This window comes from Nyctereutes procyonoides, unplaced genomic scaffold, assembly GCF_905146905.1.
Source record: "Nyctereutes procyonoides isolate TBG_1078 unplaced genomic scaffold, NYPRO_anot_genome, whole genome shotgun sequence".
NCBI classification, from domain to species: Eukaryota; Metazoa; Chordata; class Mammalia; order Carnivora; family Canidae; genus Nyctereutes; species Nyctereutes procyonoides.
This window is the reverse complement of record NW_026575036.1, coordinates 13,457,708-13,581,607: the sequence shown is the minus strand read 5'-3', so window position 1 is coordinate 13,581,607 and position 123,900 is coordinate 13,457,708. Positions and strand designations below refer to the sequence as shown.

Genomic DNA, 123,900 nt, shown 5'->3' with positions numbered 1-123,900 from the left:
AATTCCTCAAATAGTCAAAGACAGGTTTTTGGCCATCAAAGTAGTAAGATTCTGACCAGCCTTTTGGATGGTGAATGATGAAGTATGCCTGCATATTAGGATCAGTTAGGAGTTTCTGATCTTGCCAAGTGTTTCTTTTCCATTGCAGGGAACAGTGTACTGACATACCTATTATGGAGCTTTGGCTTGTGCCTCGGGGAGGCTACCCAACTTTATTACTCAGTCCTTTTTCATTTTATTAGGGTATTCATAATATTTATATATTCCAGCCTAAATATTTTAAAAGTTGAAACTTCAACTTACATGAAAGTTTTTTTTTTTTTAAACTGTGTTTTGTATACTTTGGCCTATAAGAAGAGATAAAATATTTAGGTGAATAATTCTCTGCTGCAGTATTTGTACAATACAGACTACCTCTTGGGAAAAGATTAACCCAGTATTATAATTACAAAATTACTTCTAATTCTCAATTTAGACCATTAGTATCACATTTTTCTCAGATACATTTTATGATAGAGAACACTGAATTTTCATAGTAAAATTACTAATGCAAGTAAAGTTCACAATCTTTAATGCAAACTTAACTTTGGAATTCATAAAGGAATGACTAAGGTCTAATTTTTTAATGGTATCAGTAGGGATATTTTATGCAACCTGTCTTTTTTATGTTGTGGGTTACTGATTTGGGTACCAGAAAGTAAAATTTATATGGAACTTGTCTGCTTCAGAATTTAAAACTTTGAATCTTGAGCTCAAGATGGATAATTTTGATTGTTTAAAAGTTATCTAAACCTGAGCCAGAGGATCTTTAAAATTTCATCATGCCCTTGAACCGAGTACTTAAGTCCTTCCTCCCCTTCTGCTTGGAGCTCTGTTGCAAACCTTCTGCAAGCCAAAGTGAGTCCACCCTTTGTCAGCACTATCCAAACTAGATCACCATATGTTCATACATTATGGTATAATGCCTGTATAGATATTCAAGTATTTCCTATTGTAGTTTTCCCCCACTCTTGAAATATTTTTTATTGATAAAATCACCTTGCATTATCTTAGGAGTAGGAAACAAACTGCCTTGGATTTTTTGGTTTTCTTGTGGTTTTTTTTTTGTTTTATTTTTAGAGAAAAGAGAATACAAAAGACTCATTTAGTGTCTCAATCCCGAACATTTGGACTCTAAGTAAAATGACAAATAGAAGTTTCTTTGTCCTTTTATGATCATGTATCCCCAAATAAGCCCCACTTCCTCATATTTAAGCTGCTTTTTTCCTTATAGGAAAACTGGCAATCTTTAAATATCACTGTTACATTTGCTTTTGCTCCAAATGGAGTTAAATTACTGTATAAGAGTGGATTTCTTTTGTATTTTCATATTAAAAAGTGAATGAGTGATGCAAATTGAATAGTTGATTCAAGTCTATAAAACTGTCAATGGAGTTGAATATAAGATTATAGTCAGTGAAACATTTAAATAGCTTTGTCTTAGCAACTCCTAATTGTATTGGATGTTAATCAAAAGGAATTAGATTGACAACTTCCAAATATAATCCATTTTATGCTATTTTGTGTAATAACTTTAAGACAGTAGATGTGGGGGGATACACTGATGAAAGCTACATACTAAAGCTGATATAAAATACTTCAGAATCTTTTTTGTATCAAGCAGTTCTGCAAATGAACTTGGTGAATTCTTGTAGTACAAGATTTATTTCTTTAAAGTAGAATTGATACAAGTTGTCCAACCTCACATCTCCCCACCTATTTATAGCTCCAAGTTGGAATCAGTATTTCAATTCACACCTGAATTTTTTGTGTACCAGAATAGGGGTTTCTAGCTGTTAAAACTCTAGTGTCCTTTGCCATAACTATTTCTACTATAAGTCACCACTGTCTCTCAAGCCAGTTACATCATAAAACCAGCTAATTTTATTTCATTAAATAAAAAAAACGTATATTTTTACAAAGTAATCTAAGCAGTGAACATTTTCCCATACCTCTATGTGGGCATATGGGACAACCATCACTTTTAACTACAGACAGTTGTTCATGTTTCCAGAATATAATTAATGGATTTGCAGTTCTAGAAAAATAACCATGTGGAAATTCACATGGGATTCCTGTGAACTTTGAAAAATACTGATGTTTTTGGAAACTATTATGTCCACTGTAAGATAACACACTATTTGGGTCTCTTCTCAGATCAGTCTATTTACCCTGAGATTCTAAATCAGCTGTTTGAGCTGTTAACTGGAGGTGATGGTATTGGGTTAGTATAAAATTAGTAAGTTATGTAAGAAATGTTTTTTTTTTTTTTTAGTTGTATGCCCACCTGCTTCAATTTTTTCTAATTGCTTAGGTGGTGACTGTCTTAAACTCTGAAATATTTACTGTATCAGGTATGTTGTGGGCAAAAAACATAGGAATGAACAAAACTTTTTAAACATAGAAATCTTTTTGTACTTACCGTCAGTCCCTTTCTCACTAGTAGAAGATTCTCACTGCATTGTAATTGTATGTGTTAGGCATTCAAATAATTGTTAATTGTTCTTGATATAAAATAATTAGGGATTTTCTTTCATAAGATACCTATTTTTACCACATAATCATCACAGAACTTTGTGTCATTAATGCCATAGATAAAACAAGCTTCAGCTTGTAAATGTAACTCTTAACGGTGTCAGAACATAGTTAAATATTATGTATGGATGTGTGTTAATTTATATTCATTTGGTAGTTTCTTTGGAAGATTCTTTTTTTTCTCAGGGGAGGGAGATTTACCATAATAGTCTGCAGTTAAAGATACAACACTAGAAGAGGAAAACATTTTTTTAATTCAAACTTTCATTTAATCAAAAATTAAAATGAATACTTAATCAGTAGAATTTATGGAATTGGTGAAACAATCAAAAGATAGTAAATTCTTAGAATAATTGTTTTATCCAATCTCAATGAGTTATATCTTGATTTCATTTTTATCCTATCTGCAGTTTGTATCTTAATGTAACTCAGAAGTATCATATAGACATCTCAAACTAAAGATCACCAAGTGCTTTGTTTCAGAGCTGGTTTGTCTGCCCTGGAAAGAAGTTCCCAGACCTTAAATGAGATTGGAAAAGACATTGCCCAGAAGTGTTCCCCTAAATGCCCTTTATAGTGTTCAAAAAATCTCTAGTAATACTGGACTAGAAGCTGCCCTCAAGCCTTGTGCACTGCAACCATGTGCGCTTTCTTGAGTATTACTAATTATTCTGGAAAGTGAGCATAAGCATAACTGCCTTACCATTTTATGCTTTTGTAGTTTTCTAGTAGTTGTGATTATTTTTAGTTGCTTAGGCCCCAAATACCGTATTTGAATAATATTCCATGTTTTTAACATGAAATGCTCCAATCCAACATACACAGATCTCTCAAATATGAGGAAAGTTGGGATAACAGTTATATTATTAATATAGGAATTTGAGAATAAATATAGTTTTTACTAATTCATTGATATTATACATAAAATATTTTTAAACAAAACAATACCCAGTCTCTAAGTTGACAGTCACTTAGTGAAGTCTATCCTCTTCTGCTGTACATTGTACAGTTAACATTGTGCAATTGGAATGATCAAGATACTACAAAGTCCTGATGATCAGAGAAGGGTAATCTTCCCTACTTTGCAGAAAAAGACTAAAACTAGCATTTACATTTATGTTTGAAATTTTGCTTTCCTCCCAGGCAGAGATCAGGGGACTGTTGTTTTTTGTTTTTGTTTTTAATGATTCTAGCCTAGTTCCTTTCTCCCATCAGTCACTCTGAGGCCTGAGCAAAATAAGCTTAAATATAAGGGGTTTAGTGACTTCAGTGAACAAGAAGGAAACTCTTGAGGTGTTATCAGGAAAATGGATGATTCAAAAGATTTAGAAATAATAGTTGTCAGATTCAAATTACGACAACTAATTTTACTTGAAAGAATAATAAGCAGTCCCGATGCAAATATGCTTGGTGTATAGTCTACATCAAATATGTATATTCTACACATAATTATTTAGACCTTGTGCTTTGGGTTTTGTTTTTTTGTTTTTTGTTTTTTGTTTTTTTTTTTTTTTTTTAGATTTCAGAAGTGGGTGTAGTTGATGGAGGTGCTAAATGTGAACTTACTTTTCCAATTTCCCCCAGCCTTCAATCAGCTCTCCATGGTATAACACAGGAAGCTGAGATTTCAGTGGAGAATGATTTCTTTTACAGTATTTCTGAGGATGCGAAGATCATTCCTCCTCAACTTAATCTTAGAACCCCAGAATGGTTCCAAGGTTAGAACTGCCTTTCTTTAGCATATTTTAGCTTCTACCATGTGTTCTTCCATGTTCATGGAGTCAAAATTAGTCCTCTCGAGAAAAAACCTAAATATGGACAGATAAGTGTATTTTGGTGTTTTATATTCAAGGGCACAGTATAGAATGTTAGGAAGCAATCTGGAAATAATTTTTCCTAAGATAGATATGATTATAGGCTAGGATATGACTTTCCTTCTTTCACTGAAATAAAAACAATATATAGGTAAGAAACAGGGATGAATACATGACAACACATTGGACAGGTAATGAGCTTGGGGCATATTCTTTGTTACTTCTTAATCTTGAGAACCACAGTTTGCTGTTTTAGAGGTATCCAAGAGGTTCCAGGTGAAAGGAGCTTGTCAAATGTTCTTAGACCTTAAGCGTGCTGGATGCCCTAAAGTAGGAGAGGAATTTATAACAGAAGCTCACAATGAAGAACCAGACATTCCGAGCCATCTGAGATCTTGCAATGAGAAGGCGCCAGGCGATGAGAAAGAGGGCAGTATTAAAGAGGTAGTGTATATTTCGGAGCCTGGGGAACAGACATATATAACCAAAGTTAAAACAGCACCAAATACCCAACTGTGTTATCTGAAATCTAAATGTGTTGTTTCCTGGTTGTGACCAGAAGATTGTAAGGTGTTCACAGGTATGTGGCATGACCTTACGACCTCTTGATTTTTATAGCTTTTATTTCTACACCATGCCTCCGGAATAATCAAATTTCCATAGTATTAGTTTCTCTTTCCCATACCTTTCTCTTCTTTAACCAATCTTACAAACATTACTAACAATCTTTCTTAAATATACTTAGATCATATTGCCTTGTCAGAAATCTTCACTGTTTGTTCAGTAGAAGGTAAGTTCTAAGCTCTTAGCCTGCTATTCAAGGTTCCTCTCTTTTCAATTTACTTTTCCATGCTGATAATCTCTGCATTAAAAACCCTTTGCTCGGGATCCCTGGGTGGCGCAGCGGTTTGGTGCCTGCCTTTGGCCCAGGGCGCGATCCTGGAGACCCGGGATTGAATCCCACGTCGGGCTTCCGGTGCATGGAGCCTGCTTCTCCCTCTGCCTGTGTCTCTGCCTCTCTCTGTGTGACTATCATAACTAAATAAAAAAAAAAAATTAAAAACTCTTTGCTCCTACCAGAATTGTATCAGGTTGTTACAGTTCTCTGTCCCTTATGGAATAATGACTGAAAGAAATTTAAGGCAATTTAAGGACTTAAAAAATAGTGACTGATTTGCCCACGTTAAAGAGTACAGTCAGGTTTCCTGTTGTTGGGTATTCTTTATATCACATTGGGACAGGATATGAAGAAACAGAAACTTAGGTTCAAATCCGGCTCTTTACCATGTCTTACCATGTACAAATTACTTTCTTTGAGCCTAAATAGCTCTTTCATTTAAAAAGAAAAATGGGATAACAAAATGATACTTCCTTCATAGGCATGTGGTGAAATCTAAGTGAAACAGTGTACTGCAAGGGGAGAGTGTACAAGGAAGGACCTGTAATGTAAGTGCTCAAAAAATGTTGATTCTTCCCCTCCCCTGCTCAAATTTCATGTCTAGTATAGAATCAGATATATCTGGTAAGTGCTTAATAAATATTAACTGGTTATGTTTACCTTTTCAAATGTTGTTTTGCTTCTGGGATCCCAGCCATATCCTCTTTCAATAAGTATTTCTTAACTCCTAAAACATAATTTTCAATATATTCCAACCAGTTCAACTGGCGCACATCAAAGTTGAATACCTGAAAGGCAAGAAGAGATTATGGATTGCCAGAATTGTACTGCTGGAGACAATCACATTGTCCTTTTGATGACGTTTCTTTCACATAAGTGAGTGACAGTCTTTCACATAATTGAGTAAATGGTTTGGGAGACTTGGGTTGGACTCCTCCAAAGATTATTTGAACTGTTATTTCAAAGACACTGATAATATGGATTACCATTTACACAGAAATATTTAAACATAGATCAAGGACAAATATTTGACCTTTGGGAAGTCTTGTGAGGGGAAATTTAAAAGAATTGTCATTCTTTTGTCTGGTGAAGGCTAATTTCAAATAAATGAGGACTAGTTATTTTTAAAAGTGATGGGACACCTTTGGTTAGGGACCAGAACAAATTGTGCTTCTTTTCCATTCTTAAATTTTGGTGGTGTTTCCTTGGCCTACCATCCTTTTCTACTTAATAGAGCAGACTAATAAGACTGGATAAGCAAAGCCTTAAGTTATAGTTTAACAAAATTTATATTCTGTATTTGCTTCAGAGATATTATCCATTATGGGTGTTGTCAAATGAAGCCCTTCAAAAACATTTGAATTCAGTGGTAAGTTCAGTGCTTCTCTTGGAACACTGGTGCATTTCCTCCTCTTGGACACGGAATGCCACGGAACTATATTTTCCCTTTCATTTTGCTACCAAAAAGCCCAAAAACAAATTCCTTGCTTAACTGCAGTGACTTAGTAGGATCTTATAGACTACACATGGATGGACATTCTATTTTTCATTCTTTGACTTCATATTTTAATATTTCCCCTAGCTTGATGTTTTCTTTCTCTTTTCTGTTATTATATGTATATTGCAAGTTATCTCAAATTCTTGTGAAATACTGTGGAGAATCAACAAAGAACAGATGAGATTGATGAGTTCCAGAGACCTTCATAGACTTGTCCAACAGCCGAAATCCTTTCCAAAAGTGATTCTGTATTGCTTTGGGTATGTTTCTTTGCTATAGAATCACTAAATATTACTATATAAACAGAGGCTTTTATTTTTATACTATTTCACAGTTCTAAGTTAGATTTCAATGAGGCCCTAGTTTGGAATCCTCATTCCATAGGGCAAATCAAACTCAATTCTAAGCCAGATTTTGGCAATTACATCCAATTATTCAGGACTATTATCTTCACTAAGCTATTTTGAAAGCACGTTACATCCAGAGCAGAGTTGATTCTTTCTTTCCACAAAATTTTCAGTTATACATGTCAAAAAATGAAACACTAACCTTATTACCTTTTGAATTATTTAGATGGATAAATTCCATGAAGAGAATGCAATAAAGATAAGCCCACATAAAATTTGAAGCTAATTTTAAAATAATTTACAATAGCTCGAGGTTTTTTTTAATCTAGTTTCATCATTGTCTATGCATTTCAAACAAGTACTTTAGAATAATTTTGTCTATGAAGGTATGTAGATATTTCTGAATATAGCCCTATTTCATGTCAAGTTTAGAGATGCTCAGCAATTATTTCAGTTAAAATATCCCTTTAAATCTCACCTGATGTATTTAATATAACATTATGGTGTTGGACTTTGTAAGTAACCCTTAGGTTCCATGACCCAAAGTAATTCTAGGGCTTGGATTTGAATCATGGTCTGTGTCGCTGGTTTGTAGAAGGAAATCCGTAGTTGGCAAGTGAGGCTAGCTGTGGCCTTCTAATGTTTCCTCCTCACACATGGTCTCTTCTACATACTGTCAAGTATTAGATAAATCAAGAAATGCTTTACCTTTTAAAAGAATTTTTTTTAATAGATAATGCCAAGCAAGAGAGTGAGAACTTTAAAGTGTAATAGAAAACTAAGGATATGGTCAGGGAACATGTGACTCCCTGAGAAGAAAAACCTAGGAACATGTACAAAGTACAAAAGATTTCTATACTTGTGAATTTCAGAATACACAAAGATTTCAGGACTTAACTATTGTAACTGCCAAGAAGCTAATGTAAAGAAAGAAATGGCACTGGTGCAAAGCATTAAGGTGAAGGCCTGTCTTGAGAAATAAGAAGTCTGATTTGTTGAAGACAGATCATTAGAGGGAGAGGGAGAGGGAGAGGGAGGGAGGTCTAAGTGGGATGCAATGGGAGTAGGGGTTAGCTTTAAAAAAGGAAAGAATTGTAGCTCTGGAGATGGAGAATGATTCTGATTTAATAAGATTAGTGGATGAGTTTATGAGCAGTAAAACTGATTTTTCATTGAAGTCCTATGTTGTGAGGTTAGGGAAAATATAGAGGTACCGAGGGTTTGTTGAAAACAGCCATCAAGGATGAACAGGGATTGAAGCAAATTCAGTACATGAAATGTGACTGCAGGATAGCAGTGAGGATCTAACCAAGGTCAAGAACCCAGGTCTCTTACCTACAATAACTTATGTCCTGCAATTGTGTCAATAGCACTGACTGATTTTCTTAGCATAAAAAAAAAAAAAAAGATTGTGTCTATAACTAAAACTTCCTTTGTTTATCAGCTTTCCAGGTCAAATAATTCTAAATTCCAAATGAGTAAGATTTTCCTGTTGGTTGTCAGCGTTCTACTTACTCTCTGGTCTTCAGGACTCAGCTCAGACATTAGCATTTCCGTATTGTACGTGCTCCATTCCCAACTCCGGTTGACAAAATATTCCAGCATGGAAACTGTTCTTAAAAGCCGATTCATGACCTTTGTCATCCTAAGGTAAAGATCAGATAGGAGCAAATATCAGCACACCACAGATGGCACGGTTACTCTTTAGGACGTATGACAAATTACTTTTGAGAAAAAAAAAATATATATATATAAAAGGAAATATCGAAAATTTCCCTCTTTACCTTCCCCCCCACTTCTTCATTAAAACACGTATTCTTTTTTCTCTTTCCATATTTGTGAACTGTGTTGAATGAAGGAAGCTGATGCATCTCATCTAAAGGAGTTTGTTCTATTAGTCATTTTAATACCACCAAACTCCTCCTCTACTTCTTTACTATCTTCTCTTTCTCAAGAGTAGCAAACATTTTAAAAACCCAGCCAGATATTAGACAATAACTAGGTGATAACCCACTGTCTGGCACAGAGCTGATACCTTAAACAAATATCTTAACTAATCCTCATAGCATCTCTGTTAGGTAGGTACATTTTGTGAATGGACAAAGTGAGCTGGTCCAAGTCCTGACCACAGTACTGGGAGATGCAGGCTATCTAAAGTAATGGGGCACAGAGTGGTGAGATTAGAAAAGCTGAGGCTTTTTCAGGTCAGTCAAAACGGGGTTGGAATTTTGGTTTTGATGCTTATATTATCGTGGCCACTTAATCTATCTTAAGCTCACTTTGCCTAGTTGTGAACTTACAACTTTGCAACCATTTATAGAAAACTTTCTTTTAAAAAATTTTTTTATAGAAAACTTTCATACCTGCTCTTATTTGATCCTCACCGGTGGTAAAGATCTACATTCTTTACATTCATCTTACAAAAGGATTAACGGTTCAAAGTGACACAGCTAATGCATCAACCTAGATCTTCTGGCTACAAATCACTTTAGCCTATAGAACATTTGGCCTCTACAACATTTATCTTGGGCCAGTTTTGGCAGTAGTGACTACCCATTTGACCCAGTAATGACTTATGATGCTATTTTGGGAATTTGGTCTTATTTCTGGTCAAGTCCTAATGCTTATATACCCAATGACTTACTGTACATGGGAAATTCTTAGGCAGAAGGTAGATTCCTTATTCCCTGATACAAGCATCATAATAGGGTTTCATTTGGCTATTATTATCTTACATTTTTGCTATAGACTAAATATTTATATCCCCCTCCTCTCCAAATTCATATACTTAAACCTATTCTCATCAATGTGATAGTATTTAGAGAAGACTTTAGAAGGTGACTAGTGCCCTTTATAAAAGAGAATCCAGAAATCTCTCCTGGCCTTTCCAGCATGGATGGCTGTCTAGGAATCAGGAAGCAGGCGCTTAGCAGATGCTGAATCCACCAGCCCCTGCTCTTAGACTGCCCAGTCTCCACAGCTGTGAGGGAAATTTCTGTTGTTTATAACCCACCCTGTCTATGATACTTCTGTAGCAGCCAAATGGATAATTATCCATCCTACAGCTCTCATGTAATTGATGTGATTTCAATAATTTAATTTTTAAAAATAACCATTGTAGAATGATACCCTATGTACAGGAATATATCAGTATCATAGTTTTTTTTATTTTTTTAGAAAGTACATTTATTACTTTCAGGTACAGAAGGTCTTTTTTTTTTTTTAAATTTTATTTATTCATGAGAGACACACAGAGAGGGAGGCAGAGACACAGGCAGAGGGAGAAGCAGGCTCCATGCAGGGAGCCTGACATGGGACTTGATCCCCGGTCCCCAGGATCACACCCTGGGCTGAAGGTGGCACTAAACCGCTGAGCCACCTGGCCTGGTCTTCTTAACACATAAAATGTAAAACCAATAAAGGAAAAAAGTGATTCATTTAATCACATAAAAATCTAAAACTTCTTTAATAATAACAGTGATTACTATATTCTATGCCCTCTTACATAAAATCTTATAAAATAGGAATGATTACTGTCCCTTTTTACAGATGAGGCAGTAAGGTATTAGAAACAGTAATTTAGAGCTCATATAGTGCTTCACGTGATGAAGCCAGGATTTAAATCTGTAAGTCACAGTCTAAACTCCATGCTTTTAGACCTACATTATAGGTACTCCCCTCGTATTAGATAAAGCTTCATATCAAAGCTATGAGAGAAGAAATTGACTTGGAGAAAATACATTAAATATATATTTATCCACATAAATATGAATTTCTGTAAATTAATAAGGACAATCCAATAGAAAAATAGGTAAGAAGCAGAGGCAGACAACTCCCAGAGGAAAAAATTGTCCAGTGAACAATAAAAGCTCGGCCCCTCCAGCAATCAGGGGAATGCAAATCAAAATAACAGAGATGTCATTCATTGCTATTAGTTTGACAATTCAAAAGATTGATTTTTTGCTAAGTATTGATGAGAGTAATTAAAAACACATTTTTCCCCTCCTGTGCTGATGTGGTAGTACAAATTGGCAGCCTGCCTTTAGGGCAACCTAGCAGTAGTCACAAACTCCAGATAGCCTCCAATCCAGCAGTCACACTCCTCAGCATCCTCCCCAGACCCAGTAGCAAGATCTAAAAAAAATGCACTGATACTCATTACCCCATTGTTTGTGATAGGAAAAAACAGACAACACTAGATAGAATGACTTAGATTTTCAAGGAACATTGGTGAAAAAAGTGGGTAAATATGTAGGCTTGATTTACACACACACCTCAAAGCAACACTATATTTATATATGTCTCTATATGGTTGTAAATGCATGGAAGATTACACGCAAACATCTGGGAAGAAGAAGGGTCTAGAAGGATTCTAGCATTTTCTGCCATAAAGATTATTCCTATCACAAAAGAAACCTACCGGTTTCCCACAAATATTTAATTTCTCACAAACAAAATTCATAAAGATTTTTTATTGGCTCCCTTCCTCCTTTTTTCTACTTATGGACCTCTGCTCTTTATCGAGGTCTTCTTCCAACCCTGATAAATTTTAAAGTCTTCAGCATTTCTGCCTACAATGTTTGGTTTTCCTTCTTTTCCCACCTTTATATAATAAGCCCCCTACAAATATTTTTCCCATAGCCACAGCATCTTCTCTTCACCTTGCTCAAGAAACTGATGATTACTGAGTTTTGAGCTCTAAATAAGGTCTCTGGAAATTCAGATAAATGCAACATTGCCTGTTTTAGCTATTTGCACTGCTAATAAGGACAGAAATTAAACACAGCAATAAAGTCTTCCTCCTATAAAGAGACTAGCACAGAAAGCAATGCTATTCATGCTCCTGTGCTTGCTTGCAGGGATTGCCTTTGGTAATTATAACAATGACTCTTCAGACAACAATATAAAATTCCTCAAGTGGGACAGAAAGAGATGTTTCCTACGTCACACTGCTAGATGGCGACAGAGCTGCCTCAGCAGCAGCACATTTCATTCTACCTTGTTCCCTTTAATTTCTTTACTCACCTCTAGGTGGCAGTAAATCTAGCTCAGGTTTCTGCAGATCTTTGCCACTTCTAAGCTACTTTAGCTTCTATTTCCTATTTGTAAAATTGGTGTATTGATTACATCTTCTCTGGATTGTTGTGAGAATGAAAATGAAATCATCTCACATCATCCTGTGTGCGTGTGTGTGTGTGGCACGGCTGTTACCATTATTGCACAATTTTAAGATTACCTAACAATTTAGAAAACCCCAGACTTAGAGTCTCAGTTGCTTTGCTTTTTGGGTGAATGATTACTTGCTGAATTCACCAAGCAAGCTCCTCAACATTTAACTTCCTGTATTATGATGGAGGATTTTTAAGGTACGGGTCCCTTTGGGGCTTCTCATTACTACTAATTTGGTTGGTCCCAAATTTATATAAGATTCAGTTGTTACCTTTCATCCCCAGATGAAAGGAGGGCTAAGGACTTTGGGGCCCTAATCTTCCATGTATCAACACTCTTAAAGCAACTGACCCAGCTTCTCACCTGGGCTTCCTTCCCGTGAGCCTCAGATAGAAGTCATATATGATGGCAGGAGCCCGGTGGCTGACTGCATTCCAGTACTGGGTTGTGATGGTGTTGGTTGTGAAGTCAGCATATGGCCTCCTAAAAGCTCTCTCAAATGGGATTTTTTCAAAGGTTGCCAAGACTTGGAATCCTGCGGGAAAAAAAAAATAGTATTTTTTTAGGAGTATTAAGTTTATATATAACATATAATATATAAGTTTATATATAATAGTATTAAGTTTAGGAGCATGTAAGCCCACTGTAGTGGAGGGCATTTGCAGTGGGTCAAAATGATAAAGACTAGTGATTTGCTGTGTAGAGTCAAGAATCAATCTGTGAGAACAATACTAAGATATTTGTGCCAGGCAAAAGTTCACCTACAAAATCAAACAATGAGAACGGCTTACACATTGGGTCCTTATCTTGAAGCCTTTATTCTAAAACAACTTCTTGGGGAAGTAGTTTCAATCAATACAGTGAGATATTGATCAGAAAAGCTTAAATCCATTATTCGGTTCCCAGATTATCTAGTCTATTCTGAAAGCCCCAAGACAGAGACTGAGGGCCTTATTTCCTAGGTTGGATTATCACTTGTAGAACCATCAGGGATGTTTCTTCAAATAAATATATATACTATATATATTTTTTTAGTTTCTTCATATTTTACTTAAACCTTTATAAAAGGTTACCTAAAGCTTTCATAGTTGTTTAAGTGAAAAACAATATTGAGGCAGGATTCCCTTGCATTGGCTCCAAAAATACCAGTCTTTTACTTCTTTGGTATTTCTGCTTCTCTGGGAATATACCAGACTCAATTGTCCACTCTTGTCTCCAGATTTGTTTTCACAATAATTTTTTATATTGTTATGTAGATAAAACCTAGTTAAAAACCTTTAATGTACATTTGTAAAATAAAGAATTTTCAAAAAACATTAATTTGAATTTAATGATTTTATCTATGAAAAATTTTCAAAGAATATACCTAAGTTCATTATTCAATTATGATATAGATATCAGTTATTATGGTAATGTGATTATTGGTCCTCCTTAAAATGTATTACTTGGAATATATATAATATATATATTCTTTATACAGAGAAGATTCTCAAGAAATATCTGACCCAGGAATCTGAACTCTTTTCTTCCCATAGGGGTTCATATTCACTTTTAAGAATCACTAGTGGAATTGTTACTGCACATCCAGAAGACACAAGAGACTGTCTTCTGTTTCTATTTTAGGTACCAGCTCTCCATATGAATTTGAATAGATCTTTCACTATCTTGGGGCTTCATATATAAAATAAAGCAAGGATACTAGATTATTTTTAAGATTACCTTCAACTATGACATTGTATAATTTGATAAGACAGATAAGAGATTTCAGCATAGGAGAAGACTAGAATTTCAGAAATGGAATTTACATGTGCACCTTCTTATTTAGGAGCTCAACATATCTTGTTTGCTTCCATTACTACCTCTTTTTATGAGTGATGTCTTAATTCCATTACTGAGGTAGAGGAGATTTATTTTTATTTCCAAATGTCTTCAGAATTATTTAGATATATGATCTAAATAACTGGATATATGATCTAAAGAACCTTGGTGGTAGTAGATAATTTCATTTCATTTTTACTGATGTGACAACTTTACAGAGTAGCATAGCAGAGTGCTCTGAATTGGAAATCAGATTCTAACAAATGACGTACATGTGAGTTTTTTTCTATATCTAGTATCTAAACAGAAGTATTTGTTTTAAAAGTTTCAGATATTTGCTGAAAATCAACTAAATTGACAAAGGAGTGTAAGATTGGTTAGCTAATTTTCTATCACGTGCAGGATTAACTACTTCAACAAGATACTTTTGAGGTCACGGCTCACTGAATACATTGATAAAGAGTATTTCTCAGTAACATAAGGTAGTATTATTGAACTCTTCTAAATCTACTTGGTCACTGATGATTTCAGTCTCAGTGATGTATCCAGGGTACAAGGGACTTGAGCATGGGCGCCACCACCTCAGCAGGAGGGCTATTTCCTCACCGACATTACTTATTAACTGCTGACTTTTACTCAGTTTTATCTATTTTTAAAATGTTTATAGCCAGTGGACCCCTTATTGCTTACAGTCATGTACATATTCCCGCCGATCCTCTTTCTTTGATGGTCCACAGTACATTCTAGTTAACTCTTACACATTTATAATTATTATTTTATCTTATTTATTTTTCATCTTTTTCTCCCATTAGATTCTAAGCTCCCATTTTGTCACATTTTTCCCCCTGTGGTAGATACTAATAGTGTGTGGGCAGACACTAATTGTTAGTAGTCACATTTCTAGAGGCACTTACCCATTTTGCCCCAGTTACAAGGATTGAGGTTACCAGATGTACAGTGGTAGATTAATGTTGACTTAGGCCTGGAAAATGAAATAAAAAATAAGCACAACAAAATGGAGGATGGATAGAAGAAAGATAAGGGAAAATAACATGTAGACAAAGATGTTTCAATAATTCCCATAACTAAGGCAACGCTTCCATCTTTTTGTTCCTTCTTTGGGTAAAAATGCAAAATGGAAGAAGACTAGGAAAGTGTATGTGTTTGTGCGTGTGCATGTGAAAGAGATCTCAATAAGTTGATGTATTTAGGGAGCAAACGGAAGTACCCTGACAATGAGAGAGCAGATCATATTGCTAACCTCTGGATATGCTTATTGGGCAAAATATAGGCTATGTTTTCTTCTAAGTACAGTTAAGCCCTGATGGATTGCAAAACATCTAAATGGCTGACTTTGAATAAGAAAAAATTTAGTTGTTTGCCATTTGCTATGAGTCAAATATACAAACAACTTACTTATTATTATTTTTTTTTGTACTAGGTAATAGCCCCCCCCCCATCTGGTGATCTAAACTTTTGGCATTTATCAGGAAATGAGCAGTTCTATAAATATAAAAGATGACCTTATTTCACCTACTTTTTATTACCTTTGTCTTAAAAAGGGGAGCTATATTTTAGATTACTGAATAGAAAAAGCTTTTTTTTGGTTATCAAGAATTTTATGATTAAATGATTTAAAGAGTTTGTTACTTTATACAAAATACTACGCAGTATCTATAAAACACCTCCATGCATACATAATGGCATGTTAAGAACTATGTAAGATATCGAAACAGATCCTCTCTGACATTTGGGGTTTCTATAATGAAATGCATATATTTTGAAAATAAGCCTAGCATATGCATCCTCCTCCTCATCAAACTGTTGAAAGTCAGCTTCCACATGCACACCTGTGAACTGCTGTGTACCATCCTACAGCCAAGGTGAGATTGACGACTGTATCAACGGGAATTAAATCTGCCACAGCCATCGGAGTAGCTCTTATGGCCCGAAGAAACCCTTTACCAGCCTGCACAGGAAAAAGAACATTAAATACTGAACCAAGTTTTAGGTAACAGCGGGGGCTAGTACTAATGCTGCTAGTAATAATAGTTAACACCGACCGACTCACAGCTCCCTAGGTCATCGCGCTAAGGCTGACTTCTCTCAGCCTAGCCAACCCCCCAGCCAAGTCCAAATGCCAACATTTCCACACAAGTCCTCAGGTTCCTTTAGGGAGTTGAGTTCCTCAAATTTTTGAGAGGTTATTATATTTAATTAACAAACACCAAGAGAAATTTTTCACATTTAAAAATTCATAAGACATTTTAAGAATTAAGGTTTCCCACATTTTCCATTAATATTAGCTTATCGTTTCTTTTATTTATTATTTGAGGGAGTAAGGAGGGGCAGAGGGAGAGGGAGAAGCAGACTCCCCACTGAGCAGGGCTGGATCCCAAGACTTCAGGATCACACCCTGAGCCAAAGGCAGACGCTCAACCACTGAGCCACCCAGGCGTCCTGCACCTTTGCAAATAATATAATAAAACTCACTCTAGGATCATGTTAAAATATTCAGCTTCTAAGTTATCACATGTTCACCCCCAACTCAGCTTAAAGAAGAAAGAGTTGAAGGCAGGTAGAGAACAAAAAGACAGGGGCCGCTACAAAGAAATCAGAAAGAAGTTTGCTGTCACTGTCGTTGACAAGGAGTCACAAATTCACTCTTATATTTGTATGTTAGTTCATGTGGGACCTAATTCTGAGAGGAAGAGAAGCAGTCCGAAGCCTGGCACTTCTAATAAGATTTAAACTCGGACAGAAGTGAATTCCTATTCATTGTCCTAAAGAGTAGAGATGTGCTTCTGGTCTAACAGTGCTTCAGTGTGAACTGTGAACTGGGTCAGGCCTCACGTCAACTAGATCAGCCTTCGCTGCAGGGAGATGCCCCCAGAGGGCTGCTGACCTAGAGGCCCTGCTGATGTTTCTCCTTGTCTGGGAGAAGACTACTGGGGAAAAGTGTTTTCTATATTCATTAATTTTTATATGTGAAAATTTTGCTTCAATTGGTGGCTTTTCTTTCTTGTATCTATTGGGAAATAGTTATTGATGTATTTTTATGTATATACATAACATGTCTACCCACACACATTAACTCTTGAATGTATATTATAATCAAGAATTGAATAATCTTTGAGAATGTGATTTTTATTGCTTCCCCCCTTTTTGCATTTTTTTTTAGACATTAAAAAAATCAAAGAGGTTTGATTAAATTGACGATCATGAAGTTTCAATAGGAATATAAAATGGGGGACAAGTCTGGCTCATTTGCTTTTTGTTAACATCTGAAAAAAAATGTCTAACCAGCATGTCTAGATTACCACGGCTCCTTCAATAGCCTAGAACTTAGTATTAACCTATTTCAAACTCCACTGATTTTTTTAAATATTAATTTTTTTCTCCTTAGGATTTTATTTTTTTAGAGCACTTTTAGGTTCACAGAAAAATTGAGACAAAGTACAGAGACTTCCCATATAACTGCTCCCACAACACACGGTCCCCCTTATTATCAATATCCCTCACCAGAAGGCATATTTCTTAAACTGAAGAGTCTACACTGACACATCATTACTAGAGAAATCCATTATTTACCTTAAGGCTCACCTTTGGTGCTGTACACTATATGGGTTTGGACAATGCATAACGACAGATATGCATTGATATAGTAGCATACAGGGTATTTCATTGTCCTAAACATCCTCTGTGCTCTCTTTATCCTTCCACCCCACCTCTGGCAAACACTGTACTAATTTGAGCTATTGATAAATAGCAAAAAGGAAGAAACACTCCCATCTTGTGGTAATCAAAAGGAAATACAGACATGGTCTTTGATGCTCAGGTTTTGCAAAAATGAAAACTCCTAAATAATAACTGATGATATCACAGAACCTCTTTTTTCCTGATAATAAAATCCACAAATGATGAAAGTAATTTCATCCTGCTTCTATTTTCCAATCAGCAACACTGAGATGAAGTTGCTTTCAACAGTAGTTAAGCAAAGTAACATTTATGGTTTGGGATCAATGAAGCAAAACCAACATTAAGCATTTTGTTCCCATTGCTCCATTACCTTTCAAGGAGTTATTTCTATATTATTATACATACCGCAATAATGAGCCCACTAGGTCCATTTAAGTTATCAACCCAACCCTAAAAGAAAAAAAAGGTCTGTATTGGTTACACATGTCAGAAAACTCATAACACATCCGCAGTGTCTGCAGTCTGATCTCAAGTAAGTGTCAAACAACAGCACTGAACCCCAGCCAACAGAAGGTTCTATCCAGTATATCTAAGATCACAAACAGGGGTCAGTGGCAAAGCACTGGATACTTCTGCACTTGTGCAAGAATTAAAATTCTGCAGCATTTTTTTTTAATAGGAGGAGTCATGGAGAGCTTCAGGTTGTTTTATGACAGAGACTGAGTTAATATCACAGCTTGCTAACCAACTCATTAACGATCATTTTTCTTCACCTTGGGTCTGATTTTAACTCTCCAGAGGAACACTACATATCTAACCTGGTTTGTGGGAACTATCCATTTCTTGAACATTTGAAAAGTCCTAGTGTCCATACTCTATTTGTGTTAGCTTGCTTAGAGATGTTAGCAGGAAAAATATGTTCAGGAGCAATTAGACAAACACATCCTTTTGAATTTGTCTCCGAAGCCCTAAGCAAGGCAGTTGACCTTATTATGTCTGTTTCTTTATCTGTAAAAGTCAACATGCGTGTGAAAATAGGTGAGGAGAGAGAAAAGAGATGATGAAGGGCTTAATATTCGTTGAGGCTTCTACTGAGGACCACGCACTACACTAAACACTCTTCCTACCTTGTCTCATTTGATCGGCTCTCCAGAATGGGTCCAGTATGGGGCTAAAACAGCATTAGCTCAGTTTTACAGATGAGACCGTTCGAAAGGCTGCATTTTTCAGTCAGTAACAGAGCTCAAATTTTTTTGGCCCTAAAGTTTCACAGAATTGCTTCAAAAAAGATGGTATCACTCAGTGTGCTTTTAAAAGGATACCGTAGTATACAGGTGCAAAAATTAATTATTCCTAAACTGAGAACCTTCTGTGAAGTTTGTGATCCTTACTTACCCTGGCAGTCGTAATATTACCAATTTGGCCATCAGAAACATTCTGGTATATTTAAACAAAGTGGGGAAGTCAAGAACTAAAACTATCTCCCATGGGAATTTTCAGCCAAGGGTTAATGAGAAGCTAATTTAAGACTGCCACCCAACTCTAGCAGAGGCAGTGTAAACCCCAGACGAGCCTCATGCTGGATAAATCCTGAACCAAACATGGAATTTTGTCCTAATATAATGGGTTTGCGTTTGATATGCTGCACTCAGCTACACATTTTGAGAGAGAGAGAGGAGAGAGAGGGAGAGAGAGAGAGAGAGAGAGAGAGAGAGAGAGAGAGAGAGAGAGAAGGACCCCAGAAAGTAATTGGGTGAGTAGGACTCTGGTTTGGCAGCAAAGTGAGGAATCCAGGTGAGCGGGCGCTTACCGGGAAAGGCTCCTGCCAGGTTGCCCCCACAATGGAGGGCCTTATGATGGCAATGTTTAGGTTCCCACTCTCCTGCTGCACCACCATCTCTCCCAAGGCCTTGGTGTACGTGTAAGTATTGGGCCGATCCCCGATCAGCTTGGGTGTGATCTCGTCAATAATAGCATCGTCTAACCACCTACAGATAGAGTAAAAAAGAATTCTAGCAACATATGTTAGACAACAGATCAAAAAAAAAAAAAAAAAGAGAGAGAGAGACAGAAAAGTACCCCAAAACCAAACATAATCAAACAAAACTTTCCCTTTCTTGCTTGAATTCTGGAATTCCACACACAGGCTACCAAGGTTGAGTGTGTAGGAGTCCAAATCCTGCGCGCTGCTGGATGAACTCTTTGCTCTGCGCTAAGCCCAGTCTTACCAGTTGAGTCCTGCTTCCTCCCACCTACATTGATAAATTCAACAGCCACGCAACCTACTACTTTATTACATATGATCTCTAATTATCATCAATTATTTCCGTTCCAACTGGCTCATGAGGACACCCCTGAGGACACTTGAGGGTGCCAGCCGTGCCCAGGAGCACGCCACGTGCTGTGTCAGCGGAGTTTAGAGACTCTCACCCTGGGTGCTTCCGAAGCACCTGCTCATTCAACACTGTCCCATTAACACCCGGTGCACCAATCCTGCAGGCTTTAGCTTTTCAGTGTAGAATTCCATTCAATACCTCAATGAATAAAAGCAGGGACATTTGGCAGACTTACAACCTGTTTTAGCAAATCTATGAAATGCACTTTGAAGCTCTATTTACAGCCTATGGTAATAACTTGGTAATTATTTCTAGAGATTTCCCACGAATGCTGAAGTTCTCTAATAACTATTAATAGTCTGTCAAGTGGAGCGATTAGAGTACTCTGAAGCGGCTTTAACAGTGATTGCCGAACACCTCTACTTACAAAAAGACATGTATCATGAGTAACTGAGTTACCAGGACACCCGCCTAATCTCTTTTTTAAAGATGTCAGAACCATTTTGATAATCCCAAAGCCTATCTGCACTTCTCAGAGAAAGCAATGAAATCACTGTCAATTAAATATTTAATGTTTTTCTTAACTGACAGATCTATGTGGTTAACCATTTGTTATAATATGGGTTTTAAAAAATTAGGCTATGTAAATATGTTGGTATGATTTTTGTAATTACTCTGTTTGGTACATTGATTCCTATCGTAAAGGACTGAGCTCAGTCATACTATTTTGATTGTAAAAAGATCTTAGCTGTTACCACTTTGCTCCCATGACGAATTACTGAGCATTTAAGATGTGCTTATGCCGATATTTATTCAGAAACACAACTCTCAAATTTAATAACTCTCATTTGATATTGGAGTGGGACATGAGCACTGTCTGTAATGTTTGGGTTTTCCTTCTTGCTTTGCTGTGATTAGTGCTGAGTGTTTTCTAGACACTCAAATGCCTTTTGATTTTTTTTTAAAGATTTTTATTTATTTATTCATGATAGACATAGAAAGAGAGAGGGGCAGAGACACAGGCGGAGGGAGAATGCCAGGAGTCCGATGTGGGACTCCATGCCGGGAGCCCGACGTGGGACTCGATCCTGGGTTTCCAGGATCACGCCCTGGGCCAAAGGCAGGCACTAAACCCCTGAGCCACCCAGGGATCCCCTGCCTTTTGATTTCAATTGAATAGGGAAAGGTCGAGAAGTTCCTAGAATAAAAACAACTCCAAATACTTAGAAAAATAGAAGATTTTCCAATTATATGGCCACCTGAGGTTTGGGATAAAGCGTGTGGGATAAATTAGGCACCTCTCCATTTTATGACGATGTTACTTTTACCTCATCTGATTTGATGATGGGCACTGGATTAACTGACCATTTTTCTTTCAGTGAACACGCGCAGATTGCAATAACTGGGTCAGGAGAAATACAGCCTAATTTCATTAAGTTTGTAAAGGAAAAAACTCTTAAGAACACCTCAGAAGCTAGCCACGCACCAGGATGATACAGCCCATGGCTGAGACCAGCTGTCTGTCACTGATGTTGGTGTGCATGGAACGGGTAACACTTGGAGGCTTTACCAATCTTGGTGAGTTAGCTTATCTTAGAAAATGTTGGTTTGGGGGCACCTGGGTGGCTCAGTCAGTTGAGCCTCTGACTCTTGGTTTCAGCTCAGGTCATGATCTCAGGGTCCTGGGATCAAGCCTGGTGTTGGCCTCTGAGCTCAGCAGGGAGCCTGCTTGAGGTTCTTTCTCTCCCTTTCCCTCTGTCCCCCCCCCCCACTCCTGCCAGCACTCTCTCTCTCTCTCTCTAAAATAAACAAATCTTTAAAAAAAAAACCCACAAATGCTGGTTTCATAGTTTTCTAAGAATACAACTGCAAAAAGAAGCCATAGTGCTCTGTGAATGGCCTGCCTCTTCTACTATTCGTGCCTCCGCCTGCATTCCACTGAATTATCTTCTTGTTTCCTTGATTTTTACTGATGAAAAATGGTGTTCATTACAGCTGTCCTAATTTTCAGGGATGCTCACAACCGCACTTAGGGCTATTTGATAAAGCAAAATGAGCCAATAAATCTAAGGCATTTTTATATTTGTTTGGTAAAACAACCAAGGAGCATGTATCTACAAAGGTAATCATCAGCCAGTGTGTGTTTTGAATACTGTTTTGGGAAGCTGAGATGGACAGCGGCCGGAGAGCATGAATGAACTCAGGAGGAGGTGGGGTTGGAGGGAGACTATGGGGAAGGAAGGAAAGGAGGGAGGGAGATGTGTTTATAGAGAACAAAGCAAAACTGGAAGTGAAAATACCCAGTTGTCAGCGATGAAAAGTGTGGAGAAACCGAAAGGCTACATGTTGACCAATTTCCACTTGGCAGAGCTGGCTCCAGAGTCCATGTAGACTTTGTACTGGGGAGAAGGGTATACCCGTGTCTAATGCTCCTGGTGAACCGGCCTCTGTGTTTCCCTCTGGGCTTTCACTGAGTGCCTATTCTGACCTCCAACAGCCTGATAATAGGAAAATTATTCAGTCTGTCTAGGAAACAATCTAACCTGGCTCTGATGTGTATTTAAACATTTTTTAAAAAATTTTTATTTATTTATGATAGTCACACACAGAGAGAGAGAGAGAGGCAGAGACACAGGCAGAGGGAGAAGCAGGCTCCATGCACCGGGAGCCCGACGTGGGACTCGATCCCGGGTCTCCAGGATCGCGCCCTGGGCCAAAGGCAGGCGCTAAACCGCTGCGCCACCCAGGGATTCTGATGTGTATTTAAAGCCCAGTAATGGGGCACCTGGGTGGCTCAGTGGTTGAGCACCTGCCTCCAGCCCAGGGCATGATCCTGGGGTCCTGGGATCGAGTCCTGCATTGGACTCCCTGCACAGAGCCTGCATCTCCCTCTGCCGATGTCTCTGCTTCTCTCTCTGTATCTCTCATGAATAGATGTATAAGATCTTTTAAAAAATAAATAGAGCCCCATTAAATTTTCAGTTTTTTGTCAGCTGCTTAGATGCCATCTTAAGCCTAAACAATCGTGACAGTAAAACCACAAGTATCAGAATGAGTGTTTTCCTTTCCCCTGGGATAGATGCGCCTCTTAGTGTTGACAATGTGTTCTTCAGCACGCAGGCAAAACTACTTTCCAACATTTGATTTCCTTTCATATTTCTGCCACAGCTGACTGCTGTCAGTGTTTGATCAAAAAACACCTTTTCTTTTTCACATGGCAGATTAGCTGTGCTTCTGGACGCCAGGTAGCTTCAAAAGCGTAACTTTTAGTAGGTACAAATCTATCAGGAGCTTTTCATAGGCATCTAGAAACGGAGAGGCAAAGCGAGGAGAGTGGGGAGGCCAGAGAGCTTTGGTGACTGGAATATGAATGAGCCCCATGTCAAATGAGAACCGTGAAATGAAAAGCAATTTAAGACACTTTTCCCCAAACTTGCCTGCTCATCATTAAGACTTACATGGGGCCTATGACAAAATTTAGATCCCTGGGTACCATCTTAAAACCTCTAAATCCCATCTTTGAGGGTGACAGTTGGATAATCTTTGCTTTTGTCAAGTGGAGCGCTGATTGTGATGGTCAGGCAAGCTGGGGAATCACCAATCTGAAAGGACGCCACTCCACAAACGTAAGAGTTGAACAAACTGGGATTAGCTCTCAGAAAGGCATCGCTTCTTGGATGCCTAAAACCTTCAGTAGACTTGAACTTTAAAAGAATTAAACTCTGGGCACTAGAGATGGAGTCTCCGAAGCTGACAGTTGATTGGACAGCTGTGTGCAAGCCCCCGTGCAAAGCAGTCACACCACATCCTACCGATTTTTCTATCTCCCAAACACAGAAGTGGGTTTTTTTGTAGCTGTCTCCACTCCCCAGCTCCAGATCCCCTCCCCACAACAAGGCAGGTCCTGGCTGTCTCTGCCTCTGGCCACTGCCCAGGAGAATCTACCCCCACTCCCCCATGACCCTACTAATGTTCCTAAAGCCCACTTTCATCAGCGTCTTTTTTTTTTTTTTTTTTTTGATGGAAACAAAATGGAACAACCAACCAAGCAACCCCACCCCGCTACACACACATACCTGCCCCTTCTGCCTCGGATCCCTGTTGCCCTACAGAATTAAATACAACCCCCCACATGGTGTTCAAGATCTCAGTGCGGCCCCAACCCATTTCCTGGCTAGGCCTCTAATGTGCGATATAACTGTAACATGTGATGCACCCTACATGCACCAGCTGTGCTGCCCAAGGGGACTTGCAGCTGGATCGCAACCATGCCCCCAGTTTTCCTGCTCCAGGGGCTGTGCTGGTCTGTGACCCCATCTCACCCACCCACGCTGTGCCTCCTCATCCAAGTCCGCATCCTGTGCCTGTCCCCGGATGGCCTTTCCACTCCATCTACTCCCTCAACCTGAGTATGCTCTACCACACTCCGCATCTTTACTGTTCTATTTTGTGTTTTACTGGGAGCTCCCTGGGAACACAGTCTATATTTGAGGAAAGTACCTTTTAATTGCTCACACTGCCAAGTACGTGGGAGTGCCAAAAAAGGCCAGAGCCATGTGACCAGAATCATGAGACTGCAGAAAAAGATGGTGTCCCTGTAACTTATCAGCTGAGAGACTTCGGAAGAGCTCCTTAGCCTTTCGGAACTTTGGTTCCCTTATTAGCATAGTAGGTCGTGCTGCTACTACCAACCCTACAGTATTATGGTAAGGAACTGGGTGTCCGTGAAAGTGTCTTTACTCCCAATACTTGCTCAGTGATGATTCATAGCTGTCCTTCCCTTATTTTTTAAAAAAATTTTAAAAAATATTTTATTTATTCATGAGAGACAGAGAGAGAGAGAGAGGGAGAGGGAGAAAGGGAGAGAGAGAGGCAGAGACACAGGCAGAGGGAGAAGCAGGCTCCATGCAGGGAGCCCGATGTGGGACTCGATCCCAGGTCGCCAGGATCACGCCCTGGGCTGAAGGTGGCGCTAAACCGCTGAGCCACCGGGCTGCCAGGTCCTTCCCTTCTTAATGCACATTGACGATATTAAATATGCTAAATAAAGCAGTAAATACTTATAGATCCACTTTCCTAGTTTCTAACTCGAATTATCTCAAGTTTTCATGTAGGTGCAGAAATCCTTGTGGAGTTAACTTGGCCTGAAAAAAAGATGGAAAGCAGCAATTTTCCCTGGTCAGTTATGTGCATTTTTAAAAATAAGCCTACTTAAGCTGTTATTCTGGAAAACTGTAATTTCATTGGTAATCCCTCATCCATTTACGCCCAGGAGTTTCTAAAGGTAAAAATCCCCAACTGTAGAAGCTAGAAATACAAAGACAGATGAGTAAGAACGGTGGCACAATTCCCTGAGAAAATGCCTGCGGTAGTTGTGACAAGGGCCGAGGACACAGGCAAGTAAGGAGAACTAGAAAAGCCTGTTTTGGGTACCCGGGTGGCTCAGCGGTTTAGCACCACCTTTGGCCCAGGGTGGGATGCTGGGGACTTGGGATCAAGTCCCACATCGGGCTCCCTGCATGGAGCCTGCTTCTCCCTCTGCCTGTGTCTGCCTCTCTCTCTCTCTCTCTCTCTCTCTCTCTCTCTCACACACACACACAAATAAATAAAATCTTAAAAAAAAAAAAAGAAAGAAAAGCCTGTTGGTTTTTTTTTTTTTTTTTTTTTTTTTTAATGCTGATTAATGGCCACGCTTGTCATGCCAATAGAAAACATCAACTCCTAATTTCAGGTGTTGTTAAAATGTGGTTACGCTACCACACTAAAAGTTTGTACTAACGCAATCAGATTTCATCTTTCAGGCATGGCTCAGGACCAAGGTAATTCTGGAATTTTTCAGATCCAGGCTGAAGGAAGGGAACTGAGGCCTGGCAGTCTTAGGCTGGGAGAGCCGAATGAGGTGGGTGGAAGGGGATGGGGCAGGGCTGGAAGGTGTCAGCTTTGGGTTCACAGTCCCAGTCCCTTTATGAACACCACTGAGCCTTACCCCTCGGGCCTACACAACTGAAAAAGTTCCTGGCAAAATCCTTTTTTATTTCCTAGAACTGGAATTCTCATTAAACTGGTTTTCTGGGAAAATAAAGGTTTACTTTACTTTGTCATGGGTGACTTTCTTTCTTTCTTTCTTTTCTCCCCAGCTTTACTGAGGTATAACTGACAAAATGGTAAGATATTGAAAATGTACATTATGATGATTTGATATACAGGTACAATGTGGAAGGATTCCAACCCCCTCCCCCCACATCTAGTTAATTAGCACATCCCCATGGGTGATTTTCTTGAGATCACAAAGCCCAGAGCACAGTTTTGAGATCATCTTAGAGTTTAACACCTGGTTCCTTTTTAAAACATGAGGACCACTGAAATACCAAGAATAATGACAGCTCCGAGACCCCGTGAGGCCACTATTAGTAAAAATTTCCAAGGGAAATAGAAACCTAAAAATCTTGGAAAGTACCTTTGTTTTAACCAAAGGTCAATTGCAAAAATAAAGATCAGAGAAAAAGTATTTTCTTGAATCAAAGTAACTAAATTTAGGTGAATTAATATTTATTCAGAATAACTCTAATGCTATTTGTTATTCTAAACCTTCAGAGAACTCCATCTGATATAGGGGTTATTGAAAGCATCATAACCAACAGTGTAGCTGGTAAAAGGTTCCTTGGCTTTATTCAAAGCATTATTCTAGACTTAACACATAGGTTTTATTAGAAGCTTAAGAGGAAAAAACAGGCCATCAGAAATAGGGAGAAGATGAGGGCATACAGGTGTTTTACACATGGGACTTCACACGCCCAGATATAAGAAGCTTGCTATGGAATCCTGCCATCTATTCCCACGTTTGTTTAAACCAACCAACCCAAAAACCTCAGTCGCGACAGTGTGAACAGTGGTCACCTTGTTCCAGCAACAACATTTCATTCATTCAGCAAACACTGGCGTCCCTACCACGTGCTGGCATTGAGAGCCAGGAGGAGCAAGAGACATTCCCTTCCTTTGCCAAGCTCATTGCCTAATAGAGAACACAGATATTTAGAATAACCCATGTAAGAGCGATGGTTAAGGTGGGCACGGGGTACTTAGAGGCACTGGGGAAGCCACCTCAGCTCAACGGCTTTCAGAGGAGAGCTCTGATGTCCGAGTAGGAATTAACCCAGGAAGCAGAGGTGGAAGTAGCTTCTGGAAACTGAACCACCATAAGCCAAGGCAGAGAGGCATGAGGAAGAGGAGTAATTGCAGTAGGACCATAGCACAAATGTAAAGGGAGGGCTGACGGAGAGGAGGCTGGACACGTGGTCCTGAATATAAAATTCTGAGTTAATAAATTGTGCTTATGACTTGCTCTGTTTTGTTTTTAAAGCCTTGGTTCCTTGATTGCATGCAAAATTATTCTATTGAGACAAAATTTATTTTATTTTTAGTTCTGTTTGGCTGTGTATTTTTAAAAATAATTATACTCCTTGGGGAGCAGTAAATGACAGATGTAAATTCTGTAGAAATGCCAATTACAGTTTGATCATAGATCATGTAGCAGTTACCTGCTTTTACCGGGGGACACAGAGTGGGGGAGGATGGCAAGTGCTGAACATCTGAAGAGAAATCAACTCCTCTTCTTTGAGGTCTAGGGGTACTGAGTGTCTGGACATAGTTTGGGAGGGAGGGAGGGAGGAAGTGCAGGAGTACCTAGAGAAGGCCCTCACCAGGGGTGAACCAAATCTGCATTTCCTGTCTCTTTTCTCAGGCAAACTCTGCAAGACTTCTGTACTGCCTCACCTCACACTGTGATACATCAGGTGCTAGACTGGTCAACAGTAGCGTAAGGCTCTGGAATCTCAGCAGTAGAGTCTGCAGTCAAAGCAGGTCTGCCCCTTTCTTGGGCACAGCGAATACGTAAGCACCACTTCTACTGAGAGACAGCACCCTAGGAGGGCAGCTAACTGACAACTAATCGATTCCATCTGCAAATGCACTGAGGCTTTCCACATCCACTCTCATGTACCAACTCTGGGCATCAGAGCACCTTTTCTCCAACTCTCCCGACAAGCTCTGCACTTGGAAGGTTCCTTTGCACCACTTAAGAAAATAATCGCTTATTAGCGACTTTAGGTAAACTCCAGGTCCTTTAGATGACTTTCCTTCTTCTTTGTCCTGGATATTTTAAAATGACAGGTAAAAATATCTATTCTCAGAGCTGTAGGAGATAAAAATGGTTGCCCTGAAGGGAATGAACTCTTGATTTAGCTAAGCTTCGTTTTACAGAGTATATCTCAAATAGAGATACAGCAGTGCCTGAAATTAACATCTGACAAATTTCACTGTGAAGTAGTCGATTTTCTCTGCTGTCGTACTTTTTTGCAGTTTTTTTTTTTTTAAACAAGGTAAACTCGGTAAACTGAACAAAAGAATGAAGACACAGAAAACAAAAACATCCTTGTTCTGAGACCAGGGCCACGTCCTAAGAGCAAATTGGTTCCTGTTCCTAGGCGAGAAGAGAAAAATGCTAGCCTGCTGTTGTCCCTCCACAGCAGGACAATACGGAGAGTGTATCTCGGCCGCTAGACCAAGAGACTGGCACTTTCTGCCACTCCTGGGAGGATTTCCCCTTACCTATTAGCTCTTCTTTATTAACTTTTTGACTAACTGCTATTCAACACTCCCTAGCACACTAACTGCTTTATATAACTCAATTTATCTTCACTACAACATGGGCATTATTATTGGCCCCATTTCACAAATGAAGGGATGAGGCAAGGAGAAGCCAAGGAAATCACTCAAGGTCACACACAGAGTAAGCTACAGAAGCTGGGTAGGTCTGCTGCTGCAACCTAGCTACTGTACACTCTACTGCCCTTAGTGACCATGCTGAGTTCATGAAGAAGTGAGAAACCATCTGTATGGAGAGCATTCCCCTGTACCTATTATAATCCTAAACTACTTAACAAAACTTTTCTGTGGGATTTACCTATGTCCATCCTCCCCCATTACTAAGCCCTATACTCCCTCCCCACTGGGAGGAAGGGAAGCGCAGGGATAGGGTAGTAACAGCCGGCACCTTCTCAAAGCATGCTGTTTCCAGACTGTCTCCCTTTGTCACCTCATTAAGGAATGACTATAAAGAATCAAAGAGAACAACAATCTGCCGACCTCCTGGCCCCCTCACATGACCCAACTTACTCCATGGAGTCGATGATTTTTTTTGGCTCCACAGGGCATGGATAGATGACTTCATCGATGTGCTTCAGGTTACAATTTGAAAAGGCAGTAGAGATATGTATGAAGGCTTCCAGCTTTGGCATCTGACTGGCCATGAGCAAGAGCTGCTGGGTAGCAGTGACATTAAGTTGCACGGCATGTCTGTAGGTTAAGCAGAAGGAAGTAATGAGGCAACCCGCCATTGCTAGAACTTCACCTACTCCAAAAACTGTCATGTCTATCTGATTTTTGTGGCTGCACCATAGAACCACAAAGAAAAGTATGGGTCCCAGCTACACAGTTATGCAATATCTGGAATGTGTTATATGTTGTTTATGCATTCTGTGCACATAAATCCTATTCATTAAAGCATTGTTCATATTGCATTTCGAGATTACTTGGTTCTAAATGTGCTAGAAGGAAAAAAATCCTAATCCTCTGAATGTATAGAGGGGCTTCCTAAACAGCCCTTAAAAATATAAAAATATATAAATTGAGCATCTAACTCAAGAAGCTGGAAAATTCAAATAAATTGTGGGAGAGCAACAGTGGATGGATGTAGAATGAGAAATATAAATTTCCATCGCAAAGGTCCAGGTCAGACATAAAATTTGATGTAAAAATCTGAAATTTTAGCTAATAGGACACGAAGTTAGATAAGCACAATATGTGATGACAATGAAATGGTTCATTCTAGAAATACATGGTCTATACCATATCAAGAACCCTACTACTCTAACTAAAAAAAGAGAAAAACTAAATGATCCTCTATAATGTATTTTAAAAAGTTTTAAATGACATTCAGTATCCATTTCCAATTTAAGTTTTAAAAATTCACTAAAAGAATAAATGATTAAAATATATCCCGTTCACTCTGCTAGCCTGTATCACATTTAATGGTGAAAAGTCTCAAAGTCAGGGGCAAGAAGGATGCCTACAATCACTACTACTACTTATTGCTCTGAACTTCCACCTGGTAATCAGTGAGGAAAATAAAATGAATTAGCAGATATAAAAGGTGTAAAGGCAGTCACAAAAATCCCTGTCAGATTACATACTTGTATATATGGAAAATAAACAGAAGAGCTAAAAAACCACCCTGGGACATGTAATGATTAATTCAGGAAAGTGTCCATTTATAAAAGTTATGTAAAAGGAAAAAAAAACTGGAGAATATGGTGAAAGAAAGGCACATATTCAAAACCAAACATTTAAAAAATATATCAAGTTAAGAATAAATGAAGAGACTATATACAGAAAATGATATAACTTCTTTAAGGGTTATAGAAAAATTGAATAAACAATAAACATTGTTCTTGGATAGGAAGAACCAATGTTTTAAATATGTTGAGTTTTTCTAAATTCGTTGATATGTTCAAGGTATTCCTAATCAAATTTGCAATTTTTTAAGAACTTGAAAAAGTTATCCTAAGTTTAATCAAGTTGTATAAGCAGAAGAGAATAGTCAGGAAAATTCTATAAAAAGAGAATTATGTGTATGTACTTGCCTAATAAAATAAAAATTACTGTAATAAAATGCTGTGGTGTTGGAAGAGAAAGCCTAAGTAATAGAACAAAATAAAGAGTCCAACAATGGAAATTCAGTATATTATAAAAGCTTCACTTTAAATAAAGAATAAAGCAAATCATTTAATAAGTGTTACTTAAGAAGTAGCCATCTGTTAGAAATTCTTTCAAAAGCTACTCCATATTCACACCCACATTACTTTCCTTTTTATAGAATTTTCCCATTTCTCTTTATAGGCAAATAAACTCTAAACGGGTCAAAGATTTAAAGGTGAAAATGAAGCAATAAAAATTCTAGACGAAATTATGAATAACTGAATAAATAATAAAAATAGTTGAGGACAAATGATACACTGTTAAAATATTTTGAGCCTTATAAAATACAAAAAAATCAATATGCTAAATATTCCAACAGGTCTTAAAATTGACAAGAAAAAAAATGTTTCAGTAGAAAAATAGGCAAAGAACATGACTAGGCATTTCACAAAAGAATAAAATGCCCATCAGCATTTCCACATCTTCAGCTTTTTATTTTTTATTTATTTCTTTTAAAATTTTAAATTATCAACAAAATCAAAATCTGCAATGGCATTTCCATTGTATTGGCAACATTAAAAATGAAGAATTATAATACAGTATGGGTGTGGGTGTCAGAAATGAGCATTCATGTGCATGGGGACAATGTAAATCAGTACCATCTTTGTGGAAAACTACTTAACATATGTTAAAATGTAAACCATTTGTAACCTGGGCACACCTGTACATCTCTAACAATTTTACTTCTAGACATTTATCCAAAGTAAAGCACACAAAGGGATAACAAAATGCAGGCACAGAGTTGTTCACTGAAGCATTGTTTCTAACACTGAAAAATTAGGACAATCCAAAAATATCTACCAATACAGAACTAGTCGAGTATGTTATCTACATGTATAATGGAATGTCATGCAGTCATTAGAAATTATAATAGCGTATCTATGGACAATGAAAGATAACCAAAGATATAATTGAGCAAGTTGCTAAACAATTATTAATATGATGCCATGCATCATATTCAATATGATGCCAAAAAATATCAAATTTCTGGGTGAAGTTGAACATAAATCTATTTTATTATTATGTATGCGTAAAGAAAAGTTGGAATGGATGCTCTCCATAATATTAAATGGTTATCTCTGGATAGTGAGATCTCTGAAGAAGTTTTACTCCTTAAAGTTACTTTTCATTGAGAATATATCATTTTTTTTTTACATTTTTTTGTTTAATTTCAATTTAGTTAACAAACTATGAGTTTCAGGGGTAGGATTTAGTGATTCATCATTTGCATATATCTTTTTTCTTTTTTAACGGAAACCACAAAGAAACTTACACACTTGTACACGTGCACATTCATGCACACATGTACACACACACACACACGAGTCATGAGAGGGAAATGGGAATGTACCTCAGATGGTCATCAAAGCGCACGGTGGCTGCACAGTGGAAGACAATGTTTGTACAGGAGAGAAGCTCCTGCATGTCCTCCTTGCTGATGGCAAAGTCATTCTGATTGAGATCGGCATAGATAGCTCTGATCTTCTCATGCACGTTTGGACAAACTTCTTTGACTTTTTCAAACAGCTAAAACATAAATATAAATCAATATGCAGAGAGCATCATCACCATCACATTGTTCTTGTTTTTGCTAACTTATTTCATTATAATTCTCAAAACCCGGTTTATTTGTAATATCACTCAAAGAAGGTATTTACTCAAGAGGCATTTGTTTTACTTCATGTGACTCGGTCGGCTTAGTGTAATTTCTGCTCCTCTTCATCTGATAAGCATTCAAAAATAAAATCAGTTCTAATAACCAGTAAGGAGTATATTTTGAGCTTTTCCTGCAGAGTGAAGGAGTGACAGGAAGTCCTCCATATCCTGCCCCATCCTCTTTTCCCCCACAAGGCAGCTTGGTGTTTATACTTGGTGATTGTTTCCATCCTTGGCTGGGAAATGTGGTTTTCAGTGCAAATTATCAGCCTTTACAAATTACCAGCAAAATCACCAGCCTTTACAAGGGAGGTCTCATGGGCACAAGTTTGAAACTATGTAGTTCACTGGCCCAGAGGAACCATATGTCTTACCAGCACAAACATATTAGAAAATAAAAAAGTAAGCAAATTTGTGATGGGCAGAACGAATACAACTTTTATATAATCTCATTCTAGTATCAATGGCCGTTATTGTCTAGTAAGAGAATCACATGAGTTTATGTACTTTTTATGGGATTTCAATTGATTTCTTCATATTCTAATTTATTTATAAAGGAAAGAACACTGGCAGTTTTAACTCTTGTTACAATTATTCGGATGGAACAGTCTCTACTTTCCCCTCCACATACAAGTTCTTAGATTAAATTGGTATTTTCCATTTTCTCAAAGAATAGAATTCTAACAAAATGATCTTGGCTTCAATCTGTTTTGATAAAATGAAATTCTACCATAGTATTGGTACGGGATGTTAACTGAGGGAAAGTAAGGCTAAAAGTTTAGAAGGGATAGGAGCAGAGAAAACTAGTCTGTGGTTTTGATCACAGTAGAGTAACAGAGCCTGTCCTCTTCTCCCCCTTCTGCCCCCAAAGAATGTTTGCATTTCTTCCTGGATCCTGAGTAGCAGGCTTCTTCTCTCCATTGGAGATCCATCCTAGGCTTTTTTTATTGGGTAATAAGCAGTTGACCTTAAGTAGTCAGAGAAATCATGCCTCATTTGAATCAGGCAAGACCATGTTCAGAGGTTTTTATGGGAATCCAGTGAACGTGATCAGAGAAGGAAGTCAAATCTAGAGAGTTAATATACTTCCGCCTTAGAGCTACCATTTTTCTGCACTGCAGGATCAGCCTTGCAGTACCATGCTACTTGAGTTATGAAAACACTCTGGAAGGTAGATCAATCCTCAGTGCGTTTTTGACATTTGGGATTGATGAGGTGGATAAAGTGTCTATGGGACATTCTCAACAAAGGTCATTCTGGCTCTTCCAGAAAGATACCTTACACCTTTTATAATCTCTATGGATCATAAGCATGCTAAATACTAGTTTTCATTGTAAATTGTTTCCCTTCTTGTGGTCCATGTTACTTGGGTGACAAATTGGATATTTTTGGGTAAATTTATCTAAAATTTGCACAGTTTCCCCCCTTTTAAAAAAGGAACTGGATTTGTAGAAAGTTCAGTTTTGAGTCTGCATGATCGATTTTATTCACATGAAATTTATTGAGGGTTCTGTGGAATCTTTGATTTTGGCCTGTGATGACTTCTGGCTACGTAAGAGCAGTAAGTGGAAAATAATTTTGGTGTCCATCCTTCCAGCGATGGAGATCCTCACACACAATGTAAGCTACCACACAGATTTTCTTTTGCCTTTGGTTTTTATGACTTTAAAAGGCAGAGAATCCTGTTACCCCATATTGTACTTTTAGATCACCTGTGCAAATGTGATAGATGGAGATAAGTACCATTTCAGGAAATAGTATTTCTTTTTTTTTTTTTAAGATTTTATTTATTTATTCATGAGAGACACATGGAGAGAGGCAGAGACACAGGCGGAGGGAGAAGCAAGCTCCCCACAGGGAGCCCAATGCGGACTCCATCCTGGGACTCCAGGATCATGACCTCAGAAGAAGGCAGAGGCTCAACTATTGAGCCACCCATGCATCCCAGGAAATAGTATTCCAATCCATATTCTATTTATTGATTACATTTTCCAATGTGAGGTTGTATCTGAGTGAACAGATATTTAATTTTTTTAAAGTCTAAGTTTTCTAATCCAGATGGGATTGCTTATGGTCAATTGAAATAAATCAGTGAATTGGCTGCATCAATTCAAACCACAGGGCTAAGTGAGGGTCATATTTTACTGTACTATCCATGGCCAGTAATATGACTTGCTTCGTCTGGCATCTCACTGTTTCGCTACAGCCTCTAACAAAATAATGCTTCTTGAATGTTGCCACGTCCTAAATAGACTGCTGAGATTACAGCCAACTGCTATCAGGTCAGTGCCTTCAAAGTGTTATCCACCGAGCAAACCACATTGGAATAACTAGGATGTGCATTAAAACTGTATTTCCAGACCCCCGGCCCCATCCACTAAATAAGAAATGACTGGGGCACACCTAGGAGTCTGCATTTCACATCAACATTTCACATCAAGTTCCCTGGTTCATTTTAACTGATCCCAAGACGAGAACTCCTTCTTCAGCTGGAGTGTTAACATAGATTAATGGCTCCTGAACAACGGTGTTGGACTTATTTCCCTATATAACTGTCCAGGGCAGTTAAAAGGAGTTAAAAGGACATCCGCAGTTTTCAAACGACATAGGCATAAAAAAAAAAATCTAGGCACCCAGTTAAAAATGACTTCCTTACTCTACCCTGTGAGATCCTGACTCAGTAGGTTTGGCATGTTACCCAGGCAGGTATATTCCTTAACCAGCTCCACAGGCCATACTTGGTGAAACATTAATTTTGAAAATTCATATCCATTTTTAAAGTCAGGGTTTAAATTTCCCCCTCTGGTTAGTAAACTCCTTTGTTCTTGTTTATTATATTATGCTGGATGGCACCCAGTGCACCAGAAAGACGCAAGTATTGCTTATTAGATTGAAATTAATTACTGTAAGAAGAGTAATAGAACCAGGGGTGGGAGCTTGATTCCTGGAATCGTTTGTTCACCAGCTCTTTTGTGTTGGTGACATGAAAGACAGCCGGTAACTACCACAAGTTGAAGAAACAAAGTGTTCCCTTGAGTCCTCTGCATCGACTGCAAACGGGAGCTGGAAAGACTCAGAGCAGAACCTTTGCTTTTATAATAATGCCACAACTCAAGGACAGAAGATACGCTGCAAATGGGTCCTCAGTGGACACGAGCTCTTCAGAAAGTTTCTCTTGCTGATGTGAGACATTCATTAAAGGTAGGAAGAAAAATCGATGGAACAAAGATGAGTGAGGAAAAAAATACATAATTTCAAAAATTTCATTGAAGGTCCACCACTAAAGAACTTAATGTACTTATTTTAGATTCCAAGATTTATCACATTCCCTCTCATATAGTCTTTATTTAATGGCACAGGCCTGAGAAGGTAGAGTGGAGCGGCTACCTGCCACTGATGAAGACTCAAGTGGAGGGAGGGACTGCTGTGTTTCCATTTTCTGAAACCCTGCTCTTGACAGAGGACACTTTGCTGTGGTCACTGAAAGATCTCAAGGTAAGAGGCGATCTAAACATTTCAAACTTGGGGCGCCTGGGTGGCTCAGTCAGTTGAGCATCCGACTCTTGATTTCGGCTCAAGGTGGTAAGATCGAGCCTCCCTTAAGCCTTGCTCAAGATTCTCTCTCTCTCTCTGCCCCTCTTCCCTCCTCCTTCCTTCCCTCTCTCGCTCTCTTTTAAATAAGTAAATATTTAAAAAAAAATAAACATTTCAAACTGATAACAAAGCTATACATTTCTCTTGGAAAGTCTAGCAGTGTTCTATTGATTTGATGTTATACAGCAGGTATTTCTCTCTCTTCATTTGTTTCAAACACAAGAGACCATTCCATTTTTGGCAATAGGTACTGACAGCCCAGAGGCAAGAGAAAAGCTTTGCAAATTGTAAGTGAGAAAATCAGCAGAAAGACCAGAAAGAGGAATATTCCGGATTTGATAAATTCCCTGGGTATGACTTCTGTAGCCAGATACCAGGACTGTATTCTTATCAGAAGCAGGGATTGGACAAGGGGCTGGGGGGCGTGGCATTTATTTTACACTATTGAAACAGTTTAGAGGTCCTGAGCTTGGATTTCTACAATCAACTTGTTATCCACGTGACCTCACTTTGTTGTTGTTGTTTTTAAAGATTTTATTTATTTGAGAGAGAGAAAGCACAAAGGGGAGGCAGAGAGAGAGGGAGAAGCAGACTCGCTGCTGAGCAGGAAGCCTGTTGTGGGGCTCGATCTCAGGACCCTGGGGTCATGACCTGGGCCAAAGGCAGACTCTTAAACGACTGAGCCACCCAGGTGCCCCTACCTGACCTCACTTTGGAGGTACCCAATAGCTACTTTCTGGGGACCACTGAAGTCACGATATCGTTAATAATCTTGAGTCTTTGATCTTTATTCAGTGTTGAGTCCCTCTCTTCAAATATAACCCTGTTCTCTTGTTCCAGCAGCCCACCAAAATTTGCCTAATATTTCTAATGGGGAAAAAACACGTAAGGTCTCTTAAGCTAGAGGGCAATCCCTGTGGAGTACCAGGTGTCCCAAAGCAAAAGAGAACCTGTAATATTTATCGGAGAAATTTTGGTGTGGTGAGTAAAAGCAAATCAACAGATCCTGCAAGTTAGCTCTCGAGCAAGAAGGACTTACCAAGAAAGGATATAATCTAAACTAAAAAACAAATAAGTGCAAGTAAATTAAGGCAGAAACTATCACACCCAATGTAAAGATTCACAAAAACTTACAAAATGTTACGATTTTGCTAGTTCACTAATAACTCTCCTAAGATCTAAAGGATTAACCTGGAAGTTTTTGTCGCTTTAGTGAGGACCATTTCTAGAGGACCATAAAGCTGTACAGTGTAACAGTGTAGTTATCAAACTTTGGCATGTAGCAGGGCTACCTAGAAAGCTGTTAAAAAAAAACAAAAAAAACAAAAAAAAACAAAAACACAACCCCAGATGTCCTGCTGCTGGAGATTCTAACCTGGTTCTGGGTGGAAGCTTGGGCATCCGTACTTTGAACAAGCTCTCTGGTGAGTGTGATCCACACTGTGGGTGAGAGCCCCTGGGAAAGATCTGAGGCTCTTTGGAGCCCGGAAGGCCTGGGTTTGAATCCTGGTTCTCCTGTTTATGAGTTGGGTGACTGGGACAAGTTAGTCACCACTTGGGGCCTCAGTGTTTTCATTGGCCTATGTATCTAAAATGCTTATTGCTAGAGAACTAATGATTCAACATATATTCTGCTACTCTTCAAAACAATTTTGCATTAAAACGTCTTAGTTTCACTTTGCATAGAAATCTGCAGTAAACACCGAAGAGGACACAGTGCTCAGCTCATTGTCTCATGTGTTGTGCCTCCAAGGTCATTTTCACAGAGTTTTTTGAGAGAGGCAACAGAGGCTAAGAGGAACTAGGGTGGCTGGGAAGATGGAAACCAATCTTAAGATGACTTCCAAGTCCCTACTAGTAGATTTGGTGGCATCTCTGCATCCTCCACACTAAAGGATGGGGAAAGCGATGATGTTAACCCAGAAGTGGCCATCGTCTTACCTTCCTAAGGAGGTGGCCATCACTAGCAAATGTGCCACCTGGAGAGCAGGGCAAGACAATCAGAGCTTAGAGGATGTAATTTCTCAGGGGCGGCAATGCAAGGCAGTGGGGATGGTGTGAATTTTAGAAGTAAGAGGACTGCCTTTAAATCCTTTGTGCTTCGTTGGCATTTCCTTAGACAGGCGAAAACTTCCCTGGAGGAGTTTCTCACCTGTGAGGTAGCAAGAGCGCATACCACAGGTTTGTGAGGGCAAACAGGCCAACGCCAAGTCAGATGCCTAGCGGAGTGCCTGCTGCTTAGTAGGTTCAGGATCATAGGAAAACTCTTCCACATAGACAGCAATACTCGGCTTTAAAAAGCTGCTAATCAGACGTGTGTGTGTGTGTGTGTGTGTGTGCACATGTGTGTATTTGTTGGGTGATCCATTCCAAGGTTTCTGATTATATACTATGTGATCCAGACACCTCTGCAAATTGAACGTATTTCAGAGTCAAGTTGAATCCTGTGGCTTGGTGACTTTTTGAGTGAAATGAGTATGGGCAATTTGAAGCTTTTAAGAAAGAGACTTGATGTGACTGGAAGAAATTGAAAAGGAAGGAAAAAGTTGGATGTGTGAAATCATGCCAGCGATTGAATTACCTAGTAAATTGTATTGTAAAAGAAAATAAGGGATTGAGAAAATAAATTGCTTCTGTTTCTGGGACTGTTATTATATCCCCAGGACTAAATCAATTTCTTTCTTTAATTTTTTTTTCTTAATAGAAAGGAAAGGGCCCACAGGGAGTAGGCTTAACATGCTTCAAATAATCCAAGTTGAGTAACTGTCAAATGGAAGGCCAGCTACACTCCTTTAAAAGTGTGTGCTTGTTAATCATGGGGAAATTTAAATTCCGGGGAAGATGATATCTTTTTGGGTTGTTCCAAGTTCATAAAAGCCTCTCGCTTTTGGTGGCATAGTTTCTTAGGGAAAAAAAAAAAAAGGAATGGAACAAAATTGTCTTTGGGAATTTAAAATATAAATTGCTGTTTCCAGTTGCCTTTGTCTTATGTAGAGATTTAACAGAATCATTAATGTCAATCAGAAATTCATTTTTGAATGTTGGGAACAAGCAGCTCTTATACAGGGTAGCTCCTTGAACCAAATATGAAAACGCTCTTTTTCTTATGACAAAGTCTTTGAGAACTAACAGGGAACTTGTATGTAAAATGAAATGAACATCTCTGTTGGATGCTTCTCAGGACTCGACAAGGTCAGATTGCTGAACTTTCCTTTGCAGGTGTTATTTGGTTCAAAGTTGATTTGTCTAAGTGCATTATTTTTTCCTCTCAGGGACTAATTTACCTAATGCCTTCTAGAAAGTACCAAACAGGGACAGTCTTGTGAAAGGATTCAGTAACCTATTTCATAAAATGTTACTATCTTCTGTTGTCTTACACCTGATTAGTTCTGTGAACTGAGAGCCCAGTGTGTGACCTTGCATGATTCATTAACCACAGCTCTCTAGAGTATTTCAAAGTTGATTTATCTCATGGACAAATGAGGGCTTATTGAGTAATTCACATTCTTCCAGAGAAGTTGACTTGAAGTATCCAGTGCAACCTGCCAAGCTCTGTCTTTGTTTATTAATCCATTTCCTGGTGACATCATATAAGACACTCCCGCCCTGGAAACTTTGAATTTTGCCTGGTCTTTTCAGATGATTAATTCTAAACTCAGCATAATCTCATTGCAACCCTTCCTTTATTTGATTCCTATAGTTTAACAGAAGAAGTCCAACCTTTTTTAGGATTCTCTCAATAAAACATCTTTTAGATACCAACCTCTCAATACCTCTTAATTAGGACCTTGCTCTTCATACAATTTCAACTACCTGGGGTTTTATTTTTCAAATATGGATATTGTCTCCTTGAGGTTTCCTTAAAGTTATTAAGAGTGGATTACAATCAGTTTAAAATCCTAAATGGGTATAAATGGGACATGAGTGTTGTAAAAAGAAACATATCCTTAAGGCACTAAAGAACCTCTCAACATTTCTTTGAACTTGACGACTGAATGATTTATTGGCAACTCATTATCTGTTGTGGGGAAGAGCTATGTCTTGTTAAGCAAAGCAATATGCAAGACAGCAAAATAGATTAAATATCAATTTCTCTCTCTAAAACTGTTTTTTGCTACAATGAAAAAGCTGGTTGATTCATAATGTAATGAACACATTTTTCATAAGTAAGAGACTAAGCAGCCAGCTTGGGCACCCTGGGGACCCACAGGTTGGATAGCATGGATTTGTGATGAGCACATTCACATTTTAGCACATGGAATGGCCTTATTTTCCTTAGAAGTTTCTCACATTTTAGGAAAGAAACTAGAAGATTAAAAAAATAATAATGTTGAATACTTGGAATCATATTTCTAATAGAAAATAGATTCAAATTATTTAATTTTGACCATCAGTTTCAAAACTCAAAATCAACTGAACTTACATCTGATGACATAGTTTCAGAAATTCATGATTGCTTTGCTGCCTTGTTTATTTACTTTTTAAAAAGCGGTTGTTTCATCCCCCACTGTAGACGTGAAACATGTTCATTGTCACTATATTTGCAAAACTTTGGGAAAAGATTACTGCTCTTATTTTTTCACTATGAAAGAGGGCACCTTTTTCCTCACCATAAAAGTAAACATGATCATTATAATTTGAAAATTTGGAAGTGCCAAAAAATAAGATTAATTCAAGATCCTAGCAGCATAGGACATTAGTTGAGATTGTATAGAATATGGTTTTGCATCGATTTTTTTTTGCATGGAATATATTATGTGTTTTCTCACATAATAGTTTATAAAATAAGCACTTATACTATTCTAAACATATGTAGGTATTATTGCTTATTTTATCTTTCTCTACCATAGAACATTCAGATTGGTTCCAGTTTTTGCTACCATAAATAATACTACAGTGATATATCTGTACCATATTTGTGTGTCTCTGGGTGTTTTCTTAGAGGGCCGGCTTAATTATCTTTGTGAAGAAGTCCTCGAGAAATTGCCATTAATTCAGATCTCTTTCCTTCTATTGATATATTCTTTTAAGTGCTCTGAGTTATATATGAGAAAAGCGATCCATTCTGACTTCTGGAGCCCTAGTTCTCTGTAGCCCAAGGATTAACAATAACCTTTTTTCCAAAGCATCTCCCACTTAATTGTCTCCCTCTGAAAGCACGGAAACAGGAAGCAAGAGGTGGTAGTTGTCCATACCATGAAAGGAAAGAAATGAATCAGATGCATGAATTTTGATAGATAGAGCAGATGTTCTCCTGACCCTTTTTTCCTGGGGTAGGAAGCAAAGGCAGACTGATAACATTTTAAATTGTTATGTCTTAAAGAAACGCTTCCAAGTCTCACATATCTGATATGATTAATCTACCTTTAAGAACACTGTATCACTTTAAGACGGGTTTGAATCCACGCATTACTATGTGTGATCAAAGAGATATATTGCTTAAGAGCAACACCAGGCCCAACGTAGGAATAAGGTGTGGCTGCACGTAAGTCACTTTGTCTACGTCAAAATAAAGGTAAATGAAAGAAGCTAAACTGGGTCTGGATTTGTGGCTTCCTGGAAGTAACACTAAACCAGGCAGGAAAGTTCCTCGGAGTAAAATCCAGGAGTGAGAGGGGCTATCTGATGGAAGTAAAGCTTGGCCTGGGCCCAGATAAGACCACTGAAAACCTGGAATGCACTGAAGTCGTTCATTCAATAAATTTGGGTGATGATCTACCAAGAGGACATTGGTAATACATGAGAGTACACAACGGAAAGGTCTTAGACTTACAAGTTAAAGGGAAAAAATTGAGGTAATAAATGTGTTATTGGTTTTGGCAAATCTAATACATTTGAGAAGATGGTGTGCTATCTGCCAAACCTAAGACTCTCTCACTCTTACTGGATCTGACATGAGGAGAGCATAAAAGCACACAGAATTACTCAGAAATCAAAGTTTTATGAGTGTATTCCCTAAAGTATAACCCTATCTTGGACGGCTAATTGTGGCAGCCCACATATTTGGAATAACTGACTTACACCTTTCCCAAGTGGAGGAATTCTAACCAAATAGAGGAAAATTGGAATTCATATGGAATAGTCTCACTTTTAAAATAAGAAGCTGTAAAAAAATGTTAAACTACATTATTTCACTTCACTTGGGGTAGACGCCCAAGATCCGTCCATTCTGCGTACTTCTATCTGACCACATAAGTCAAACATTTATGAAAGAATAATGAGTGCCTTTGCTACAAACCCAGAAATAGCTAGAAACTTAAGACATGTCCATATTTCAATCTGTTGAGCATTTAATGCTCTAGTAATTGTTTTGTATTAAGACACTCACTAATATGTATCTTCGATAGTTTCACTATAACAGTAAAGTCTTTTTTAGAGAGAGGACAGACTTTTAATTAAAAAAAAAATACTTTTATTTTGAGGTTGAATTTAGGAGACTGTGAGAAGAAAGGCTTAGCAGAGAGGTAGGTATGTGAGCCTGAGTGATTAGAGAAAGCTAACTCCAGGGGCTGGATTTAATACTATTGGGACTATCTTGAAAGACATGGGGAAAAGGTTTAAAAGTTGCAACTTAAAAGTAGCTATAGAACTAGAAATGTAGAGTCCTAACCATTCTGGGATTTGGCAAATGGCTGCTGGTTGTTTTTTTTTTTCTTTTCTTGGTTTTAAGTTACAATCAAGCTCCAGTCTAGTTATCTCTGCATTGGAGATGACCAGTCAAGTGCAATGTTTGGGATTATCGAAGTAAAAAGTTGATTATATAATCTTTTATATAAACAAAATCCATAAAGAAATTCTACTTTGCCTTTTTAACCCTATGTCAGCTTTGGTCTCTCTGCACTTTGAGTTCTGATTGATTACAATCCCAATTCAGGATCCTCTCTGAGATTATTCAGAATTCCCAGGTGGCTAATTTTTTAAGGTTGCCTCTGTTCTTGCTTTTTCTCTAGCTCAGTGATGCATTAAGATGACTTTACAAACACATATTTTGTCTAACATGCTTAGGGGTTCTGTATCAGAAGGCATTTTTCTGACCCTCTATTTTAAGAGTTGGTGGCTTTCTTCCATAAAGGGCCAGACAGTACGGTTTCTGTTGTAGTGATTCAACTAAACTCATCATAGATCCCACAATTAATTTCCCATCTTTGGCAGTTGAGTACTGTTTTATTAACATTTCTTAAATAGTGGGAAATCATCTAGCTGTGGGATGACAAAAACGGTCTTTAACTGGACTTCCATCCCCTCAAAGAAAAAGCTCAAGCTCCCATATTTGAATAAAGGGCTCAAATATTCGCTGAACCCTTGCTATGGTGCAGGCACTATGCTAAGTGCCTTTCCTGTATTAGCCCACTGACATCTCACAACCGTGCAGAAGACAATAGCCATTAGTATCCTCATATGAAAATGGAGGCTCAGTTATGGAAAGGTACATTGCTTGGTAGGGAGAGGACACCAAGGCATGTGTGTCTGACTCCTGAGACCATGCTCTTCTCAGGATGCTGTCTTCCTAACATCCATTCTGCTGTGTCTTGATAAGTCATTTAGATGTTTTCCTTTCTCCATGTAGCTACTGTGCTGCAGGAGAAGATGGTCTTACCCCAGCCTCGGGGACAGACTTATTGATCTAAGTGCACTGTTACTCTATGTGCCCAGCAGTTAGCTTAGATCTGGAGTTTCTGAATAAAGCAGTACCTCGCATACCTCATGCCATGGGGGTTGATGCAGAAGTGGACATGTAACCTAACGCAGGCTGATGAGATATAAGGGGAAATCTGCTGAAGGAAATTCCAGAAAAGAGGTTTCATCAATTTTGAGAGCTTTAGGGAGAGACAGCCTCTCTTTGTCCAAAGAATGCAATGAATCTTGTAACGATAACAACCATCTTATCAACAAAACAAAACAAAACAAAACAAGACAAAACACCAACCATCTTATCATAACAGGGATAAAGCCAGAACAAAATGGCAGAGCCAAGAGATTCACAGACCCATGAAGCCAAAGCTCCAGGCAACTGCTCATTACTGTGGTCCTGGGGTTTTCTACTGTATAATCAATACATCATCCTTTGGGTTCCAAGCCAGTTTCAACTGAGTTTTCTTCCAACTGAAAATGAGCTAACTAATACAATTGTAATTTTTCAGGATCTGGCTTCAGTATGCCTTTCTAGTTCTTAAAAACTCACATGTTTAGGGCCAAGCAAGCTACCCAGAGGTTCGCAAACACACCATACCAGTCACCCATTTGCAAGTGTGGTTCTCTCTGCTTAGACTGCCCTTTGGTCTCCTCTCCCTGGAGATCTCATGTTGCATTGCAGTCATGTTTTACATGACTATCTCTGTCACTTGACTTGGTTATCTCACTTTTATCTTCATGTCCTTTGTGCCTAGCTTACATTTGACACACAAGAAAGCACTTCAGTAAGTGTAGAATTAATACAAACAATGCGTAGGATGAAAATCTGAAGCATGGTATGGTCTTTGTACACAACACAATTATCTAGATCAATGCTGTCTAAAACCCTCTGTGATAATAGAAATGTTCTACACCTGCCCGAAAGCAGCCAGCAGCACATGTGGCTATTGAGCCCTGAAATATGCCTCGTCTGACTGAAAAACTGAATTGTAAAGTTCAATATTATAATTCATTTGAATTTAAATAGCCACATGCTCTAAGTAAAAATGTAATATAATCTGGAAAGCTTGCTGTTTGTTTTGTTTACCATTCAAAAAGTAGTCTGTTCACATAGTTTAAAAATATAATCTTAAAGTTTGTCTTTATTATGGATTTTTAGTTTCACAATGATTATGAGCAATAATACCTTGTATCCCACAGACAGTCAGTAACTAATGACTGGGTTATTTGTTGCCTCCGTGCAGCTTTATTGACAGCAATCAGCAATAGCGTCCTCATATTCTGAGGTCAGCATTTGTGACTTGTGTAGTGGCAGCTTTTCAGTTTTGGAATACCTCAAAATAAAGCACATCCTTGTTTTCCCCCATGGAATACCATTTTGTAGGTATCAAATTCCATAGAGTGCCAAGAAAGTGGATATTTGCATAACCAAAGGCTTGTTTATAATAAGTAATAGAATTCTGCTCCCTTTTGTTATAAATGACAACATAGAATGGAGGTAGATGTTGCCTTAAAAAATACTCATGGTGTGTGAGCTTCTCAAAATTCTTTAGATGTCTAAGGCCCTCAAGAAATAAAAGTAATAAAAAAAAAAGAAAAGAGGAAAAAAGAAAAACCCCCACAAAATGGTCATGCAGACTCGGCGTTTGATCACAGATACTAAGTTTTTCAGTCATATAATGTACAACAGATTTCTTTCCTGCCATAATTCTTAGGTAAAGTTTATGGAGAAATCTATACAATAAACTCTAATTAGCATAACTGTAGAAAGTGAGGCACAGGGGATAGTGGTTAAAGCCATACCATACCTAATAATGTCGGACTTGGATCTGAATCCAGAAAGACTTGAGTGGGTGGAGAGAGACAGGTGGATAGACAGACAGACGCTTCTGGGTGAGCAAGATAGCATTACCCAGTTTTACAAATAAGAAAACTAAAAATCAATAAAGTAGGTGTCTTGCTCACTGTCCTACATCTACTAAATGGTAGGGCTGAGATTCGAACCCAGGTCAGCCTGCCTTGAAGCCTCTGCTCTTTAAGCACCAGCTGATAACACACAGTTCCCGGGGAGAATATTGATGCTGCTGGTTTAGAGACTGCATTTTGAGAACCACTATTTATAAAGGTCAACAGCTGACAATAAATAGCCCAATAGTGGAAACAGGTGTAGAGATTTCACAAGCCAGTCTCATAGAGAAGTTATATATAGTACAACCAAGATTTCCAGAACAAAAGTAATGTCATCGAAGAGAATAGTAGGTAAAGCTGCGCTGACCACAAGACTCTCTGCCACAATATTTATTTAGAAATTTATAAGCTGGCTACAAAGCTATAAAGACATGTTTGCTATGTGATAAAAACAAAGTCCGTTAGGGGTATATAGGTGAGCAAAGCTGTCTGAGGAGGGATCTGAGACATTATTCTAGATTTTGGTTTTATGCCACTTAGCCTTTTGGTCTTACTCTTAAGAACCACTGGTTACCACGCAGGCAGTGCAGGGGAGATGCAAGCATACTGGCTCGAGAGCCAGACTGAAGAGATCTGAAGTCTGACTTTCTCATTTCCTAGCTGGGTGACCTCGGGTAAGTTAACACTTCAGGTCTCAGTTTTCCCCTCTATAAAAATAAAAATTGAGGATACGAGTCATTCTTTCTTCACAGGCTGTTGCAAAAATCAATGAAATAAGACATGAGGAAGCTTTTGAATAGCGTCTACACCTACTGCCAGTAACTGGCAACTACCATTACTTGTCCCACTGTGGAGTCACTCCATGAGATGAAGGAGAGGCTTTCCTGATTCTCTTGATGATCATTTGTTGTTGTTTTTTTTTAATTTACTCATTCATGAGACACACACACACACACACACACACACACACAGAGAGAGAGAGAGAGAGAGAGAGAGAGAGAGAGGCAGAGACAAAGGCAGAGGGAGAAGCAGGCCCTATGGAGGGAGCCCAATGAGGGACTTGATCCCAGGACTCCAGGATCACGCCTTGAGCCCAAGGCAGACGCTTAACCGCTGAGCCACCCAGCCGTCCCTCTTGATGATCATCTGTACCAAAATCTCATCCTGATGCCTGGCAGACAGATGTGCCCACCGGGGTTACTGGGTGTCTGCAGTGTGCTGTGCTGGAGGCACTGCCTCCGCTAGATGTGAGCATTCTGACACACAGGAAAGGAGACTGTAAGACAGTGTCTTCTTTACATTTTCCTCTTGCCAGCCCTAAATGACCCCGTATATTCTAAAGAGGACTATAAACCAGACACGTGCCTTTTTTCCTTCAACTCCTGTAGCAGTCCTGGGAAGTGTTTGCTGTTGCTCCTACTTTGAACGCTGCACACTAGAGCTTCCAAGGTACAGTGACAATGGATTGAAAAGCCAGAATTTGAGCTCAGATACTGGTGAGACCAAAGCCAGTACTATCTTCAAGTTGGTAAAACATGGGAGGATATGCATAATCCTTTTTTGGACTGAGAGGGTTTGCTACCCAAATGTTCATTTACGCATATAATATTTCATTTTGCATGTCCTTCCCCTGAGAAGAACCCTTGGGATGAATGAAATGCCAAGTGACCCAGAAGAAGTGTATAACACCTAAACCTTGGGTGGAGTTTGAGCAACGAGAAGTATTATCACATGGCTACTTAACTAATCCTATCTGTTCAGAACAGAACATCCCCAAATGGGAGGTAGGGGTGGGGCAGGAACTACCTTGAATCTAGAAGAAAGGTATAGGAAAGAGTTTTGTTGAATTCTGACAGATTTTGAGCTTGGAGAGTCCACACTGGGGGTTTTGGCATTTGGACTCTTACTCAGTTATTTCCAGAACATAGAGTATCTGCTCACCTGCCCTGGCTAGGGCCTAGGCCCTCTTTCTTCAGTTACAGGAAAATATCACAGGTTTTCTGTGAGCAGCTGGTTGCCATCTTATTCCGTTTCCTCTCCTCTACCTGCCCAGGCATCCTGGCCCCCACCAGCAGTCTGGGGATGTCAGGGAACATTGTAGTGAGTCACCTTGTCCCAGGGCTCTTCCCCTACGGCATACCTTACTATTTAGGATCTGGAAAACCCTCTGCTGCGTTGTCTGGCCAGCCTTGGGCCTCACAAGGATGTAAATGACTTTCAGGTCAGGGCTGGTGCGAAATAGCTTCTCCATCAACACTTTGCCCATGAAGCCTGTGGCCCCAGTAATGAGAATGGACTTGCCACTATAGAAAGCTGCAATCATGGACATGATTCTTCTCTTTGTCTTTTATAGCTCCAGAAAGAGGTTCCTGAAAAGGAAAAGAAGGAACAAAACATTACATTCTTGGAAGTTCTAAAATGCAGACAATCTAAAATGTTTCCAGTGCTTCCAGGAGTTCCGAATGCAGAAAAAGATCAGAGTGAGAGCACCATACTTTATTGACAACACGATTCATCTCAGTCAATATTTATTGAGCCCGTTTTGCATGCCAGACTTTATGCCAGGAATTGTGGCAAAAAATTAAAAAAATAAAAAATAAAATAAAATAAAAATGAGTTAAGACATGGTTCCTGCTCTCAAGAGATTCCTTATAGCCTAACAGAGGAGACAGACATCTAAATAGATCATTAAGTATAATATGTGAGTGCTAAAACAAATGTGGGGTGTAGAGCAGGATCTGGAAATTTCAGGGAGGCCCACCCCTGCCCTGAGGTGAACTGTGCAGGCAGGGAAGGGCTGGAGTGAAGGTGTTTTAACCCAGAGCAAGAGCAAAGGTGCAAGGTGTGGCGGGCTGCACTGCCTGGAGGGAACAAAAGGAATTCAGTGTCACGGGAGTGTCGATGACACGGCTGGGAGTGGACCCATAACCTGTGAAAACAAAGCTTAGAACAGCCATTACATTCTTTTAAGAATTATGATGTAACCAGTATTTCAGCTGCAATTTTCTTTAGAGAAAATCCGGGAGCAAATACCTTCTGGTTTCACTTAAACTAACGGGCCCTGGCCTACCCAGTCATTGCTGAATAAACACATTTTCTCTTCCTTGAGCTGAAAAGGGGTCTAGTGTCCGCCTTGACCCACGTGTTCCTCTTAGGGCTGAAACACTACAGAAGACAAAGGGCAGAGAAGGTTGGCCAAGTGAGGCCAGGGACTGGAGGCTTTGTTAAGCCCCCAAATAGGGCCCAGTGAACACAGGGCTCCGGCCACTTAAGGCCATTGCCTGGAGCCCTGAGAGACAAGAGACCTGGGAGTGGGAAGAAGCCAGATGCGGGCCCGGGGCCTGAGCCTCTCAGGGGAGGCACCACCTGCTCCTGGGAGGCCACGTGAAGTGTTATCTCTGTAAGTCTGGGTTTACAACTGTCCATTGAGAGCAGCAGCCAAGAACTTTGAAGGGAACAGTGCTGCGGTGTGGGTGTGGACTTCCTTTCTGTCACTGTCACTGCCATTGGCAGCAGGTCCCCGGTGAGTTGCTGGGTGGTGTTGGGGTGATCCTACAGAACCCAACTCCAGGGACTGGCCCTGACATCAGAGCTCAGGAAGAAGAAGAAAACAAGTAGGAGAATCAGCACCCCGCCTCCTCAATGGCAGTCAGGACTACCCTACCAGGAACTCCTTAAGGAACTCCTACTAGTCGTAATTTATAAATTGTACATAGCATCATAATTTATACTGTAAGGATCCTGAGGCTGTTCTTCGGCAGAACTCTTTGCCTTTGGAGGATTCATACACTCATGAATTTACTCAAGAAATAATTTTGAGTACCTGCCAAGCCAGACTCTGTGCTAAGTAAGGTACGAAGATAAACAGACGGCTGAGGCAAAGAGATCCTCACACTCCCTTCTAGTAGAAGAGGCCAGCAATACAAAGATAGGTAAATATGTAGACAAGACGATTACAGACTGTTACAAATGCAAATAAAACAAGGACCAATGAGAGAAATCACATCCAAGCATCACGGCTATTCACTTTAGGAAAGTTGGATTTCAAATCACGTTAGTTATATTCACTGAGTTACTACTTAAACCTCTTTTATTGGGGCACCTGGGTGGCTCAGACTGTTTAGCATCTGGCTCTTGGTTTCGGCTTGGGTCATGATCTTAGGGTTGTGGGATTGAGCCCCATGTCAGGTTCTGTGCTCAGCAGGAAGTCTGCCTGAAGATTGTCCCTCCCTCCCCCTACCATGCTTTCTCTCTCTCTAAAATAAATAAATAAATCTTAAAAAAAAAAGAACCCTTTTACTGAGGGTAGATGTGAAAAACAGTATTTTTAAGAACACATCTGGATCTTGTGGGAAATGGCAATTAATCATAATGTTACTCATATTACAATCTATCCAATCATTTTCTCAAGTTTTTATCACTCGGGAAAAGTACTGAAGAGTCTTGCCTTGCCTGCCTGGAAGCTCAGAAAAGTGCTGTCACCAAGTTTAGAAGGCAGGATGACATCCTAGTTTAGCACACAGGGTCTAAGCAAGACTATCTGAAATCAAGTCCTAGTTCTGCCACTTATTAGCTCTGTGACCTTGGGCAAATTATTAATCTCTCTGTCTTGTAGCTTGCTTATAGGTAAATGGGGATAACAAAAGTGTCCATGTAATAATGTTGAGCCAAGGATTATATGAGTCAATATATTACAAAAACTTTTAGTAATCAAAAAAGTATTCTATCGGCACAAAAATAGACACGTAGATCAAGAGAACTGACTAGAGAGCCCAGGAATAAACCATGCTTATATGGAAAATTAATCTACAATAAAGGAGGCAAGATTATACAATGGAAAGTCTATTGATTAAATGATGCTGGGAAAACTGGACAGCTACATGCAAAAGAATGAAACTGGACTACCTTCTTACACCATATACAAAAATAAACTCAAAATAGGACTAAAGACCTAAATGTGAGACCTGAATCCATAAACTCCTAGAAGAAAACACAGGCAGTAATTTCTTTGGCATTGGCCATAGAAACATTTTTCTAGATGTGTCTCCTCAGACAAGGGAAACAAAAGCAAATATAGACTATTGGGAACACACCAAAATAAAAAAGCTTTTATGCGCCAAAAGAAACCATCAATACAAAATGACAAGGCAGCCTATGAATGGGAGAAGATATTTGCAAATGATGTATCCAATAAGGGATTGATATCCAAAATATATAGAGAACTCATACAAGTCAACATCAAAAAAACCCAAATAATCTGATTAAAAATGGGCTGAGGACAGGAATGGACATTTTTCTAAAGAAGACATATAAATGGCTAACAGACAGATGAAAAGATGCTCAACATCACTCATCATCAGGGAAATGCAAATCAAAACCAGAATGAGTTATCACCTTAGAACTTGTCAGAATGGGAAGAATCAAAAAGACAAGAAATAACAAGTGTTGGTGAGGATGTGGAGAAAATGGAACTCTTGTACACTGTTGGTGGGAATGCAATTTGGTGCAGCCACTGTGGAAAACAGTATGAAGAATTCTTAAAAAAAATAAAAATAGAATTACCAATGGTCCAGTAATTCCACTATTAGGTATATACCTAAAGAAAACAAAAAAACCCACAACTTATTTGAAAAGATATATGTACCTCTATGTTTACTGAAGCATATTTGCAATAGCTAAGATATAAAAATTACTTAAATGTCCCTCAATAGGTGAATGGATGAAGAAGATGTGGCATACATAATATACAATGGAATATTACTTCGTAAAAAGAATGAAATCTTGCCATTTGCAACAACATGGATGGACCCAGAAGATTAACGCTAAGTGAAATAAGTCAGAGAAAGACAAATACTATAGGATTTCATTCACTGGTGAAATTTAAGAAACAAAGCAAACAAAGAAAAAAGAGACAAATAAGCAGACTCTTAAATACAGAGAACAAAGTGATGGTTGCCAGAGGGCAGGTGGGTAGGGGGATAGGTGAAATAGATAAAGGAGATTGACAGTACATTTATCATCATGAGCTCTAAGCAATATAAGAATTGTTGAATTATATATTGTACATCTGAAACTAATATAACACTCTGTTAATTATACATCAATTAAAAAAGAAAACTCTTAGAGATATTACCTATGGTATATATTCAGTAAGTATTAGTTATTAATATAGTCACTGGTTATACATTTTTTCCTCTTAATAGTTCCTGTTTTTTTCCTTTTGACATTTATTTTAAGTGCTCTGTCTTATGCATTTTATATACCTTCTTTTGGAAATAGGAGATGATTTACAACTCAATCAGTCATCAAGCCAAGTAAACTGTTTTCCCCAAATGCAACTCTACTTGATGATAAACCTTGCCAGTTCCTTTATGTATGAAAATGTTTCAGCACCATACTCCTTTACTATATTTGGTCTAAATGAGCATGGCTGGAAGGAAAGCATAGAAGAGAAACTGAGTTTGGATAGAGTTATCTCCAACCTCCTTTGTTCTAAAGAGATCAGATGCTTGTTTTGCACTCTTATATGCTTTAGTGTTGTCATATTTTCTAGAAATGTGAATATCCTTTTAAAATTTCTTAAAGAAATTTTGATCCCAGACATAGTTTTGTAACCTGTGACAAAAATTTTTTTTAGGAAGCAGGTAGTATATTTCTAATGAGTTCATTTCTTAATAGGACAAAGGAAGACTTAATGTGTCCCCAAAGAATAGACTTTGCCTGCTATGTCTGGAGTCCAAATACTTCTCAAACACACCAAAACCACGGCAGAGTACACTGAGTTCTCTGACAGGAAAACAAAACAAATCAGTATTTCGTGGCAATCATTACCCAATTTTCAAGAGCAGGTGGCAGAGGAGTGTGGCCAAGACTCCAATCAACGCAAGTGACTCTGAAAAATGTCCAAGAATTCCTCATCCTCAGATCAAAGCTGTATCAGAGACGATTTTCTACTTCTTGCCCCACTCTCGATATATGGTGTAGTTCCTGGCCTGAGAAACTCTTATATAAAATTTGACTCTCTGAATTCTGTTCCATATATTAAACTTGCAAAGTCTCGGAATTACTAATCTTGAATATAATTCATTAAAATAATTATTTTAAAAATTAATTTACATTCAGTAATGGATGATAGGCAACTGTAGAAGGAGGAATATGTTTAGGACCAGCTGACCAGTCATGGTCTGCCTTTCATATCTTTGATTGCCAGCGCAGAGAGCAAAGGAACATTTCCTGTTCCTCATGCTCATGATATGGCTTGTAGGAAGCCTAAGCCACTTTGACAATTTTCAGAATCATCCTGTGTAACGTAGGGTATATGATGCTTGAATGAAAAATGAGGGGGCCTCTGAAAGTCAGCCAGGGTATTTTTATTGAATGTCTACTATGTGCCAGAAACTATCTAGGTACTGGGAATAGTAGTGAATAGGCTGTAGGCAGCTTAGAGTCTTCCTTTCTATTCTGGAGCCTTTTTTCTCCTTAAGATCATTTCTCATGGTCATGAGTAGAAATAGCTAGTTTTTACTCTCCTTTTGGTAGTAAAATGAGGCTGTTCTCATCTCTAGAGAACAGATGTCAAAATACTGAATCATGATTGTTGTGCCAAGCTATATACATTTTTTTGCACGTTTCAGCATATGGAAATAATTCTTTGAGTGGTTCTTCCGGAAAATAAAAAAATTAAGATTCAGATACTTAAGGGAGACTAGTTTATCCAAATTTCTTGATAGTCCTTTAGAGAAAAGCATTTTACAAAAAGAAACAAGGTGCTTCTCCCCCCGCCCCCCGCCACCCAGGAATCTTACTTAACCAAGGTTTCTTGGTCTTGGCACTATTAATGTTTTGGGATGGATAAATCTTGGTGGGGGCAGGGGGAGGGGTTGTCTGGTACAATGTAAAGTGTTTAGCATATAGCTGCGTCCCAGGCCTCTACTCACTAGATGGTAATAACATCCTTCTTCCCCAGCCAGGCATGACAACCCAAAATGTGTCTAAGATTTGTTAAATGTGATCTCAGGAAAAACTGAGAATCGTTGTTCTTGGACCTTCTTCAATGCTCATTTTATAATAGCATACCACATTCAAAGTCAATATTCAAGGCTTAAATTTCTGCTTGTGAAACTAAATACAAAGAGGATTTTACCTCTATTAAATTGTTCATAGCTACATACATCTACCCAAGCAAATGACATGTGTGGCAAATCCTGATTATACTCAAAGTGGAGATGAAGGAAAACTTCTTCAGATAAAGATGTTATACTTTTTTTCAAACCAACTTTCTTTTGGTCTCTGTGCTTTAAGTTAGACTAGGAACTCCACCTTCCATACAGAATAAGCTTCTCAATTTCACCCAATTATGGGCAAACTTAGGAAAGAATGGCAATTGGAAGAGTGTGAGATCAGTTGAGGAAAACCATCAGTCTTGGTTGCTGAATATAAATAATACTATGGATAAATTGAGCCAATATCATCTCTATGTAATTCTGTGCCTTCTTTGAAGATTCAAAGATCCTGTGTGTTAAGAGATAAATCAGGTAGGCAAATGGAGTGTTGGTTGGCAATGGACACGGTAATATGGGCCGATCTATTGAAGAAAATTGATGCTATTTTGTAAAATTCAGCAAATGAAAGTTGTTCTGCTTCATCAAAACCGAACGGTTGAAATTCTCCCAATATGTGTGTTGAATTAATTGCATAAATGCATTTACAAAATATTATTCAATGAATAAAAGGAGACCACATAAGTTTGTGAAAATATCATAATGTCCATTACGAATACCTGTGGGAAAGATTGGCAGGTGAGAGAAATAAATGACAGTAGCTGTTTAACCGTGTGATAGGATTCAAAGGAAAGAGTCTCATTTCATATCTATAATTTCTTTCCATGATTTAAAAGGTAGTTTAATAATACATACTTCAAAAAAGTAGTTCTCAGAAAGTAATGGCAGCCAGTATTTTTATAGTTTCTTCTTTTGTTGTGGACACAAAAAGGTACAAAGAAATTTGCAAAAACAAACCTCCTTAGTTTAAAATGTACTTAAATTATTTTTTAAAGTGTGGCTCAACTGACATTACACGCTGTTATGGACTGAATTATGTCCCCTGCAAACACATATATTGAAACCCTACCCCCTTCTGTGATGGTATTTGGATATAAGGCCTTTGGGTTACAAGAGGTCATCAGGGTAGGGCCCTAACCTGACAGGACCTGTGTCATAATGATAGTAAGAAGAGATACCAGAGAGCAGTCTCTCAAAGAGGCACCACGGAAAGGCTGTGTGAGTCCAGAGAGAGAAAGCAGTTATTTACTATGTGAAGAGGAGAGTTCCCACCAGAAACTGAACTTGCTGGCCCATGAATCGTGGACTTGTAGCCTCCAAAACTGTAAGAAAATAAATGTCTGTTAAAGCCACCCAGTCTATAGTATTTTATCATAGCAGCTTGAGTAGGCCAATGCACACACAGACACACATGAACAGAGACATGAACATTTCCAAATGAGTAAAATAACTTGACAATAGTTCCTATCACTCTCAGTTCTGGAGTAAACCTGTATCATTTTCCCATCTGGCTTTAGGAACTTAAAATTAATCACATTAACAAAGTCTTCCTAGGTTCCTTCTGCTTAGCTCATTAGTAAGTCTTCAAAGAACCCTCCAAGTTTAACAAGAATTAAAAAGGAGTGGCTTTTGGGTGGGGTGGCTCAGTTGGTTGAGCATCCAACTCTTGGTTTCAGCTCAGGTCACGATCTCAGGGTGGTGAGATGGAGCCTGTGTTGGGTTCAGTGCTCAGTGGGAAGTCTGCTTGAGATTCTCTCTCCTTCTGCCCCACCTCCCCACTCATACACTCTTTCAAATAAATACATAAGTCTTAAAAAAATGAAAAAGAAAATAATGACCTAAACTCATTATTTCATCATAATTGATTAAATAGGTGTGTGGACTGCTACTATGTGCAACACACTGTGTTAGATGTGACTAATTAATATGTAAACATTTTCTCTAATAAGGCATTATGAAAACACATGGTATCATAATTATTGATTACAGGTAAGTCAAACAACAGGCAGCATATGAAGATTCTAAAATGGTATCAAGAGAGTCACAATCAAATGAAAATCTTGATGCTTCCTATTTTATCTTGATGAATTATAAATTGGGTCGGGTTATAAATAAAAAGGATGGTTGATCTATTAACACAATGACCAAAGGAACCCAATTGAATAGATAATAAGCTAACCTACTTTTTCATGCTCTGCTTAGAACTAAAGACTATTTTTTTTTTAAAAAAAGATGACAGGACATAGAATATCTATGTACCTACCCATCTATCTATAGACAGAGGGAGAAAGAGAGACAGAGAAAGGAAGGAGAAAGGAGGGAGGGAAAGGGAAAGAGAGAGGGTTGGGGAGAGACTGGGACAGGGAGAGAGAGGGAAGAGCAAAGAAAGAGGGGGAGGGAGGGGAGAAGAAGATGGGGAGAGAAATGGAGGATGATAGATTTAAGAAATTAAATGCAGATGACAGAGGAAGTCTTTAAAAAGGCTTTCTTAAAAAATTGACTCATGAGATTATGGAGGCTTGGTCAATCCAAAATCTGCAGGTTAGAGATTCAAGGAAAAGTTGCAGTTTAAGGTAAAAGGCAGAATTCTTTCTTGGGGGAGGTCAGTCTTTGTTCCATTAAAGCCTTCAATTAATTGGATGAGGCCCACTCACATTATGGAGGATAATCTGCTTTACCCAAAGTCCTTGATGTCCATGCTAATCTCATTCAAAGAACACCTTAACAGAAACATCCAGAATAATGTTTAACCGGTATCCAGCACTGTAGCCTAACGAAGTTGACATATAAAAATAAACATCATAAGTCCACTCTTGTCAACTTTATACTCACAGAAATCCAAATAAACTCATACTTCTGTCCAACATTATACAACTATTTCACATACAATTAAAACACACTTTCCCCAGAAGAGAACGCAAAGTCTTTGGGTAATGTTTATTCCTCTTCTTAATATCCCATAACTTAAATACTATGACATAAAGTTGAAAGTACTTAAATACTATGATATAAAATCAATACATCTTATGTTACATGATAAGAGGATCAGATGGTAAGGAAAACAAACATATTTGTTTTATACACACACAATGTATTCATAATAAAACAAGAAAATATAGTCATGACAATTACAGTCCTCATTTCTATAATTAGTCACATGGCTGTAGCCGGTGTTTATAAATCTCTTCTTCCACTGTCTCCTCAGCAAGCACATCAGCTGGCTATGATTCTTTACCTGGTAGGATAAAGGGCCTGCACCATCGGTAGTCCTCCCTGCACTGGGTTATTTCAGCTTTCTATTAACCTTAATCACAGGGCACAGTACTACTAAGAGATCCTCTGAGAGATCTCCTGTATTTCAGACCTACTCTTCTTTTCTTCCCTTGTGAAGTAGCAATGGAATTTCCCCTTTGTAGTCAGGATCAGTCACCCCAGCCTACCTGGAGACTCTCCCCTTTGCCTGTTGATTCAGAGGCATGAGGAGTCCAAAGTGGCCTGGCAGCCATCTCAACTTTCAGTTCAATGGAATCATAGTTACATTTCCTAGTGGAACCATTCTTTCCTTGGGAACTAAGATCTCTAGGCCAGCAGAACACAGGGTGATGGAGAGAGGGAGAAAATTTTTGCTAGTGTGCCACTAGGACATTAGTGAGTTATGTGAGTGAGACACTCTCATATCCACCCCAAAACTCCTGAACCTGTGAATCTTGGATATGGGAGAAAATAGCACCATCTATTGGATGCTGATTCAGAGCACGTACAGCCTTCTGGAGAACCCTGGCCCAGTCCTTCAAGGTAGTGCCACCTAGGGATCCCTGGGTGGCGCAGCGGTTTGGCGCCTGCCTTTGGCCCAGGGCGCGATCCTGGAGACCCGGGATCGAATCCCACATCGGGCTCCCGGTGCATGGAGCCTGCTTCTCCCTCTGCCTGTGTCTCTGCCTCTCTCTCTCTCTCTCTGTAACTATCATAAACAAATAAAAATTAAAAAAAATAAAAGATTTAAAAAAAAAAAAGGTAGTGCCACCTGGCTGGCACTATAAATGAGTCTTCTGAAGGCCATTCCACCATTCTATCAAACCGGCTGCTTTGGGGTGGTGGAGAACATGGTAAGACCAGTGAATTTTATGAGCATGAGCCCCCTGCCACATTTCATTTGCTTTGAAGTGAGTTCCTTGATCAGAAGCAATGCTGTGCGGAATACCATGATGATGTATAGGCATTCTATAAGTACACTCATGGTAGTTGTGGTAGAAGCATTACACGCAGGGAAAGCAAATCCACATCTTCTATTTCAGTAAGAACAAAACACTGGCCCATGATGGAAGTAGTCCAATGTAATCAATCCATCTCTAGGTAGCTAGCTTATCACCCTGAGAACTCCGTGTTGGTTTCTGCTGCAGGCAAATCGGGCACTCACCAGTGTGTTTGTAGATAAGTTGGCTCTGGTGAGCCAGTCTGTGTTGCTGAGCCCATGCATAACCTTTATCCCTGCCACTATGATCACTTGGTTTATGAGCTACTGGGGCATAACAGAGGTAGTTGGATATTCACAGAATAGGTCATCCTATCCATTTGATTATTAAAATTTTCCTTTGCTATGGTCACTCTTTGGTAAATATTCATGAGGTACACAAGTATCTTCATATTTTTGTCCATTCCATATGCCTCTTCCCCAGTCTCTCCTGTCATAAATTTTCCAATCATGTTTTTTTCAAAGGCCCTGACCACCCAGGCAAAATATTGGTCACAGGCTATAAATTAGTACACAGTTGCAAATCTGGCCATTTCTCCTTGCAAGTAAAGTGAATGACCAGGTGCACTGCTTGACATTCTGTTCACTGAGTGTCACTTGACATTCTATTCCCATTGTCCTTCAGGGGATGTCCCAAAGAGAAGCAGTTGTTCACTTTGTGTGGTAACTATATATCATCTCTTCTTCTTCCACCAATTGTTTATAAGGATTTCCTCATGAAGTCATAGATGTAGGCTGAGAGAGAAAAAGTAGCGTAGTACTAGTGGGGACCACAGGCATTTGGGCCACTTCTTCATGTAAATTACTTGTGTCTTTAGGGCTTTCTTGGGCCTGATCAGATATGTACAATTTCTATTTGATGATGAAGTGCTGGTGTGCATGCGCAACTCTATGGTTGGGGAGTAAGATAAGATCCAGTTCATGATGGGCAGCTCAAGTTGCATGATAGTTTGGTGGCCCATGGTCAGGTGTTCAGTCTCTATGAAGGCCCAATAGCAAGTCTAAAGCTGTTTCTTAAGAGGAGTGTAGTTACCTACCCATAAAGGATGGCAGGACTGTACTCTCAAATCCTGAGAGTCTGTGGTGTGATTCGCCAATAGAGTCCTGCAGAAGGCACCAAACAGCACCTCTCTCTGCTAGGGACACTTGAAGCACCAATGGATCTGCTGGATTATATGGCTTAAGTGGCAGGACAGTTTGCACTGCAACTGGGCCTATTGCAGAGCCTTATCTTGTTCTGGGCCCCACACAAAACTGGTAGCTTTTTGGGTTACTCACTAAATGGGCCAGCACAGCACACCCAAATGAGGACTATGTTACCTCCAAAGTTCAAAGAGGCCCACTAGGCATTGTGCCTCTTTTTTGGTTGTAAGATGAACCAGACGCAGCAACTTACCCCCTGTCTAAGAATGGATATCTCAATGTGCCCTACAACACTGGACCCCTAAACTCTCACTGAGATAGAAGGTTCCTGAAATTTATTTACCACCCTCTGGGAAACAGATAGCTTACAAATAAGTCTACAGCAGTTGCTACTTCTTGCTCACTAGGTCCAATCATCATAATGCCATCAATGAATGTAACGATCAAAATTACATCTTATGGAAGGGCAAGGTGATTGAGATTCTTGGAAATTAAATTATGGCCCAGAACTGCAGAGTTAATAGATCCCTGAGGAAGGACAGTGAAGGCGTCTTGCTGGCCTTGCTAGCTAAAAGTGAGCTGCTTCTGGTAGTCTTTGTCAACAGGGATGAAGAAAAAGGCATTTGCCAGATTAGCCACATATCAGGCACCAGATGTGTCAATTTTCTCAAGCAATGAAACCACATCTGGTATAGCAGAGTCACCACTGTGTTAAGCTTATGACAATCCATCGTCATTCTACAAAAGCCATCTGTCTTCTGTACAGGCCAAATAGGCAAGTCAAATGGGAATGCGGTGAGAATCACCACCTCTGCATCTTTCAAGTCTTTGATGGTGGCACTCGGCTCTACAGTCCCTCCAGGAATGAGGTATTTCTTTTTGTCTACTATTTTTCTAGGTAGAGGTAGTTCTGTGGCTTTCACTTGGCCGTTCTTACTCCACAAGTCAGGGAACCAATGTGGGAATTCTCCCAGTTGTTAAATATATTTTTATATATATAATAAATTATAATATTTAATAATATATATTTAATATATATTTAACAATATACATTTAATATATAAATATATAAAATATAATATTTATAAATTTTATATATATGTATTTTTTTTCTTTTTTTTTTGAGAGAGAGAGCGAGCATGTGAGCAGGGTGGGAGGGAGGGGCCGTGGGAAATGGCTCCCAATGCAGAGCTCCATCTCACCACCCTGAGATCATAATCTAAGCTGAAATCGAGTTGGAGGCTTAACTGACTGAGCCACCCACGTGTTCCTCAATTATGCCTTTCTGAACTGAGCAAATAACCACAGAATGAGTTCAGACATCTACTGAGCCCATTGCAAGATGGTTCTAACCTAAAACCCCATTGATCACCTGACCTCCATAAGCTCCTATTTTGACCAAAAGACCAGAGTGACATTTTATTTTGGCTTCCCTAGAATTGGTGTCAATTCAGAGCCAAAGTCCAGTAAGCCCAGTGTCCCTGAGAGCTCTCATCATTTCCTTTTTCTCCAATGTACAGTTACCCTGATTAAAGATTGCATGTCCCTTTGGGGATAGCTGGAGAAAGATTAACAGAATAAATTTTTAGCAAGATTCAGGGATTCTGTTTCAAGGGGACCTGGCTTCCTCTTCATTGTGGCTCATATCTGGGGATTGATCAAGGGGTCATAACTCTGTTTTTATGATTCAAGTTAAAAATTTTGTTCAGTTGACCTTGGACTTTTCTGCTCATACAGACCAAGGAAGAATTTAGTAGGCTTCCCATATATTTCACGTCTAGGAACACCATGATCAACCAGTCAATGCCCTAGTTCTCTACAAGTCAGACTATTCTGATTTGTTCTTCATTCTGCTGTTCATTATGGGACCATGACCACTTTGACTTTGGCAATTGAGGGTCATCATTTGGCTTCTGCTGTACCAGGATCCCCACTCCATTTAGGTCTCCCAATTTAATGACAGCAGTTCCCACTATAAATTCTGGCCTGCAGAGAATGATCACTGAGTTCTTCAAGGATGCTGGGGCTCCCCTCACAAATTTACTTCTGTAGTCTGGCCAAATTGACACATAAAATGAGCCAACACAATCATTATATTTTCCTCTAACACATTCACCATATGCAGGACTTCTCTCACAAATTTTAAAGGACTAAATCCTTGCTATATGGCTCAGTTGCTGAACATAAAATACATATTGAGAGGAAGGAAGTTTTAGTTATTTGGAATTATTTCTCTTGTCTGGTTTTCCACCAAAGTATTCATTATCAGTAAACTCTTTTATCTCTAAATGGACTCAGCTTAAGTAACAACAATGAAGAATTATGCGAGATGTAATATAGGTACAGTGAGAAGAATACTGGTGTAGGTGTTAGCCACAGAGCACATTTTATTTCTCGGTTTTCTAATGGTCATGTAACTTTCAATTTTGAATCTTGACAGTTCTAGGACTCAATTTCCCCTGCTGTTAAATAATATTCTATCTGCTTCTGAGAGCAGTTTTAATAATCAAATAAAGTGATAAGCAAGAGAGATTATTATGCCAAGTGTCATCTGATCAGAACAGAATGATGTTTCTCTTGTCCTGGATGTTACATGCTATACTATTAATACTACTTAATAGTCCAGATACCTCTTGTTTATTTATTAATAGATATTGAGGATACATCTTGTCACCCAAATTGCTTGACACAGATGTATTTTATACTGTATTATTCTTTACATGCTAACTAGCACAGTACTGTGCAATGAAAAGTGTCTTAATAAATATTAAGTCAATAAATGAATGATTCAGAACTGAAAGACTGATTCCTTTAATCAGTGAATAAAAAGTCTGGGGGTGGTTCACAAAGCCCTGTGGGTATTTGAATCCTCTAAAATTGTCCTATAACCATACTCCATGTTCTGAAATTCTGATTTAGAAAGTCTGAGGTAGGGCCCAAATAGAAGCACTTTAATGACTAGTCCATGGCTTCACACCTAAGTGGGAAGAGAGATTTAGGTATAAGGAATTTAACTGAGTGTGTTCTGAAGCCAGATCATGTTTTGTACCTTAGCTTATATCTTTAATGTAAGCCTAGGTGTTCCCTGTGATTCTTTTTTTTTTCTTAAAACAATACAAAAAAATAATCTGCTTACTTGCGAGTTCTCATTTCTAATAATAGTAGGATGTGGCGAACACAGGATGCTGCAGAAAGTAGCTGCAGTCCAGCCAGAGCCTTTGTCTGAACTTCATCTCTGACCTCCCATTTGTGCTAAGATTGAAAGACTTTCTGCATATTTACTACCAGCATTGGAGCTCACAGCTGTTACCCATAATAACACATGTGTTGAAAGAGGTGGAACGGGGACACATCTTTTCAAATAAATAACTAAAGCTTTAAAATATTATTTTTTCCTCTGTTTGCTGCTTCAACCAAAAGTTGAAACAAATAGCCTCTTAAAAGATTTTTAAAAGTACAGTTTAAATATATGCACAGAGAGTAGAATAGTATACTGATGACTAATAAACATATTGCATTACCCCAGCATGAGAAAAGTTACATATCAAGGTGTCCTAATTTCTTCTAATAAGATACAGTCTGCACTCGTATGGGTTGAAAGACACTCAAGTAGACTCAAGAAATGAAGTTTGAGATTTCTATTTCCCAGTCCATACAACCGTATCTCAATCTGTTATTCAATCAGGGAAACTACATGGAAACAAAATAGTTGGGATGTGTAAAAGCCTTTTTTTTCTTAAAGATTTTATTTATTTATTCATGAGAAACAGAGAGAGAGAGAGAGATAGGCAGAGACATAGGCAGAGGGAGAAGCAGGCTCCCCGCTAAGCAGGGAGCCCAATGTGGGACTCAGTCCAAGGACCCTGAGATCATGACCTGAGCCAAAGGCAGACACTTAACTGACTGAGCCCCTCAGGAGACCCAGAAGGAAGTTAATTTAATGTCATAAACTCAATAAACTCACCAAAAAGACAACTTGATTCATAGAATAACACTGAGAAATTGCTATAAAACCACAGCCCAAATTATTGTTTGCACCAAAATGTCATAATGGTATATATGGTTCTTTAACAGATACCACTGTTTCTATGGTTAACAGGATATGCCACTGTCAATGATTAAATGCAGTATTTATTAACTGTACCCATCCAAAGAAAAGACACAGCACTAGTCACCTCATGTAGGGAGATTTCAGGAGCTTAGCCATTGCCACATACCAACTAACCATTCTTGAACCACATTGGAAATTATATTTTCTAAAAAGGTTAATTAATTAAATATAAATCAATAGTGCAAAAAAAAATAAATCAATAGTGCTCACTTCAGCAGCCCATATACTGTATATAAATCAATATGGTGAATTGGAAATCCTTATTTTCTAATGGAATTTACTGATCAGAACCTGTGCCAATAAGTTGACAGTCTCTCAGGAAATACCTAAATAAATATGAACATACTATTTGGAAATATGCAGTTAGGCCTTTATGAAGGATTAATTCTGAATTAAGGCTAATGCTTTTCTTCACAATTCTCTGCATGGGTTCTTAATCCATGCCAGAAGCGCAGCAAGTACAAACAGCGCCTATTCTTCTCTGATGATGTACATTGACTACTAAAAATCCATAAAATTTGTAACCATTTGTCTTGAAAAGAAAGCTCCTTATAGACCTGAAAAAATTACTTCATGTCCATATTAAACTGTGGGTAGTAGCTACACAGTATCAGAAGAAAAATAACAGGTTTTGTACAGCAAAGTGCAAGCTATCAGAAAGACCCAATCTATCGAAGTTGTGTTTGGGACAGCTTCCTAGGCTTAATTGTTTAATATCACTTTCATGGAGAAAAAGAAGCACTCTGCTTTCTCCTCTATATATCATGTTATTTAAATGGATACAGACTTCATTTTACACTCTTTGACAATGGTAATTAATGTGCCCTAGCCAATCACATCACCTGTGTTTCATGTGTTTTTCATAGTTTTACTGGAATATTAAATCCACTCTCTGTTCATTTTACTGTGGCCAGGGATAGAATATCTTTCATATTCTTAAGGCTGCTGTTCATAGTCTGACCTCTGCTGCCTATCTCAGAATTTATCGGCCAATGCAACATATTAGCAATTACCTGCTTCATACCTAGGGCAAACACCATGCTTATCAATAAAAAGTGAATTTTGATTCCATTTCCATTTCTACATACCCCACCCCAAGCTATATGAAAGATGTAGGGCTAAGGAGAAGGAAGGTATGAGAATTCCCAAGTCTGAATTTTTGTCTGCCTTCTAAGGGCCTGCCTCCACTTACCACATTCTATCTTAAATATCTGTGTACACGAGTTTTCTGCTGACAAGAATCGAAGTTCTTTTCAAGGGCAGAGACTGTAGTTATCGTTTTGTGCTTCAGACCTTATAACTGAATGAATAAGTTCCGCCAGACCCTGTCTTCAGCTGCATTTGTGTTCATCATTGATCTCACATCATAAACCAAGCTCTTTGAGGGCAGGAATAGTAGATTCACTTTTTAGCCCTACTGCCTGAGAAATTCTACGTGGCCAATCAATGTTATGTAAGTGACCGAATAAATGAACAAATGGGTGGATAAATGGATGTGTAGGGATGCAGTGCACACTAGTAATGGCTGGATGCTAAGCCATGTCTCTTGTCTTGAAATCCTTGTCCTCGAGGACTCTGTCATACAAAAGGCAAGAAACTGTGCCTGCCATGTGGATGTGTATGGTCTCCAAAAGGCTGTGTGAACCAACTGGCTTGGAATATATTTCTGTGAAATCATTTGAATAACTTTAACATTTTTAAAGTTCAAATTTGGTGCCACTTCACATGGATGCTAATAAGAAGTTACTTTGAGTCATCTTTCCTGCTCATTGAACAGTGCTTTAAAATTCCATTTAATGTGTTCATTCACATTTCCTTTCCAGAATTCTGCATTTGGAGGGGGCGAGAGGGTGGCCAAAATAGTCATTTGTGACTTTTCCTATCATTATAAATTCTGTGACCAATCGCTTGGTTATTTTTAGTTCAACCAGATTTTAGGAGTTCTGGTGAAAAAAAGGAACATACGGGAATATCTAAATTACATAGCAAGTAGTAGGCAAGGTGACACCTCTTATTTTCATAATAGCTCCTTGATCTAAGTTGGGAAATTCATCCATTTATTCACTTATTCATTCATTCAACTGCTGGTTACGTATATACTATGTTGCAGGCATCGTGGTAGATGCTGGAGATACAGTGAGGAACAAGACACCTACCTGTTCAGGATAAGGTGCCTTGTCTCTCATCACATGAGAGTTCTTGTCATAGAACCTCTAATACCTGCAATAGCTTTAGGCTCATTTGTCTCCCCAGATACATCCTAAACTCAGGATGAATTTAGAGACCTATTAAGACTTAGGGGTTTCTTTTGGGCTTGGACAGTTCCCAGAAATGAAATGAATGGGATGGACAATTTCAGATTCTCCTAACAAATTCACAGGCAATTTGTCTACAACTGATATGCCTTTCCAACAGACGTAATTCCACAGGAAGGACAAGCTGACTTCCTCCACATTCACCCAGTTCTGATCCAAACTCCAGCACTGACATCAAGAAAAACGTATCGGATAGAAGTGGTTTCAAACACCTGTAGAGACTGTACTTCTATTTAATGAGCATGTGGTACACGATCACACTGTGATGATGCTTTTCATGGGTGCAACTAAGAGACTGACTATACAAATGGGCAATGGCCAGATCATGTATAACAGAGCTTGTTCTCATTTGGTTAGTCTTCATTTATTTCCACATAACCATTACACTCATTTTACAGATAAGAGAATTTATAGAGATTCACTTTGAATGGAGCCATCCAAGTGGGAAAGCAAGGTTTTGAGCCTGATCTAATTCCAAAGTTATTCTATTAACCTTTATTCAAAGGTAGAAAAGATAAACCAGCTTTTCCTCTGCTGTCCTCTGCTAAACTTTATTTGTATTTTTGGAGTACTTTTATCTTTTCTCAAAAGAAAGTGATCCGGGTATATAATGAATATTAGTCTACCGGCCTGGTAGTTCAATAGAAAAGTTCAATTCAGAAGCACTACTAAGAGTGTAAGGAGGTATCGAGGTTGTCATGGTGACCCTGAGTCCGATTTCTTTACCATGATTTGAATATATGAACAGGTCTAGAGCCCAGTAGGTGGAAAGACATGAGTTGTTTGTGGAGAAAAAGTCTTGTGACTCTTGTGTTGTCACTGATCCATGGGACCACGTAGCTGCCCACCTCTGCACATCTTACTGAATTAAGGCAATTCCTGAAGGTAAGCTTCTGTTTAACTTTAGAAGCATTTAAAAATAACATGCGAGGACACCTGGGTGGCTCAGCGGTTGAGCATCTGCCTTTGGCTCAGGGTGTGATCCTGGGGTCCTGGGATCAAGTCCCACATTGGGCTCCCTGCAGAGAGCCTGCTTCTTCCTCTGCCTATGTCTCTGCCTCCCTCTGTGGGTCTTTCATGAATAAATAAATAAAATCTTAAAAAAAATAAAAATAGCATGCTAGCTCTAGAATGCATAATTTTAGCAGGTGTATAGTTGCTAATTTAGAGTACTGGGTAAGCTTACTAGTATAATGATGTTCAGAGGGCAGGAAGGACAGTTGATTAACGATAATACAGTTTTGAGGAAAAGAAACTTTTATTTTACTACCTTTTGTCATTTTAAGCTACCTAGCTCTAATGGAGTAAAGGTGCCAAGGTTAATGTCTCAAACTCACACAGACTCTCCTCTCCAGTGCACAGGAATCTTCAAGTTTTGTGTCAAAATCTGCGTGAATCCTTTTGTGCAACATGAAATGCTCTGCATTGCATCGGAGGCACAAAGCTATCCAGAGGCAAGTCCATGCTGAGCATTCGGACTTGCAGTCCAAGAACAGAAACAGAGGCTGCCCCCGACATTGGCCATGCTCCGCGTCACCGTGGACACCGACTGATTCTCTGTAGACTGGAGAGGAAGGGGAGTTTCCTCCCCACTCCGGACATACGCCTGGGGGCATCTGTCACACCCATCCACTGTTCACTCAGGAATCAACCACTCCCTGGGGCGGCTAAGGGACCTTGGCAGGAATGAAAAGCAGGAAGGACAGACAGCATGCCACACAAGCCCTGCTGCTGGAATTTGCAACAAGAAAAAGAAGACTCTTTGCTTTTCATTTCAAATGTTGACACAGGAAGGAAAGAAATGCTTTTACAATTCATACCTTTTTTTTTAAGTGACTCAGAATATACCATCAAAGGAAATACTGGGAATATTATCAGGTTGCAGTGAAGGCTGCTAAGACATGAAATATGAAAATAAAACAATAAGGAGATTGAGCTGGAGAGGCAAGAGGAGGGAGGGGGAGAACAAGTTTTTTTTTTTTTCTTTTTCTCTGAAGAGAAGGAAAAAAAAACTGAGTAGTATATACCTACAAATAAGAACCATAATTGTGCAGATTACCTAGGTAAAATAAATCTAAAATTTACAGAAATTTCTCCATCAGGTTCTTGAGTATGTATTTTTAGATTTCTGTCAAAAAAGGTTAAAGTCACAGGAAGACTAGAGGAAGAAAAAAAGAGAAGTGGGGAGATGCATTTTAGCCAATGTTTACACACATACGTAAACATCACACATATGTGTACACATACGTACACTTTATAAATGTAATACATACAAAACTTCATCTTCCTTTAGTACAAATTCAAAATGGCATTTTCAGAACTAGCTTTTAAATATTCAATGAAGTCCCTAGCACTTTAGAGAAAGTCATGTTTATCTGTGAATAATGACATAATGCAGTGACCCTTTCCAACTATATAGGCTCATCAGAAAACCATAACTGGGGACGCCTGGGTGGTTCAGCGGTTGAGTATTTGTCTTAGGCTCAGGTCGTGATCCTGGGGTCCTGGGATCAAGTCCCGCATCAGGTTCCTCACAGGGAGCCTGCTTCTCCCTCTGCCTGCGTCTCTGCCTCTCTCTCTGTCTCTCTCATGAATAAATAAATAAAATCTTAAAAAAAACATACCTGGAATTGGTGTTGGCCTAGATGTTCTTAGAAGCCTTTTTGCCTTTTTAACAGATATAGTCTCTTCTCAATAAAAGCTTACAAAGAGAAAAAAAATAATGCCAATAAATTACACCTAGAGAGCTGTAATTCAGAGGAAAGAGAAAGGCAGGAATACTTCCTAGGAAGATCACATTTTTTTTTTTTCCAGGAAAGTATGGGCAAGTTTAGTCATGACAACCATCACCTCTCACCCACTCTATGAAAGACAGAGAGAGGAGGAGGAGGAGGAGGAGGAAAGGAGTAGAAGGGAGGAGGAAGAGGAAGAATTCTAGAGGGCAGAGAGAAGGCCTGAATATGATGGTGGGAGAAGGAACGTGAACCAAAAAATCTGTGCTGTGCATGATGAAGCAAGAACAATTAAGTGAAATCAAAAAACAAAAATTCCTGGTGGCACCTGGTGGCTCAGTGGTTGAGTGCCTGCCTTTGGCTCAGGGCGTGATCCCGGGGTCACGGGCGTGATCCCGTGGGATGGAGTCCCACGTTGGGCTCCCTGCTTCTCTCTCTGCCTATGTCTCTCATGAATAAATAAATAAAATCTTTAAAAATATATATGTATGTATTGATATACAAAAATTGATACATAAAATAGATACATATAAAATATATAAACATAAAAATATATTTCTTTCTTTTTATTCATAGAGACACACACAGAGAGAGAGAGAGAGAGAGAGAGGCAGAGACACAGGCAGAGGGAGAAGCAGGCTCCATGCAGGGAGCCTGATGTGGGACTCGATCCTGGGACTCCAGGATCACACCCTGGGTCGAAGGCAGTGCTAAACCGCTGAGCCACCCAGGCTACCCTAAAAATAAAAATATAAATAAATATGGAGTTGATTCATCTAGTGGTGGCATGCTGAGTAGACAATCTAGTCAATTAATGCTTGTCTTCCTGATACCAAGGGCAAGTCTCTGATAGCTCTTAGGAAATGCAAAAGGGCTTCTTGCCCTTTCTAAGGCTGGTTTTTCAGCCACTCCTTTGATTATGTGGCTACTTCATTTACTTCCAATAACACTCTCATTTGTTTATATTTCTATGGTAAGCAGAATTCTAAGACGGCACCCCCCCACCTCTACGACCACCTCCTGCATACTGTATAATCCTCTCCCCTTGGGAATGGGCAGGATTTGTAATCTGCTTCTAATCAATAGAATTCGGCAAAGATGATGGGCTTTCACTCTCTTTTCACTCTTTTCACTCTCACGATTATGCTACTTCACATGGCAAAGGTGAAAAGATTTTACAGATGTAATTAAGGTGCTAATCCACTGAAAAGAGACATCATCCCTGGTGGACTTTCTGATCAGTGATCCCTTTATAAGAGTGACTGTCTTTTTGCTTTGAAGAGACAAGCTTCCTTGAATTCTAAAACTGCGGAAATTGTGAGATAATAATTACGTGTTGTTTTAAGTCGGTAAATTGTGGGTAATTTGTTACACGATGGAGGACTAATTCAGTTGCCCTTGCTGGTTTCTGTTGCTTTCAGTCAAAGAATTCTGATTGTTAAAATGCTGGATCTCTTTAAAAATTCCTTGGCTGATGTCTGAGAAGCATATTTTAATCAATAAATGACAAAACCACTTATATTTCTCTTGGGATTAAATGTCACAAAACATACTGTCTTCTCTGTGCCTGCAGTTTAGCGTGAGTCAAACAGTCCTTTACTCACGATGACCAGCTAAACCAGCTTTATCAAACTTTGTTTTTTTTTTTTTTCAGGATCTCTTTATACTCCTAAACATGACTGATTATGCCAAAGACCTTGTAAGTGGTTATATCCACCAATATTTAGCATATATGAATATGAAACATCAAAAAATATTTACTTATTATTTAAAACAATGGTAACAACCTAGTAAATGCTAACAGAAATAATGTATTTTTTGAAAAGTGATTCCATTTTCCATAATGAGAAAGTATACATTGAGAGGATTGGCACTGTTTTACATTTTTGCAAACCTCTTTAATATATGCCTTAGCAACTAGATTTTCATATCTCTCTCTGTATCCATCTGTTGCTATTGTTTTGGTCGAGTCTATAAAGAAAATCTGGCCTTACACAGATATATAGTTGGAAAAGGGAAGAGTACTTTAAAATCCTTTCCAAATAATTGTGGATTTTCTTTATATTATACCCCAAATTTGGCAAACTGTAGTTTCTTAAAGTTTAGTAGTACGATGTGGAATTTAAAACTCTATGAGCATTCCAGACTGTTACTTTAAGACCCACTGGTCTATCTCACTATTTAGATGGATCATTTACTTACATGCATAATTTTATAATATCATTCATTGGTTGCTTGGAAATTAATGATTCACTGAGTTCTGCAGATGTTCCAAATGTTGACAAACTTCATTATGTAATGAAGTTATATATAAAAAAATCATATTTGTTAATATCATCACCGATCTCATCAGCAAAGTCTGTAAGTCTTGGGAAGCTGTCAAGCTCATGGCGACTGACACGTCTTCCAAAACTCTAATCTTTACTTGAAAGCTCAAAGTCTGTCATTGTCAAAAATATTGTCAGTTATTTACATAAGTGACCAGTCCACTTAGTTTATTTTGAGGACATGTCTGCCAAAGACCCAAATATAAAAAAACATAGTTTGTCCAGGAGTCTTTCTTACAGATAAAATGATATTTTGTGAAAAAAAAAATCAGCTAGTACAGTTCTCAACCCAATCACACAGGTGCTTTTCTTTGAGACAGCCAGCCTTCTTTGTAGGCAGAAGTTCTTTATACATACTTTTCATGTCATCACATGAAATATTTAAGATATGTAGGGACGCCTGTGTGGCTCAGCGGTTGAGCACCTCCCTTTGGCCCAAGGTGTGATCCTGGAGTCTCAGGATCGAGTCCCACGTCAGGCTCCCTGCATGGAGCCTGCTTCTCCCTCTGCCTATGTCTCTAACTCTCTCTCCCTCTCTGTGTCTCTCATGAATAAATAAATAAATAATTTAAAAATAAATAAAGATATGTAAGCAAGAGTTGAAATACAATTATTTTAACTGCTGAGTTCAAGGATATTCTGAAATGAAACTGGTGATTTTTTTAAGCGTGGAGGACCTGATGAGCAAGAATGCAATGACTATAGTACAGGTGGGGGTCACTGCCTTGAATTGTACTGTTTTACCCCTCATCACTTTTGTACCTTTAGTGAAAACATCAACAGAGTAAAAAGGGCAGATAACATCTTAATATTTTTATGAAAGTAGCTTTGATCCTGTGGATTCCTGAAAGTATCTTGGATACTACACAGATCTGCGGACCCCGCTTTTTTAAATTCTTTTTTTTTTTTTTAAGTAAGGCTCCATGATTAGTGTGAAGTCCAATGTGGGGCTTGAACTCAGAACCCTGAGATCATGACCTGAGCTGAGATCAAGAGTCAGATGCCTAACCAACAGAGCCACCCAGACATCCCACCTAATCTCACTTTGAGAACCACTGATCTAAACTATTATGTGAGGCCCTATTCCAACCATTTTTACACTTAGCTCAAGGTGAATTTAATGATACATTTCAGTTTGGGTTTAGAACTCTTTAGGTATTTTCAAGTGGAAAGGAATTGCTGGTACTGTTCATGAGCACAGAAGTCCTTTAACTTATTACATAAACGTATTAAAACAAGACAGGAAAAAAAGTGTCTTTATATTTTAGATTGGACTAGTAATTAGTAAGGGTTAGAAATATATTCTTATCATGATCAACCTAATGAGCTTTAATTAAACTAGTTAAAGGATGACAACATATCAGCAGTTTAACATGGTAGATATTCTGTGATTCCATTTCTCCTATTTCAAAAGCGTGGGCATTTTCGATTTGTTGTTCTCCAAACCATAAACTAAGGCACACAGTTACCAAAGCATCCAGCATTCCTTTTTTTTCTTAGCTGTGTCCTGGTTCCCTCTCTTTGGTTCAGGGTGTAATTCAGTACTTCAAAAGGTTAAGGGAAATTCTTTCTGAACATTTAAGGCTTTGATAAAAAAAAAAGCACATCTGCTCTACCAGCCATGTCTCTCAATAGTCTGATTGAGTCCACAAAAGAAGATTTCCTGTTTTTTAACTCAACCTAGAATTCACTAGAATTATTGGAAAAGGAACATGGTATTGACTAGCAGCACTTTATTTCTTGATAAAAATATAACTCTTGTCTCATTTGCTCCCATCACTTATCACATTTTTTTTTCTCAGAGCGGGGTGTAGCACCTCATATAAACAATGCTTTGTGCATTGTAGATGCCCAATAATGCCAATGGAACTGACTGGTACGTGGGCCACGGTGAAGCAGGAAATGTAATGTGTGGTGATAGGTTCTGGTATGGCTTCTAGGTTTATTCTAAGAGAAAACCAATCACTAATAAATGTATATTGGCTACAGATTTATCACACCTGGACTCCACAGTGTGCCTCTTATTTGACCACATACTTCAAGACTTTTTTTTTTTTTACTTCAAGACTTATTATAGGAGTGGCTCAGTAATTTTCTATTTGCAGGTGAATGACTTGTGGAAAAATACGGAGAGGTACGCAAAGGGGCATTTCTACCACATACAAAGCTGCTAATGTTGCATTACCAGTATGCACCACAATGAAAATATGATGAGATTTTTGAACTTGCACTTAAAAAAATTCCAACTACTGTTTATTCTGTCGTCCTGACTCAAGATTTTTATTTTCATTCTAGTCTATTAATCTTACCCAGCTTCTTTATGAATATCTTTCCTACTGCCCAAATACTATAAAACATTGATAGAGAGAAGCCCCCAAAAGAGAAGAGAAATGCAAATGCAATCCAAATAGACTTCACAAATTAACTTGAAAGGAGGAGAGACATATATTAATTTGGTATAAATATCGTTAAGTTCATGCAGGTACGTGGCAGGTGAGGAGGAAAAGAAGGAAGATGATGAATTGTGCAATTTATCCATTTGAGGAGAAATTGACAGAGTTCCTATCTTAAGGCTTCTATTTTCTTTGGAAATGGGAAAGGAAGTCAAGTGCTGAAAACAGCATGGGAAATTATGGGGTAGAGGGCTTGAGGAGGACAGGGAAGGAGCGAAGGAGCCATTGTGAGCACTGTAAGAAGAAGATGAAAAGGGCAGGCAGAAGTATTGCTGAGCAAGATTGAGGGTCTCACCTAAATTGAAGACAGTGACATCAGTTTGCACACGTTCAATTTTCTGCAGCTGTGCTTGGTGGTGCACGAATTGGTGCTGTGAGGCTGGACACTGGAGTCTTTCCAGGATTTGGATTCTGGAGGTGAAGTACGGAAGGTGGTAGAAAATGGAGTGGGTGATTTAAGAAAATAGTTTAGGAGAATTATTAAAAATTGTAGAGTCTAGGCCACTTAGGAGTGAAAATAAAACCAAGGTAGAGAATAGGACTGACAGATTGGGAGAAAATGGAGGGGGGTGGTGTTCAAGGGAGTAGAGCACTCATGGAGGTCAAAGAATTGGTGTAGTGATGAGAACACTGAAGGCTTCAACTTTTCAAAGACAGGTTATTTTCAAGATCTCAAAAGAGATGCTAGAATTCAGGATTCCAGAGTTGAAGCTGCTGTGAGTGACAAGGTCCATGATGTGGCCATGGGAATAGCTGTCAATGAGGTGTTAACCCAAAGAACATTGGAAATGAATAGGTCAAGGAACATTGAGGGGGATGGGTATGGGTATATTTTTTGGGTCATCCGCATTGATGTACTAGAATCTGGAGTGAAGAGGGACATGGGGACTCTGATGCCAAAGCTATGATAAAGTATGGAGAAATAACCATGATGTCGACAGATGGCAGAGATACTGGGTGGAACAATAATCGGATGGCATGGCCTACAAAAAGATGTCTGAAGATACAATGCTTAGGCTGTAAGAGGATGCTGAACACCCTCCTGATCTTAGGAAAGAAAATAAACTATTGAGATTGTTCCTAATTGGATATTCAAATTTCAGTTACAGCAAGAAAGTAAAAGATGAAGACAGCTTCCATGAAAATGATGGAAAGAGTAGGAGGGAAGACTGTAGTACGAAGAAAAAAAAAAAAAAACAAGAGAAGGGAAGAAAGCACAAAGGAGTGTAGATACCAGAATGTGGGAAAGGACAGATGACTAGAGACGTCTACAATTTGGTATTAGCCAGGGTGGAAAGGACGGGACCAGCCTGAAGCTCCTTCATGGTCAGTGCAGATGTCGAGAGTGCTGGAAGCTTGAGGACATGCACAGGCTGAGTCCTTTGCTCTACTGTTCAAGGAGAAAGTAAGAGACATTCTTTAAAGAAATCTTAGCCTAAACTGCAAACAGATCAACCCCAAGGCTCTTACTTATCCTTCCTTCTTTTATTTTATTTATTTATTTATTTATTTATTTATTTATTTATTTATTTATTATTTATTTATTTTCCTTCCTTCTTTTAAAAAAAAGATTGTATTTGTTTGGCAAGTAGAGAGAGAGAGAAAGAGAAAGAGAGAACGCGTGAGTGAGTGAACGCAAGCAGGGAGAGCAGCAGGGAGAGGGAGAGGGAGAAGCAGACTTCCCGCTGAGCAGGGAGCCCATGTGGGGCTCAATTCCCGGACCCTTGGATCATGACTTGCGCTGAAGGCAGACACTTAACTGACTGAGCCACCCAGGTACCCCAAAACTATCTTTCCTTTAAGCTTTGGAATTACCTCTCTTAAATTACTCTCTTCTGTCTAGACCTTACCCTTGAGCTTCAGACCATGGTATGCGAATGCTTACCTGACATTTCCACTTGTATATTATAAAGGCACCTTCATCTTATGATCTTTTCCCTAAAAAACTAGTTCTCATTCCAATTTTTCTTGTATTCTTGAATGAAATCACTGTCCATTCTTTCATACAAGCCTATAAGCCCACAATCACCTTTGGCACTTCCTTCCCTCTCAGCTCCATATCTGCCCATCACCTCCTGACAGTCACCTCCTGAATTCATCTAATTGCCTGTCTTTCCACACCTACCTCGACCACCTGACTTAAGCCACCACGTCTTGTCTAGACTGTTGTGTTTACTAATAAGTTTTCTGCATTCATTCTCATCCACATCAATTCCCAACTCCAAACTCTTTGCAACACTGCAGCCAGTTCTCATTTCAAAATGAAAATCCAATAGCCTGAAATACCCCTTAATGCCTTATGTCTTCCCTTTGCTCCTAGGATAAGGCTGAAATCTCCCAGGTGATTTCCAAGATTTGATGTGGTTTAACCCCAGCCTGTCTTTCCAGCACATTGGACAACACGTTCTCCTGTGCTTGCTTTGCTCAGACACTGTTAACCAGACATGTCAAGCTTGTCACATGTCTAAGAGGCATCTCTAACTTAAAATGCTCAAAACAAGCTCCTACAACAGCTCCTCCAGCTTGCTCCACTTGTAACCTTCCTCATCTTAGTAAATAAAACCCTGATTTTTTTGCTGCTCAGTGTAGAGATACTGAGGCCATCTGACTCTCTTCTTCTCATGTTCTACTTCCACCCCTCACCAACCCCCTCAGCTCTACCTGTAAGGTATATCCGGGATCTGACTACTTCTCACCATCATTGCTTGTGTCAAATTGGACCAAATCATTATTGCAACAACCTCTAAATGATTCTCGCTGCCCTCATTGCCCTCACTGCGCTTTGCTCCACTGTCTATTCTCCAAATGAGAAGCAGGGAGAAGCAGGCTCCCCCTAGGGAGCCTGATGTGGGACTTGATCCCAGGACACTGGGATCATGACCAAAGCCAAAGGCAGACACTTAACCACTGAGCCACCCAGGTGCCCCCAAACAAAATCTTTTTTTTTTTTTAAAAAAATCAGAATTCCAAGCCTCACACTTGAGTTTCTCATAGGGACCTATTAAAAAATAGCGGAGATCTTGCAGGACCCTCAGAGTTTATCTTATTTTGTTTCTCTGTCATTAGAAGAATTAAAAACGGACTGCAACTCCAAATATATGAATTATCACACAACAGGTAAACTGCACATGCCATACTCAGCGGGGAAGATGGGCTTTAGAAATACACTCGATCACGTGTGGATATGCTTTTAAAAACAACCAGTGCAAAGAATGTCAAGACTGAGTAGCTACAGACAGAACATTGCTGAGTTTCTGTAAATGGTCTCTGTTTTTCTTCTGCCTAAAACAAAGACACTCTTTTATGAGTTTTACTCTAAGTGGCTGCAGATGCCAGTCCAGATATCCACACCTCGGGGAAGATTCAGATTTTTCTATGAGAATATGATGAAAAAAAATTGGAATGAGTCACTCCTGAAATAATCAATTTTATGGCAAGTTTCTCAAATGAAGTGTTTTTGGTAGTATGATACTTAAAAATAATAACTTGCTTAAGAGTTAAAACTTTAAAGTAAATGTAACTCTATGAGGAGGTACCATTTTTCAGAAGAGAAAACAGAGATATAACTCTAATATTTTACAGTACAAAACCTGGTGATTTTTTTTTGTTTCTTTTGGAAACAAAAAAGATCTATATCAAAGGTAGGACTATTAGAATATTTTGCCAAGGAAAAGGTAGATAGGTTGGTAAAGGTTACATGACTTAAAAAACCCACTCTTTAAAAGAAAACAAAATGGAAGTCAATTAGATTGACTTTACCAGAGTACCAAGGCAATATGCACAGTCTGTGGCTATTATTCTGCTTTGGTGTTAAGTCCAGAATGGGGCAGGTGTTAATTGCCCTGGAAAGTAAAATGCAACATAAAAATTCTTAGGAATTTTTTTTTTCCTGCAGTCAAGAGAATGCTGCATTTTTTAAATGTTTCCTGGGCTGACACTGAAGTTTCTTATTTCATAGCATTCTTGAAAAATTGATTGCTTAATAAAGTAATCTGCCCAGACAAAACTGATTAGAGACAGTTATAATATCCCCATATAAAAGGCAAAATGGCAAAAAGGATGAGGTGGAAAGTCTTGGGTCAAATTCTGTAAATACACAATTACCTGCTCAGTAGAGAAGCAAATTGTGAAAGAAAAGGAACCTACTTCTTATGCATAATTTAAGACTGCTCATTCATTGTTTTTTAACCCTACGAAAGATGAAAGGGGGGAAATTCGCATTAATTGTCAGGAGTTAAACAGATAATATGAAACCACTGTATCAGGGATAATGGATAAACCATATCTGATTGTATTAACATTGTTTAATTTTCAATAGCTTCATTATGATGTTTCTATTTTCTTTAATTTAAATTCCCTTCTCGAAGTTTTCTAAGTTTTTTTTAAATACTGCCAATCAAAATGCCTTGAACAAAATATTTCTCTAGTTCTTAGCAACCAAGGAGCCAAATCTGTTGACAAACACCAGAGGTCAGAAATATAACAATTACAGCACAGAGGGTGCCCTGCAGGAATCAGGACACTTCTATACTCTAAGGGATCTCTCCTTCTTCACCAGGATAGAAGAAATTACCTCCTTTTAAAGAAGGAAAGGGGTCAGCCCCGGTGGCGCAGCGGTTTAGCGCCGCCTGCAGCCCTGGGCGTGATCTGGAGACCCTCATCGAGTCCCACGTCAGGCTCTCTGCATGGAGCCTGCTTGTGTCTCTGCCTCTCTCTCTCTATCCCTGCATCTCTAGGAATAAATAAATAAAATCTTAAAAAAAAATAAAGAAGGAAAGGGACATTTGCTTTGAATTTTATCTTCGAATCATAGTTTTTAAAGGCCTAAGTAAGATAAAGAGATTAATTATGTTCTATGTTCTTTCTAATATACCACCTCATCATGCTTTTGGATGATGCTCTACCAGGATATCTCCACCATCTTCCCAAAAGATGGTACCATTTAGCTCTAAAAGAATTTAGTAGTCTCCTACATCATTACTCAAAATATCTGTTTCGTGGGATTCAGAGGCTCCACACACTATCTCCAAATCAGGGTGAGACTAGAACTAAAATGATTTCAAGGTGGAACGAAAAACAGTGTGAAAATTAGATACAGATTCAAACTCTCTGAGAAGAGGGGAAGAAGATATAGGCCTACTCTACAATACTACATCAAAATGATTTGGGATGGATTAGAATCTCATTTTAAAAGAAACTTACCATCCCAAATAGATTTGTGTTTCCAAAACAGTTTGGAAAAGGGACTTAGAGTTTAAGCTTTTCCAGAGCAGAATTTACATATGAACTTTTGCTAATTAACTCCTTACAGTTACTTTAGTGACAAAGACCTTGTCCCAGTATTTTGCGAACCTTCCGTTAGAAGTGAAAAGAGTAATAATTTAAATCTTAAGGCAATTTTCAGATCCCATACTATTAAGTTAATAGAGGAAGCAAGTATAGAGGCTTGTTGATGGGTTTGGAGAACAAGACCTCTAATTTTCCTTTCTCTCAATTTCTTTACTCTGAGTCAACCTAACTCATGGAGTTTCCTTTCTCTCAATTTCTTTACTCTGAGTCAACCTAACTCATGGAGGAAGCTAAGTAATAAAACCAGAATGATATCTAACTTCTGTTAAACAAGGAGGCCATTAGACAGAAGCGGCTTTAATGCCTTCCTACCTTACATGAGCAAACCAAACCTAGCCTGTAATGCCTCAACATTAAGAAATTGAAACCTAAGGACAACCAAACACAAATAACCAACTTGGCTTTCATAAATGATGCAACCATATAAGCTATAGCTAATCAAATAATATCTTTGCTTTGCTTCTGGCTTAGCACCACCCAATTCTAACTGATTTTCACTCAGATCAACCCTTAACATATTTAATATGCCTCAGTTTATCTTTTAACACTTCTCAGTGCAAATATCATCCAACAAAATAAATAAAATGATCACTAATATTTATGCAGCACTATGTTGCAGACAAATATCTCATGTTGACATATAACTATTTTCTCATAGGATCATTACTATAAGTCCATGAGGTAATCAATGACAACTCTCAGCCCCGAAGCTTAAGTAACTTGCACAAGTCTGATAGTTGAAAGAGGAAGAGTGGGATTTTGAATGTGAGAACTCTGTTTCCAGAGTCTGTTTCCTTCTACATGAAGCCAATAAGGTAACGTTGGCTACGTATTTTTTAGGGTAGAGAGCATGCACCGTCACCTCCACATGTTATTTAGTTTGGAAATCAGTCAGGCTGCAATCATTTTTGGATTTGAAACAAGGTAAGGCCTCGAGGTGCTCAAAGGTGTACTAATTGACAACTGTTGGGCAAAACTGCTAGCTCTACTCCAGGGAGAAGATCACTGCCCTCATTTGTTGCTTATTTTCAAATTTCCACATCAACATTTGTCCCATGGTCTTAATGAGTAGCTGGAAAGGCCAGAGACCTACATAAGTTCTGATCCTTCCTTGAGATATAACCCACCCTGCCACTGAAATCATTATTCTAGAGCATTCCAAGAGCCCCTCCATTCAATTTTACCACTGGGAAAAATATATGCTAATCATTTAGAGCATAATGTTTCTAGAGCTATCCTATAACCATAAACTTTGATCCACAATAATAGCAAAAACATCAGTAGCTAAGACTGCTCATACCGAGCCTTCTGCTAAGGGCCTTATATGCAGTATCCCATTTAACCCTAATATAATTCTATGAGGCAGGTATGATTATTACAGATGAGAGAGCCAAGGCTCAAAGAAGGTAACTTGCCCCAGAGTTTTTCATTTTACAAAGTTAACTATTTACTTGGTAATTTATATTATTTTTATATCCCTTTGCTCAAAAAAAGAACATGAAGCCATCAAGTACTCACTTGGTGACCCTTCTGTTAATTTATATAAACCACACAGCTTTCATTCAATGGCATTAATTCCACTTTGCAATTTCAAATGACTTTTAAAAACACTGTTTCAGCCTAATTCTTATTAGTTTGGCACATATATGGTTTGAATATGTTCCATGGAAAGGCCATGAAACAAAGCAGGAGGTGAAGTATTCATGGAATGAAGGCCCTATTCCAATTCCCCCATACCCAACCAGAATGGAACAGGCAGCCTTCTGCACTTTGGGGTTGATTATTTAAGCGCGCGCGCACACACACACACACACACACATGCACACATCTATTGTTAGCTGTGAGCTAGAATGAATAACCTCTGCTCTGAGTATGAAAATTAAGTTCTGTTTTTTAATCGATTTTTCTAGGCAATTTTAATAAAGTGATCAAATACAATTGAAATATCATATTCTTCCCTGGAGCTCTCGAGTTCTTTCTACTATAACCTATGTTTGAATCCCATATGAAAATGCTTAGCCTTTAAATCTGCACCAGATGTTCCAAAGTGACAGTTGGTAATACACATACTCAGGGCAGAACTGAGTTTCAGAGATGGGTGACAACCATCTCCACCCCTTCCCCACCCCCACGACCCCTTCCCCTGGTCCCAGAGAAAGTCCAGCATTTCATGTCATGGTGTTACCGTAGAAAACATTTTTTTCTTCATTCAAACATCTCAATAACTCGCAACAATCATTTGGCTTATACTTCACAGCCCAAAGTAAACCAAACAATCATTTTTAACCAATGTAGAACATTGCAGATTCATTGATTCTACTTCACAGGAAATTAGTCATTGATTTCTTAGGATAAGTGAGTTCTGGTGAGCTATGGTCGAAACCAAGCAAAAGTGAAAATGAGGTCTCTCGCCCTAAGACTCATTTAGCTTGTCACTCCTCCTATTAGCTTTAGCAACATCTGGAACTTCATTCATTGCTTGTTTTGCTCTTACCTTCTCGTCGTGTTTCTCCCACTTCCAGGTTCCCTAGGATCAGAAGGAGGTATGAATAAGAACTGAGCAGGAAATGTGGCAGAAAAATTTAAACTAGGTCTAAAAAGCAATGGAACGGGCTCCCAAAGCATCTCATGACCAGCAGCCTTTCATTCAAGGGAGCTTTAGTACCTCTGGAAGAAAGGCTCATTGCACTATTATATTCATGTGCCTGAGGTCCAGCTCACCCCAAGCTGACACTGGAAGGTTTTGTGGGCTGGGCTTCCACGGACACGGACACCTGCAATCACCTGTTATGAAATGCAGATAATGCCTTCTGTCGTAAAATGTTGCTATTGCAGCCCTTGCAAGCCAGAGTTTGAGAAACCCAACTCAGTTATCTCCATAACAATCAGAAACTGAACATCATCTTATAACTCATTCGATCATTCATTTATCCCACAATAAGTATTACTGATGACTCGTTATGTATTAAGAACTATAGTAGGTGGTGGAGGCAAAAAGTACTGAATACGAAGAATGTACCAAAAGCTATAGATCTCCCCTTTACCTATCTCCCAGTTCTATGTGTTTGCTTGGGGATATGAGGAGTAAGGGGTTTTATAGAAGTGGGAATGCACAGTGGTTAAGACCACCATCTCAAGGTCATATGGCTTAGATTCCAATCACAACCCTCATGTAGTTCAATTAAGTAACTCTGGTTGGGTTTTGTAACTGCTATGTGGTTCAGTTTCCCTGTCTGTAATCCTGGGATAATGTTAATAATAGTACCTCCCTGAGAAGATTATAGCAAGAATTAAAAAAACTAATTTATAAAAATGATTCAGGACAGAGCCTGGCAAATAGTCAGAACAATGGAAATATTACAAACATTCTCATTATCCTCTAGGTTGATCAGATTTCCTAGATTTCATTTGCAACAAACTGTCAGTGTGTGTACAGACCTACCAAAAGATTTTGTTCTGATAAGGACAGTTGGTGTCACTCATTTATATTAGCAGTATTAATAATAATGGAGCTTATTTTCCAGAGCTACAAAAGAATTAGTACGGTACCTCTGGCATTCTAAATTAGTCCTTATTAGTGGGTAAATCCAAACCCAGAAATGTTACAGTAACAAAAAATTCCTACTTAACCAAACTTTTTTTAAAAATTTTTTTAAAGATTTATTTATTTATTTTATGATAGACATAGAGAGAGAGAGGCAGAGACACAGGAGGAGGGAGAAGCAGGCTCCATGCCGGGAGCCCGACGCAGGACACGATCCCAGGACTCCAGGATCAGGCCCTGGGCCAAAGGCAGGCGCCAAATCACTGAGCCACCCAGGGATCCCCTTAACCAAACTTTAATCGGGCTCCTGTGAGCCCTCTTCTCACCCAGGTCTTGAACTTGACCTACTGAAACCAGTTTCAGTAGAAGACTCTCCCAGGCCAGTTTATTGAGAATCCTCCTTACTCTTGATCCAATCAAGCTCTTCTTCCTCCACCTTTCATTTCTAACCGAGTTTGATTTCTAGCTCACCCCCACCTTAACATCTAAGCAAGTTCCTGATTAATTTGCCATCCTCTTCCTCATGCTGTCTACCAGTTAGAAACCCCCACTCACCCCTATTTGTTCTTCAGCGTTGAGTTCAGTCTCCCTCCCCAGCTGATATAGTCCTGGCTCCTACAGCAATAGTCTTGAATAAAATCTTCCTTGTCATTTTCAACAAGCATCAGGATAATTTCTCTTTAACAATGGAAATAAGGAAATATCACTATCATTGAGATATGATTAATTCTCTACATATACTAAATGAGGAAAAAGTTCAAATACAGTGGAAGAGTTTGTGATGCTTGGAGACTTTCTTCTGACAGTATTGTGATGAAGGAAAAGAGAGGCAGATCATAAAAGCATGCATAGATAACTTAAATTAGTTCCCAGGCATCATCTATAGATATTTTTCTCATTTAAAGTAAAAGACCATTACTCACATTAACACCCAACAAACTCATTTTCTAACTCTGGTGGTCCTAAGGATATAACATTTTTAGGCACATAGCATCATACCTGACTGCAGATTAAATAGAGGAGAAAACTGGCTGCGAGTTAGACCATTTGTCAAGAAATAAAGTGTCAGAAATAATTGGATACTTTGGAAAGACAAAAAATAAATTTAATAGATGGGGTATTTAAAATGATTAAATTTGGAGTCAACTGGAATATATTTTGAAGAGATGGAGGAATTCAAAAGTAGTTAAGATGTTTGTATTTTTTATGTGAAAAGAATCACTTGATTTTCAAAATATATTAGTCTCCAGTAATCTTAATTAGGAGATCTGAAAGAAGTGAGAGGAAAAAAAAAAAAAAAAACGAAGTAAGAGGAAATATTGATGAGCAGAGAAAAAAAAAAGCATACTTAGAGTAGTCACCATAAATTATTTTTTACTTTTTTAGTAAGTTACCATTTTCCGGAAGGAAGTACTTATATACAGTAAAAGTCTGATTTTAAGTTTAAATTTTAGATTTTTCCATACTTTTACCAAAACCATCTATTAGATGAATAAAGAAATATAGCAACTCATTTATGAGACTAAACTCTACCTCCCTTTAAAATTATTGTAAATTAAAAATCTTTCCCTAATACTCAAAAAAATATACCCATAGGATTCCTATTTCTTTCACTTCATGAGACGAGTCTCAACTTTCCACTGTATTCCCAGGAAAAGGTTTGGTACTGCTCTTGATCTAACTCTGTATCTGACATCCATTAGCAATAACGAGCTAATAGAGAAAGGGTCTGCATGGAGAAAGCGAGTGAGATATTTAAGGGAAAACTGCCAAGGCCAGAGTCCATTAAGAATTCACCTTGAACGTCAACTAAAAGCCTAGGTTCTAGCCCTGCTCTATTTCTAATTAGCACTGTAACCTCACTGAGCTCAGTTTCCTCCTGTGTAATGTACAGGGATGGTGATTCCTAAGTACCCCACTAGCCCTAACACTCTTGATTTGTAATGAGTAAGCACCATAATAAAAGATTTGGTCCTAAACATTTCAGACTTTTTAGGTTTCTAAACCTGGCTAGAATACTTCTTTTTTTCATGCAATTCTTCATGCCCCCCAGAAGAAAAAAAAAAGTTTTCTGTGTCTAAATTATAAAAAACACTAAGGCTATTAGAGAAAAGGGTACCAAATGATGCATTTGCCTTCCTCTCTGAAGTCTTTTGAAAATGAAAGACATGGTATATACACTATCTTTAGATATAAGCATTTGCAGAATTACTTCTATTATGCAAATCGTTTTTAAGGATTTAAATTGGTCTAGACTTTATGGTTCATCCTTTTTTTCTTTCTACTCAGTTGCAACATAATATTGCAAATTATGATCAAGAAAGGATTTTCTCAAATCCATGGTGTGAGCTGATTTATTGAATAGGTACTGTTCTAGGTGCTGAAGGATGCAGTGAACTACACAAAGGCCCTGTTCTCATGAAGCAAACCTTCCATCAGCATTGTCCTGTTTCATAATATTAGTAATTCATGATTGGAGAAAAGTATGGAGAAGAAAATAAATACCACCTAGGTTAGACTGTTTGACATCCCATTTTTTTTCCTAGCAATTTTTTCCCAAGAAAGATTGCAGCAATTTGCAATCCCAATTACCCACGGAGTTTTTACTTTATGTCACAAACACTTCTTTAGAGTTTATTTTGGGACAGACACTGTTCTAAGTGACTTATCACATTAATCCATGTAATTCTCATACAAGCCCTACGAGGGAGGTAAAAATATTACCTAATTTTAAGTTGGCAGGTTTTTATTTTCAATATTTCAAAGATATCATTCCATTATTTTCTGACTTCCATTGTTGTAGAAAAGTCAGTCCTTGTTCTTACTCTGTTTTTCCTGAATGTAACTTCCCCACTTCCAGCTACTTTTAATAGTTTTTTCTCTTTATCTTTGTTTTACAGCATTTTTCTAGGTGTCTATTTTTTTTTAACTTGAGTTCCTTTTTTGATGATCTGGAAATAGGTGAAGATTGGACACAAATTTGGGGGTTATCTGCATTGGGAATAGAGTTTAAATGGGTAACTTTGCTAAATGACAGCAAAAGAAGATACAAGAGGAGATAGTATCCTGAGTAACCCTGACTATAAAGATGAAAAATGGGTCAGAGAAAGAGCAGTGAGAGAAGTAAACTAGAAACTAAGAGTACAGGTCATGATCATGAAGAGGAACCATCAAGGATAGCGATAAATGAAAAAGGCAGGTCAGCAAAAATAAAGACTAGAAATGGGTCACCAGATTTAGCAATCATTTTTTTTTTCCTCGAGAGAACACATTTGTTTTGTTTTTAGGGCAGAGGTAGAAGTAGCAGCCAGATTTTTAAGTATTTGTCTTCTATTGTTTCAGGTTCAGATTCATTCATTTTTACTGTATCTTGAATATATACTCAAGAAATAGAATATTTCTAAACGTCCTCTGGGAATTTCTAGCTACTATTTTCAAAAAGTGGTTAGCCAGATATTTCTAATATAAATAGAGCACATGTCAACCACAGATATGTAGTTAAAATATATTTTCTCCTCAGGTCAAGTGAAGTCTTGTTGATAGGTCCTCAGAGTTCTGCTAGAGCCAAGGGCACCTTCCCAACAAATAGAAGGATGATTTAGGAAAGGCTATATTGGCCGGTAAATTATAACCTTGACCTCTTCCCTCCATTCCTAGTGCCCACTTTGTTTTCATTATCATACCTCTCAGGCTTCCCCCAGTATCACTCAGGCTTTTTATCCTTTTCTACTTCCCAAGATCTGACAAGACTGGTCTCAGTCTCTATAATTTTCTATTTTCTCTAATAGAATTTTGTCCTTGTCCATCATTGCATTGCTTCTCATAGGAGATCCGCTGAAACAAATGTATGACAACAGGAAAGTAAAGGGGTTTAGCTGAGTCATGTCATGAAATACTATGAGGTTATTTTTACGCATAATGAATAATATGGAAAAAATATTCAATATATCAAGTGAAATATATGTCTGATCTGCGTTCTGGTTCATAAATTAAGAATATACTTACACAAAATAATAGAATATTTAAATTGGATTTACCTAAGAATAACATGGTCATGAGCACAATGTTAAGTAGTTTGGGCTAGGCAGTCCCACACTATTCCAAAACAGGCAACCACTGAAGCAATATGTTGTAGTACTGGGCTACCAAAGAGCTATATATGAGTCACTCTTCATCTCTATGTCCTTTGAGTGATTTATAGAGAACATCATATCCCAACACAAATTTTGAATTCTCCATTAGATTAAAAAAATATATATCATGCTGGCATCTTTCCCCAGTAAAGTTAACTAGCTCTTCTGACAAAGACAAAATGGAAACCCCTTAAGTTAGTGTTCATTACCATGTATGGGCTATACTCTTCGTTGATTAATGTGGTTTCATTTCATGCCACTAAAATAATGCCACCTTTGGGACATCTGTTTTTATGTTTTGTTTTAGAATTTCTGATTGCCATTTATATGGAAAACTGAAGATTTATTTATGTTTCATTTAAAAAGAAAAAACACAAAATATTTCCTCATTAAGTGGACTATAATTAAATTAATTTGATAATAAGGCAAGTAAGACAGCCAAAGCATGTCAAGTAGAAAATTCAAGCTATTCACAACATTTCTTGTGAAAAACTACTTATTTAAAAAAGAATCTGAAACATTGACTTTTATATAGAGGATTCATGTCTTTTTTTTAAGATTTTTTTTTTTATTTATCCATGAGAGAGAGAGAGAGAGAGAGAGAGAGAGAGAAGCAGAGACACAGGCAGAGGATAAGCAGGCTCCATGCAGGGAGCCTGATGTGGGATTCGATCCAGGGTCCCCAGGACCACACCCTCGGCTAAAGGTGGCACTAAACCGCTGAGCCACCAGGGCTACCCAGGATTCATGTCTTTATTGAGATGCTGTCAAAGTTAATTTTCCTCTATTTCATATAGTGCTTTACGAATATATCTCATCAGCTCTTTAATATCAAGGAGGTCAAGGAGAAGAATTTTCTTCATTTAATATATAGAAAACCTAGCACAAGGGATCGACTCAATTATTTTAAGAAATTGAATAATTCATTGGCAAAATGGAAATAGAATGCAGCTCACACTCTTTCCTCCTTTACATAAAAGTTAGAGTTTTGGCTTGTTATATACATCTAGGCACAAAACTGATCTCATAAGTCACCACATTATAATTATAACTACTAACAAAGGGCTCAACATAGCCTTTTTTATGAGTGTCATCCTGATATGTAGTCATTTATAAATATGCATACACATATGCATACATAATGTACTAAATTCATACACATACACTTCATATTATATTAGCACCATTTTATAGGTGGAAAGAGCAGAGGGTTTAAATACTTGTCTGGAATATAAAGCAAGTCTTAGCTAAAGGACAGATATAAACCAAATACTTAAATGGCTATTTTTCTCAGTGCTATTGCAGTGTTGCAGAAGAAACAATTTGTAAACAAAAGGAAGATCTTTGCTGTCTGCATGTGACGAATGATAGGATTCTTGACTGGCTAGAAGGTATTTGTTCTCTGCCTGAATTTAACAAAACAAAGTACAATAAGTTTCCCTCCTTTGAATTAAAAAAAAAAAAAACTGGGCAAGTTTAGGGGGAATGCACGGTTTAGTATTAGTATATCTATCTATAATTAATTCAATCATTCAATGACGTGTCAACTCCTATTTTCTGCCAAGCCACTATGGTACTTAATGACCAAGCCAAAGCTTATCATTATGTAGCTTATATAGTGGGAAAAGTGATTAAGGAATTTTAGTTGATTTCAGCACAATATTACTGAACACAGTGATGATCTGACCCCAGTACATGTAATCTTAGGTTGCATTTATTTAATACAGCAAGTAGGAAGCGCCTAGGTAGCTCAGTCAGTTAAGCATCAGATTTCTGATTTTGGCTCAGGTCATTATCTCAGGATTGTGAGATGGAGCCCTGAGTCAGGTTTGCACTGGCCATGGAGCCTGCCTAAGATTCTCCTTCTCCCTCTCCCTCTGCCCTGCCCCCTTCTCTAAATCAAAACAAAACAGCATCTAGAATAATAGTACATTTAATTCTAATCTGCACAATTTTGATTATAACCAGGGTTTGGATGTTCCTTTCTATATGATAAACTAGAACACATTTCATGAGGCTGAACATAAAGGTTAAAACACTAAGAACTATGTCATATGTGCAATAGTTGAAAGAACTTATGGGTTAGTTAAGGGAACAAATGACTTAGGGAGCACATGATAGCTGTCAAACATCGCAAGGACTGACACAAAAAAAGAATTAAATTTGTTCTTTCCTGTTTTAAAAAACGAAATGATAATAAATGGTTGAAAGCTGTAGATAGGTATAGTTCAGCTTAATATAAGAAATCACATTCTAATCATTAGAGCTGCTAAAGATAGAGTGGTTCGCCTCAGGAGTTAGCAGATGTATCTAAGCAGAAGCTAAAAAACCACTTTGCTGGTACATGGCTGAAGATTCGTAATTAGCCAAAGGATGGCTGACCTAGGTGACCTTATTCCTTCCAAACATGAAAGTCTGTTAATCTATGATGCAAATTAGGGGATATAAGGACAACAATTTCTTTATTGTCTCAAAGCGTTTGATTCAATGGAAGATTCACTTTCTGAATGATCTCAATCAGTGTTGATGTTCAGAGAAAGAGCTTCCATTTTCTTTATTCCATGCTCTGGTCTGTACTATCTTGTTGCATTCTTTGTACCATTATTCACCGTATCGGTTTCCTAGGGCTGCTGTAGTACAGCAGACTGGTTGGCTTAGCACAGCAGAAATTTATTGTCTCATAGAGGCCAGAGGTCCAAAATCAAGGTGTTGGCGAGGCAACCTTAAGATGCTGGGGGCAGTGTCTGTTCTAAATAGCTGTGGAAGGGTCAGGTATTTGTACTGCCATAACTGATACATCCAGACTCTACCATTTTTTATCCATATAACTAATCAGGCCATACCACTGCCAGCTGCAGAGATGGTCACCCATGAACATAAGCTCTACCTGGCCATCTGCACCATTGGCATGAGGTGGCACAGGAGCTTAGGCTTGGAAATCAGTCCTGGCATTCACTTACAAGTGCCTGACTTTGGACAACTCTTTGAGTTTCTGTCTCCTTGTCTATTTTAGAGAAACACTTACCAGCTGTCTCACCAGCTGTAACAACTGTTAGGATGCTGATGAAATGAAACAAGAGAAGTATCAGAAATAAGAAGAAATTAAGTGGCTTATCAAGGTCACACAATTAGTGTATATGAATGAGTGTGGCAGGGGCAGAGCTGAGATTGAAATCAGCTCATTTGATTTTGAGTTCATTGTTCTTTCTCTTACGTGTGTGTGTGTGTGTGTGTGTATCCTTCCCTGAAGCAGAAAAGTCTTAATACACTTTTTAACTAGTGGCAAGGAGGCTATTTTACTGGAGGAATGAACTCACTATTCGCTTTGACCCAGCCTGCCTAATGACCCTAACTTCTGGTTTTCTACTAGTAGGACTGAATGGAATTCAGCAGCAGTGAGGACTTCTTTCCAGAGTCTGAGTTGGTGAAATCATCACTCCCACAACTGATGCAACTGGCCTTCATAAATTATTAAAAGATATTTGTTCTAAAGGAAGGCATCACTGTCTGAACTGCTCAAGTTCAGTTCCAGAGGAGCTGAACCCCACAAGCTAGTCTAATCTTAAACAGATTGATGATTGACCTAATCCACTCCATCTATCCAAAAAAGAAAGAAAGAAAGAAAGAAAGAAAGAAAGAAAGAAAGAAAGAAAGAAAGAAAGAAAAAGATAGTGAGAGAAGACTTTATAGGAATACATTTGTAAAGTCAAAAACAGTTCTAAAGACAAAAACCTTTGCTGAAAGCACTGATTCCAGAGGAAAACATCTTATCGTTCATTAAACTATATGGTCTCCAATGTTCCTTTTTTTACTAGAAACATATGATCTTTGGACTCTTGCAGTGAAATTCCTCTTGGATCATCTCCTTTCTTTCCCTGTGCAGTGCTTTGATCTTAGTTCAGGCCCAAATTACCTCCTGGTTGAATTTCTGCTACGACCATCTAGCTTGTCTTCCAGCTAACCTTGTTTTCCCTGCACAATATTCTGTGTATCCTCTTCAGACGAATCCATCTAGAGCAGTTTGCTTTTCCCACATTAGTTCCTATTAGTTTCTCACATTTGCCACTGGAACATTCTCCCATGGTTTTGTTCCTGTTCCTCCTACTACTCGGAAATTAAGTACCCCTCATTAGTCCAATCCCATGTTTAAGATAAACATGCCAGTGCACACGATCATTTCCTTTTCAAAATGTGTACTGCAGCTGTTGTAAGTATCTCTCATTTTGGTAGTATTTATTCTCTAATTGGCTCATGTTTTATGATTTTGTTTCCAGAGCGCCACTGGCCAAAAAAGCCTCTTTTGTCTTTCTTCTCTCTAGCACTTAGCTCCAAACCAGAGTTCTCATTAAATACTTCCTAATAGTGGAATATCAGACAATTGCATTTCTTCTCATGAAACTAGCCATAATAAACCTTTTAGTAAAATCTGATAGAAATGTAATTGAAGAATGAACAAGATAAGGAGTGTGATAGTTGCCTAGCCACATGCCACATCCTGTCAAGAAAAGTTTCACAGAAAAATTAGAGGAATATTCTCTGACTCTTGGCCTCTGATACGGCCTATTTCTCCTGTTTCAATGGACAGAGTGGCAGGCTCAAGTTCCTGCATTGCTGAGATTTGGGCAGAAGACTGCCCTGTTTGGTCTGCAGCTGCTCAGTAATGAGGAGATGAGTGTGAACACAGCAGAAGCCGAAGCATTCCGTGGAGTTCACCAGAAGTGCCCGCAGTCTTCAAACTTCAATTCAGAGGAAGAAGCACAGGAAGAGGATTTCGGTTGCTTTCAAATTGTGGTGGTTCCCTGCCCTCCCCCGCCCCCTCCCCCCAACGCCACATGCAGGTGGTGTTACTGCTCAAAGCTCTTGTTCAGCCAGGAAATGCTCAGCTTCTAGTTCACTGCGAGGAAATGCATTTAGTGCTAAAACACAAACTTCCTTGAAACAGTCTTTTTACGTTATTATATGAATAAGCAGAATCTCACAGTTAATGTGCTGTGTTCCAGCTTGGAATTCAAAACAGTGGTGTGAAGTTTACCTCCTTTAAGAGCTGTAAAGAATTCTATCTGCAAAGAGTCTTAGGAAATGCCAGCTGTAAGCTCTCAGTGGTTTCCTTCTGGTTAGGTGGACTTCTTCAGAAAAATTACCTATCTACCTATCTATCCATCCATCCGTCCATCCGTCCATTTGTCAAACCTCTCTCAGCCCAATATTTGCAGTAATAGGATTGAAACTTTACCCAGGACTACCCTTCCAACAAGGAGAAAGAGAAAGAGGCAGAGAGATAGCAAAACCAAGGTAGCAAGTGGATTGCAGCCAAGGTGAAAGCATCTGTGCAATTCAGGGTATGCCAGTGTGGAGCCCCCTCATCCTAGGCAAAGGGGTGAGAGCCCAGTGTGGCCTGGCCACCGTCTGGGAGACACACTGGCTTTGCTGCCCCAGCGGTGCCCCGTTCTGGCTATTACTCAAGGGAGTTCTACACAAGTGGTTGTACTTCGGCGTGAGTCACCACACCCCCACAGGAACAGTGGGAATCCTGCATCTGAGAGAATGAGGAACTGGTAAAGTATTAGCATGTGTCTACACTTCATTTCTATCAGACTTAGACTTCCAAGCAGGGGGTGGAAGTGGGAAGTGAGGAGTTATGTGATGCAGAGGAATTCTAATATCCTTCTCCAGCTGTAAAAATCAGGTGTGATGGCTAAATATACCCCCCTATCCTGAGCCGAATATGCTTCCAAAACTCCTTGGCCTGCCACACAAGGCTGTTTAAAAACCTGATGAAATCTGACTTTTCTACCTTTTCTCTTTTTCTCCTCCTATGCTAACTTTTTTTCTGTGACCAAGCCAGCTTTGTTTCTATAAACTTCTTTTCCTTCTCATGGCAGCCCTGACTCCTCTTTCCCACCTGTCCAGGCATTTTTGGCATTCTGTAAAACCTCCCCCAGATGGACCTCTTGTCTATGGAATACTGCTGGGGCTCCTCTGACATCGAGGCCTGTCTCCTTCCTCCCCAAGTCCCACCACAGAGCCACAGCGCATGTCGATCCTCTGGCCTATGCTGATGGACTGCCTGTCGTTTCATGTCATGGTCTTCCTTTACTCTTACTGAGCACCTTCACTGTGCTTTCCCCTGCTTAAATGTCGGAGTATCTTAATCCCCCAATTAGAGGTGGAAGTAATGAGAGTTGAATCCCACTGTGCCTTCCAAAAGTTAGTTAGGGGTCAATAAATATTTTTGATTGCCTGAAAGGGGTCGAAGACACTGAAGCAAAGCCAAACATGATTTTATCCACGGCATCCCACGATGAGCTCTATGGGAAAGATGCAGGCCCTGCAGTGATGTGGGTGCAGCTGTCTGAGTCTGTGTCCTTGTCCCAAGTTGAATATAAGCCCATGGCTAGGAAATTTGGCACAGTTTCTCAATTGGTCATGAATCTGGTGAGGCAAGAATGTGTGTTAGGCAAACCTGGGTGTCACTTTTAGCATAAACCTTAGTTATTCTGAGTACTGAACCCTGTAGGAACATTGCAACAATCTGAGAAAGTTCAAGTAAGCTACAAATGGCACGGTGATCCAAGACTCAAAACCTGATCGAAGATAAGTGCTAGGTCCAGTTGTGCACAAAGGTGAGAACGGCCCATCTTTTTGGTGATTTATACTCAATTCTTCAGAAACAAGTCAGACAAACAGGTGGTGCAAGGTCATGCTCATTGGATGAGGATGTGCTCTCGTGGAACACACTTCCTAGTGATGCCAAGTACTGGAGAGTACATTTGAGGCCAGTACCATTTAAGAAACTGCATCTTTATTATGCTTCTACTTCTGGGAAATGCTATCATTAAGACACAGTCTCTAGGCTCCAATCAAGGCCAGAAGACATTGATTTTTTTTAAAGCTTTTCATAATGGGCAGCTGGTAGCCACAAGTCAAAAAATAAATAAAATACACTCTTTTTAAAAGACAAGTGAAGGGGATCCCTGGGTGGCGCAGCGGTTTGGCGCCTGCCTTTGGCCCAGGGCGCAATCCTGGAGACCCGGGATCGAATCCCACGTCGGGCTCCCGGTGCATGGAGCCTGCTTCTCCCTCTGCCTGTGTCTCTGCCTCTCTCTCTCTCATTCTATGTGACTATCATAAATAAATAAAAACAAATTTAAAAAAAAAATAAAATAAAAGACAAGTGAAAATAGGGATCAATAATCTCTAGACCACTAACTCCCTTGCTTGTGCCTGACTTTACTGTTCAGCTATATGACACAGTAGCTATTTCCTAAGGATTGAGACTTCTGAGAATTTCATTGGTCTCTAAGATCCTTTCAAGCTCCAAGAATGCCTTTGTTCTTCCCTCTATGTGAGATTCTTTGAGTTTGGCTAGTACCATGATTTCATTCATATGTAAAGGATCATATGGAGCTTTTCCTCCATTTCATTGGTCTTTGCTTCTTCTAAAGCCTGCCCTGCACTGGCTGTTCTTTCACTACATACTTTCCAAACAGCAAGTACTTAAAATATCACATAGGTTTTAATTTTTCCTTCTCTTTGTTTCTCTCTCTCTCTTTCATTTCTTCCTTCTTTCCCTCATATAATCATTCAACGAACACTACAAAGTGGAAATTTTGTGCCTTCAGATTAGCAGAACAGAGTAGGAGAGCAAAGGTTTGTGTGACATACTGCTACACTGAAAACTTCCAGGCCTGTTCTTTGCTGAGACTAGAGAAAATAAACATTATATTCCTGTTTGACAGATCTTTCTCTCTACAACCCCTGAAAAATCTCTGTGATGATTCAGGTGTGGTAGGGGACCAATGAGCAACATTATCCAAACATAGTAAAATGTGTCAACTTTGACTACATGCCCAATCAACAGGTATATGGGGTGATTTTCACAGACTGAAAGGAATGGATGAATACTTCCAAATGGGAGGTTTCACTGTATAACAATATTTCAATGGAAAAACCTCAAATTTCTCCATGAAAGCCACAATATAATACTTGCAATTATAATATTACAAAGGAGTCATCAGATGATTCTGTTAAGAATAAAAGACCTTGTAAAAGCCTGTGGCAGTTGTGTAGGGGCATAATCTCACCTCAGGGCCTTTGGACAGGTTGCTCCCTCTGTGGGGAACACATTTCACAAAGTTAGTTCCTGCTCTACCTGTCAGACATCAGATTAAATGCCACATACACAGAGAAGTTCTCCTGAACATCCTATGTACAGTAAATGAGTCCTTGTCCTTTTTTCTGTCAGATTTATGTTACTTTCCTTCATGAAATATATGGTATTTTTAATTGTTATTTCGTATGTATTTTTGCCAGCCATCCCATGGGAATATCAGCTCAACAAAGGCAGGGCCCATGTCTCCCTGGTCTTTCCAGTGCCAGCCTAGTCCTGGCTTAGGGGAGACCCTTAGGAAAAAAAGCTAATGATCTGTATTTATATGGAGAACAAGTTCATTTCTTTTTAACACAGAGATCTATCTCTCATTTGCTGCTATGCCCAAGAAACAAGTTGCTGTAAGTTAACTGCAACATTTGTCAAATTATTGATTACAAAATCAGGTTGGGTCTTACCACTCTGGATCCTATTGAAAGAGTACATTTGACCTCTGACATATTTTCTAACCTGAAGTCTTCTGTAATTTGTAAGGTGCTGGTGGCAATCAAGGCCCCACTCATTTATAGTCTTCATTCCTGTACTAATTTACACACAGTGTTCATGCAGACAAAACAAGATTGTGGGAAATAGAGAGTTTTTGGTAACCTCAGCGATGGATTATCCTACAATTGCCATGATTTTCAAGTTTTTCTTGGGGCCCAAGTAGAAATATGTAGACCACGCCCACTAACTAAGATTTACAGTGGGAACTTCACTCTTAAGATTCTCCTGTGGGAACCTAAAGACCAAGGAAACCTCTATTAATTCTCTGCAAAGGAGGGTAGACATGCAGCATGAATTGCTTTCTGGCAAAAACAATAAAGGAAAAACAATTACATGCTGGTGGGAGAGTTACTATATTTTCATTTATTTTTCTACAGTTAAAGGAGGAGATTCCTTTCTTATTCGAATGTCATGCAAACCAAAGACCACAGCTTTAAGCCAAGATTTTAGCAAAATTAAATTTCATAAAGTGCTTCTTTTCTCTGTAGAATACAAGCATCAAGGATCAGTTCTTTCCCCAGAAGTCATCTGTACAATGAATTACAAAATCATGTGTACTACCTTGTCTCCATGAATTTTCAGGGTTGAATGGACAATTTAAGCAAAATAGCATTCATCTTCTGGAAAAATATTACTGAGATTTATTTCTTTTTTCTCTGACTTTCCATGAAGATATATGTAGAATGAATTTTTTTTATTATTTTTTAACAAGAATGTTCTTTGAATGCCAGAACTTGTTTTTTGCTGGTAAGAAAATGAATGAACCTCCCAGTGAGTTCTTAAAAGAGTGTAAGTACATGACTACCAACATGTTCATCAGTTAAATAAATATTCATTTGATAATACAAATAGTTCTTTGAAGGCTCTAGAAGGTTCTGCCATTATCTTTTGAGTATATTACCCCAGTGCACATTTGTATTTTACTTGGAGAAACAAAAATGTAACCACTGTATGGTGATTTCTGGAAGCCATCAAATATTAGACTTTGGACCAGATAAATGTGACTTTGGATTTTGATTCCAGCCATTTTCCCTCTCTTAACCTGATTTTCCTCATTTGTAAAATGGTAATGATAACATTACCATTACACTATAGATGCTGACTGGAAATAGGTTCCCTTTTTTCTTTAATTATCATATCAAATAAAAAACAAGCAAAAAATCCTCTATGTAGTATAATATAAATTGTGCATTATTGCTGAGAGACTAGGTTAACTTATTTCCTTAAAGCCATCAACAATAGAGAACCAACAGGAATAATCAGCACTATTCTGGAGTAGTGCTATCCCAAGAGAATTTTCTATGATGAGGAAATGTTCCATACCTATGCTGTCCAACATGGTAGACATTATAGCTATATGTGGCTACTGTACACCTGGAATGTGGCTTATGGCTCAGAAATGGAATTTTATTTTAATGTAATTTAAAATAATTAAATTTTTTAGCTTTTTTTTTTTTTTTTAAGATGCTACTTATCTATTTGAGAGAGAGTGAGCAAGAGTGAGCATATGGGGCAGGGGCAGACAGAAAGGGAAAAGCAGACTCCCCTGCTGAGCAGAGAGCCTCATGTGGGGCTTAATCCTGTGATCCTGGTATCGTGACTTGAGCCAAAACAGATGCTTAACTGAGAGTCACCCAGGCGTCCCTCCCAAATTTTAATTTTAAATTTCCGGATGTAGCTACTATATTGGACGGTGCCATTCCAGTGAAGTAATGAGCTCAGGTGTGACCTAGGTATATCAGAGTCAGCATTCACAATTTAGATGAATGATAGCATTATACATGTAACTTATGACTAACCAATTTATCTTATCACAAGTCTCACCGTGTAAGACATTAGAAAGTGAAGTTCTTTTCTTGATGAGTCTACTTCTTGACCTCTATTTACACCCATAGCTCCTCCGTTAGATGAAGAAGGCAGAAACCTCATTTGAGTTAAGGGGCCAGATGATTTGGTATGGTTGTCTAAAATGGCCTGATAAAACTTTCCTTATCCAAAAAGATGATAGTGAATATTAGGAAGATCTCAATCTCCCTTTGATCACTTGTTTAGAAGGTACCTGTATTCAAATATAAATGTATGCTCACAAGTATATCAGAAGGGTAATTAATGCCTATAGGAACGGTGACTGAAACCAATACATTTTTTTAAAGCCCTCACGAGAAACTGAATGAGCTGGATCAGGTGGAGATATGAATGACCAAAGGAAAGAGATGAAAACAAAATGTATCAAGATCCAACATAGGAAAGATGGCTCTTAAAGCAAAAGTAAGACAGGAATTGGATGTCTATAGATTCAAATGGTGAACAGGATGGAAGCAGAACAGTGGCTGGGTTCAAAGTATCTGCAGGAGGCAGGAGAAAGAGAACAGCCCAAATTTGGGAGGGGAATAACCCAGAGCTGAGATCTTGTCTGAAACTGTTTCCCTTAAGATCAAACAGCAATTTGATGAAAACTTTCAGGTCACATTGACCTGCCTCCTGAGTTAACAGTTGGTGGGTGGTGTTGACCATTCTTCTGCCTTGAAACTCTATTCTGATAGTTGTTATGTAACACTTGATTTCTTATCTGCTTGGTGATAGCTTCTAAATCTTCAAAACTAATATTTTACTGGTCAGCTCCATGGGGGCACTATTCACATTGTAGACCACATAAATTTGAAAATAGATGACGGCAACTCTGGATGATGGCAGTAAAGGTGTTCTCTAATTCATACAAAGGTACCATATGGCCTAGAAATAGTTCAATGTGGCCCCTAGGGAGGCTGTACTTCCCTTAAGTGCCACCCTAGGCCCTCCTTTGTTTTCACTTCGAATTAGCTACTAATAACTTCATTCATACTTATTGCTTTGACCCCCACTTATTTTTTTCAACCCCCACTTATAAACCATCTATATACATTCTATTATCCACAGCCCAGATTACTCTTCTGAGCCCTAGATTCACACCTAATTGGGTTTTGCACAGTTCTATTCAGATGTTTCAGTGGCACCAGAAACACAACATATTAAAAAAAGAATTGATCCCCAGTCCTGATTAACACCACCACCATCCACCTGGTAACTCAAGCCAGAATGTGTGAATTATCTCTATCTCACTCACTCCCCACATAACTTCAATCTATGAATCCTGGAGATTCTGCTACAATTAACCCCTTCTGTGTACATCCCCGTTACCTCCTTACTGCTGCTGCCACACTCTCCTCTACAAGCTTCCATCTTTCCTATAGTGTGGCCCATTCTACTTCCATATAGCTTTCAGTGGGATCTTTCTAAAATACATGTATTATTATGTCACTCTCCCGCTAAAACTGCTTCAATTTTTATGCCTTGTTAATGTGAGTCATGATAAAGTCTGAATTCCCAAGGTGGCATATAACAAAGCTGTAGGTGAGCTGGTCCCTGTATGTTTTTCCATTTCAGCCTCTACCACATATCCAAATATATGCCTGTATTTTAGTCACATGAACTACATTTGGCTTTCTTAATAGGTCCAGGGCAACTCCTTAGACTGGTCAGTAGCTCTCCATAGGATTCCAGTGATATTTACCAGGGCACATTGCAATAATTTCCAAATCTGACTTTTTTTCTTTAGATTTTAAGTACCTTGAAAACAGGAATATGATTTTATCTTTACATCTCTGGCACCTGCCTACCATCTGCTACTTTAGAATAAATGTTTGTCAAGTAGATGGATAAATGCATAGGTCAAAGAGAAAGGGAGGGGAAATTAATGAAATTCAGATACTCCCAGAATTTCAGGGAAAATGGGGAATGTGAAGAGTTGGGGTAGGAGAGAAAATAGTGACTGTGATGCAGAAGGTATCTTTAGATTACAAAATCACTCTGCTTTTCCCACCTTTATAGGTAGGAGTCTAGTGTTGATAGCATCATTGTTTCATGGGGGCACCTAACATTTTTATGCTTTAGTTTTTTTTAATTTTAATTTACAAATGGGAAAACATTGCTTCAAAGAATTAATACTCTAAAGTCTTTGTCCTTTATGACAAAGCTGTGGTTATGAGTGATAAGCCTTAAAAGCCTTAAAATATTTCAGTGTAAAAGAATAATGGGAGTGGATATAAATTGCATTTATACAAAACTATTTCAAAATAGTAAGCATAAAAAGAAACTCTCCAAGCATATTTTTCCTTTCTCTTCTATTCTTTTCTTGTCTTTTAAAAAAAAGTTTGTTATTTTGAAAGTACACAGCTGTTCAAAGCTATAAATAAGGAGGTAGCAATGTCACATCTATTTGAAGTACACTTAATGTCACCATTAAGCTGTATCAATTATTTCATGTATGTACAGACAAAGGAGATGAATTTTGGTTCATAAAAATTGCCTTGCATTAAGTCTGAGATGTTGTTTTGTCTTGAATTAAAATATCTGGGGTATGTCTGTTTGCTTGGCTGTCACTGTTAACAAAGCCTGTGATGGAGGATGACATTCCTTAAATGAAACACCCGTAGAGTTTTTGAAGTCAACTCTCCATATCATTGGTGTGGGGTATCATTAAGCTACAAGGCTGAAAACTGCAATTCATAATTGCAAACATAGACATTTGGAAAATACAATTAATTAAAATAAAAAACAACTTAGTTTTTTTATGTCAGAGGGGAGTTAGGTGGGGCAAGGGGTGAAATAGGTGAAGAGGACCAAGAGTACACTTAGCATCATGAGCAATGGGTGATGTATAAAATTGATGAATCACTATATTGGACACCTGAAACTAATATAACATTTATTTACGTTAATTATACTGGAATTTTGAAAAATTAAAAAGAAATTTTTAGTTTTAAAAGCTTACTGAGTCCATGTTTTGTTTCATTTGCATCTTCCTCTATAGTATCAGGTGGTCGGGAGGTGTTCAATGAATACTTAAGCAAATCATTGAGTCTTTCTAAGCCTCAGTTCACTCATCAGTGAGTGGGATTAATAACCACATCATAAAATTGTTGGAGAATTGGGCAGCCCGGGTGGCTCAGCAGTTTAGCACTGCCTTCAGCTCAAGGCGTGATCCTGGAGTCCTGGGATTGAGTCCCACATCAGGCTCCCTGCATGGAGCCTGCTTCTCCCTCAGCCTGTGTCTCTGCCTCTCTCTCTCTGTGTCTCTCATGAATAAATAAATAAAATCTTTAAAATAAATAAGCAAACAAATAAATAAAATCTTTAAAAAGATTGTTGGGGAATTAAATAAGATACTGCTTTGTACTCTGGCTAGTACATGGTAACCATTCAATCCAAGATTTCTGTTATTGCTTGCATATCTGATCCTTGTAAGCCTAGTTATTAGGGCCTTAGGATCTTCAATATGTTCATAGAAATACAATTTTATATTTCAGTTCCAAAACAGGAGCAAGAGCTCAGTATCAAAACACAAAGACAGGTTTAGAGACTCACTGGAAACTGTAAATGAACATAGCCAGCCAACTATGATAAACAGCTCTAGTAAGGAATAACTAGCTTATAAAATAAGTTCTTGCCCTTTGGAACAATTTTTATTTGCCACAAAGCATAAAGTTATTAGTGAATAACATAATGTACCTTATAGGTCAAAGGCAAATGTTCTTTCACCTGAATTTTTGCTCCACCAAGGACTTTCAGCAATTCTCCCATAGCCCTATGACTCCAAATAGATCAAGAACCACTGCTTTAGACTGTTGTACTCACATGATCTACTTTTTCTTTTTTTTTTTTTTAAGTGATTTCATTTATTTATTCATGAGAGATGCAGAGAGAGGCAGAGATATAGGAAGAAGGAGAAGCAGGCTTCTTGGGGAGCCTAATGCAGGACTCGATCCTAGAATCCTGGGATCATGACCTGAGCTGAAGGCCAATGCTTAACTGACTGAGCCACCCAGGAGTCTCACACTAATTCTATGTTAACTAAATAATCTTTCTTAATATCTGAGGACCCAATGTAATAAAGAGTCTCATTCCATTATTTGATGTTTGACTACAGGTACTTTCCAAGCCTTACCCTGACCTCTTCCCATCCTGCCTCAGATCTGGGCAAGCTGATAAGAAAACCCAGGTGCTTTGCCACCAGCAGTAAGTTCATACTATGCACTAAATCCCTCACTCCAGTTCCAGCCCCTAACTACCATGAAAACTCAAAGCCAGTCTCCTTTTTCCTTTCATAGCTCTTTTGAGCTGTTTTCAGATCAGCTTGAGGGGTCTGTCTTGTTCTCCCCACAAAGCTTTATTATGGGAATTAAAAACCTTTTCACAGTTCTTAGCGTGTGTGTGTGTCTGTCTGTCTGTCTGTGTCTATGTAGTAGTAGTAGTAGTAGCAGCAGTAGTAGTAGTATCTTCAGTTTGGAAATCCAAACCATATTTTGGACGGTAACCCATTCCAATTCTATGGATTTGACCACAACACCCAGTCATCATGAAACTGGAAGAAGAAGAGACATTATATCCCTTTCGATGAGGACATAATAATCATCATTCCTAGGAATAAATTTGCATCCAACAAAATCCTAAAAACATCAATTTCTTTTGAGTTCATACACTGTGAATCCATCCCATTAAACCTAATCAATACTAACATGATGCCAAGACTAAATGTCAGAAGCTGGGAAGTTGCAGACCAGTCTTGGGGAATGGTTAACACCTCCAAAGGACCACTACAACACATAATCTCTTTCTGCTTTCATTTATCATATGGAAACACAACTGTACATCTTTAGTAAATAATATATACTCCATTTGAAGGAATATCTCTACTATACGAAGGGAGACAAGAATGCCTGAAGGGGGCAGTAGTTAACTTAAATGGAGCAAGAGAAAATAGATGTGCTGAGCTTTCGTATTACAACCCAGGATGGCCTGGCTCTATTACATTGTCTATTAAAAAATTCTTTACTGTGTTTTAAAAGGAAACACATGGCAAGCTTCTGAGAAGCTACTGTGAAGTTTCAAAAGCTACATAACTGGAAACAGCAGCATTTTACTCCCTTTGCTATCAAATTTTTAAAAATTCTTGATATCTGCAATGTAGACACTAATTTACAGGTATATGTATACAAATGAGAAAAGAGTGCCACGTTAGGAACCAAAGCCTTTTTTTTAACTCTCTCTTCCTTTATATTCCATTTTCACTTTTATTTCATGTTGATCCAACTTTTAGGCTGCATTGTTATAGAAAGCTGACACTCAATAAATGGATCTCACTCTTTAAATTTACATATATTAGTTGATTTTGGTATTTCATGCACAAGTACAATATTTTATGGAACCTTTGAGCTATCTGAAAAATGTATGACAAATATTCTTTGTGGAACTAGAAATTTGCAAAAGCATGGGTGGTTTTTAAAGAACTCTAGGAGGGGCAACTGGGGGCTCAGTGGTTGAGTGTCTGCCTTTGGCTCAGGTTGTGATCCCAGGGTTCTGGGATCGAGTCCCACATCAGGCTTCCTGCATGGAGCCTACTTCTCCCTCTGCCTGTGTCTCTGCCTCTCTCTCTCTCTGTGTCTCTCGTGAATAAATAAATAAAATCTTAAAAAAATAAAATAAAATAAATAAAGATCTCTAGGATTTGGGAGTTATACAGAACTAGGTTCAAGCACTGGTTCCACCGCTTATTAACTGTGTAATTGTTCACCTCAGCGTTCCATGAGGAAAGTTGTAAGGATTAAATGATATTGCATAGATAAGTATCCATCACAGAATCTGGCATGCAGAAAGTGCTTAATAAATGCTAACCTTTTTTTATTTCCAAGTGAGTCTCCTCTGGTCCTTTGGGTTTTGGTACTCTGAAACGTAGGGCTTAAGGAGCCTGATAGTTCATATTTACTCAGAACATTTAATTTTGCATAGCCAGAAAGGATAGTTTATTTGGTTTAATTTGTCAAAGTACAATAACAAGACAACCAGTAGGAACTCCTGTGGTTTCTGAATTTTATTTAAAGAGAAAGGTAAAAAAAAAAAAAAAAAAGAGAAAGGTAAGAGAATTAGCAATCGCTATATATTTCTCACTCATGGATCCTCACTGGGCTACTGTTTTTCTTCCCTTGCTTTCTGACAAGCCACAGGAAACCTACCTGCTTACAGGCCGTAACCAACGTTCTAATCAACCAACACAAACAACCAGGCAACTGACTTTCTGATAAAGAGTTCACTATTTACTTTCAAGGAGTACTCTCTACAAGGGACTTCATTATCCTCAGAAAGCACTGTTGCAAGCTGATTCTACAGAAGGAACTCTGATACTAGCAGTAGATAAGACTCTGGAAAAAAAAAAATCAAGCTTTTTGCTTTCTTCCTCCCCAGTTTTTTTTTTCTAGTTATTTTCTGTAAAGGCCTAAAACAAAGCCACTCACAAACACAAGGAAATGCAAAAGCCAGTTAACACAAAGTTGATTGAACATGTGAATGTATCAAAGGTCAAGTCTCAGTTACAGTTCCTATAGCAATTATAACTTGGCCACTTACCCCTTCAACAGTAACATCTACAACCAGAGCAAGCCTTTCTGCAGCAGCTCTAGGGCTTTCCGTCACTGAAAAGTTTGGGTTGTTATGTTGCATTTGTTTTTGCTGTGTTTACTCACATCAGTATTTCAAAAGCATCCCATCTAGGTTTAACTACTGAAAACTCTTCAAACTGGCCTCGCTGTTTAACTGGCAATGGCTTCAGCTGAGTATCTTGCAACTGTCCCTTTTAGCCAATAGTATTTTAATGTATCCCTACACTTTAATGGAGAAACACGATAAATCCCCTTGGTAAATTGGAAGGCTTTTGTTCACTGTGATGTAAGCCAGAAAATTTAGGAGTATTCACCACACAGCAAATGAACTCAAAGTGAGAAATATATAAAAATTAAGGGCCAGGGGCACCTGGCTGGCTTAGTGGATGACCGTCTGCCTTTGGCTCAGGGCATGATCTTGGGGTCCTGGGATAGAGTACTGCATCAGGGTCCCCGCACAGAACCTGCTTCTCCCTCTGCCTAAGCCCCTGCCCTTCTCTGTGTCTCTCATGAATAAATAAATAAAATCTTTAAAAAAAAAAACAAAAAACAAAAAACTAAGGGCCAAAAGACAAGGAATGATGGCCACAAAGCTGAGGATGAGGTTTTATGGGAATTACTAAAACAAATCAACAGTGTAAACAAACATTGGATAAATTTCACTTTAAAAGCAGAGGTATAATGGTTTTTAAGTACACATAGCAGGAAAACTTTTAGAAAGACAATAAATATAATTTAATATTCAGACAAGAATTAGTGATCTCTGAACTTGTCTTCTTTGTATTCAAAGCTCAGTAAAACTCAACATTATGCCAGTACCATAATGGGAGACCAAATGGCCAGTCTATACAGTCAAAGTGAAGTGAATGATTCTAGAATACTTAGAACAAGGACCAACAAACCACAGTCCATGGGCCGAATATAATCTGAAGTCTGTTTTTCTAAATAAATAATACCTTTAAATATTGTCTAAGGCTGCTTTCATGTTACAGTGCCAGGGAGATGGAGTAGTTATGACAGAAACCACTAAGTTGGCAAAGCCTAAAATATTTACAATCTGAACCTTGACAGAAAATTCAGCCAAAAAGCTTAAATAAAAGCAGACATAGAGCCATTGCCTGAAATATAAACTCTCTATGTTGGTTGAGAAGTGGATAATTAAACACACACACACACACACACACACACACACACAAAACAAACATGGACTAGAAATGATCACTTATTTTATTCTGCTTTTAGGCCACAGAGTTCCAAATTCCAAATATAATGTGGATAAATCATTCCCTTAAAAATTTTCAGAAAAGTCGATATGATTTCCTCTATCTCATAATCTAAGCTGCTAATGTACAGGCTCAATACATTTTAAAACCTGCCTTATTGGATTTAAAGTTCAAATGTCCTATACTTGAAATCTGAATATTAAAAAGCACACTTATGCTTTTTATATTAGGGATGTTTTTACTGAAAGTCAAGTAGAAATAAAACATTTGTGAAAAATATATGATACCCCAAGCAAAATGTTTATCATTTAATAACCAAGCTCTAGAGAAATGAGGAGGAAGGGACAAAATGGCTATATTCAAGATAGCATGAAAAAATGCCAGAAGGAATTTAGTGACATGTAAAATTCACTTTGTAAAAAATGAGTAAGAAATAAATAGTTGTATTAGCTGAAGGAAATGTGGGAATACTTTTGGAAGTTTCAGCAAGGGAAATTCAGGCAAAATACTATACAAAACAAAGCCATAAGAACTGAGCTGTGTAAGATTATGATAAGAAGTCTAGAAACTTTTGTTCAGGTAATATCCCGAATAATGAAAGCAATTATGGCAAATGGCAAAAAGATTTCATATTTTTTAGGGAAAAAAAAAAAAAAGCCAAGCCTGGAATTGTAAAATGGTCAATTTAGCTTCATACCTAAAAAAAAAAAAAAAAAAAAAAAAAACCCAAGTGACTCATCAAGAAATTAATTTTCAAATGCTTAGAAGATTCGGAAGATATAAAATAATAACCAACATGCTTTTTGGCCTTCTGAAAAACACATTTAGTCAGACCAGTCTCATTTCTTTCTATGTTACAGGGATGGGGATAGTTGATGGGAGTCAACTGAGGTCTTTCACTCAGCTGCTCATGCCATGCATCTTGTAAGAAAGACCAAGATGGTGTAGAAAAACACACAGACTCTCCTAGATGGGAGCCACCAGATATAGGCTAGTTTGAATTGAGATGTGCTATTTTTTCAAAGATTTAGTTAAAAACACCATATATATAGTTATAAATGATTTTACAGTATAATTTTATAAAACTCCTCTTTTGTTCTTTGTTTTATAAAAATTACTTTTTATTAACATAATAACCCAGTGTCTAATAATAGCTTAGTTGAGGGCTGAACTATAAAACCACCCTTAGTGTTTATCCTGTATAATTTTCTAAGTTCATAGGAAGCTTACTCATCTAGTGTTCTAGCACTTAGCACCTGCTGTGTTTTATTTCATTCACTTGTGTACATGTCTAGGGCTCCAAGCAGGATTATAAGCTCTGATGGCAAGAACAGTTTCTTATACAAACTTTCTCTCTCCATAACATATGAATAATAGATACCAGTGAAGTAAAGGGATCCAGCAGTCAGGATAGCTTTCTGGATTAAGTTAGAATCTGCTGTTATTTAATATTTTCAGCAGTGACAATGATGGTAGACTATATCATTCGTTTGAAACTTAACCATATGCTACTTTATACAGTATAAAAATTTCATAGATTTAAGCCTGATTATCCAATGTGAATGGAATTATTTGAGGGCAGAGAATTTTGTCTTACTGTGGTAATAAATATTTGAAAATAGTACTTAAAACTAGCTTTTTGATATCACATACACTTTCTAATTTAAGAACTTAAAGGATCCAGGATCCCTGGGTGGCACAGCGGTTTGGCGCTTGCCTTTGGCCCAGGGCGCGATCCTGGAGACCCGGGATCGAATCCCACATCGGGCTCCCGGTGCATGGAGCCTGCTTCTCCCTCTGCCTGTGTCTCTGCCTCTCTCTCTCTGTGACTATCATAAATAAATAAAAATTAAAAAAAAAGAACTTAAAGGATCCTATGAAGCCGATATTGTTATTATCTGAGGTTGAAGGAGATTGACAATATGATGGTAGAAGTGTCAGAGTCTGAATCTAGAACTCAAATTTAGGTCATCTGATGCTAGACTGACGGTTTCTGGGTCACTTTACAGCACTGCAATGTCTCTTCCTTTGTTTCTGTCCCAATTTGGGTTCCCACAAAAGTTGACCCCAAGGAAAGGATTTGGGTGGAAGTTTGTGGAGGTACGGAGAACATCTGAAGGGGAGTAGAGATGTGATATAGGTAAGGGAAAGCATCTAGTAAGGGATGATATTAAGCCAGTTACCACGACCTGCAAATAGGTCTTAATTTCTCAAGGAAACACTGGAAATGGTGTAAAACCCAACTGTTGTGAGCTGAAGTGTGTCCTCTCAAACTCCATACATTAAAACTCTAATGCCCCGTATGTCAGAATATGATTGTTTTTGGAGAAAGGGCCTTGAAAGAGATGATTAAGCTAAAATGACAGTGTGAGGGTGGGCTCTAAACCAATGTGACTCATGTCTTTACAAGAAGAGAAAATTTGGACAAAAAGATACCAGGGCTGTGCACATGCAGAGGAAAGATCACATGAGTTGCAATGAGAAGGCAACCATCTGCATGCCAGGGAGGGAGACTTCAAAAAAATCAGATCTGCCAATACCTTGATTTTCAACTTCTGGCCTCCAGAACTGTGAGAAAATAAATGTCTCTTGTTTAGGCTACCCAATCCATGATATTTTGTTACGGCAATAATAGCAAACAAATATACCATGCCTCAGAATTTTCCCTCTCAAGTAGTGAAGGAGTTGGTGTAATCGTATTTGAGTTTTGCCCTCTGTACTCATGGCTCTCTGGATGTGGTGTCCTTGTCAAGCTTAAGCTTCTGGCTGGAACCCTGACCTGCAGACCACCTGGATTGTCCTCACCTGTCTCCTGTTTTCCCCCCACTCTTGTTCTGCTATGTTCCAGTATTGCTTCTAGCCGTGCATAGTCAGCAACACATCCACTTCCATCTGAATAAGACATCTAAGGATAGCCTTTCCCTGCAAGGACTCAGGTGGACGGATGTTTTAGAAATAGCATCAGAATTCAAAAGAGTTGGTAGAGCTGGAACGGAAGGAGTAGAGTGGATTTTAATAGCAAGCATACATAGAATTAAAACCATCAGAGAGATAAGAGCCATCAGTTACAGCCAAAGATTTAGAATTAAAATTGAATCCCAAAGCAGAGTATAACACAGTAACACAATGTTAGTGTCATTACTGCTAGTAAAGAGCATGGAGCTGACAGAGAACAAATGAGAGATGGTTGTGAAGACACATTTTAATTCATTGCACCAATAGTGCTTGATGATATGATGTTATTATCCATCTAGAGAATAAGAGGACAGCATGCTAGAAGAAGAAATTAATTTTTCCATTACACATCTGGGTAACAATTATATCTAGTTTGGAACCCTATGAAATGATGTGTGAAATGGAAATATTGAAAAGAGGCAAGAAATGAATAATAAAGATGGTTTAAATTTGTTTTAAAAATTTTTGGAGGAAAGCTTATGAAAGTTGGAGAATGATCAGCAACACTACTGGGGTTTTTGAAGTGGTATCTGCTGGATTCAGCTGTTATCTCTTCCTACCGAGAATTTAAAAGAGAAGAAATGAATTAAAAAAAGTTTAAGGAGGGATACCTGGGTGGCTTAGCGGTTGAGTGGCTGCCTTTGGCCCAGGGCATGGTCCTGGAGTCCCAGGATCAAGTCCTGCATCAGGCTCCCTACACGGAGACTGCTTCTCCCTCGGCCTATGTCTCTCATGAATAAATGAATAAAATCTTAAAAAACAAAATAAAAAGTTGAAGGAGAGATTTAACTGAGCCTCACAAACTTTGAGGCTCAGAGTGAAATTCTAGAAAATGTCATGCAAATTAAAAACAAACAAACAAAACTCAATCTCCAGAAGCCTTTAAGAACAATGATGATAGATCAACCATTAAAATGGATCTTGGGAACCAGCCCATATACTTTATCACAGTGAAAACAAATATTTCCAAAGAAGTACAGTTCTTGGACTCTGAGTAGTATTTAAGAATTCAGTGATGATTTAACTTGCCTACAACTTCTTTATTTAAAGCCTGACCTAATCTCTCCCAGAACTGCAGATTCAAATTTATTTCTGCGGCCTGGATAGACAATTATCCTGGTAGAGTTATGTAAGGTCCTTTCATGGAGGAGGGAGATAAGTCTCTCAGAGATTTTCTACCTTTGTGTTAAAATATTTTTTTATAGAGGTAAAATTCACATAACACAAACCAAGTTATTGTGTACAGTTCAATATGTCACAACGGAACAAAAAATATCATGTTTATGAAGTTCCAAATTTCTGTTGATATTTATAATCAGGACAATCTTTAGTACATTTTACTGTGAGATTTCCTAATAAAGTAATGATGTGGTACAGAATCAGAAAATCTGAAGGTTTCCATTAAACTTCATTTGGCATTAAAGTAGCCACTTAGTGCATGAATGATAGATGTTTATGCTTGATAAATGAATGAAAATAAGTTTGGGTGCTATTGACCACTGAGGTAAAATTCTAATTAGAGAGTGTCCTAGAGGATAAATCCTCTCTCTTCAATTTAGCTTCTGGAGAAACATAAACATGCTATATTCCAAAAGGTACATTTCAAATAAAATTTGATTACTGTTAACTACAGAAAATTTAATCTTTAATTTTACGTATAAACTTCAGGAAAACTAATCTAAGGGTCTATCCTTCAATGTTTACCAGTTGTTATGTGATATATTTGAGAATACGGTTAAGTATAATAACAAGATAAACATTAGTCATTAAGTAAAAAACACGCAATTACGTATTTTATTGATAAGCATATAGGAATTAATGAACATTTCAAGGTAATGAAACTAAATACAATGGGCTTTGACTATGCAAAAATATATATGCTTGGAAAAGATAGCAAAAGTGGCTGCCTTCTTACCTCCTACCAAAAAATAGGGAGAGGATATATCACAAGCTGCTGTTCTTTCTGCACATACAAGGATTAATGAATGAAAAAAACAAATGCTCCCTCAGGAAATCCAAGATTTTCTAGTCCTTCGTATTTTTTTTTTTTTAATTTATGATAGGCATACAGTGAGAGAGAGAGGGGCAGAGACACAGTCAGAAGGAGAAGCAGGCTCCATGCACCGGGAGCCCGACGTGGGATTCGATCCCGGGTCTCCAGGATCACGCCCTGGGCCAAAGGCAGGAGCCAAACCGCTGCGCCACCCAGGGATCCCTAGTCCTTCGTATTTTGTGTGATTTTTACAGACAGATGATAGCTAACTAGCCAGCTGATAATAAACTCACTGAATAATACATATGACCTTAGGAAAATACATGTGATTTAAAGAGCAGAAATATTCCCCAAACCGAGTATCTCTCCCCTGGAAGTAATCCATGGGGCCTGAAAATATTATTTAGAAGATAATGAAGTCTCTGGTTAAATTATATATATGCATTCTGGAAGGGGTCACATGTCAGATGGTTACAACATATCTGCAATCAGTTGAGTAAGAGACTAATGTAGTAGGGCCACAAGTGAATGGATAAATTTAGATGGAGGAACTCCCTGAAGGTCAAGAATGCGGAGTGAAGGACTTCATGGGGAGAGGACAGTTTGGGGGGGGGGGGGGGTCCTGTGCACCATGATAGCACTGGAAAGCCATCCTCAAAGAAGCAAAGGAGAGAGGAGAGGCATTCTGAACACCCTTGAATCTCTTTATGAGCTGGGATACAATTGGTGACACTGGGCTCTCACGGAGAAGCCTTTTAAACCTTCGTTTAGTCCTTATTACTCTGTAAAACATTTAGGATGTTACAAATAACATTTCCTATGTTCCTTTTTTGGATCAAGGAAAAGCTTCACCAAAGGATTCTCTTATTAGTTCACCAACAGTGAACTGGTCTTCAGGTTAGCCATACTCATCACACCTTCTACTGGTAATACTGAACCTTTGAAGGAAGTTTTCTTGTTTCATTCTTCTCAAGCTGGATGATTTCAATTTTTCTTGACTAATCTTGTAAACTACTTGACTATGTCAAAGTACCTCTTAAAGAGAATTTTCCATTGCAAATAGGAGATAAACATCAATATCTTTATTATTATTATTCCTTAGAGAGTAGCTGGGTGGGTCAGCCTGTTAAGCTGCCGGCTCTTGATTTCCACTCAGGTCATGATCTCAGGGTCCTAGGTTCGAGCCCCACGTAAGCACAGAGCCTCACGTTCTGTGCTTAGAGGGGAATCTGCCTCAGGATTCTCTTTCCCATTGCCCCTCCCCCACTCAAATAAATAAATAAATCTTTAAAAAATATTATTACTCTCCAGCCCAGCTACTTTGAAAAGCATGATATTTTTTCCCCATCAGCCATTTTTCTCTTCTTGGCAGTAGTCATAGCAGAGATTTAAAGTCTAAGATTTTATTTATTCATGACAGACACAAAGAGAGAGGCAGAGGGAAAAGCAGGCTCTCTGCGGGGAGCCGGATTCAGGACTCGATCTCAGGACCCGGGAATCATGACCTGAGCCAAAGGCAGACGTTCAACTACTGAGCCACACAGGTACCCCCAGAGTTTTAAATTTTATACAGAAAATGGCGCATTTAATTCCCATCAACAATGCTCCCTGCTGCAAACTTTCATAACTGACAAACTATAGCTTATGACTGATTGACTCAGATGACAGATCACCCAAACAGAGGAGACAGAAGGGGCCAGGATGGGTTTGGTTCTCTCTGGCTCTGTTTCCCACTCATACCAGGCAAATATCATGGGCTGAATTGTATCCTCACTCCAAAATCAAAGGTGGAATTCCTAATCCGTAGTACCTCAGAATGTGGCCACATTTGAAAACAGGGTCTTTATAAAAGTAATGGAGTTAAAATAAGACCATTAGGGTGGATGCTAATCTAGTATGACTGGCGTTCTTAAAAAAGTAAGGAGGGGCAGCCCAGGTGGCTCAGCAGTTTAGTGCCACCTTCAGCCCAGGGCCTGATCCTAGCTAGGGTCCTGGGATTGAGTCCCATGTCAGGCTCCCTGCATGGAGCCTGCTTCTCTTTCTGCCTGTGTGCACCGCCCCCCCCCCCATGAATAAATAAATAAAATCTTTAAAAAAAAAAAAAAAAGAGGGAATTTGGATACAAACACATACGGAAGGAAGTTGATGTGAAGACACGGAGAGAAGGCCATCTACAAGCCAAAGGGGAAGGCCTGCAGCAGAGCCGTCCCTCATAGCCCTTGGAAAGAAGCAGTTGTGCTAGCGTGTGGATCCCAGATATCTAGCCCATGGAACTGTGAGGAAATACATTTCTGTTGTTTAAGCTGTACCTTTTATGACAACCCTAGCAAATTCATACAGTTGAAATAATGTCAGCAAATTCAATAAGCATGTAAAGCAAGCAATATGTTGCTAGCAAAAAAAAAAAAAAAAAGATCATCTTTCAAGAAGTTGTCTAGCATTGGGTTTCTCTGATTTTTGTGTCTTATATTCCACAAAGCAATATCAAAGAACCTGGGCCTCACCATGCTGGAAAAACAAAGCTGTCCTCCCTTTTTATTCTAAGAGGAACATTGATTTTGCAGGTACGTTTTGAAAAACATTTTTACTTTATGTAAGTTTTAAGAACATGAGAGAGTAGCAGTATTGGGAATCCATTTTACTGAGAATTCTTTTCCACAGTTGTTCTTATTGTTGTCATTGTTATAACAGAGCTGTATCCAAAGCAGATCACTATTCCTGAGGGCCCTCAGAGGACCACATTGGGGTTCCAGCCCCGCAGGGGCAGGGGGAGAGGGGGCGTGTAAGAGAAGTGAGTGAAGTAGGTTTGGGGTCTGAGGGCATGTAAGGGGGATGCCACCACTGAGGCTGGGCAGGACAGCAGACCCAGAGTGGCCAGAGAAGAGCAATCTGGAGTCCCAGATCTGACCCCCAGATGAAAATTATTGGTGTAGTCTCCATGTAGCAGACCATGAGCAGTGTGTCTTATCGGAGATGCCACTGACTGCATTTGAAACTATGGAGCCAAGGAGAGATGATCTGCTGTTTTTGGATCGCCATATAGCTCCTTCATAGCAGCAGCATAGGTAAATTCAGTTTTCCTTACATCTTTTTGCACGCTTCTTGTTTATAAGGGCAATCCATCTTCTAGACAGAAATATGGCTGCTGAACTTTTTAGGCTTACGTTATAATTGTTATTTAATTGTAAGTGTGATGATTACATGTCATCTTGTGGGAAACCGTGGGACATGTCTGTAAAATGAAGATAGTAATATCTTCTAGAGCCCAGAACCAATGTCCACTTGAGATTTTGTCCAGCTGTGAGGTCAATGAGTGGGTGGAGTTGATGACAGTTTCAATGCTTTTTTCAACCCAGTCCCCATTTTAATCATTTGCAAATGCCTTTTTACTTATCCAACTTTACAGGATTTAATCATTTGCAAATACCTTTTTACTTATCCAACTTTACAGAAGAAAACCTGAGGATGGCCCTTTCTACGCTAGCCACAGAAAATTTGGTCATACACCAATTCTTGTCTGGAGAAATGCCCCTGTGATGGTGAACAGAGTCTCTGGCATAGTTCTCAATGGCATCATTATTCTATTCATATTTTTCCACAGAAACATCTGCATAATAATATGTTCTAGTAAGAGCATAATAAGAAGAAAAAAGAGTCTCCCTTACAAATCTCCAATCAAGACAGCAGCCACAGTCAGCTCTGATGTCTGCTCTGTAGATGAGGGGAATTTATGCAGCAGGTCTCCACCTGCTTTGCCACCCTGGATCCAATGTAGTCAGAAAAGACTGGAATAAGACTGATGAGGTTTGCTCAAGTGTGTGAATGTCTGGATGCCCTCTGAGGGCATGCAACATCATCTCCAAATGAATTGGCTCTGTTCATTGTTACATCATCTGTGAACCTCTTGCAGGCTCTTACCCAGGATTATTGAAAACTACACTTAAGAAAGGTCTTGGATCCAGATAAGGTTGGCCATTGCTTCATGTTATGATGTAAGCCCTGTGTGCAGCTCTGTTTTGCTTAACCGTGTTGACGAAGGACAGGATGTCAGCATGGCTACATGAAATTCACTGGTGGTTTGTTAAAGAACAAAGAGTCTCTGCCTTCCCTACAACCAAACCTATCACTTTATCTCTGAAAAAGTATTTAGTGGATTAATGTACAATTCCCTTTTTGTCATTTTCATTTTCTGTGACATTGTCATGGGAAAAAGTCCAAGTAAACACAGAGTGCCTATGGCAGAATCAAGGAGCCTAAATGATTACACACTGGATTAGGGACTTGGGGCAAAGGTAACACACCTATATTTTTTACATAGCATATTTGGAGTATCATTTCCCCAGTCTTTGTCATAAGCAATTATATATTTTAGATTTTTTGTTCAATTATCACAAATTGCTACAATCAGGGCGATGTGCGGGCTATCGTTATCATTTGATTTTTCTCTCGATTTTCAACGGCTTCATCTAAACTTCATTCCCTTTAAATACAAATGAATTTCTTCTCCTTAAAGAGTTCTTTCTTTTCTAGGTTGAAGAAAATAATGCAAACCAAATAAAAATGTTCAAAATATTGTCTCTGCCACTGGTAAATTACCTGTCTGCTTTTGCTGTTTTTATCCAAACTCAGCTAGAGTTGTGATGACTACACATCACAGAGTTTAGTGGTAGGCCAGTGGCCACCATGATGTGATGCACACCCCGGCAGTAAAATGACTAAGAAAAACAAATGTATACCTTGCTTCAGTAGCAGTGATTACCTTTGGCAATTACTGAAAAACAAAGAGCTTTTATCTATTAGGGATTAAATTTTCTGTTTAAACCAAGTTGCTAAACATTTTCCCAAAATTTTCAAGAGAGATAAGAGCAATTTAGATACCTTAAAATTAAAATGTAATAATGAAGGTCATAAAAAGTGATCTCCTATGTTTAGTTAGTGCTTTTGAAAACTTAAGAAGCAATAGGCACATAATTTTATAAAAGGAGTGCAATATTTAAACTTTTTGATTCTTTAAAGTTTCATAAACTCAGGTTACCTAGTTTTTACCCTCAATATTAAACTTTAGCATTTTGTTTTGTTTTTCAATTTTTACTCTAGCGTTTTTATAAGATGAATATTAAATTATTATTATTATTATTTATAGTTTGCATTACTTTCTATTCATTTATTCCTGAGCCTGTTCTTTAGAAATGAACTCTTTTAGCTTCTGGACATATACTAAATCATATGCCCCACAGGGCCTAATCCATCAGCAAATATACCACCGCTCTCTACCCCCAGAAAGGAGGTGACTCAATACTTTCAAGGTAACTTGACACTTGCTAATAGTAAAAGATCCCCCAGGTCCCCTCTTAATATCATAAATGTCACTAATTTCTGTCCACAGAGGTAAGGGTTCATCTTATTGCATGCTCTTCTCTTATGGAGCAAGAGCCAAAGTTCAGCAACTCCCAATTGGTTTCTGGTTTCAAGCCAGGATAAACTGCAAAGAAAAGGCTTCCTCTGACATCTGTGTTTAATCTTCTTTGACACATCAAGAACTCACCTTCTGGTACATTCTGGAATCCTGAGTATAGAAACTATTTGTGTTTCTTCTATGAGGATATACACATTTATTTAGACTATACTTTTTATTTTTGATGCACGATTTCTCCAACAATTTCACCTCAGCAACCGATAATCAGAATTTTTTTTTCATGGTCCCTATCATTGTCCTTAAATTTCTTACTTTCACCATGAGGTTTCCCAGTTGGTGTTCTGATACCACCTCTAGTCATTAGTCAAAGAAGCAAGTCATGTTCACATACTCCTCCAAAGCAAGTATTTTTCTTAATGAAGGTGAACTATCAACATGGAAGAAGAAAGTGATGAAATAAAGCACCAAATTGTCAGAATAATTCATGTACTCTTTTTTGATTCTAGTATTTATATGACAACTCTGGACAGATTGCTTGATTAGAATAGCTAGTGTAAATTACCTCTGGGAAAAGTTCAACCATAGCAGGAAAAGTGATATAGGGTGACAGGGTAGCAAGAGAAGAATAGAAGGACAAAAAATAAAGGTGTGTGTGGGAAGTTCATTTGTGGGTGAAATAGGATGTTTGAGCATCAGTTGAATCTCAGAAGAATTAGAAAAGCAGGAGAGAATGAGAATAAGTGGAAGGGAGGCTCTGGGAGAAACACAGAGCAGGAGCACAATTGATAAAAAGAAGGAGGAGGAGGAGGAGGACAGCCCTGAAGACAGGACAGCTAGTTCATCCTCTAAAAGTGAGGAGGGGTGCCTGGCTGGCTCAGTGGGAGGAACATGGGACTCTTGAACTCCTGGTCATGAGTTTGAGTGCCAATGAGTATAGAAATCGTTTAAAAAAGATCCGTTTAAATATATCAATAAACCAATAAAAAGAAGGAAAAGAGGTAAGAGTGGGTGGGGAGGTACATAAATTGGGAGGTTAGAATAGAACCTGAGATAGACCTTTGGTTACTTCTCTTTTCCCTAAGGACTATATGCCAAGGTCATATTTTGTCAGTTAAAGAGCTGTAAGTAAAGGAAGGTACTCCTGGAAAAGGAATAAACGTTTGTAACCATTGCTTTAGATGGGAAAGAAAATAGACCAGAAACCAGCAAGGAAGCTGAAAGCAGCAGTGAGTCCAGCTGAGGTTAAAGAGAAATCTGTCCTATCCCTATTTCACACACATACTTCCCTGGTTTTCTCCAGCAGCCCCTGACTGCGTGCGGTTGGAGCTGGGAAACTGGATTGCTGGCAAGACCCAAATTTGGGGGCATGAGCAATGGATTTAGAGGGAAACAAATGGGAAAAGTAGGAGGCAGAGGAAGCTAAGAGATAAAGTAATGCACCTACTCTGCACAGAGAAGAAAGGAAGCCAGGAGGAAACTCATGTACTATGAAAATATGTATGTGTGTGTGTGTGTGTGTGTGTGTGTGTGTTGAGCAGACAGGAGGCAAAAAATGACCAGAGGTCTTGCTGTATTGGGATTGGAGCTTGGGCAGGAGAAAGAAAACAAGAGAGCTAGAAGTAAAGAATATCGCTGTCCATGTGTGAACCGTTAGATTGAGATGTAGCAGTCTGGAACAATACTGAACCCCCAGGGATGGGTCTTGGAAGTGGGTTTCTAAAAACATGGGGTTTACAGGACACCCAGGTGGCTCAGCAGTTGAGCATCTACCTTCGGCTCAGGTCGTGATCCCAGGGTCCCGGGCTCGAGTCCCACACTGGGCTCCCTGCATGGAGCCTGCTTCTCCCTCTGCCTGTATCTCTGCCTCTCATGAATAAATAAATAAAATCTTTAAAAAATAAAAACACGGGGTCTAGGGCTTAAAATGAAAGCTGAAGAAGTTGTGAGGTCAAGGCACGAGAGAGCTGCGTGTCCTCCACATGGATATTGAACTTGCGGAGACTCTCAGAAGTTGAAAGGAATGGACATAGGTGAGTTTCATATTTGACAAATATCAGATAATGATCTGAAGTGAAAGGTAATAGTACCAGGGACTGGGAGAAGCTGCCAAAGTTGCAAAAGAAGAGAGGCTTTCTTTTGGGGAGAATGTGGAGATCTACATTAGGGGCATGGGAATGAGGGACAACGTGTGGCCTACCTCACAGGGTGCTTCTGAGGCTCACATTAAGTAATGGCTGTATACGTCTTCCAAAGAGTGTAAAATAGAATTTAAATGGAAAGGGTTATTATCATTATTATCATTATTTGTGTGTAAAATTATATATATAGACGTCAGAAGGTATATACATACACACAAAAAATTACCAGTCTTATGTGTTATCGATACATTACTATTAATAATAGCAACTCTTGTCATATCTTACACATATCTTCACAGTTCTTAAAGGGTTTCATGACCACATTTTAGTATTTTTTCACCACTGTCCTGGGAGGTAAATAGTGTAGATGTTATTATCCAGAGAGGTGGAAACTGAGGAACAGAGATATGAGTGATTTGGCCAACGCCAATTCCAGTGCCAAGAGCTAAGACTTGTTTTGATCAAATAAACTCTAGCCTCCTAACTCTCATAGATAATGAGGGGAAAAAAACTTTTCACCAGGTGTTCATTTGCTTCCTGCTTTTCCTATATAACAACATCTAGAACATAGGTACACCTGATAACTCTCTGTTCTATATTTTTTTTCTCAACCACTGTACATTAGACTATTAGAATTCTAGGAGCTCAAAGGTACTGAATTTGCAAGGAGACTATCCTCAACAGTCAATTTCCTCTCCAAGGCTTCAAATATTCAAATTATTTACAAAATAATTTTGTAAACTGTCTCTTGGGAATAAAGACAAACCCATGATTTTGTTCCTGAGAAACTGCCCATCAAAAAATGAATATAGAATCATTTTTCCTTGATTTTCAGGAAAATCTGATGATAATACAAACACGTCTACTACATTCAAACAATGGGAGTATTTCAACACCAAAGGCATTCTTTAGACTTGCTCTCAAAATAGCCTTTTTTTTTTCCTTTTTTACGTAAGCTCTATGCCCATTGTGGGGCTAAACTCATGACCCTGAACTCATAACCCTGAGATGAAGAGTTACACGTGTCCTATTGACTGAGCCAGCCAGGCACCCCCCAAAATAGATCTTTTTTAAATACTTTATTTATTTATTCATGAGAGACAGAGACAGAGAGAGAGAGAAAGAGAGAGAGCGGGGCAGAGACACAGGCAGAGGGAGAAGCAAGCTCCATGCAGGGAGCCCAACGTGGGATTCGATCCCAGGTTTCCAGGATCACGCCCTTGGCCGAAGGTGGTGCTAAACTGCTGAGCCACCCGGACTGCCCTCAAAATAGATTTTTGAGTTGGAAATGTTTCTCCTGACTAAAGTTATGCTTCAATAATGACTGTATTTTTATATTAATGCTTGCATTTTAAACTGTGTGGGCCTTATTTTCTTCATCTGTATACTGTGTAATCCCCAGGATTGATGTGATATGGTATGTCAAGTGCCTACCTAGCACAGTCCCTTGACTCATTAGTCAGTAAACAGTACAGGTGTTACCAATCAGCCATTAATTCTTATCCCTCATTTCATCATTTGAGTATTTCCCTCCTTTGTAAGAATGGTATTACTGCGCTGACATCAACAAGAGGACACAGATCATTACAACCTTGAGTCTGAGACCATAGTCTGAGCAGATGTTCACAAACTCATTACTTCAATAATAAAGCAAATAAGGAAGGATCTGTTTAAAGACACAAAAATCTCAACGCAAAGAGAGAACATTTGGTAAATTCACCAATATTAATAGTAGGAATACTTGTTCTTCAAAAAATACCAAAAAGAATGTGAAAAGACGAGTCATAAACCAGGACATATATCATGTGAATCATGGTTAATGTATGGGCAACACTGGGCAACAGCCAGTAAACAATTTCTTAAGGAACTGTACTAGTAGTGCTTTTACTTGGCAACGGCATTTTTCTACTTTTCTTTTTTGCTACTTCTCTAACATCTCTTTGCATCTTGGTTCACACACACACAGTTGGATCCTCATCATACAGGCACAGTAATATTCTTCAAATGTCATGCAGTCAGAGTGTGGTTCCCCAACAAGCTCTGCCTCATTCCCATTCCTCAGTTCATAGCTTAGGGTCGGCTGGAGCTCCTCTTACCCCTCTTAGCTCTCCCCAATTCTGGATCTCCCTCTTAGATGGAGACCAGACCACTCTTAGAAGTCCTTAGCTTCTTTAACCCTCCCTGCAGGGCCAGACTAATGTCTGGAATGCAGAGGGCCCTCAGAAGGTGGCTGGCCAGTACTCATGCTACATGGGGGAGATGGACCAGAGGCCCTTGGATGCCAAGGACTGGGCTGGAGGGGGAGGGCAGGGATTTGAAGAAAGAAGAGAGAGGAGAAGCTAAGTTCAACCCAGGAACTTTGATGTTAAATTTCCCTTTTGAGTAGAAACCAAGGAAAGCACTGGAAATAAGCAAAATGGTAGTGGATTCCAGCACTGAAGGTGAACATGATTGTACCTTACAGACAAATTGCCTAACCAAGGCCTCATGACTGCCTAAACATACAGATGGGAAAGAGATCTGACACAGACGTACTATGCAATGCCTAATCTTCCTGGCCAAATGAAACTTGTATAGTAGATTATGAACCAGACAAATGCCTTAGTAATAAAGAAAACACCTCCATGTTACCTTTTTGGGTTGAGCACTATCCTTTGCATGTGAGACATGTGAACTCATTTATGTCTCAGCACAGTCCTTTAGAAAGTGTGTATTACTAGGCTGAAACCCTGTACAATTGCCAAAACTTAACCATTTTGACCTACAAATGGCAACTGTGCATGGTACAGCCTGCATTTTGTCTGCATTTTACAGATGAAGGAATCTAGATGCAGAGCACTCAAGTAACTTGCTAGAAAGTGTCAAACTTTTGGCCAGGCAACCAGGCTCCTGTTTCTGTGGTCATTACTAACGACCAAAAATACCCTGACTCTCCACCACACTGAGTTAAAATGAAAGAAGTGGTTTCTCCCAACCTAAAAATTCTATCCATGAATTGGTGCCATATCATTCCCAGTCTCCACACACCAATCTGTTCACAACATGCCTACTTCTTTTGAAATAATATCATTGCTCACCCTGTCATTCAGCTGGAAACCTCAGAATCAAATTTTATCTTTTTTAAAAAAATTTCTCTACCAGAATAAAAAATATTTATTAAGTTTTTGCCAGCAGAAGCTGCACAATGATAGGCCATGAGAGCTGGAAGGGGCTTTAGAGATAATCTTGCCATGTTCTAAGGCAGACATAGTCACAGGTGGCAGGATCAGGATGAGAGTCTCTATTCCCGAGTTCTAGTCTTTTCTTTCTCTGCCTCAGCTTTCACATTGGACTAATGCTATGGATCTTTGTTTCTCCAGAGTGACAGGGCCAATTTTAACTTTTAACTGTTGCATATGACAATAGTTGGGCTCACTGGACACTTCCTCTCTACCAAAAGACTCTTCCAGGTGGTTTACATGTATCAGTTCACGAATCAGTGCAACAACTCTATAGTATTTTCTATTATAAACCATGTTTTGTAAATAAGAGACTGAAGCACAGATAATTTTTTTTAATTTTTTTTAATTTTTATTTATTTATGATAGGGAGAGAGAGAGAGAGAGGCAGAGACATAGGCAGAGGGAGAAGCAGGCTCCATGCACCGGGAGCCTGATGTGGGATTCGATCCCGGGTCTCCAGGACTGCGCCCTGGGCCAAAGGCAGGCGCTAAACCGCTGAGCTACCCAGGGATCCCGAAGCACAGATAAATTAAAGCCATTTACCTCAGGTCACTAAGCTTGTAGACTAGCTCAAGGACATGCCATATACATTTGTAGATGAGACCACATGGCCTTATACCCTTCACTCCAGCCTACCCTTCACTGGGTAAGACTTAGTCTTATCTCCTTTGGGAAGCAATTCCCAATTCTCCCCCTCTCTGGCTAAATTGAAAGTCTGATCTACCAAATTCTCAGAGCCCTCATTCAATATCACACTGTATATAATTGATGACTATTTGTCTTTCTCCACTGGATTGCAAACATCCTGAGGGCAGTGACTGTGTTTTACTATTTGTAATATTCATGGGATTTGACGTACTACCTAATAGTTAATCACTAAATATTTGTTGAATGAATGCATAAAAGAATGAATGGCCAACCTAATTAATCTGCTTGCCTTCAATTTCTCATTATTTCAGCTATCTTGTATCTTGAGGTGAGTTGGGATAACTAGTAAGACATTTAGTGTACAAGTTCAATGGAGACAAGTAAGCCCTTTGTTATCTTCCTTAGGAACTGTTTGATTTTTGTTCCTTAAACTTTCGATCATAAATTTATCATTCTATTAGAATAGTAATTTTTTCATCCATATCTCAGACACAAATTTGTTTTAAATTTTATACTTTGACTTTTGAGTGTGAATTAAACAAATTTATTTTATTTTACCTAACCTGTTAGACCAGAAACTAAGTCCAAATAAGCAGGTAAATAAGTACTTTGACCTTAACACTGAGGGTTCTAGAATATTCATAGTCACATAGGCCTCAGATATCTTTATAGCAAGATATATTTTAAGTGATTTTATGCTTAAATGTGTTAGTTCTAAGTGTCCAAACTGTTACTATGTCCTCCGATTTGCAATCATCCTCAGAATTCTAATAAATGGTACTAAGTCAATTGGATATCAAGATGGAAAATGTATTATTTCTCATATCATATAAAGAATTAATTCCAGATGGATAGAAGATCTTAGCACAAAAGACAAAACTTAATAAAACCTTTAGAAAAGAACATCTTTCTGATAAAGGCAAGTAACTTGCCTTGAACATATTCAATCCACTAACTATAGAAGAATAATACTAATATATTGAACTCTATTAAAATTAAGAATTTGTGTTCATCAAAAGAAAAAATTCAGAGAGTAAAAAAAAAGGAAGCCCCAGTTGGAAGAAGGCATTCACAATACATGAATCCAACAAAGGAATTATATCGAAAATGTATAAAATATATGCGCACATAGTTAAGAAAACGACAAATGGGTGGGGAAAGACTTGAGTGCTTCTCAAGAAATCCAAATGGCCAATAAATATGTAAAAAAGATTCTCAGTCTTGTCAGTCACCAAAGAAATAAAAACAAATCCATGATGCCATACTGGAGTACTGGAATACTATATAGCAATGAGAATGAAACATTTACAAATTAACACAATTTAGATGAATCTCACAAACACAATGTTGAATGAAGAAGTCAAACACAAAAGAATGCATACCATATGACTTCCTTTATATAACTCCAAAAACTGGTGAAGCTACTCTATGACTTAGAAGTCAAGATAGTGGTTATTTTTGGAGGCAGTAGGTAGGGACTGGATGGGAGCATGAAGAAGGTATATGGAGTGCCCATGATGTTTTGTTTTTTTTTATCTGGAAGCTGGAATCTGAGAGATGCTTGAGCATGTTCAACTTATTGCACTTATGACATATTTACTGTTCCATATATATGTGATAAAAAATAATAAAAATCACACGGAGAAAAACTCTTGGTGAAGGCAATAACCATTACTTCTGTTCATTATTACTTTATATAAAAATGCATATAGCTTTTTGGTGTTTGTTTTTAGCAACATATTCCATTGTGTAAGGAAGAGTCAAGTGTCAGTTTCCTGGGTATCAGGTGTTGAATTGTGTCTTCTACAGACTCATAAATTGAAGCCTTAAACCAGTATTATGATCTCAGAATGTGATCTTATTTGGAAATAGGGTTGTAATAGAAGTAACAAATTAAATCAAGGTGAGGGCAAACTGATGTAGGGGCCCACTGGTGTTCTTATAAAAGGGGAAATGTGGACACAGATACACGTGTGTAGAGGGAAGATGAAGTAAGGACACAGGGAGGGGATGGCTACCTATAAGCCAACAGGAGAGGCCTGGAAGGGCACCCTCCCTCACAGCCTTCAGAAAGAACCAACCTCGCGGACATCTTGGTCTTGGATATTGGGTTTCTAGTCTCCAGACCTGTGAGACAATACATTTCTGTTATTGAAACCACTCAGTTTATGGTAGGTAGTTACAGCAACCCCAGCAAACCGGGTAAACTGGTAGGTGAAGTAACTTGCCTCTGGATACCCAGCCAGATAACAAGAAGAGATGGTGGTGTTAAAGGTCTTTTGCACTGGGAACACCCACTCCTCACTCCAAAACTACCTCAGCTAGCACCTCACACACTTGGTAAGGCTGCTCTGGGAAATGAAGAATAATGGAAGGTGTTATGCAAAGGGGCGATCCTTTTCCTATTCTGAAGCAATGTAATGCTCTGAGTCATGTGACACATAGAGGAAGATGGAACAGAAGAACCTAAGCATGCCAAACACTTGTATAGATCCTGGGAGGAGGATATCCTCCTTTCTGAGGATATTCTGACCTGGCAGTGTCCTGGGTCTGGAGTACTTCAAAGAGGTAAAATGGTCCCCTGAAGTATTCCTAAAGCAGTGGTTCCAATCATGCTTTGATCTTGACCTCTTTGAGGATTCGTGGAAAGTCAAAAGTGCCTTCATCAGACAAGTGTCCATACTCATCTGATTTAAGAGTATAGGGAAGGATTTTTAGGGCAGAGGATTGGTTTTTGATCTCTCTTCTAGAAAACAAAGATGGATGGCTAAAGATATGGGGTTTCCACTTATCATCTCAGAGGGAGTCAGCAACAACTGGTCTTCTCCAAGACTCAAAGGTATCATTCTGGAAACTTTGTAACTTCCCTCCATTGGTTGGTTTTTCTCTTCCCCTATCTTTTCTTCCAGAACAACGGGCAGTTAATTACTTAAAACACAAAGAAACCATGTGGCTGCCTTCAGGGGCAGGAAAGGAAGAGGAAGCCTGAGGATGGAACCTAC

The 123,900-nt window shown here is 38.6% G+C and overlaps 1 protein-coding gene across 1 annotated transcript; it reads right to left on the bottom strand.

Annotated features, from left to right (window-relative positions):
* Positions 1-2,809: 2,809 nt before the first annotated feature.
* FAR2 (fatty acyl-CoA reductase 2) lies at positions 2,810-81,201 on the bottom strand. The gene is made up of 12 exons (XM_055318599.1): positions 80,995-81,201; positions 47,899-48,127; positions 32,320-32,495; positions 29,328-29,507; positions 19,628-19,805; positions 18,223-18,267; positions 15,969-16,087; positions 15,033-15,100; positions 12,664-12,835; positions 8,647-8,776; positions 5,947-6,074; positions 2,810-4,851 (listed from the first exon to the last, which is right to left on the bottom strand). The coding sequence occupies exons 2-12, from the start codon at positions 48,085-48,087 to the stop codon at positions 4,689-4,691; spliced, it is 1,548 nt and encodes a 515-aa protein (XP_055174574.1). The 5' UTR covers positions 48,088-48,127; positions 80,995-81,201; the 3' UTR covers positions 2,810-4,688.
* Positions 81,202-123,900: the final 42,699 nt, after the last annotated feature.

What these genes read in the sequence shown, in the direction of transcription:
- FAR2 (XM_055318599.1), bottom strand. Translation starts at nt 48,087, where the DNA reads ATGTCCATGATTGCAGCTTTCTATAGTGGCAAGTCCATTCTCATTACT. An exon ending in TTGTAACTGGGGCAAAATGG is followed by an intron (nt 12,836 to 15,032) that starts GTAAGTGCCTCT and finishes TTTTTCCCGCAG; the next exon opens with GATTCCAAGTCTTGGCAACC. An exon ending in GCAAAACAACATTTGAAAAG is followed by an intron (nt 4,852 to 5,946) that starts GTAAACATAACC and finishes TCTGTTCCCCAG; the next exon opens with GCTCCGAAATATACACTACC.